The 144,179-nt window shown below is 34.9% G+C and overlaps 1 protein-coding gene and 2 long non-coding RNA genes across 4 annotated transcripts; 1 reads left to right on the top strand and 2 right to left on the bottom strand.

Annotated features, from left to right (window-relative positions):
* Positions 1 to 28,502: 28,502 nt before the first annotated feature.
* On the bottom strand, positions 28,503 to 41,954 carry LOC145667005 (uncharacterized). Its single transcript, XR_014127849.1, has 3 exons — positions 41,819 to 41,954; positions 35,740 to 35,882; positions 28,503 to 28,714 (listed from the first exon to the last, which is right to left on the bottom strand). It is a non-coding gene; the product is annotated as an uncharacterized LOC145667005 (long non-coding RNA).
* Positions 41,955 to 44,049: 2,095 nt separating this feature from the next.
* On the bottom strand, positions 44,050 to 56,831 carry LOC145693104 (uncharacterized). Its single transcript, XR_014132711.1, has 2 exons — positions 56,650 to 56,831; positions 44,050 to 45,371 (listed from the first exon to the last, which is right to left on the bottom strand). It is a non-coding gene; the product is annotated as an uncharacterized LOC145693104 (long non-coding RNA).
* Positions 54,192 to 143,294, top strand: LOC145693092 (DDB1- and CUL4-associated factor 6-like). Of its 2 annotated transcripts, XM_081768784.1 has the most exons (14): positions 54,201 to 54,656; positions 72,429 to 72,583; positions 75,224 to 75,341; positions 76,445 to 76,623; positions 85,790 to 85,925; positions 87,396 to 87,556; positions 98,519 to 98,690; positions 104,453 to 105,245; positions 106,964 to 107,403; positions 120,415 to 120,511; positions 124,636 to 124,767; positions 125,059 to 125,311; positions 136,439 to 136,544; positions 137,670 to 143,294. In XM_081768784.1, the coding sequence occupies exons 1-14, from the start codon at positions 54,569 to 54,571 to the stop codon at positions 137,726 to 137,728; spliced, it is 2,889 nt and encodes a 962-aa protein (XP_081624910.1). In that variant the 5' UTR covers positions 54,201 to 54,568; the 3' UTR covers positions 137,729 to 143,294. The 2 variants fall into 2 exon arrangements, with proteins under 2 accessions (XP_081624919.1, XP_081624910.1); XM_081768793.1 differs by lacking the exons at positions 136,439 to 136,544; positions 137,670 to 143,294 and having other exon boundaries at positions 54,192 to 54,656; positions 125,037 to 125,174.
* The last annotated feature ends 885 nt before the right edge of the window (positions 143,295 to 144,179 follow it).

The raw sequence follows: 144,179 nt of genomic DNA, 5'->3' as shown, positions 1-144,179 counted from the left end.
AAATTATATTGTATTATATTTTATATATATGTTTGTGGTAATAAAGCAAAACGTTTTACCTCAACTTAAGAGATCTGAAAGCATTACTATAAGGTGCAATAAACAGTACACACAGTATACATACAAACATATTTATTTCTCTAGAAAGAATAAAGCGATTATTACGAAACTTGGAGGGTTTGTTAAATATGAATCAAAGTATACTTAGGTATAATTTCTATGTTAGTATATGCAAGGGGACAAGATCTTGGGGTTTAAAATAAACGAAAAAGGAAAATTTTGAGTGATTTTCCCGAAAATCCCTCTGTTACGGGAAAATCGTACGTGATGGAGAAAAACCGAGTGCATATTCGAATTCAGCGCAAAAAGTTCCTTTAAGAAAAGGTATTTCCTTTTATGTAACAAAACCTTTGTTAACTAGTGTTATTAGAAAACTTTAGTACGCAACACAAAGCGCATATAATCTTTCACTTGTCCAATGATGGAAACCAATCTACCAAAGACAGACCAAATTTTTGCTTTGCTGGTGTAGAACACAAGAGTGAGAATTAGACTGCTGTTTCAGGAGTCATATGCGAACAGTGCAGCGTAAAACAAAAAATCGTTCCGTTTTTGAGTGCGAAAATCATTTCAATACTGTTAAGGTACTTGAGTTCAAGACTAGGTAACGCTACGATATATTATATTTTAAAGATAATTCGACTTAATTTTATTTACATTATCTCTTGTATTTGTTAAATTTTGTTATCTTACGAAAGGTTTAAAAAAGAAGTTGTCATGAAGTTTATTAACATTATTTAAGAATCTTGGTTTTTATTATGAAATAAAATACTGCAAGCTAGTATATTACATCAAGAGAACTTACATAACGAGACTGTTAAATAACTGTTACTAAATCAGCATTTTAACTTCATAATTGTATCAGTGAATGATTGTAATGTTGTAAAATGTTTGTATTTATCTTTTCAGTAATTTCTTAGTTTGGCAGAATTAAAAATATTCAGAATTTTGTGTCTGAAATTTTAAAGATTTTTGGTCAGTAGAATGTTCTTTCTCAACTGAGTTTCCACGTGCCAGCTGAAACCGTTGCCGTCTAGAAATTTCTTTCGAAATCTGCAATTTGAAGTTTTCGGTTATATAAAATGTCTCCTTTAAAATTAGGGAGTTAGTATAGAAGAGACCGCAGAGAGGAAAGAGAAACGCGATCAAAGACGTTGACTGAAGCACTGAAGCGCGCTAACAGAAACGTTAAGTTGTTAAGCGAGTCACACTTCTGAAGTATCACGCATCTCGTAGTATGCGACTTACAAATTATCATTACGATATTATCCGAGTTTGAATAGTGTTCAAAGGATTCAAGATAGACTTTATGGTTATGTGTTCTGATCATCAAATTTGATACTTTGAAGGACATTTTATATCAGCAGAAACAGAACTGCGGAGAAGGATCCTTTGACGGCAGGGGACCAGCAGTGCAACTGGTATGACATTCTTATTTTGGCCAAATTCCTTTATTATTATACTTCACGAATTCCAGATAGTTAAAGAAGACCAATCTAAATTTCTCAAACTTAATTTTATACAAACTTGTTCTCAATAAATCGAATTACCATGAACGCAAAGCACTGGCGTCTCTCTCATGTAAAATTTGGGGGGGACATCGATCTGTGCTTTAAAATATTGGGGGGCGCGACCCCCTCGTTCCCCCCCGCCAGTGACGCCTATGACGCAAAGTCTTTACTATTTCTCGAAACAGCTTCTATAATTCTCACTATAATTAAGTAAGCTTTGCAATTCGTAAGATTTCTGCTTAGGTTTTAGGAGCATATTTGACAGAGAAATTTTCGGACATTTCTCTACTTTGGTCTGGTTTTTACTTAGATGCTACAATCCCATATACAAATAGAAATAGAGTAAGCCAGGCTAACATGGTGGAGATATGCGGTGAGGCTTACGCCTTTCTATCTATGCCCAAATCATTTAATAGTACACTTGTGATAGACTGCATATTTCCTTTAATGAGCATAAATATAAATTAGATAACATAGAACTTCATTCGCGTTTCAATGTTAAACTTAATAGTGTGTATTGAAATTTATACTGGAATAATGTGATGGCATATTATTTTAAGGTGGTGTTTGTACATTATGGTATTGATTTCTTTCCATTGGTAATGACTGAAGGTATTTTAACTAGAAGCAGAAAGACATTAAAAGATATCTACATTGGAATAGGCAACATTAGTAAATTATTAACTGCGCCGCGACAAAGTAGAAATATGAGAATTCTAAAATTTCCAAGTGAAGAATTCGTGGTAGAAAGTAATAGGAATCAGTTTGGAAGTACATAGCAAGAGCAGAAAATAGCTGTTACAGTGTTTTCTGATTATGGTAGACTACCTAGGTTCGATTTGAAAAAATGATAAGAACAGTGTGATTTTTAAAGAATTTGACGATGCATGCGATATTGCGGGTTACGATGACAGCAAAAGGAAAGCATTAATACCATCTGTTTTAAAGGCATTGGTCGCCAATGGATTAAACTATTTTAGAAAAGTAAGACATTGATACTACACCATATGCAACTTTGAGAAAGGAATTGATTGAGGAATTCACAGGATCAGGTTTTAATGTAGACATAGAAGATAGGATAAGAGATAGGCTTCAAAAAGAAGACGAACCAGTCATAAATTTTGCCTATGATATCTTAACGTTAGCCAACAGACTCGATGAGAATATGACTGACAAAAAGAAAATCAGTCTCATAGCATTTGGTTCGTTAACTTATTACATTGATAAGATTGGAACTAAATCGTATGCCAATTTAGATGAATTTTTGAGTAACTTACAGAAATTTGAGAAAAATAAGGTAAAGATAGTTCGAAGGCATAATCGTTCAGATAGTGAACCGAAAGATACAGTTAGAGAAATGTTAAGTAAATTAAGAAAAAAAAGAAAGTGACAAAGACTCAGATTTAGGAGAATTAGTTGCGAGGATTTCGAAGAAGAAGGAATAAAAGCAGATTGAGCAGGAACCAGTTAGCTTAACCCAAATAACCAACTTAGAAAAGAAATTAGAAGGACTACAGGTAGCGTTAACTAGCTCAAAAAACGATAATAGCCAAGGGCAAAAGCACAAATCGGGTAGGAATCAGAATCAATTTAATAACAATAGAGGGAATGGTAACAATAACAATAGACGACAATTTAGAGGCAGACAATTTAGAAACCAAAGAAACAGAAATTACAATCCAAATAATACTGTAAATAGTTTTCGAAATAGGAATTTTAGACAAAGAGGAAACAATAAAGGATTCCAAAGGGGAAGATATTTTAGAGGAAATAGGTCAGGATACAATAATTATCAATTTCAGCCATGTAACCGTCAGAATATTTATATATCATGTAATCATCAACAATTTAGTTCATGTCATGGAAATTCAAATGGTCAGTCGTGCGTAAATAATCAATTAAACTTGAATGCCAAGCAGTTTGTTCCAAACAACACGTATCAAATGAATCACTGTTCATGTAATGGTCCTTTAAACTAAATTCTACAGTAAATGGCAGAGACACATTTACTGAGGAAAATCGTAAAAGATGCAGAGAAATTCTAGCCTCTATCTTTTGTGAAAATAACATGGTCCTCCTACCTATTAATGTAAATGGCATGGTAGTGAAAACTGCTATAGACTCTTGATCACAGATCTCAATTATCTTTAGTGAACTTGTACCACCATCCGCTAGAATAATAAACAGGGAGACCAGTATAAAAGGAATATCTCAGAATTTACTTACAATAGACAAAATAGAGATTTAAAAAATTATTATTGCTGGAAAGAACTGTCATCACACATTTCGTATAATAAAACATTTTCCAAACAAGTTATTAATGGGAAACGATTTTCTTAATAAACAAAGAGCGCGAATCAATTATGGAAGAAAAATAATTAGCATACAGAGGTTTGGTCAACCGCCATTAGAACTGCTCAAGTCGAGAGGGTCAGTAAAGAATTTGAAGCAAGGTGAAAGTCCCGATGAACCCACTAGTGTTTCAAGTGAGACCGCAAATATTTTAAAAACCTGTTTAGTTCCTGTTTTTGTTACATCTCGAAAGTGTTTTATTTGGCCTAAATCATCTTTAACTATTCCAGTAAGGCTTTAAAACGCTTCGTCCGGGGACGAAATTATGTTAGAACCCGATTTAGCAGTTAAAAAAGAATGGAATTATTTTTCCTTGTACTTTATTTGGGAAACAGGTGTCGTCATTCAGGTAACGAACTTTACGTGTGAGATGTTGTTTTAAAGCAAAATACTGTTTTAGGAAAAGCGGAAACTTGTATTTCAAGAAAAAAATTACAGGATCAGGGTCTCACGGATGAAGAAATCGACGAAATAATTAATGCAGGAAATGAGTTTGATAAATCTAGGTTAGTAATTGGACACAGATCAGGAAAGAATTAGAGGATATTTGTTTTGAGTTTGCGAATGTTTTTGCGTGGAACAAGAAAACAATAGAAAAAGTCAAAAATTATGAACATCATATAGAGTTAAAAGCAACAGTACCTTTTCACAGACCGCAATACCACGTTCCAGCCGCCCTTCGACCTCTAGTGCGCGAGAAAATGAATATTTTATTAGACAAACATATCATTGACAGAGAGAGAGATGCTGCCTGGATTCGAGAACGTTGAACAAACTTGCAGAGTTTAATTCAATATCTTTACCGGCTATACACCAGATATTAATTACAATGAGCGGGCATAAATGGTTTTCAGTGTTGGATGTCAAATCCGCCTATTTTACAATACCATTATATCCTGAATCTAGATCATGTACTGTCTTTAACATTCCAAACTTAGGCACTCTTCAGTTCCAGAGGCTACCACAGTGTTTCGTATCCGCCGGAGCAATATATTCCAGAATCATGGCTATGACATTAAAGAATGTTCACACAGAAAATGTTAATTTTTATATGGACGACTCCCAGGAGCACATGGTCAATATACTGAACTGAATTTTCGCTCGACTACGTTCTTGTGGACTCAAACTATCAGTAGAAAAGTGTACATGTATCCAACAAAAAGTTTAGCACTTGGCCATGTTCTTTCAAACAATGGATATCGAATAAGTGGGAAAATAATTAAAGCCGTAAGATCTTTTCAGCCACGAAAATCTCAGAAAGATCTCCGGTGTTTCTTCGGTCTTACGAATTACGTTCGTAGATTTTTAAAGACTACGCGGAACTAGTGGCGCAATTACGGCAAATGACAAGGAAACGGTCTGTTTATTTGGGATGAAGAAAGACAAAAGGCTTATGAGAAATTAAAGCAAATACTTTTGGATGACCCGTTTTCAGTGCCCTATATTCCTGGAAAACCTCTGCGCTTGTGCACAGATGCATGTACAAAATCTATTGGAGCAGTCCTTCTACAACAGCAAACAGATGGTTCCTGGTCACGTTTAGGTTATTATAGCAAATTACTAAAACCAGAAAGGCGCGACGCCATATTGTGGAAATTGAACTTTTAGCAATTTTGTCAGCTTGTAGAGCATTTAACTTTTTCCTGGCATGCAATGAATTTGAACTTTTGACAGACTGTAAGAATTTAACATACTTGAAATCGTCTCAAAAATTGACCAAAATTATTGCGCTGGACGCTCGAATTAGAGAACTATTGTTATATTCCTGTACACATTGCTGGAAAAAACAACGCGGCTGATATATTTAGTAGGAACACTAACACTGAAAAAACGAAAGAAAATTTTGACCCCGAACAATTGGATGCGTTATTATCATTTGAGTAAGGCTTAGACGTTTCCCAATTACAAAAAGAAGATTGATTTCTTTGGACAAATTTGAGGCAATTGAAAACCCGGGAAAATGTTCTCCATCACTAGAAAGATCGAGGAAAGTATATAAGATTAGAGGCGATCGATTATACAGAATTCATCGGTTTGCGAATGGAAAAAACATCTCTTATGCAAACCATTTAGCATGAGAGATGGAGTTTTTAACCAAGCTGATACTGACTCCATGGGCGCAGGACACTTTGGCTACAGTAAAATGTACAGCGCTTTACACAAAAAGATTTACATGCCGAATTTAAAAGGGTTTCTACATGAAAAATGTAAGACATGCATAACGTGACAAATAAACAAGAGAAAACCAGGCAAAATAGCACTGAAAACTCAAAGATATCCTCAGTAAGCCCCAATGGAATCGATCGTTCTTGACGAGGTTGGCCCCCCTTTATCTGGAACTCAGACAAATACATAATAGTAATGACAGACATGGCTAATCGATACATCATCGCTAAGTCAATTTCCAACCTTTGTGCTGAAGAAATCTCACAAGCCATATATGAAGAATTAATTTTAAAATTTGGAATTCCCAAACAAATTTTACTTGACAGCTTATCAGCACATAGAAGTAAATTAATGGAAGAAATATCAGAAAGATTTGGTATAACTCCGTACTTGGCTGATAGTGCTGCCCATTCTTCTATTGGCCTAATGGAAAAAACAAATGCAATATTACAAGATACAATCAAACATTATGTCGATAAGAATGTAAATTCATGGGATATTGTTCTTCCAAGTGTGGTATTTACGTTAAACACTCATTTTCACGAAGGAACTAAATATTCTCCATTTTTCTTCTCACAGATATGAAGCTCGGATGAAGATTTATCATCTGCTAGATCTAATATGCAATCATCACGAAAATGAAGAAAGATTCATGGCATTAAAAGACGCCCGGGACATCGCCTACAAGAATCTACAAAAACAATACAAACACCAAAGACGTTATATTGAAAATAATCAAGAAAATTTTGTCCCAGGTCAGAAAGTATTAATCAAAGGAATAGGAAAAAAACCTGGAACGCTAGCATGTTTTTCAAATAAGCATAAACTAACTGGTGAAATTTTGGAAAAAGTAAATTATAACTAGTACAAAATAAAATACTTGAATTAGAAAAACAGACTAAAATTGATACTTTTGACATTAGAAGATTAAAGTTATATAACGAATCATTAGAATATTAAGTTAATAGAAATATTAATTACCGCATGGTATTATTAATACAAATAGTTGCAAGATACCGAATTTTGTAGTAAAGGCGGATTTTATTTACAACAACAGTTTGGAGAAAGTTCTTATTTGATCAGATAGAAAGAAAACTATCAACAAAACAGGTATGTGAAATGAACTTATTTTTTCCTTATATCTTAGACCATGAAATATTGTATGGGAAAAGATTCTTTAGTATGCAAGCAAAGTACAATTATGTTGATAGACGTTCATATGTTTCGTGATCCTCCAGCATCCAAACACGTTGTGCATTCGTCTCAGAAAAAAAGTTGTGCAGACAACAATAAACAAAATTTTAAGTCCACAGTTTCAGACTCAACGTTTATGAGTGTGAAAAAACCCTGATAGTAGAGCATATAATGCGAAATAGACTCTCAAAAACTCTCCTTGGTTGACTAAGTTGGTAATTCAATTTTCTTTTTGGCACATCTTCTAATTTTTGTTGTTTGTAATATGGTTTCATAATATGTTCATATGATCTGAAGGCTTCATCACATACAATAACATGGACGAACAAAATACTGCGGTTGTGGAAATATTGATCTGTTGTGTACCAGGTGACACAGTCTGATTTTCTGAAGATAACACCCTCGACCTCTTTAGTGTAAGAACCTATATCAACTAATAGAAGTCTATAGATAGCGTCAACCAGAGCAAGGAGGATAATATAAAACTATCCTTTGTAGTCAGCGTATGATGAGATGCAATTGCACATGTTTACCTCCATATATGTAATCGTATTGGAAAAATCCCAGAATTCTTCGGCCTTCTTTGCCAGTTAATTTGACCACCAGGTGGGGGTATCTGGGTTGAAGAGTTTCCTACAGTGCTTTTAGAATGTCTGATAAAAGCATGGGCATGTGAGGAGTGAAGATGCTATAAGAAAATATCAGTGAGTATTCCCCAGTTGCAAGGAACCTTCAAAATATGAAACATATTGATATTCTGTAAGTTTCTGTGCCAGTGCTACAAACTGAACATTAAAAGTGAAGTACCCGATATCATGTGAAATTTGGAGAATTTGCGTAAGTTTGTGTCTCATAAGTGCAAGCAGATAAGGAAATGTAAGGTACCGGGACCATAACCATTTGTTATCCGTCAAAAAAGAAGGAATGACAAGAATTTCTCTGCTATCGTCTGTAGAAACTGTAGTTTTGCTAAAATGATATTAACAAAATACCTAGATGAAGGTAGCGACTACATGAAAAGATACACCGGGAGTTACACGTATCTTAGTATCTAGTTGGCATGTGGTTTTTCATGCTCTCTAGCATTCTCTAACTCTGAAGAAATCAATCACAAATCATTCATAATATAGATAGGTTGTAGTTAACCAGGACGGCCACTTTTAAGAATCTCGTTACGTTATATATATATATATATATATATATATATATATATATATATATGCCCATATCCACGGGGGATCTAGCGAAGGCCGGGCCCTCCTAAATTTTTGTTGGACCCCTAAACTTTTCACGGTAGGTTTGCATATGAACTATAATATGGTGATGAATTATAATATCGTTGGATCGGGCCCCACTACATTTTTGGGCTGGCTACCGGCCTGTATATATATATATATATATATATATATATATATATATATATATATATATATATATATGTGTGTGTGTGTGTGTGTCAATGTTAGATATAAACCTTATAGTTATATGTGATCTCTGGGTTGCAACGGAATTTTGATCATGTTTCAGGTTGATCTGAGAATTTTTTAAATTTTCTACATAATGAGGAGATAGATATAAGTAGTTTCTTCCAAAATTAGCTATAAAAATATTTCAGTTCCCGACATCACAATTACTTTATGTCTTACTAGGAGCAAATGTTTTTCTTGCTTGTTACAACACATGAAGTTTGAATGAAGTACCTGGTAATGGAATAATATTTCTAGTTCATGCCCAGTAGAGATAAGGACACAAGAGAAAGTGATAAGAAACGCCCATGCTATAAAATTACATACGAAACTCTGGTAAATTTTACAAACAGTTCATTCTGAAGGTACAAACTTGTGCAGAAATGAAAGAGCGCACATTTTTTGTTCTAGAAACCCAGCGAAAAGTAGGATGCAAAAGCCTCCATGATCACATGTGCAGACAGATGAAGTATAAAAAGAGTGCAAGTCTGTAGCCTTTAAGAAAAGGAGTGCTACTGAGATAGGTTTGATTTTCTTCAGAGAGTGCACGATGAATGGAAAACGTTTTCCAATTAAATAACACACACCAGAAGTTTAGCCGCCACCTCTTAAGAGTTCCATACAGTCAAGAAATTGAAAAATGACAACACTGTTAAAGAGGCGATACGAGAAGAAGATTTACTACTCCAAATAGTTGTAGAAACTTGAAGAACCCAACCCGACCATGAGACTGATCTATTTTTCGAGAAACTGCAATTGTCAAGAAATTCAAGTAGATATTGTCAGTGATACTAATCGGCGGGTGTTCAATATAGTAATAAACTTGGTGACTATTGTAACATTCCACTTTTTTTAAGAATTTAAGAAGGAAAAAATTGAATTGTCACAAAAACAGAAAAAATTAAAAATTTGTAGAAGTAAAGTTGGTAACCATGTAGATGTCTTGATGAAATATTAATTTGTAATATATTTTATATTGGTAAACGTATAGCTAATGCATAATTGATAGATGGAACTATTTCCTGTAAATAGGTTTAAATTCACAGCTGGAAACTTGTACTATACTTTCGTGACTTGTTAGGAGGCGTTCGTGTTGTTTCTCGAAGAGATCGTGATCGCTGGTCGCTTTCGGGCTAGCGAACTCACTCTCTAGTCGTCGTGGTGTGTAGATCTTGTCAGTGTGACGTGGTAATTTTCGTAGATATCATGTCGGCTTTCGGAGTATGGCTCATTTTTGGTTTAATTTTTGTGTGGGTTTTATTTGGAAGAAAGAAATTAACTTCAGTCGTGGTTTGATTTGCCTTCTCTAGAGCGAAATTGATTTCGTTTTGAGTGTATTGTTTTTTCACGAAATCTTCTGTTGAGAGACTAACGTGACGAAATATACGTACTGTGATTATAAGTGAATGGGAAAAGTTGTGCAAATTCGCTGTATTTAGTGCCAGTTTCAATACTAGTGTTCAATAGTGAATTAATTCAGTGCTGTGAATCTGTGATAAGTTTTACATTGATATTTAATTATTATCTCTCTTCTAAATTGTGAAAATTTCTAGTTTAAATAGAATCCAGTTGGCCCTTCTGGGGAGGTTATGTAAACGTCCCCATTGGAAAGTGTCTTTTGAACCTTTGTCTGGATGAATTGTCAGTTTATTGATATATATTAGTTAACAAATTATTGAATAGATTTGGATTCTATTGTGAATTTAAGATTAAGATGATTTTTTTTGTGAAGTCGAAGTGTACTTGTGAAAGTAAGCAAGTTGATTCTAAAATCTTCCCTTTCTGCCATTCAGTAGTATTGATTTAGTGTGGTATCCATAAAAGAGATGCGACAGTTGATAAGAGATAGTTTATCGCTTGTTTAATTAAGGATAAGGGGGACTATCGAAGGAGGTGATGAAATAGGGTCAGTTTTTTTTTTCCTGGAGATAGATGACGAAAGGAAAGGTTGAATGACCACTACGAAGGTCACATTGGATGGTCCCTGTACAGGACCACAATGGATGACCCTGGAAATGGCCCCCAGGACCCATAGCCCCTATGCAGGACCCATAGCCCCTATGCAGGACCCATGGCCCCTACGCTTCATTAGAAGCTACCTGTTAAAAAGCAAATAAAAGGAAATGGTTTCCTTCCCTGCTTGCAGCTTATGTAATGGTTCGTAATATGTAAAATATTACTCATTGGTAAAAATATGGCCCCTGGAAATGACCCCAACCCATAGTCCCTATGCAGCACCCATACGAACAGTATGTGAGAACATTACAAGCTACATGCTAAAAATGTGGGAACAGATAAAAAGAAATGGTTCCCTTCCCTGCTTGCAGCTTATGTAATGGCAAGCCATACTCCTTGTTAAAAAGCTCGTTGGTAAAAATATGACCGCAGAACCCATGGCCCCTATGCAGGAACCACATTATGTATTCCTACGCTTCATTAGAAGCTACCTATTAAAAAGATGTGAGCATATATAATTGATTAGAAGCTACCTATTAAAAAGATGTGAGAATGTTTCGTATGGCAAGCCATACTCCATGTTAAAAAGGTGGGAGCAGATAAAAGGAAATGGTTCCCTTCCCTGCCTTGCAGGCCCCCTGGAAATGACTCCCAGGACCCATTGCCCCTATGCAGGAACCACATTATGTATTCCTACGCTTCATTAGAAGCTACCTATTAAAAAGATGTGAGCATATATAATTGATTAGAAGCTACCTGTTAAAAAGATGTGAGCATCCCTCGACTTGATCAAAGTGAAAAGTTAAAAATAAGCCCCTCCCCCCCTCCTACCCCCTCCTACAAGTATACTATGAAAAGGGTAATATTTATTAAAAATTATTTTTTTCTTACTTATGAGCTGAAGACTGAGTGGTACAGACGTCCTTCCTTGAGAGCCGTTGAAATTGAAATGAAGGAGCGAGAAGGCGTTTGGCGTGGCTTTAGTGACGTCAAGATTAACTTTGTACCGTATCAGAATGATAAAAGTGATTATAGACTTTACTTATTTACACGAATCACAGATTACTGGCAATCATCTACAAACATTTGTATGATTTGAACTTAATGAGAACTCTGAATAACAATCACGTGTAAGGTTAAAAACCTTTATTATTGACAACCATGAGTGATATCTAACAGAGTTAATCACAGATGGATCACGAGTTTATGTGTACGAGTTTAATTGATACTGATGATAGAGAAACCGATAATGACGAGAACTGATGGGTTATTGAACGCTTGCTTGCAATCATCTACAAACATTTGTATGATTTGAACTTAATCAGAACTCTGAATAACAATCACGTGCAAGGTTAAAAACCTTTATTATCGACAAGCATGAGTGATATCTAACAGAGTTAATCACAGATGGATCACGAGTTTATGTGTCTAAGTTTAATTGATATTGACGATAGAAAAAAATAAACCGATAATCACGAGAACTGATGGGTTATTGAACGCTTGCCCTATTACAACTGACGTATATAGTTTGAATCATGAGAAACTCATTTGATTATATGTAATTTAATTGGAAATTGAGGAAAGAAAAAAAAAAGCCAGTATTTAGCTGAAATATACATGTACTTTTCCTCCATTTTTACCCTAAGGTTAACGAAATTTTGTATTTTATATGTGGATTAATTGCTTGATTGTACCGTTAGCAGCAAAGCTATTTGAAATGAAATGAAATCTTTGAGTCCCACGGTTATGCCGGTTAGGCTAAAGGATATGGTGATTATTTTATTCGATCGTTTGTTTTTACAAACTCTGAACAATCTAAGATGTTTGAACTAAATATGGGAGCTCTTAAAAGTATATAGAAAGTGGGAGAAAACCCACGCACACTGTGCTTGTTCACCACAATTTATAAAAAAATAAATCCAAAGTGAGTGTTTGTCATGAAAATGTTAAAATAATTGGTGCGAACCAAGGACTCCATGCACCAGAGGTGAACACTGTATTATAATGGGATTGAACCCGGGACCCTTAACACAATAGGTGAACACTGTATTATATTGAGAATGAGCCTGGGATTCCCAAGCACCAAAGGTGAACGCTCTACCACTGAACCACCGCGCCCCCACCCCAAAGCTATTTGAAACGTGGACCTTTTATGCCAAAAGGTGTGTGCGCTATTCACTTAAGCACAGAGGAGCTCTTATATGTAAAACTATGAGAAATTATGCGCTTAACAAAATATATCCTAAGCACTTTAACTGTAATAAACTAGTTAAAAAATTTGGATTATTTTATACATATCTACATATTTTACTGTATAATAAACGTTTTATTATTTTTAGTACCATTATACTGTTTTGCAAGACTTGCAACTTGAAAAAAAAACGATAGTTATCGAACTAAATGCATGACATATTCACTAATTTTTAAATTGGACTGTTTTTTATTGTATATGATTTTAATACATTAGTCGGAGCAAGTTATTTTACGGATTGATTGCTAAGGAAGCTCAGAACACTAACTGTGTTAACCTACAAATATTTAAAAAAAAAATTCCATAGACTTGTTGCAGAATTGTAATGATAAAAGAGGAACCTCCTGTGGTATAGTTTCTATGCAAGATCCGAATATTTCCTATAGTAAAGCCCGTTTGCATGACCCATACGCTTCATTAGAAGCTACCTGTTAAAAAGATGTGATGATATATAATTGATTACAAGCTAACTGTTAAAAAGATGTGACCATATATATATATATATATATATATAATTCAATAGAAGCTGCCTGTTAAAAAGATGTGAGCATATATTTATTGTTTCGTATGGTAAGCCATACTCCTTGCTAAAAGGGTGAGAGCGAATAAAAGGAAATGGCCCATGGGTCCTAGGACCACAGCGAATGACCCCTACCCCTTCCCTGCTTTGCAGGGACAGCGAATGACCCCTACCCCCACTTCATTGCTTTGCAGGGACACAACGAATGACCCCAACCCCCTTCCCTGCTTTGCATGGACAGTGGATGACCCCAGGACCCTATACAGGATCCATACGAACAGTATGTGAGAACATTACAAGCTACATGCTAAAAATGTGGGAACAGATAAAAAGAAATGGTTCCCTTCCCTGCTTGCAGCTTATGTAATGGCAAGCCATACTCCTTGTTAAAAAGCTCGTTGGTAAAAATATGACCGCAGAACCCATGGCCCCTATGCAGGAACCACATTATGTATTCCTACGCTTCATTAGAAGCTACCTATTAAAAAGATGTGAGCATATATAATTGATTAGAAGCTAGCTATTAAAAAGATGTGAGCATATTTTAATACCTCAACTCGAACAAGGTGTGAGAAGTTAAAAAGCTTTTTTTTTGTTAAAATATAACCCTTATGCAGAACCCCTAGCCTTACGAATAAAATATTTATGATTATATTAAAATTTTGCTTGAATAAAATTATATCTATATGAAGCCTTTAATAGGAAACAACTTTATTTTAAAGCTGGAACGTTGTTTGGAGCACTGGCTGTAGTGATCTTTTCTTGACATGCTTTGAAACGAGACTGACTTTTGCGATAGAGATGCTGACTGGCGATATTATGACGTCATATGAACATTGTTTTAACCGATTGCCATGACAGAGTTAATCATAGAATGATCACGAGGTGTACGTACATGAACCAAAGTTGAAATTAAGTTTAGAGATTATTTAGACAGATAAGCTAATGTTTTATAGTGAACGAACTTATGTGTTGTTACCCGCCTACCCTGTGATATTAGCTTAACTTATGATGACCTTGTTTAGCAACAAGAATTTTAATTGCCGTATATAGCTTGACTTATGAGAAACTCATCTGATTCAATGCAACTTAACTGGGAAATGAAGAAAGAAAAAATTCAATATTTACCCGCAATATACATGGACTTTTTCGGCTTCCCCCCCCCCATGTTTGAGAAAATATGTGCTTAATGACTTTATTTGTAATAAACTATTGTACAAACTAGCCAAAGTTAAAATTTGAACAGACTATCTGTATTTAAATGCTCCCCATACGTCATTGATTTAATGTGATATTTTCTAACCAATTGAAGCTCAATAAACTTTTAAACTTAACCCAAAGTTATAATTGTCCTATAATGTATGTATAAAGTAACTCCACCCCCTTCATTAATCAAATGCTTATATATATATATATAATTCTTTGTACAACAATTGCTCTATTATTTTTACTTTTAGTTGTATTATATTGATTTGTGTGCTACATCCATTGATTGCTGATTGACCTGGTTCTTGGAAAAAAAACGTAAGTTTTACAACTAATTGCATAGTTAACTTAACGGGTTTTACACATTAAAAATGTATAATAATATATTTACTGTGTTTTGAACAGTAAGGCTATGTGAACCTACAGCTGAATCTAAATTTTACACCACTGCACAAGAAAGATTTGTATAATAATACCATATTTACAGCGTCTTTTAACAGTAAGGCTATGTGAAACGTAAACTTATAGTTGGTGGTTGGGATTTAATTCACACGAGTTTATTAGGGGAACGGGAACTATAATAAAATTTATGAGGAACGTTAACATAGGTTGAACATTTTATACTTTTATAATAAATTAGACGGAACAACTTACGCGGAAATAATTTTTTGTTTTGTTTTGCAAAAGACCCATGTACCCTTAGTTACTGACGCGCCCAGTTAACATAGGTTTGTTTACGGTTGAACATTTTATACCCTTATAATAAATTATTCGGAGCAACTTACGCGGAAATATTTTTTGTTTTGTTTTGCAAAAGACCGGTGTACCCTTAGTTACTGACGCGCCCAGTTAACATAGGTTGTTTATAATTAAACATTTTATACTTTTTAATAAATTAGTGGGAGCAACTTATTTTACGGTTTGATTGTTAAGCAAGCACAAAACACATACAGTGTGAACCTACATGAGTTTTACGCTTAGAATTGAGCCCTAACGTTAAAGCTGTGTACGTTATTTGCTTAGCCATAAATGAGCTGTAGTTATTTTTTGATTAACATGGATTTACATTGATTTTTTAGTATTATGAGTGTTATATCTTTGAAAAGGTTTTTTTTTGTAATATAGAAATGGATATTCCAATTATATGAATTGTCGTTAAAAGAAAGAAACATGTTAGTTACCCCTAGATTTGCATTAGTCCCTAGTTAATTTACGCAAAGCGAACGGTTTCACTAACATAGGAAATTATTATTATTATTATTATTAGTATTCTTAGGTAGTACACGTATACTTTTTCCATTAATGAAGATTATTTTAATTCAAAGCAGTTATTTAACCCAATACTTGTTTTACTTAGAACATACGACCCTATTAAAATGTTTTAATATTATAGGAACAACAGAGAAAATTTGACATGTGTACCCCTTTAATTATTAACTAATGGTTAAGAAAGGAAATATAACATTTATTGAAATAAATAATAGTATACATTACCTTAAAATTAAAGAGAGATTGCTTATTATTATTGTAAAACAGTTTGTTGTGTACTAAATCCTATTTCAGAATTTTTACCTAAAGGTTTCACGACTAGCACCAATTTATTATAGTAATACTATTAAAATAATAAGTATTTCTTGAAAGAAATAGATGTATGTATTATTGCATTTAATATATATATTGTGTTTGTTCAGTTGAGGGTGGAATTAAAATTGAAGTATAGAGCGTAAACATATGAAGCGAATGCGTTTTTTTAATAATTGATTTTGTGTAAATAGTGTTAGGAAAATAATTTGAGTTGTTTGACTTTTGGAATAGTATTGAAAATTGTTTAACGGATTATTTTTGAGGGGTGAGAAGGAAGCGGTTGTATCCTATAGTATTTTATAAGAAAAAACAATTATACTGTGAATTTTAGTTTATTTACACGGACGTTAGATAGTAAAACACGTAATGTGACATTATAGTCTTACCCGGAGTGTTTATTTATGCTAAGCTTTAGCTATTATTAAAAGCGATGTGAGCGCTAGTTTATGTATTGCAAATTGAATTTGCACGTGCTTGCACAGGCTTTAATGAATACGTTATGTGTAAGCAATTGGGAATTATAGTATAATACCGTTTTACAGCAAATGAAAAAAAAAAAACATGACATACGAGTTGTGGGCAATAAATAATTGTTGTTGTATTACACTATAAACTACCATTGGATGAAAAATAAAATAATGTTTTACTTATTAGGAATTAAATTAATACTTTTAATGTACTTTTTTGATCGTAAATGCAAGCGTTACGAATTAGACTCGCGTTTGCTGCTACCGCGCACGGCTGCGCTGGGAATTAAACCCGCGGCCGTTAGGAATTAGATTTGCGTTTGCTGCTACCGCGCACGGCTGCGCTGGGAATTAAACCCGCGGACGATAGGAATTAGATTTGCGTTTGCTGCTATCGCGCACGGCTGCGCTGGGAATTAAACCCGCGGGCGTTTGATTGTATTAGTTTGCGTTTGGAAATTAAAAGCGTGAATTAACATACCATTTATTAGCGTGGTTATTATTTTAAAATAGATAATGATGCATAATTGATATAAATAAATAAATACAGTGTGTTCAAAAGAATTTGAGATAAAAGAAAGAAAGAAAAAAACTAATAAAAAATTTAGAATTTTCCGCTAAATAGGAACGTTTGGAGGTTATTTTATCCTACTTTTTTTTTGGAGGTAGTAAAGTTTAACATAGTTCTTATACTGATTTTACTAGTTATAATCCATTTTTATTGACCATAAGAAGATATATGCCTATATAGATTTTTTCTGGTTAAGGATTTCCAAAGACGGATTTACTTTTGAGGTTTAGAAGTGTTTTAAAATCTTGAAAATGAGGTTAAGCAAGTTTTTTTAGTGTTAATTATTCGTATTTCCTTAAGTTTGTTTTGTTGGAGTTTGTTTATTAAAATATTTCTAAAATCAACTTGGAACCCTTGCACTAAAGGCGTGTATGTTAGGTAAAAGCATTAGAAATTGAGCCCAAAAGGCGGGACTTACCACAATTTAATTTTGGATAATTTTGGAAAAAAAAGAGGGTACGTTAGGAGAATTTTCTAGGAATATAACAATAGTTGAGAGCCTTAATGACTATTTTAGGGGAACAAATTCACTAGAGGGTTTGCTTGCATTAATTATGGAAATATGATTGATTGACTTTTATACGTGAGAATAAATATTACAGATTTTTTTATTTAAAAGCATGGAGGCTTAATTTAAGCATGCGTTTAGAATATTTATTTATTTTTGTGAGAAATTACATGTATGCTTATCGGCAAGTAATTTCCGAAGTGTTTCACGAAAAAAAAAATTTTTGTACAATGTTAGCTTCGTTCAGCACCGTGGGTATACGTAACTATTAGTTTACCATAACCGAAACTTGAACATTGGGGAATGCTAGCACCGAACATTAAAATATTAGCGCCTGAATCTTTTTACGTGGTAGATGATATTTACAAACATATTACTGACAGCTTAATTTTAGTTAACCAACCGTTTAGTAGCAATCCTATATGAGACATGAACCAGCACAAAGTTTAACTTTATGAGAGTTTAGATAGACATATGAAAAATTTTAGGTACAATAAATTAACTTAGATTCGATAGTACAAGCTAGAAATATATACATATTTTGTATATTAAGAAAAAAAAGAATTATAATTGATACTAATTACAGTTTTTATTTTTTATTTTAGAAAAATGGAAGCACAACCGTCCACATTATCAACCCCCACTACATCATTGTTGAACCAGCTTGAATGGTTCAATAAGATGGATAGTTTATTGGCAACGGTGGAAGGAAAAAGAGGGAGAAAAGAGGAAAAGGAGGTAAAAAATAAGCGAAAACGTTATTTACCGGTTGTAAAAATAATAAAATCGGTAGCACCAACAACAGCAGTACCAACGTTAGAAGAGGAAAAAACAGAAAGAGTGAAACCGGCAGTACTAAAATCACCAATGGAACCGGCAGTACTAAAACCACCAATGGCACCTGCAGTAGCAGAACCACCAATGGCACCTGCAGTAGCAGAACCACCGATGGAACCCGTAGTAAAAGAGCCACCAATGGACCCAAAAACACCAGTAGCAATGGGGGTTGAGGGAAATGAAGATTTACGCTTTTTAAATGACGGGTTCCATCGGTGGTTCTGCTACTGCAGGTGCCATTGGTGGTTCTGCTACTGCAGGTGCCATTGGTGGTTTTAGTACTGCCGGTTCCATTGGTGATTTTAGTACTGCCGGTTTCACTCTTTCTGTTTTTTCCTCTTCTAACGTTGGTACTGCTGTTGTTGGTGCTACCGATTTTATTATTTTTACAACCGGTAAATAACGTTTTCGCTTATTTTTTACCTCCTTTTCCTCTTTTCTCCCTCTTTTTCCTTCCACCGTTGCCAATAAACTATCCATCTTATTGAACCATTCAAGCTGGTTCAACAATGATGTAGTGGGGGTTGATAATGTGGACGGTTGTGCTTCCATTTTTCTAAAATAAAAAATAAAAACTGTAATTAGTATCAATTATAATTCTTTTTTTTCTTAATATACAAAATATGTATATATTTCTAGCTTGTACTATCGAATCTAAGTTAATTTATTGTACCTAAAATTTTTCATATGTCTATCTAAACTCTCATAAAGTTAAACTTTGTGCTGGTTCATGTCTCATATAGGATTGCTACTAAACGGTTGGTTAACTAAAATTAAGCTGTCAGTAATATGTTTGTAAATATCATCTACCACGTAAAAAGATTCAGGCGCTAATATTTTAATGTTCGGTGCTAGCATTCCCCAATGTTCAAGTTTCGGTTATGGTAAACTAATAGTTACGTATACCCACGGTGCTGAACGAAGCTAACATTGTACAAAATTTTTTTTTTCGTGAAACACTTCGGAAATTACTTGCCGATAAGCATACATGTAATTTCTCACAAAAATAAATAAATATTCTAAACGCATGCTTAAATTAAGCCTCCATGCTTTTAAATAAAAAAATCTGTAATATTTATTCTCACGTATAAAAGTCAATCAATCATATTTCCATAATTAATGCAAGCAAACCCTCTAGTGAATTTGTTCCCCTAAAATAGTCATTAAGGCTCTCAACTATTGTTATATTCCTAGAAAATTCTCCTAACGTACCCTCTTTTTTTTCCAAAATTATCCAAAATTAAATTGTGGTAAGTCCCGCCTTTTGGGCTCAATTTCTAATGCTTTTACCTAACATACACGCCTTTAGTGCAAGGGTTCCAAGTTGATTTTAGAAATATTTTAATAAACAAACTCCAACAAAACAAACTTAAGGAAATACGAATAATTAACACTAAAAAAACTTGCTTAACCTCATTTTCAAGATTTTAAAACACTTCTAAACCTCAAAAGTAAATCCGTCTTTGGAAATCCTTAACCAGAAAAAATCTATATAGGCATATATCTTCTTATGGTCAATAAAAATGGATTATAACTAGTAAAATCAGTATAAGAACTATGTTAAACTTTACTACCTCCAAAAAAAAAGTAGGATAAAATAACCTCCAAACGTTCCTATTTAGCGGAAAATTCTAAATTTTTTATTAGTTTTTTTCTTTCTTTCTTTTATCTCAAATTCTTTTGAACACACTGTATTTATTTATTTATATCAATTATGCATCATTATCTATTTTAAAATAATAACCACGCTAATAAATGGTATGTTAATTCACGCTTTTAATTTCCAAACGCAAACTAATACAATCAAACGCCCGCGGGTTTAATTCCCAGCGCAGCCGTGCGCGATAGCAGCAAACGCAAATCTAATTCCTATCGTCCGCGGGTTTAATTCCCAGCGCAGCCGTGCGCGGTAGCAGCAAACGCAAATCTAATTCCTAACGGCCGCGGGTTTAATTCCCAGCGCAGCCGTGCGCGGTAGCAGCAAACGCGAGTCTAATTCGTAACGCTTGCATTTACGATCAAAAAAGTACATTAAAAGTATTAATTTAATTCCTAATAAGTAAAACATTATTTTATTTTTCATCCAATGGTAGTTTATAGTGTAATACAACAACAATTATTTATTGCCCACAACTCGTATGTCATGTTTTTTTTTTTCATTTGCTGTAAAACGGTATTATACTATAATTCCCAATTGCTTACACATAACGTATTCATTAAAGCCTGTGCAAGCACGTGCAAATTCAATTTGCAATACATAAACTAGCGCTCACATCGCTTTTAATAATAGCTAAAGCTTAGCATAAATAAACACTCCGGGTAAGACTATAATGTCACATTACGTGTTTTACTATCTAACGTCCGTGTAAATAAACTAAAATTCACAGTATAATTGTTTTTTCTTATAAAATACTATAGGATACAACCGCTTCCTTCTCACCCCTCAAAAATAATCCGTTAAACAATTTTCAATACTATTCCAAAAGTCAAACAACTCAAATTATTTTCCTAACACTATTTACACAAAATCAATTATTAAAAAAACGCATTCGCTTCATATGTTTACGCTCTATACTTCAATTTTAATTCCACCCTCAACTGAACAAACACAATATATATATTAAATGCAATAATACATACATCTATTTCTTTCAAGAAATACTTATTATTTTAATAGTATTACTATAATAAATTGGTGCTAGTCGTGAAACCTTTAGGTAAAAATTCTGAAATAGGATTTAGTACACAACAAACTGTTTTACAATAATAATAAGCAATCTCTCTTTAATTTTAAGGTAATGTATACTATTATTTATTTCAATAAATGTTATATTTCCTTTCTTAACCATTAGTTAATAATTAAAGGGGTACACATGTCAAATTTTCTCTGTTGTTCCTATAATATTAAAACATTTTAATAGGGTCGTATGTTCTAAGTAAAACAAGTATTGGGTTAAATAACTGCTTTGAATTAAAATAATCTTCATTAATGGAAAAAGTATACGTGTACTACCTAAGAATACTAATAATAATAATAATAATAATTTCCTATGTTAGTGAAACCGTTCGCTTTGCGTAAATTAACTAGGGACTAATGCAAATCTAGGGGTAACTAACATGTTTCTTTCTTTTAACGACAATTCATATAATTGGAATATCCATTTCTATATTACAAAAAAAAACCTTTTCAAAGATATAACACTCATAATACTAAAAAATCAATGTAAATCCATGTTAATCAAAAAATAACTACAGCTCATTTATGGCTAAGCAAATAACGTACACAGCTTTAACGTTAGGGCTCAATTCTAAGCGTAAAACTCATGTAGGTTCACACTGTATGTGTTTTGTGCTTGCTTAACAATCAAACCGTAAAATAAGTTGCTCCCACTAATTTATTAAAAAGTATAAAATGTTTAATTATAAACAACCTATGTTAACTGGGCGCGTCAGTAACTAAGGGTACACCGGTCTTTTGCAAAACAAAACAAAAAATATTTCCGCGTAAGTTGCTTCGAATAATTTATTATAAGGGTATAAAATGTTCAACCGTAAACAAACCTATGTTAACTGGGCGCGTCAGTAACTAAGGGTACATGGGTCTTTTGCAAAACAAAACAAAAAATTATTTCCGCGTAAGTTGTTCCGTCTAATTTATTATAAAAGTATAAAATGTTCAACCTATGTTAACGTTCCTCATAAATTTTATTATAGTTCCCGTTCCCCTAATAAACTCGTGTGAATTAAATCCCAACCACCAACTATAAGTTTACGTTTCACATAGCCTTACTGTTAAAAGACGCTGTAAATATGGTATTATTATACAAATCTTTCTTGTGCAGTGGTGTAAAATTTAGATTCAGCTGTAGGTTCACATAGCCTTACTGTTCAAAACACAGTAAATATATTATTATACATTTTTAATGTGTAAAACCCGTTAAGTTAACTATGCAATTAGTTGTAAAACTTACGTTTTTTTTCCAAGAACCAGGTCAATCAGCAATCAATGGATGTAGCACACAAATCAATATAATACAACTAAAAGTAAAAATAATAGAGCAATTGTTGTACAAAGAATTATATATATATATAAGCATTTGATTAATGAAGGGGGTGGAGTTACTTTATACATACATTATAGGACAATTATAACTTTGGGTTAAGTTTAAAAGTTTATTGAGCTTCAATTGGTTAGAAAATATCACATTAAATCAATGACGTATGGGGAGCATTTAAATACAGATAGTCTGTTCAAATTTTAACTTTGGCTAGTTTGTACAATAGTTTATTACAAATAAAGTCATTAAGCACATATTTTCTCAAACATGGGGGGGGGGGGGAAGCCGAAAAAGTCCATGTATATTGCGGGTAAATATTGAATTTTTTCTTTCTTCATTTCCCAGTTAAGTTGCATTGAATCAGATGAGTTTCTCATAAGTCAAGCTATATACGGCAATTAAAATTCTTGTTGCTAAACAAGGTCATCATAAGTTAAGCTAATATCACAGGGTAGGCGGGTAACAACACATAAGTTCGTTCACTATAAAACATTAGCTTATCTGTCTAAATAATCTCTAAACTTAATTTCAACTTTGGTTCATGTACGTACACCTCGTGATCATTCTATGATTAACTCTGTCATGGCAATCGGTTAAAACAATGTTCATATGACGTCATAATATCGCCAGTCAGCATCTCTATCGCAAAAGTCAGTCTCGTTTCAAAGCATGTCAAGAAAAGATCACTACAGCCAGTGCTCCAAACAACGTTCCAGCTTTAAAATAAAGTTGTTTCCTATTAAAGGCTTCATATAGATATAATTTTATTCAAGCAAAATTTTAATATAATCATAAATATTTTATTCGTAAGGCTAGGGGTTCTGCATAAGGGTTATATTTTAACAAAAAAAAAGCTTTTTAACTTCTCACACCTTGTTCGAGTTGAGGTATTAAAATATGCTCACATCTTTTTAATAGCTAGCTTCTAATCAATTATATATGCTCACATCTTTTTAATAGGTAGCTTCTAATGAAGCGTAGGAATACATAATGTGGTTCCTGCATAGGGGCCATGGGTTCTGCGGTCATATTTTTACCAACGAGCTTTTTAACAAGGAGTATGGCTTGCCATTACATAAGCTGCAAGCAGGGAAGGGAACCATTTCTTTTTATCTGTTCCCACATTTTTAGCATGTAGCTTGTAATGTTCTCACATACTGTTCGTATGGATCCTGTATAGGGTCCTGGGGTCATCCACTGTCCATGCAAAGCAGGGAAGGGGGTTGGGGTCATTCGTTGTGTCCCTGCAAAGCAATGAAGTGGGGGTAGGGGTCATTCGCTGTCCCTGCAAAGCAGGGAAGGGGTAGGGGTCATTCGCTGTGGTCCTAGGACCCATGGGCCATTTCCTTTTATTCGCTCTCACCCTTTTAGCAAGGAGTATGGCTTACCATACGAAACAATAAATATATGCTCACATCTTTTTAACAGGCAGCTTCTATTGAATTATATATATATATATATATATATATGGTCACATCTTTTTAACAGTTAGCTTGTAATCAATTATATATCATCACATCTTTTTAACAGGTAGCTTCTAATGAAGCGTATGGGTCATGCAAACGGGCTTTACTATAGGAAATATTCGGATCTTGCATAGAAACTATACCACAGGAGGTTCCTCTTTTATCATTACAATTCTGCAACAAGTCTATGGAATTTTTTTTTTAAATATTTGTAGGTTAACACAGTTAGTGTTCTGAGCTTCCTTAGCAATCAATCCGTAAAATAACTTGCTCCGACTAATGTATTAAAATCATATACAATAAAAAACAGTCCAATTTAAAAATTAGTGAATATGTCATGCATTTAGTTCGATAACTATCGTTTTTTTTTCAAGTTGCAAGTCTTGCAAAACAGTATAATGGTACTAAAAATAATAAAACGTTTATTATACAGTAAAATATGTAGATATGTATAAAATAATCCAAATTTTTTAACTAGTTTATTACAGTTAAAGTGCTTAGGATATATTTTGTTAAGCGCATAATTTCTCATAGTTTTACATATAAGAGCTCCTCTGTGCTTAAGTGAATAGCGCACACACCTTTTGGCATAAAAGGTCCACGTTTCAAATAGCTTTGGGGTGGGGGCGCGGTGGTTCAGTGGTAGAGCGTTCACCTTTGGTGCTTGGGAATCCCAGGCTCATTCTCAATATAATACAGTGTTCACCTATTGTGTTAAGGGTCCCGGGTTCAATCCCATTATAATACAGTGTTCACCTCTGGTGCATGGAGTCCTTGGTTCGCACCAATTATTTTAACATTTTCATGACAAACACTCACTTTGGATTTATTTTTTTATAAATTGTGGTGAACAAGCACAGTGTGCGTGGGTTTTCTCCCACTTTCTATATACTTTTAAGAGCTCCCATATTTAGTTCAAACATCTTAGATTGTTCAGAGTTTGTAAAAACAAACGATCGAATAAAATAATCACCATATCCTTTAGCCTAACCGGCATAACCGTGGGACTCAAAGATTTCATTTCATTTCAAATAGCTTTGCTGCTAACGGTACAATCAAGCAATTAATCCACATATAAAATACAAAATTTCGTTAACCTTAGGGTAAAAATGGAGGAAAAGTACATGTATATTTCAGCTAAATACTGGCTTTTTTTTTCTTTCCTCAATTTCCAATTAAATTACATATAATCAAATGAGTTTCTCATGATTCAAACTATATACGTCAGTTGTAATAGGGCAAGCGTTCAATAACCCATCAGTTCTCGTGATTATCGGTTTATTTTTTTCTATCGTCAATATCAATTAAACTTAGACACATAAACTCGTGATCCATCTGTGATTAACTCTGTTAGATATCACTCATGCTTGTCGATAATAAAGGTTTTTAACCTTGCACGTGATTGTTATTCAGAGTTCTGATTAAGTTCAAATCATACAAATGTTTGTAGATGATTGCAAGCAAGCGTTCAATAACCCATCAGTTCTCGTCATTATCGGTTTCTCTATCATCAGTATCAATTAAACTCGTACACATAAACTCGTGATCCATCTGTGATTAACTCTGTTAGATATCACTCATGGTTGTCAATAATAAAGGTTTTTAACCTTACACGTGATTGTTATTCAGAGTTCTCATTAAGTTCAAATCATACAAATGTTTGTAGATGATTGCCAGTAATCTGTGATTCGTGTAAATAAGTAAAGTCTATAATCACTTTTATCATTCTGATACGGTACAAAGTTAATCTTGACGTCACTAAAGCCACGCCAAACGCCTTCTCGCTCCTTCATTTCAATTTCAACGGCTCTCAAGGAAGGACGTCTGTACCACTCAGTCTTCAGCTCATAAGTAAGAAAAAAATAATTTTTAATAAATATTACCCTTTTCATAGTATACTTGTAGGAGGGGGTAGGAGGGGGGGAGGGGCTTATTTTTAACTTTTCACTTTGATCAAGTCGAGGGATGCTCACATCTTTTTAACAGGTAGCTTCTAATCAATTATATATGCTCACATCTTTTTAATAGGTAGCTTCTAATGAAGCGTAGGAATACATAATGTGGTTCCTGCATAGGGGCAATGGGTCCTGGGAGTCATTTCCAGGGGGCCTGCAAGGCAGGGAAGGGAACCATTTCCTTTTATCTGCTCCCACCTTTTTAACATGGAGTATGGCTTGCCATACGAAACATTCTCACATCTTTTTAATAGGTAGCTTCTAATCAATTATATATGCTCACATCTTTTTAATAGGTAGCTTCTAATGAAGCGTAGGAATACATAATGTGGTTCCTGCATAGGGGCCATGGGTTCTGCGGTCATATTTTTACCAACGAGCTTTTTAACAAGGAGTATGGCTTGCCATTACATAAGCTGCAAGCAGGGAAGGGAACCATTTCTTTTTATCTGTTCCCACATTTTTAGCATGTAGCTTGTAATGTTCTCACATACTGTTCGTATGGGTGCTGCATAGGGACTATGGGTTGGGGTCATTTCCAGGGGCCATATTTTTACCAATGAGTAATATTTTACATATTACGAACCATTACATAAGCTGCAAGCAGGGAAGGAAACCATTTCCTTTTATTTGCTTTTTAACAGGTAGCTTCTAATGAAGCGTAGGGGCCATGGGTCCTGCATAGGGGCTATGGGTCCTGCATAGGGGCTATGGGTCCTGGGGGCCATTTCCAGGGTCATCCATTGTGGTCCTGTACAGGGACCATCCAATGTGACCTTCGTAGTGGTCATTCAACCTTTCCTTTCGTCATCTATCTCCAGGAAAAAAAAAAACTGACCCTATTTCATCACCTCCTTCGATAGTCCCCCTTATCCTTAATTAAACAAGCGATAAACTATCTCTTATCAACTGTCGCATCTCTTTTATGGATACCACACTAAATCAATACTACTCCATTCGATTAATAAGAGTGTTTGCTTTAGTGATAGTTATTCAACATTTGGCCTCTAGATAATTTACGCAATTATTTTTTGGAATATCAAGTGAAATACTGGCACTAAATTAACGAAATTTGCAATTTGAACGTATGAGGTTATATTTAAACGACTCACAGACTGATGACCTATTGGATTTCTTCAGGAAAGGTAACACAATGATTTACTTCAAAAAAAGGTGAGTTTTGACATTTATGTTAATCTCAGTAGGTTAGTCGGGTAAAACTGAATTCTTTGGTCGAGGCTTCTGATTGGTCGTTTGGAGTATATATTAGTAATTCTTCGACTTTGGTTTCATACTTTTTTTTTGCTATTTGATGGCTTGAACTCGTTTTTATTATCACAGGGTCGTTCTCGAAAATTTTGCGCGTCCTAAAATATCGCGAATCTAAAATTATAAATTTTACATAGAATCTGATCCAATATTTCAGAAATTAATTTGTATATTTGTTACAGCTGATAGAAAGGTTTCGTTTATTTTTATTTCGTTTATTTTATTAAAAAAGGAAAGTATACGTTAATTCGAAACTTAATAAGAGTCATATGTTCAGCAGTGGAATTTAATAGAATTTAATTTAGAATGATATTTAGAAGTTCCTTGAACGATTATTACTAAATTTACGTAATTTAATTGCAAATGAGTTGATATTATTTTAAGAAAGTAAATTAAATTGAATTTGAATAAATCGATTTGATGGAATTTTGTAATGGATGGAATATTTTATTCTCCAGTATAGATTCAAGGATTTTTGATATTAAATGAAAAGAATTGAATTAGTAACTGAAATTTGTTTGGATAAGAGAGGGATTTCATTAGTAACTAACTTGTATTGAAAGAATAAAAACTTTTAAATTCTTCAATTGGAATTCCGCGAATTTGGACTCAAACAACTCGAGATTTTGAATTAAGAATATTTTAACTAAATTATTGAGTTTGAAAGAAAATTAAATTTGAAGATTCCAAAAGTTCTAACTATTAATGATTATTTGGATTGCTTTTTAATAATTTATTTGTTGTCCGTATTGTGTAATTGCAACAACCTAACATGTTGTTGGGAAATACACATCCATCATATTGTTATAATAAAGTTGTTATTGAAAGAGGAGTTGATGTTTTTGATTTATTTATTATGTTTAATATGTTTGATTTACCCTAATTTTGATTGATATGATATATTGGATCAGGAATTTTGGTTCATTTTGTGTGATTTCTTTTGACGTGACGCGTTTGTTTTGTTGTGTTGCTCGGATGTGGTCTGCGCACCCAAGTCCTCTCTTTCGGGTCTGAATGATTACAAATCAAAGCTGACAGTTGGCTTAATATAATAATAATTTATTTTTATTTTTATATTTTTACAAATTTTTAAGTTTAACTCTCGGTTTGGATTTCTTGATCCGTGATTAGACGGAAGGGGACGTTACACAATCCACAAAAGGTCCATGTAGTGCATTGCAGGTAGACATCGACGATTGACGATGATGGCAACATTTGCCGCTATACCTCATCATCACGTTCCTCATGTTCCGTGCCAGTGACTGAACGAATTCCACAATCTTCAACTCCGGCGAGTGGCATATTCGCCTAGACCCCCTATAATGAAAGTAATGTTTCAACATAACTCCTTAAAATGTATATTTATTCTTTTTCATGTAAAATGTTGTTTCCCTTCACGTACTTCAATTTATCATTATACACTGTACGTTTCAAATTATTCTTCATAAAAGTGTGTTGAAAGAAGATTTAATGAGAAAAAAGAGGAACCATTAATATGTTTTGGGTTATAACAACTTGTTCTAATTGACAATGGATATAGACGGTAATGAGCCTTTTTAATTGCAAAAAAATCATCAAGTCTTTAATGTGAAGTTAAAAAACTAATAAAATTGGACAATATAATGGAATTCAGGCTCACAGTGAGGGAAAAAATACGGACGCAGCAGAGAGACCAAAAGAGATTTTAAGTTAGCCATGTAAAAAAGAAAAAAACACAAACTTTTGGTGAGATGTATCCACATTTACCTGTAAGTTCAACTGCCTCCTCTAATAAAGAACTCAACTAAAATAATCAATCTGAGCCATCGTATTTGGCTTCCTAGCAACAATCATATTAATAACTTGTAAATTAAATATTGTGCAAATAATCACATTATGTACATGGTGTAAATAAAATTATAACTGAGTATATTCAAGTAAATTAAATCTCTTTTACTTCTATGATAAAATTAAAACCTGCCTCTCATGCTCTAATACAATAGCGTTTCTAAAATCATCTAACAAACCTAACTCTAAATTACTAATTAACCATTTTTATTAATCTAAAGCCAGTAGTTAACACGCAGCCAGTAAAGCAGTTCGTAAAATGCTTAAATGTTTGATTAAATAGATATATGCCTCCGAGTAAGAGCAAGTTCTTCTGCAGATGTTGTTGGAAATTGAATTGTATTTGATGCATTGCAGCAATATTGTCTTCAAGCAGGTTCAACAGGAAGTTAAAATGTTCCTTTGTGAACCTGAAATATGCTTTAAAATTCGTTTCATTGAAGAGAATATGTTTTTGTATCAAATTTTTCAACGCGCATTCCTCTCCCGGATATTGACACATAGTGGTTGTTGGTTTTCCGGTTGCGAGTTTTTGCAGGACGTGTTACTTCTCTTATTTTACCTATTTGAGGCAGGTAAGTTTCACATTCACCTAAGACAAGAATTCATATGCTTAAGTGATATACAGACATTGGCGGATTAAACCAAACGTCTTGGGAGGAGCTCTTTGTTGTGGAGTGGAATATGTTCCCCGAACCCCCCCCCCAAAAAAAGAAAAGTAAAACGGATTCAGGAAAAGAGGGTAAAATATATAATTGCTAAGGAATTTTCACCACAATGCCTCCTCCCCCAAAAAGATATTCTGTCTACAGGCCTGGTTGTGGCTATGCTTTACTAAATATTTCGCTAGAAAAAATATCAGGTTAAACATTTTTTAGAACGCTCATGTTTCTCTATTTTAGTAAAATGAATTAAACAAAAGGACAAAAGAACTTAGAAGTTACATCCAAAACACGCTTTTCGGCGAATACTACTCAAACCGTATCTGTCGATATAATATTGTCGCGATCTACGACAATGTCCCTATGACATTTAAAAGTGCCAGTCACTTCAGCCGCTTTTCGCCAGAACGAGATAGCAACCACGTTTTCAGTCGGTGCAATGTGGATTAAGATCGTTCTGCACTGACCACGCTCGAATGCAGAGTTACAAGTTGAGTTGATGTTGAGTTAAACGTCCCTTTCAGCAGCGAGGCTATATAAGACCTACTGATTAACGTGGAATCCGTACCACAGGGTTACAAGTATTCGCAAAAGTTTTCGAATAGTCACGTGAAGATCTTCGTCGCTGGTGGGCAAGACCTCCAACGCAGTCTGTGATAGAATTCCACCTTCTTCTTTAATTCTCTTCCATTTAGAAGTGCAGATTGCAAATTCAGAACTAAAGACGGAAAACAGCATTTTTTCTTCAGTTCCGATAGTTTTGTAAAATCTTTCTGCTAGAATACGGAAGTTGCTGCTCAGAGTTTAGTCAGTTGCGTGTGTTGGCAATAAAATGTTGAGTCTGTATACACTGAAAACTTCCTGCGCAAGACGAGTTTTGAGGTCCTTTACAACCGACTGTATAAACGGAATGTAGACAGTTCTTCAGTAGTAAAATGTCATATCATCTGCCCTGATGTTCGTACGATGTGTTTGTCTTTGAAAAAATGAAATGAAATCTTTGAGTTTTACGTCCCACGGATATGCCGGTTAGGCTAAAGGAGACGGTGATGATGAGTAATGAATGAAAGGTGGAATGAAGAAAGTGGGGGAAACGGGAGACGCCGAGAAAACCCACGCACATGGTGTTTGTCCACCACAAAGTCCACTTGGCGGGGGTTGGGATCGAACCAGGGACCCCAAGCACCAGAGGTGAACGCTCTACCACTGAGCCACCGTGGCCCTTATGTTTGTCTTTGTGTGAGATGAGGATTTTGAATCTGCACGTCGACACTAGCAGCATTCTGGATATTGCTTCGAAAGTTGCCTTGAATTCTTTGCTGTTTGAACGCTTCTTGTTTAATGCTGCGATAGTGTCCTGAATGACATCTGACGTTGCTTTCATGTCTAAAGTCTTCTGCAAAAGTCGATTGAGGGGATGGTTATCGTGAGAACACCCTGAAGACACGTAATAGTTACGATAAACTCGCTGTCGTGCATGGCAGAAGAGAGTGCCCATACTTTGGCTACTTATCTAACTCGGACCACTTGGAACACACTGTAGAGCCTCACTTATTAATTAAAATTTCACGTGAAATTGTAATACCGTGTCGTCCCGTTCAACTCATTTCGTTTCACACAATATCTCCAACTGTCCACCAAGCGTAAGCTTAAAAACAATATTACGTTTTGAGATGCAGTAAAAAAACGCAGTGATCTCTTTCGCTGTTCCCAGACAGTTCCTCACGCACTGTACTGACGACGACCTGAAGATGGACAAGTTGAGGCTGTGACTACAATATGAACAGTGCAGAGCGTTTGAAGCATCCTTCTGGATCTCCTGCACTGCCCGGCGACTTTGAGAGGTCGTGACGGCGCAACCATTACCAACCCAGTTTTTCGGGTCGAGTGAGAAATCTCGTAGCAAAGATAGAACAATTTCTCCAATTTTCCCTCCAGTCAGTGAGAGTTCGGGCGGTTCTGCGTCTTTGGATTCCGAGCTCGAACCAATGTCCTCACCTTTCAGCTCTGCTGGTGGAGGATTAATGAAACCGAAGCAGTCTTCTCTTATTTCACCCATGTGTTCGTACCTTAGATTCAAAGACAGCTGAAATGTGTGCGAAACGACCGTAGTCTCATCAAACATAAAAGAATAAAACTGATCCTCTCGCACTCGATTGACAATTTTACAGACGTGATTTCTCATCCACAACCCTCAATGAGGGCATTTTGTATGGTTTTATTGATAAAAATGGTCCTTTTCGATGCTTTCTTCCAGTGATTCTTTAAGAGATCGTCACTACAAGCCATTCTAAATTCGAGCAATTCTCGAAAATTGCCCTCGTTGAACTTAGTTTCTGCACCGTCACCATCTGAGGTCCAATTATCCGCACAAGCATCGTCCGTGTGGCCTTGAAAAGCAATGTCTTGCCTTCCAAGGAAGATCACATTCCGCAACATTAATTTCAGTTTTTCGCGATTTTGGATGACTTGTCTTCTTGACGAGTTGATTTGATTCTCGACTGGTTTCACAGGTTCCCAGTAGTTTTTCAGAAACGCTTTTCGGACCTCAAGAGCGTTAATGTGATATTGTGTCTTCTTGTGAGTTTCTAAAATACCGTAGAAAGTAGCGAATTTCTTCAAAGGTTTAGTCCCAAGAGTTTGGAGGGGCATGTTTCTTCGATAGCCCCCTAAAAAAAACCCGTTGCAAAAAGTGAGCAATATTTACAAAAAAAGATCCCTCTCCTTATGGGAAAGAACCAGCCATGGATAGTTTTCCAGATGTTCTAGCCTCAAGTAACACCGTCTTTCTTCCTGAGATTTGTCTGATATTATGACTCGAGTTATCGTTAGCGTAAACGCGTCATGCCGGAGAGAGACTATTTTTAAATAGAATTTAAAGAATTAACCTTCTTTTGAAATAACGCAAGAACGATCCCAAACTTTCGTTCTTGTGGCGATAAGCTACAAGCGGCAGTGTCTGTAATTTTAATATTTTAGAGGTCTCTTGGGGGGGCGATCGCCCCCCTCGCCCCCTCCTTTAATCCGCCCCTGTATACAGATGTATTGTTATGGATTTTGCACTATGTCAAAACTCGCCTTATGTTTCGTAATTTTCTTAGGACATTGATCATTTTCATTTGTCAAGAAAATGCAGGTTCTTTACAAAATTCTCGTAGATGGGAATCGAACTCATGATAAAAAAGGAACTTGTGCTTGTAAGTCTGATTCTCTTCCTACTACACCAATTAGCTAGGACGACAAAGCTGCTCTTGCTTTTTGTCTTAATGGCAATACAGTCTCTAAATACTTGGACTATCTGAACACAATACTTTTACCTTCTTTTTTGCCATTCTTTATGTCTGTCCTTTACATGTCAATTATATATTTGATAAGTATAATATACGTATTGTTGTCGTTCATAACAAGGAGCGATAATACATTTACCTGTAGACAGATATGAGGAAGTTTAGAAATACATAAGCCCATTTCTGAGACCGATGTTAGTCTCTGTAATCGTTATCACTTAAGATATCAAGAAATGAATGTTTCAAATGAATATGAGGAACACACACAAAGGATTAGATTAGACCAGATGTAACAAAACCAAGAATAAATTGTCCAGGCATGCCGACCTTTGGTAATTAACGAAATGCGAACCAATATTTAGTCTATTATATTTCGTATGAACGCGAATGTTTCTGTCTAGTAACATCACGCAATAACTACTGAAACAATTAAAATGATACTTGGTATAGTTATCAATCTTAAGCAACTCGAGGATTATATGACGTTCCAGGTAGTAAGAAAATCGGCTGATAAGAACTCACTCTCAAGAGTAAACTATCTCTTGTGGATATTTTATAAATGTCTTATCCCTCATTGAATTGTTAATAATGAATAATCTATTTCTAAAATACAAACAAAATAGCCTAATTCAGTTGGATAAAATTAACGGTAAAGAACAAACCTCCAGAGCAAACTACCTTTTCTAAGTGTTAAAAAGACAAATGAATTATACTACATTGTCAGATTATTAATGAAATAAATATTTATGAAGCGTGAACAAAATTGTCTCAGACATGTGTTGCAAAAGATCCAAAAGAACACACCTCGAAAAGTAAATTACTCTGAAGAGTGACTTCCAGAGAAATGTTTTTTTTTATGACAATATAAGATTGTTATTGAAATATTGATGTATAGAATACAAACAAAATAATTATAGCCGTAAATAGCAATTTTTATTTTCACGTTTGAGTATAGTACCCTTATTTTAACGGTAGGAAAAAATCGAAAACTCGCCATTGAGAATCAAATAAAAGCCTTAACCTTCTCAGCCCCGAGCTGGTGTTTAAACTAAACTAAAATAGCTGTATTGAGTCAATCACCTATAGTCTTTCTAAACAAAAATGCTTCAGTTTTCAGACCTCAGGTCCCTAGAGAGCTGTGAGATCATGTTCAGTCTGCTGACCATTTGGACATAGTATACACACGTATGTCATAAAGGATATCACACTCTTATGATCTGATATCGTGTAGAGAAATGTAATTTTTCTTTTCCCTCAGCATTTTTATTTGAGTAGTATTTTATGAATGTACAAGTATTGTAATCAGTATAAAGGATTCTCATATGCATAAATCACAATATATATATACAAGTTCAAATTAAAATTTATTTTCAAGTACATATAGTTACAAAAATATTTATTTTGTTACTTTACAGATTTTTGTTATTTGAGTAAAATTCTGGAAGTGTACATTTTCTTGTAAATATAGTGAGTAGTATAATGCGTTCCTCATTTACATTACTTCTGTATTTTCGTGTATAATTTTCTTTTATCTATTACATATATTAACCAATAATAATGTAACACATTACACATTTCCTAGTATTTATTTTTCGTGAAATTCAAAAATCAATTACGTTGTTCTTGCACACAGAGGAACACATCACATTTTCTGCACTTAACTCTCTTTGATTTGGAAGAACCCGATTTCCTGTTACGCTGAAACGTTTCTCGTCCTTCAGCAACAACAGAAAGATGTTCGGCACCACTAATCCTAACATTAAAGGCAAGTAATGAAGTTGAGTGCTGTCTCTTTTGTGCTAGTTGTTCTAGTTGTGCTGTGTTATCGGGTCCAATTTTGTTACACTTTTTCCTTTGCTAAACACTAAACACTCTGCTACATAAAATTGAATTCCAAAAAGTTGTAACCTACCGTATTTGGTACCGATACATTTTTTTGTTGCACAGGGTTTGAATTTTGGTTTTAGGTTGTGTTAGGTTTCACTTTGTTCTTATACGTGCGAAGTCGTGTTTAATCTTTTATTACAAGTGTTACGCCAAAGCCTTGGTATACGTACTCTCTGCACCATAGGAATGATAATCCTTTTTATTAAATGTTCATTATAGTTACGATTTCATATTTATGGTGTACGTAATCTGTATCTGTGCCATAGCTTCGGTATACTTACTCTCTATCTGCGCCATAGGAACGATAGTTAGACCTCGGCTTAAATTAATTCAGTAATGATATGTAATGAATATTTTATGTAGGCGAGTATTATTGACAGGCGTATTGTATATCTGCAAACCTTATTACTGGAGAGAAAACCTATTAACTAATTACTACGTATCGGTAATTGTATAATTAAACCCAACAGACTATAATTTAACATAAATATTCATTTCATTATTAAGTTAGAAGTGTGCGTGACCTTCTAACTTTATAATATGACATGATACAACAAATGTATATTAACGTAAATTGCCCTGTTATGTGAAATATGTACTTACATACAGATTTTAGGTTTTACGCAACTAAATTCGTGCATTTCATTATTATTATCATTGGCATAAGGAAATTACTTACTTTTACCAGTAAGTGGGATGAGATGACAGCTTGTCTTGTCTTGTCTTCTACACCCTTATTGGTGTTTTCTAAACGATCACTTTGCACCCACCAAGTTTTGTGCAACAAATGTATGATAAGGCATGATGTTTAGTTGATTACACCTGTGAAAATAAGGGGGAAAAATTATTAAATTAACATGCAATTATGTTGATTTTTTTATATGTTAATGCCAGATTTTATTAAGTATTGAACCATTGCTTTTATTGCTTTCCAGTTGTTAGTACCAAGAATAAATTTATAGGAAAATGGGGAATGTCCCAAAGTCGAAATCAGTTGATGAAGTAATGTTGATCTGATGTCACTATATAGATCACACTCAAATAATATATGATTCAATGTTCCAATGCCCTTGTCACACCAACAATGGTATGTGTTCTTTTTCTTGATTTGGTATAATTTTGTTGGTATTAAGGCTGTGTTGAACAATAAGCGATAGTATATTATGACTTCACGTCTCGACCATGTGGATAATTGCTGTATTCGACTTGAGTTGTTATGATCCTTGATTTCCCAATATAATTTACCAGGAAGATCATTATTATTAATTCTCCATTGTGTGAAATCGGAATTTATGAAGTGGTTAATTACATTTTTAAAGTTGCGTGGTGCCAATTTAATATAAGAAGCAAGACCTTCCTTACATGCCTGTTTAGCAGCTAAGTCAATAATGGTCATATTCGGATCCAGGTCAACATGAGCTTTTCCAAATATTAAAGTTATATTAAAATTATCGTTCTTCATTTTTGTATATAAATATTTAATATTTAGTATGGTCCAAGAGGTATTTTTCGTCCAATGAGTTGAGCTCAATGCTAATAGTACACTTAATGAATCCGTACATATTGCTGTTTTAGGTAGATTATGTCTTTGAATATAGAGAAAAGCTTGACGAATTGCAAATGCTTCTCCTTCATAAATTGAGGTAAATTTCGGCAATTTATATTTTATGATTTTTGATTTGTCAGGTATGTATATTGCGGCTCCAACATGAGAATTTGGGAATTTCGAAGCATCCGTATAGACTAAAGTTGTGCCTTCTTCCAAAGTCTGAAGTGTCGTTTGCCAAATGTTTTTATAGATTCCTTTTCTTAGTTCTGGGTGATATATCTTCAAGAAATTTGGAAGGATGGGCGTAATCTGTGTTAAATTGACTTGATAGTCCCAGACAAAACAGTTGATGGACGGAACCTTTTGTATGTGAGCGTTGATGAGTCTCAACCTCTTGAAAGCCTGAAAGAACCAGGGTTGTTTCTTTTTCTATGGAGTTTTTCTTTTTCCCAATATGTCATTGATATAATCTAGATTTTTAATTACTTGAGAAGAAGATTTTCCCATTATATTTAAGATGAAACTGTAGGCTTGCTTCATGATGATGACGTGGATTGGGTTACATCCAAGTTCTGTTAGTAAGGCTTTTTTGGGACAAAAGGAAGGCTGTGAGAAAATTAGTTTCGCCAGCGAGTAAATAATTTGTTCCAATTTGTTGAGTTGTGTTTGATTATGTGACATAAAGATGCTACCGTAAGAGATTTTTGCTATATATCCTTGTTTTAAAATAGTATTTAAGGAGATAGGATTGATACCCCATTTTTTTGATGATAAGCATCTTAGTAATTTTTGGTATTTCACTGCTTCGGCCAGTAAGTATTGTACATGGTGGTCCCAGGTTAATTTCTTGTCTAAAATTATTCCAAGATATTTAAGTGAGTTTTCCGAAGTAATTGTTACATTATCTATGTTTAAATTAAAATAGTTTGAAGACTTCTTCCTTGTAAAAATTACGAACTTTGTTTTATTCCAGTTAAGATCCAAACCGTTATGATACATCCAAGAATTAATTTGTTTTAGATTTTGTTCTAACTTTGGGATACTTGCTTTGATGTTAATAGATGGTAACGTTACTAGTATATCATCCGCAAAGCTTATTAATTTACATGGAGACCAATTTTTTCCCATTAAGTCCAAAATGTAAATATTAAATAAAATTGGACTGAGTTTGCTTCCTTGAAGGAGCCCAAGAGAAGTTTGCCTTGGCGATGAGTAAGAATTATTCAGCTTGATATAAACTTTTCTGTTAATTAATGAATTGTGAATTATTCGGATCATCTTCCCAGGAATTTGTATTTGATGTAACTTTTGCAGTAGTAAGTCTAAGTTCACATTATCGTAAGCTCCTTGAATATTCAGTGATACAACTAAAATATTTTGTCTTAAGTAGAAGGATTTGTAAATGTCTGCCGTAAGGAGAGATAAGGCATCATATGTTGAGAAGTTTTTTCTGAATCCAGTAATATTTGATGGAAAAATTTGATTGTGTTCTAGGAACCAAATTAGCCGATTCAATAATAAATTTTCGAAGATTTTTAATGAGCATGTCAGTAGTGCTATTGGCCGAAAATTATTGGTGTTTTGAGATGCTTTTACTATCGGGATAGGAATTATTAAAATTTTTTTCCACTGTGCTGGTATCTTGCCTGAATTCCATATAATGTTAAAGTAGTTGAGCAATATAGTGAGTCCGGAGGGAGGTAAGTTTTTATAATGATTAAAACAAATCCCATCAATCCCAGGTGTTGTATTTTTCCTTAGGTTATTAATTACTATTTCTAATTCAGTCAGAGTGAAATTTTTGTCCAGTAAAGTATTTGTGTTACCAAATAAGTATTTTGTTAATAATAATCTATCATTGTTTACTGTATATGGAGTTAATTTATTATGAAACTGGTCATACCATGATGTATCAAACATTGATATATTATTTGTATCATTGGATTGATTATTTTTAAATTTCTTCCAAAAATTCCATATTTTAAACGATGATGTTCTTTCAGACAATGAGTTGCAGAAATTCTGCCAATGTTGACGTTTCACATTTTTAATTACACGTTTTGAGATAGCTTTCTGTTCCTGAAATAGTCTGAAGTTGTTTGGAGATTTTGTAGTAATAAAATTTTTGAAGAGTAAAATACATTTATTGATGTTTCGCTGGCATTCTGTATTCCACCATATAGGTTTAGGAGAGAATTGCTGTATATTGGTGTTCTTACTTGACGTAGATCTTCTGCGAAGGTAATTTTTTGGTGTTGACTGAGATGCCGAGTGTTTGATGATTGTAAAGATGTCCGAATCATTCCTGAGATTATGAAGGTTGTCTTGAATTATTTTTTGATATTCAGACCAATTAATATTTTGTGAAACATGCTGTATTTTAGATCGGAAGGTTAGATTGTTACTTTGGTTCGTACTAGGCGTTAGTTGTGACGTATGAGTTCTGAAGATTATGGGAAAATGATCACTATGACACGTGTGAAAGTATGTAGACCATTCAGTTTCTATATAGTGGGCGTGATAGGCAAGGGTTAAGTCTGGAGCACTGAGAGAATCTTTCTGAGCTCTAGTAGGAGCACCATTGTTTAAAAAAAGAAAAGGAGAGTCATTGAGGATGTTGAGAAATTTCCGACCAGCAGTGTCCGTTCTATTCGCTCCCCAGATCTTATGAGAGACATTGAAGTCACCACATATATAATCAATTTTTAAATTATTGATTAGCAAAGCTTTCCAAAAGTCGATATCAACCTTAATTTTGGGTGGAATATATAAATTTACTATACGTATATCTTGAATTTGAATACCCATATATTGAATAGAGTTATGATGATGTGGCAATTGTAGATTAAAAGTTTGAAATTTTATATTATTTTTTATGCAAATAGCGATTCCTCCGTGTGAATCATGTCTAATTTGGTTTAAACAATTGTAGCCTTTGAGTTTTAGAGGTATTTTTGGTGTACACCACGTTTCTTGAAGAAGTAACAGATCTGGAGAAAATATATTTATTAAAAGTTTTAAATAATAGATTTTCCCATAAATGCTCTGAGCATTCCATTGCAATATGGTTAACTTCCTATTTATAATATGTTCCATCAGATTGATTTGAAAAATAACACAGAAACAGAAGAAAATTGGAATTTTATTATTAATAATTTTTTTTGGAAAAATCGTGACTTAAAAGTAGATATACCAAATTTTTTTTTTATGGATTGATGATTGATTGCATATCATGTAATAAAGATAGTAGCGTTTCTTTCTCTGTCTTTTGGCCAGTATTGGTTTGAACTAACAACGTGCATCGTTGTATTAGTTGATTTAGTTTGTCAGAATTATAGCTATTTAATTTCTGAAGATTACTTCCATGCTCTGAATCTGGAGTAAGTCTTTTTAAGTCTATGAGTTTAGGCTTAAGAGGTAAATTTTGGTTTTCCATTGACGACTGAGTTAGAACTTTATAGTCTTGAGTTTTGTTAATTGTTTCCCTCTGTTGTTGTTTGAATCTCTGAGAGGATCTTCGTGGTATTGTGTAGGCTTCCTCCTTATGGAGAAATGGGATTGAACTATCATTAAATATAGGGAGAGTTTTTTTCATCCAATTTGTGGATGATGACGCTTGATCTAATTGGATGCTAGGGTCCGTTCTGAATTGCAAATTAAAGTCCGAGGGCTTCTTAAACAGTGATGAGTTAATTTTATTTGTAGTTCGATTTTCGTTAATATTTTTCCTTTTTTTCACAGGTGGACTTCGTAGGAGATCTTCACGCGGATTTGCAAAATGGTCTGCTGGTTTATTGGAAATGATACCAGAGTACGTATATATTTTGCCTCCAGAATTTGGAGATGTGGAAGGTTTGGCTGATGGATGATCAGTGGGAATCTGAAACGTTCCAGTACTGATTTTGATTTGTTCCAAAGTTGGCGGCCTTTTAATTATTGAATTGGCTTCATTGAATGAAATTCTTTCTTTGGCCATAAGAATCATGATTTGATCTTGTCTTATACGTTCTGGGCATTTTTTGAAGTCCGCCCTGTGATCTCCTCCGCAGTTGAGGCATTTGGTTGGGTTATTGCAAGAGTCAACTGCATGGAACTGACCACAATTAACACAAGCTGACTTTTTCGAATTACAGTTATTTTTCCTGTGTCCGTATTTATAACAACCCATAATGCACTGCTTTGTTGTTGGTATGTACAGATGAACATCCCGTTTCATGTAATATAACTTTACATCAGTTGGTAAGTACTGGGAATCAAAGGTAAGGATAATTGTGGAAGTTGGTTGGAGAACATTATTATTGTCTCTTCTATAAATTCTACGAGCTGAAGTTATTTGTATGTCACTTTGGATATCTGACAATAGGTCATTCATTGGAATGTCTGTGTCCACTCCATATATCACTCCCGTTGAATATAGTAAATGGTTGGGAACGAAAGCTTCCCATTTATTTTCTGCCAAAATGGGATGATTCAAAAAACTATTAGCTTCGGTTCCTGAGCGAAATTTTACTTTGACAAGATTACGCCCTATCTTATCTATGAGTTCCACACCAGGAATATCCGCATAAAAAATTTTCCTGCTAATCGCCATGATGTGTTTTTTCCCCAAATCTTCTGAATCGGAACGTAAAAATACAAAATATGGTGCAAGGTGGTGAGATTGGTATTTATTTTTCCCCAAATGAGTGGCATGCGTTTGCGGATTATGAACAGTATTATCAACTTTGACATGTGATTGATTGTCATTCTTAGTACTCATCTTTTTGTTAAGGTTTGCAGTAATAGTAGTAGGGGTTGTACTTGTATTTAGTGTTTCAATGTCCATATCTGAATTTTCAGTAGAATTATCAACTCCTAATGAATTGTTGGCTGAGGTATCCATTTTATCCCTTGTGAACATGGTATACCATAACGAATATGTAGTTAGGCTTAATTTCACACAAGAACGAGTATAACACTTAGAGAAATAAAGAAATATTTACAAGAAGAATTATATACAAATAACAGTAATAGAGTTGACTTAGTTTGATAGACAAAGCAAATAATTAAAGTTGATCTCACCTAGAATACTGTGAGTCCCTATAAAGATGAATTACGAATGTTCCAGAAGCACAAAGATCACGAGACACCACACACTGTGGCGTATCAGTTTGTGATCAATTGTTCTAAATTTTCATTTTTTTTAAAAAAAACTTTACACCACACTTACGTTTATTTGTTGAACTCCGCTTCTCTCTTCCATGCTTATAAAACGTCCCAAAAACACAATCTTAACCGATGTGATAATTCAACGAGTCGCCATCTTCCACTCATCACCCGATGACAGCTTGGTTTGCGTTGTGGTGAATTTTTCTCCTTTTCGTTTTTCATTTGTTTGTATTACTACAAGTATTACGCTACTCTTTTGTTTAAGAAGAGTATCGACACATGGCAAGATTAAGTGAGAATAATAAATAAATTTGTTATACACGTTAAAAATTTTAGTTTAGGATTTATATATAGCTATAGATAATAAGAGTAATACAAATCTTTAAATCTGAGCGGGGAATGATGTTTACATTTATTATTATTCGTGATGTGATCTATCATGCATAATGTGCGCGGAAGCATGTCGAGTGCATACAAAGAAGAGGAGAAAATCACCATGTTAAATTAAAAACCCAGAGTGACGACGCGGAATTCTTAATTTTTGAAATTAGTTGCGAAATTGCATATTTTCGGAAAACCTATATAAGTTTTAGCTCTTGGATCAACCTTTGTTACATTTAGCAATATAAAGAGAGCTCCGATAAAATTTTGCTGAACCTAACTTGGAATCTTGTCGTGACTATTGAGAGTTCGCTTCGTCCATCATGGAATTGGCGTTGTGGACCAAGATTAATCGTGAGCAGCATCAGGACCCGACTAAGAATCACCTCTAAAGAGGAGTGGAGTTTGGTGGTGTCGAGAGGTTGCTACCGATGGTTAAGATTCTGAAACTTAGGTAACCCAAATCTTTAAATTTTTATACAGTCACGAACTCGAAATTTTTAAAACCAAGATGGCGAATTCCACGCTACCATCATAATATATTTTTTTATTGAAATAACTTGAGTGACTGTGTTATTATTTTATTTATGTGTTGAAGGCGATGGATACAGAAATGTTAGATTAAACTGTGTACGTCGTCACACATCTTAAACAATCTCTAATTGTTTCTCCACTAATGTAGTCTGTTAGAGTTTTCTAGAATAATGATTAGCTGTAATGGATAACTTCCGTTGCTATGACAACTGTGCATAACTTCCAATTCCATGTTTCCTTCTTCTGAAATAATTTAAATTTTATGTATAAGCATGAGAAGTCCAGAAATAAATTAAAGTCTGGAACTTAAGCATATTTTATAAGTATTTTGCTTATAACATCAAATAATAGAATAGTTACCTAATCTGTAGATGCACTTAGGGCATCAGCTTGTTGCACTTATTTATGAGGGACTGATCTGTTATATTAAATAGATAGGATTTTTCTTCTTTCTTTGGCACTTCATCTGTGTTGAAATTTTGTTTCTGCAATTCCCCTCGCAACAATTGATATGTATTGTGAATTAACATTAATATACTGTCTGGTTGGATTTTTTCCCATGCATTTCAATTTGTACATATTTCATATTTCATATTTCATTACTTCATTATGCTTGGTCTTGTGGCTAAATTGAGGAATTCAATGTTTTGGCCATATGGAGTGATGCCTCATATGTGCCACTAGTTCCTTCTCATACTGAAATTGAGAAGGCGTGTGATTGTGGAATGTAGAAAAGGGGATATTATCGCTCATTTGAACCAATACATTTACCGAGACCGCTTAAATGTTAGTTGGAATCATGAGGAGTCACGATATGCAATGTTATTAAAAGAGGAGGATTGTAATGTGCTATTTTTTTGTTTATGGTTAGATTCTAGATAAACCTTAGATCAGTCTGGAATATAGTAGAGCTGTTACATATGTTACTGCTACACATGTTACTGCAATGAGGTACTTTAAACAAAGAAGTAAGATTTCTTTTCACTTTCATTTATTCTTTTCAATGGAAACAACAATGTAAAAATGTTCAATTTTTATTTCACTTTGAAAATACATTTCAACACTCTTGTTCTGAAAATTTGACACATAAGGAATAGAGATCACATAAAAATATCATATCAAAAATATTGTTAAGTATCATATAAAGATTTATTTTTTTCTTCAATCATGTGATATTTACTGTTATCCATATTATTCATAATGTTAAATCTTCTTTTGTACGCGGTTACCTGAAAACAATAAATAAGATCAACAATATAAAAATGAAGCAGTCTAATTCAGTCTTATGAATCAATTAAAATTAAGTTACAATATTATGAAAGTTTAGTAGGGATAACGGAATAGTGGCTTATAAATTCTTCACAAGCGGTTACTATTTTAGTAAGAATGCTGGGAAAAGAGTTAGAATGCGTTGAATACAAACTTGAAAATAAAATTGGGAAAATGAGAACAAATATTGAATTCTGGAATAATTGGCTGGGCAAGAGAAACTATATTTTGTTGACATTAAGATGTTAATTATTCCGATACTATTTTAAGTAAGTTGTGAAAATCTAGCCTTTTATCACAGTGGCGTCTCCAAACATGATGAGATTATTTAATTTTATTTAACAGTTGAAAATTAGTAAAGTGGTCAAAGTGGCTACACCAGCTAGAATTTGTTCATTCTGATATTTTGTCAATTTTAAATAAATAAACTGTGCTACGAGGGTCACTACGAAAGTTTTGAGATGTGAAATAACTTACATACTTAAAATCAATTTAACATTTTCTTACTTACATTTTCTCAAAGAATTCACCATTACCCTGTACTCACTTTAAAGTGGCGATCCCATTCACTACTTTCAAAGTGGTAATCCAATCCAGGATCTGCCTGGTATGTTTTCTTTTTCTTTTATGGTGTAAAAAGAGAAGTTTTGAAAGTGGCGACTACATCCAAAACATTTAAAAAAAAAAAAAAAACAAATGTCTTCAAAGTCGAATTGCTTTCTTCGAAATAACAAAATTCATCTTCTTTTCCACGTATGACAGTCAAGCGTTTGTTAACGCTAAATCTATGAAGTGAAAGAAAATCTTTACTGGCCATTTCTTTCTTCTGCTATTTATTCTGTACAAAGCAACAAGTCTATTGTTTAGGTCCACTCTAACCATATTGATATTGTATTTGTTCACAACATATGGACGTTGTACTCGAATGTACTCCTTCTTTTTCTTGCAATTGCGATGGGTATACGCAAGTGTTTCGGACTCATAGCATGTTGAAGCCAATTTAACGGATCCGTTATGCATCAATTTTAAAACTGCAATAACTTAACCTTCCCTCACTAGTTCATCGAAGGAATCTCGCCCTGTTTTTTCATATTTCCATCAGTTTGCAGCTGTGAAAGAATAGACAGATTTGAACTCATGCATGTTACAGTATCTAATATACCGTTGTCACACAAGTAAAACGTAAGATTATTCCTCATGAAATATCTATCAAAACATATTTTAGTAACTTTGCTAAGCGATTTAGCAAGTTCTTTTACAACAGTTCCTCATATGCCCAAACCTTTGTCAATAGTTCCATTTGGCCATGTAGTTGCTCCTTGGTATGTCTCGACTCTTATCAATCGGGATATATTTTTCATCGCTGTTTCCACCTTCAATATCGCTCTAATCAAGAAACTGGAATATCTGCTGAGGATCTCGCACCACATCTAGAAAAATATGGAAAATAAATTTAGTATTCTACTCTGACTAGAAGGAAAACCAGGAAGAGAAAGTTCAAGGATAGAATATCTAGATGCAGTTACGAAAAATAGACCTTATCAAATTATAAAACAGCTCTTCCAAGGGAGAGAAAAGTTGTAAAATTTCCATGTTGCTCACCAACCTATGGGACTAGAACATGAAGAAAACTCTGAGTGAAGCATAAAACGGCATTGCAATTAGCATTTATGAGGGTAGACCTAAAAATGGTTAGAAATCTGACTTCAGGTACCTAGAATCTATTAAAAATGGAGATATGTAGAAAAAATATTTCTCTAAATATATTTTTAAAAACCCACCCATTTTGTGCAAATGTTCAGCAGGCTTTACACGTTTTTTGTAGCCACATAGCTATGCCTCATTCTTTCGTCACCTCACTAAATATTATTAATTTGAAAGTCTAGACAAACAACGAAAAGTACGCTACAAAACGTTTTGAGACGAAAAAAGAATAAAAACCGAAACCTATCTCTTCTAGAAGTTGCGGGAATCGCTGTGTTTTCAATTGAAGCCACCTTCCTTTGCCACGTGAAAACATGCAAACAAAACAAGATCGCTTCTCGTTTACGTATATTGAAGACTGATGTTCAACCTGCCAAACTCCACGCGGTAGAGGGTGAAATTCTGATTTGAAGCTTAATATCTCGCATAGAAAAATATCCAGCATGCTCGACAAAAGGAGCGACGAGGTTAAGTTCAAAATCTCATATCCTATCCTCACTCAAAAGTGAGGAATAATGACACCATATTGAGTTCGCCCTTACTACCCCAATAGCACCATACATAAAATGCTTGTAATAAGGAGGAGCGGGGATCATAATTTATGAGAGACATGATTATCAATCTTAGGCTTCCCAAATATTTTATGGTATTAAATTGAATTGAATAAATATCCAAAGGAAGAGTGGGGTACCATAATTTATCCAATAAAATGAGTGGTGACACGTATAAATAATCGAAAACGACCGACCGATTTTATTGTCCAATCCATAGCTTTCGAAGTTGCTAAGATGAATAGTAACCCTCTCTATGGTGTTTAAGTCCAGTTTCAACTCCTATCGCAGGGGATAGGTTGCGAATTTTTACGGGCATTATGGACTTCTATTTTTATATTTCCATTGTAATACATATCCTAAGAATTAAAAGGATTTAATTTCCATAAAGCTATCCTTTTCGTTCCAAATAGGGGTCTTTCAGCTAGTTAGGTATATTTAAATAAAACCCACACACTATTCAGAAAAATAAATAGTAAGAAACAAAACGAACGGAAAAACACTGACACGCGATTAGTGCCATAGGCTACTAAGGCCAGGCCTCCCTTGCTCCTGAATGCGAATACGAATGCGAATTTCCCAGCACGTGTCAATAAATTGGAGTGCCTCGACTTGTTCCGACCTGCAAATTGCGAAAACTGGGATTGTCCGTCCGAATTCGTACGAATGGACAGTCGTCTGTAGAGAAATTGAGCGCTACGTGAGAGAAGAAAGTTTATTTTGGTGGAAGCCTACGACGTTGCGAGGTGTGCAGAAAAACAGGGGCGTCATTTAGGGGGGAAATTGTCCCCCAAGTGTTTGAGGTACACATATACTTTAATCGATTGTGTGCTAATATACTAGTACAAAACGTAAATGTCTTATGTCGGTGGTGCTCTTGCCCCCCTCAAGCGAAGGCTGAAATAACGCCCCTGAGATAAAATAAATAAATAAATAAAAATAAAGATGGAAATAGATATTAATGCGGTAATATACAATATATACATTGTGGAACCAAGATCATCCAGATTACCACAAACGACACGTCATGAACAAATTATGAATAATTAATTAATACATGAACCGCAACATTTTATTCATTTCTTCCTCAAATAATAATTTTACGAATACATGTAATTATTGACAAATATGTTTGAAATAGCTAAAGCGGTTTGTTTTTTTACTCATGGGGAAAATTTTCTTAGAAAGTAGGTTAATTCTGTAATCTCTATAATATTTTCCATAAGTAGAAGCTTTGCTTTGTATATACTGAAACACAAACAAACTATTTGCTGAGCAAAACAATATATTCACATAAAAAACTACATGCGTGTTACAGTTTCGCCAACTAACATTTTGGCTTCATTAGACACTATGAGATACATGAGACACGTGCAGTCTTATATACACACAAGAGCTGAGACATCTTGCTTCTGATTGGCTCCTGGCAGCAGCCAATCCCCTTCAAGTATTCTAATTTGTATTGCCCTATACGGAGGCTTCCTATCTTTTGTAAATTACACATACATAGAAAGGACGATCTTAGCACAAATAATCTAAACTAACAATTACTTGACATAAATAACTAAATAATTATATAAAAAATATAAATAAACAAAATAAAAAATATACACATAAATAAATAAATATATAAATAAACAGATAAACATACAATACGCTTAAAAAGACAACACACACATACAGTATATACACATACACTATACAACCAACTATATATCTATATATAAATATACCATTACATATATACATATACACACACACGTATATAGAGATAACTAATATGGACTAATAAATACATAAACACTTGTGAGACAATCAATATATATACAACAACCGTAATAGATATGTGTATTCAGAATCTTATACTTTAAGCTTTTTTAACAACTTATTCCACTGTTGGTCGATGATCAGTCCTGAGTTCCAGTTCATAGCTTTATTACCCTCCATTTCTATAAACCGTGCCTCCTTCCATTTCCTAACTATGCTTCTTTCTTCCTCGCTTAGAATTTTTACTTCATCCCAATTAACTGAATGTCCCGTGTCCCTTACGTGTTTGTAGACCGCATTTTTGTTCCTTTCTAGCCTAACGTCATCCTTATGTTGTCTTATACGCTCTCTTAGTCTCTTTCCAGTTTCCCCAATATAACACACATCACACTCGCCGCACTGAATTTTATAAATAACTCCTTTTTTCTCCATCATTACCCCTTGTTCTTCTTCTGTCTTCTTCCTTCTTTTTTCCCTTATTACATCCAGAAGCCTCTTGCTGCCTTTTCTGTAAGTTGAGATGCCCCCCATCTTCTTAAGCATTCTTTTAATGATTTCTGTTTCTTCTCCCAAACTTTCTATCCCCCACCACATTTTTCTTCTTCTATTCCTTCTTCACTTTGCTCTCCTTCTCGGCTTCTTTCTTCTTTCTCTTCGTTTTTCTTCTCCCACCTCCTTCTGTATTTTAGCCTCTTTCTATCGTATCCATTATTCTCCAGCTGCTTATGGAATGACTGTATAGTCTGTTCCGCCTTGTCTCTTTCACTGGTTATTTGCTTAATTCTATTCTCCATGTTAAGGATAAAATTCCTCTTGGTCGAGTAATCTACATCACTTCTGGCGTGGCAATATTTTCCCGACGCGCAACTTTTTTGATACCATTCTGTGTATATCACTCCTTGTTTCCTCCTTATTCTCATATCCAGGAAAACTATAGCCTCTTCCTTTTCTACCTCTAGCTCCAGTTGTATGTCTTTCTCTAGATCCTCAATTTCTTTTACAAACTTATCCAATTGCCTTACAGTTCCTTTCCAAATCCCCAAGCAATCGTCCACATATCTAGCAAAAAACACTAATCTGTCACTTCCCTTCATCCTTACTTTCTTCTCCCAGTCGTTCATAGTAATTTCTGCTAGCACTGGACTCAACCTGGAACCTATGCTTAGTCCTTCCTTGATTTTCACTAACTTATCTCCTATAATACAATAACTGTTATTCCATATAGTTTTCAGGGCCTCCTTCAGTCGTTCTCCACTCCAACCATTGATCTTCCTGTCCTTCATCAATTCAGTGATGACTTTAACAATGCTGTTTCTTCTTAGACTTGGAAACATAGCCTTCACATCAACACTGAACATGATTGTTTTAGCTTTGCTCTGTCCTACTTTCTCCAACCTTCTTCTTAACTCAACCGAGTTTTTCACACTGCTACTTTCTTGTTGCCTCCTTAACATTTCCACAACCTTCTTTAACTCCTCCTCCAATGGTTCAAATATATTTCCTCGGCAATCTAATACTGGTCTCAGCTTTACCTCCTCCTTATGAACTTTTGGAAAACCTTTCATTACCGGTATCCTACCTTCTTTATTAAGACCTATTTCAAAACCTGCTTTTGTTAGTGATACTAAAACTTTTTCTTTAATTTCTTCACACACAGATCTTTCACCTATCACCTCGTAAGTATCATCACAGATCTCATTCAATTTTTCTTTGTACCATTGTTTTTCCATCACCACAATGGCACCACCTTTGTCCGCTTGTTGCACACATATGTCTTTTCGCTTCTTTATATCGTTCAACACATTGTACTCGTGTTTTGAAAGGTTCCCCTTTGGCTTCTTTATGCTCCTTTCCACAATCACCTTAGCCTTTCTCCTTATCTTGTCCCTTATCTCCTTGTCCTGAACTTGAACTATGGCTTGCTTTACCGAGTATATAACCTCTTCTGCGTCCATTCTTTGTTCTTTCACTTTAAACTTATAGCCTAAACTTAGCACTTTCTTCTCATCATCCGACAACGTCACATCACCTATTACTACCACCTTTTTGTCAATGTCCGCTTCCTGGTCTGACTTCCACCCTAACCGCCTTCCCTTTTCCATTAATCTCTGCTTCACTTTCATATTAAATTCCTCTTCCCACACTTCCAGTCTCTTCATAACTATATCCCTAGTAAATATCAACAAACTATCACTAATGTCACTTTTCAACTTCACTGTCTTTTCTTCATTCAAAGCTAAAAAACGTTCTCTAATCCTAATCTCATTCCAAATCAGTTCTTTTTCTATCTTCTTAATGAGTCTTTTGTACCTGCTTGATTCACACCTCACTCCCTTTTTGTCAATCCTTAAGCCTTTCGGTGTAACCTATTCCACTAAACACTGCCTCAGGAACCACACCTGCTGCCTCTTCGATATCTCAGCTCTCCTCTTGTCCTTCCATTTGTCTATTCTCCTTTTCAGCATCGGAGTCACACCAACTGTAATATTTTCCATAAGTAGAAGCTTTGCTTTGTATATACTGAAACAGAAACAAACTATTTGCTGAGCAAAACAATATATTCACATAAAAAACTACATGCGTGTTACAGTTTCGCCAACTAACATTTTGGCTTCATCAGACACTATGAGATATATGAGACACGTGCAGTCTTATATACACACAAGAGCTGAGACATCTTGCTTCTGATTGGCTCCTGGCAGCAGCCAATCCCCTTCAAGTATTCTAATTTGTATTGCCCTATACGGAGGCTTCCTATCTTTTGTAAATTACACATACATAGAAAGGACGATCTTAGCACAAATAATCTAAACTAACAATTACTTGACATAAATAACTAAATAATTATATAAAAAATATAAATAAATAAATAAAAAATATACACATAAATAAATAAATATATAAATAAACAGATAAACATACAATACGCTTAAAAAGACAACACACACATACAGTATATACACATACACTATACAACCAACTATATATCTATATATAAATATACCATTACATATATACATATACACACACACGTATATAGAGATAACTAATATGGACTAATAAATACATAAACACGTGTGAGACAATCAATATATATACTACAACCGTAATAGATATGTGTATTCAGAATCTTATACTTTATGCGTATTGTATTACAGGTTTTGAAAGAGGTCTTAATAAAGAAGGTAGGATACCGGTAATGAAAGGTTTTCCAAAAGTTCATAAGGAGGAGGTAAAGCTGAGACCAGTATTAGATTGCCGAGGAAATATATTTGAACCATTGGAGGAGGAGTTAAAGAAGGTTGTGGAAATGTTAAGGAGGCAACAAGAAAGTAGCAGTGTGAAAAACTCGGTTGAGTTAAGAAGAAGGTTGGAGAAAGTAGGACAGAGCAAAGCTAAAACAATCATGTTCAGTGTTGATGTGAAGGCTATGTTTCCAAGTCTAAGAAGAAACAGCATTGTTAAAGTCATCACTGAATTGATGAAGGACAGGAAGATCAATGGTTGGAGTGGAGAACGACTGAAGGAGGCCCTGAAAACTATATGGAATAACAGTTATTGTATTATAGGAGATAAGTTAGTGAAAATCAAGGAAGGACTAAGCATAGGTTCCAGGTTGAGTCCAGTGCTAGCAGAAATTACTATGAACGACTGGGAGAAGAAAGTAAGGATGAAGGGAAGTGACAGATTAGTGTTTTTTGCTAGATATGTGGACGATTGCTTGGGGATTTGGAAAGGAACTGTAAGGCAATTGGATAAGTTTGTAAAAGAAATTGAGGATCTAGAGAAAGGCATACAACTGGAGCTAGAGGTAGAAAAGGAAGAGGCTATAGTTTTCCTGGATATGAGAATAAGGAGGAAACAAGGAGTGATATACACAGAATGGTATCAAAAAAGTTGCGCGTCGGGAAAATATTGCCACGCCAGAAGTGATGTAGATTACTCGACCAAGAGGAATTTCATCCTTAACATGGAGAATAGAATTAAGCAAATAACCAGTGAAAGAGACAAGGCGGAACAGACTATACAGTCATTCCATAAGCAGCTGGAGAATAATGGATACGATAGAAAGAGGCTAAAATACAGAAGGAGGTGGGAGAAGAAAAACGAAGAGAAAGAAGAAAGAAGCCGAGAAGGAGAGCAAAGTGAAGAAGGAATAGAAGAAGAAAAATGTGGTGGGGGATAGAAAGTTTGGGAGAAGAAACAGAAATCATTAAAAGAATGCTTAAGAAGATGGGGGGCATCTCAACTTACAGAAAAGGCAGCAAGAGGCTTCTGGATGTAATAAGGGAAAAAAGAAGGAAGAAGACAGAAGAAGAACAAGGGGTAATGATGGAGAAAAAAGGAGTTATTTATAAAATTCAGTGCGGCGAGTGTGATGTGTGTTATATTGGGGAAACTGGAAAGAGACTAAGAGAGCGTATAAGACAACATAAGGATGACGTTAGGCTAGAAAGAAACAAAAATGCGGTCTACAAACACGTAAGGGACACGGGACATTCAGTTAATTGGGATGAAGTAAAAATTCTAAGCGAGGAAGAAAGAAGCATAGTTAGGAAATGGAAGGAGGCACGGTTTATAGAAATGGAGGGTAATAAAGCTATGAACTGGAACTCAGGACTGATCATCGACCAACAGTGGAATAAGTTGTTAAAAAAGCTTAAAGTATAAGATTCTGAATACACATATCTATTACGGTTGTTGTATATATATTGATTGTCTCACACGTGTTTATGTATTTATTAGTCCATATTAGTTATCTCTATATACGTGTGTGTGTATATGTATATATGTAATGGTATATTTATATATAGATATATAGTTGGTTGTATAGTGTATGTGTATATACTGTATGTGTGTGTTGTCTTTTTAAGCGTATTGTATGTTTATCTGTTTATTTATATATTTATTTATTTATGTGTATATTTTTTTATTTATTTATTTATATTTTTTATATAATTATTTAGTTATTTATGTCAAGTAATTGTTAGTTTAGATTATTTGTGCTAAGATCGTCCTTTCTATGTATGTGTAATTTACAAAAGATAGGAAGCCTCCGTATAGGGCAATACAAATTAGAATACTTGAAGGGGATTGGCTGCTGCCAGGAGCCAATCAGAAGCAAGATGTCTCAGCTCTTGTGTGTATATAAGACTGCACGTGTCTCATGTATCTCATAGTGTCTGATGAAGCCAAAATGTTAGTTGGCGAAACTGTAACACGCATGTAGTTTTTTTTATGTGAATATATTGTTTTGCTCAGCAAATAGTTTGTTTGTGTTTCTGTAATCTCTAATTTTATTTAGTTAATTTATTTTAAAGCGAAAATAGTAACAGTTAACAAGGAAAAAGAATAATAACGGAAGCGACATTCACTTTATTTTGCACACAAAAGAAATTAATAGATATTATTGTTATTTAGGCTCTCAAGACTTTAAAGTACGAATTTTCAAGCAAAAATATTTCACATTGAAGCTTTGAAAGAGACATTCCAACTTGATACGCATTCGCAAAACTTCGGATGTAGTAGTGGCACATGAATTCGCAGTTCGCATTCGCAATCCCATTCGGAAAGAATGGAGCCGCGCCCTAAGGAGATCGACTAACATAATGCTTCCTGCAGTAGTAAGGCATTTAGTATGACGCTAATCATTCTTCAAAACGTTTCTGCATAAGGCCCATTATATTTGTTACCATGTTTGCAAGCAATGAGTAGAACACAAAAATAAAATTAGGTTTTCTACAGGAACCTGAAGTGTTATTACTATAGAGAGAAACAGGGGCGGATCCAGGGGGACGAACGGCCCCCCAGAAGAGGAAACTTTCTCGTCCATCACATATAAATAAAACCCATCGCAAAGTTTGGAGCCCTAAAAGTAGCATTATGACAACTCATCGTTCCCCCCCAGAATTCGGTCCTGAATCCGCCCCTGGAGAGAATATATATATATATATATATATATATATATATATATATATATATATATATATATATATATATATATATATAAAAGTCAAGTTCATTGATTTATTTGTATCATGTCTGGAATCCCTGGAAACTATATTACACTATTAGCGGTGTATCAGAAGTGACAAATTCTGGAAATACTCCACTCCCGGAAACTGCATTATTTCCTTAGTTCCCGTATTTTAAAAAAGCTTCTCCGGAAGGAAAGGTGTGAATTGAAAATGTTTAGGAGGGAAAAGGAAATTTGGCACGATTTTTTTTATTATTGAAATATAAGTGAAAAAAGTGTACTGAATTTTGTTCGTTACAGGTTGATATGCCGTCGTAAATAAATTTAGTTGCGAAGGACGGTGTATAGAACAGAGTTACATAAAGATTGAAGTGTGCCCTGCCAAGACCAACCAAAACAAGGATATTACTTGTAGTTTGGGATGTGTAAAAGTGCGATGTTTTGTGACAAAAATAGCAATTTGGATTGGTATATGTTCTCTTTGTGATATTTGGACGAATGATTTGCTATTTCTATTATGGATAAAGTGATGTGATCGTGAAATGATCAGTATTCTAATGAAAATGTATGATGCAGCAGAAACTATACACATCCCTGTAGTATTTTGATAGTATGAATCATTGACACGATGAAACGAAAGTACAGCTTGTTTAGGGATATTTATCATCAACCCTATAGCGGTACAACGCGTGTGAAGTTATACAACAGGAGTAAAAGTACGTAATATTATGAAATTAAGTATTTATATTTGTGCTGTATTGTCGGTAGGTTTTATTTTGAAAACTCGATTTGTTTGACTCGTCATGGTATAGTTTGGTGTGTGGATGTTCATTCTCGGTAAGCTGTAATTCAAAAATTTCCCCCTGTTTTTTTTTTTTTTTTTTTCATTTTCGTTCGTGCCTTGATTTGTTAAACAAAAATACCATTGAAGCAAAAATACTGTATACATATTCAATAATGTACGGTCTAAGTTTTAAAGACTGAGAGAGTAAGCTCCAAAATTACAAAACTCACGGGGAAATTTGCAGAATTAAACGAAATTCAAGTATCAGACAAACGAGAGTACGGTCTAAGTTTTAAAGACTGAGAGAGTAAGCTCCAAAATTACAAAACTCACGGGGAAATTTGCAGAATTAAACGAAATTCAAGTATCAGACAAACGAGAAAAGGTACAAAAGTAATGGCAGGGTTCTAGAACACTGGCCCGGATCCCCATTAAATCTTAAAGCAAGTAGCTTAATCAACCTGGCTACTGACCGGCCTTCACTCGCTATCACTCTCCCTATTCGAATTTAGGGCAATTGTTAAGAGGAGCTACTTCTCATCTCCCGTACACGAGGATACTTCTCACTGTTGCACTACCTAGAGAAATAATCTATATCATGTACAAGTGGTAATAGAACGCACAACAAACCCAGATCATGTTGTATTCACACTCCAATATGGAGTGAGAATACAGCGTTATGTGCGTTTGTTATGTGTTCTCTTACCCCTTCTGAGAAGGTTCTAGAATACAGGTTCCCCTCATATAGGTTATTAGTTAGGTTGATTGCTTTCTGCACCAAAGTTTAATATTTAATTCACATAGTATTGCCGAGCGACTGAAGGCGGGTTAGAGCCCCGCAGGGCACGTTGTTTTCTGCCTTTATTACAGCTAAATTGAAAGGGGACCTGTGTTCTAGAACCTTGCCACCACTTGTACATCAAATAAAATCAATTTTGTAGGTAGTGGGACAGTAAGAAGTATCCACGTGCACGGAACATGCGATATGCTTTCAATAGCTCCCTTACCCCACATACTCATACATTAAGTACAAGGGCAAATTTCAGAAATGCAACGAAAAAAAAAAGTGCGAGGAAGCATTCATTTTCACATACCCCAAATGGTTGGAGGATACAATCGAGCGACTTCCAACAGGAAGATGTGAAACCGTGTTTTGAGGGGATACCTTTTCTTGAAAAGAAAGGAGGCCAGATGTCCGATAAAATGGTGTCTTTTGTTCCCATATCTCGAAATGTTGTCTTTTGCGTCTCGCCATAACCGCTCGATATTTTGTGTATGAGCGCCAGTAACAGGATCTACGAAATTCAGCCTATGATTCACACTGAAGTGCTGAAATCCCAACTCAGTCAACGTATATGACTTCCAGCAGTCGCTATGAATGCTTGTACCAGGTTTCACCCATTGTTGAAGAACGCCCAACAGCTCTTCAGCACTTCTGTTCTTCACGACACACATGAATACCTTGTCAGAACCAAGCTCGTAACTTCCAAAAACCCATGTGCCATCGATCACACTACCGCAGTGATTTTTGCGTTTCCCGAACTTCAACTATCTGAACCGGATTCATCTATCTGAACTATTATCCCTGGACCCCCAAGTTTAGTAGAGGAATCCGTAGCAAAGCAGACGCAAACCTCACGACAAAAGCTAAACCAATGGACATTTGTTGGTGTGGAAATATTCAGATTCATAGTAGCATTACTGATGTTTGGACGACTATCCGAACACCAGTAACTCATAAGGCGCATCACCGTTAAAAAATCGAGTTTAGCCCTAGAGAAAAACGTCCCCTTGAAAAGCGAGGAGGAAAACGAGCACTGCATTTTCCTCCTCGAATTTCCAACGAAACGTGTTTTTTGACAGCGAAACACATTCGTTTCCCTACAAAAAAACCGCTTCCGTACAACATTTGAAACACAACTTACCCAACGGAAGCACGCCATGTTCCTGTAAGAACCTTTTACTATCCTCTTTCCTTGATTTCATTCTCAACTCAACAATTCCATTCTCGGAAAGGCTGCACTATGTGCACGTGGGCATATTCATAACAACGGCACCCACCATATTCGTTTATCTATCTTCTTCTTTTCGTTCTTTCCCGACTACCCACTCGCCACCTACATCAATCTGCGCAGATGCAGTTGCATTCACTCACTGACGTGGCATGAAACATTTGAAAAGCGCTACTCGTCAAAGTAAAGAAACAAACTTCAAAACACAACGAGAGCGGAATACACGCACGTCTTCTTTTATTTCGAATCACCCATTAACTAATTAGAGCTCAGTCTATTACCTACTTTTGAACATGCTAGATAGCAGGGTTGGCAAAAACCATGGCTTTTATTGAAAAAAAGTTTTTTTTTTTTTTGGTTTAAATAATTTACTGTGTGTATTTATATTAGATATGGACAGAAATTAGTTTGTTTCGCCTTTGTGTTATTATGCAACAACAAGGTTATGCTGGAAGGGGTGACATAAGCTTAAAGCGGAATCCAAACCGCTTCTCGGCTTCATCCAAGAAAAATTGTCAATTTCGACACGAAACCGGGACTAATTGGTCACAAAAGCGATTGCCGACTCACTCACGAAGGACTCCTGATACAAATACATTGTACTGATCTTTACATAGGCCTATTTGTTAATATAATTGTCAAGAGTCATTTCAGAAGGACAAAAAGATAAACAGTTACACAAGTAAAAGCATTATACAATTATATATAAATCGGGAAACTCCCACCCTAGCCACTGTGAAAATCCTGTTATTAGTTTAAATTTATATATAAAATTTTAAGGTGAACGTATCATAATCACTACGCTAAAACTGAGGTATTAAATTACAAATTTGGTATGTAGATATCATTCAATACAATTAAAACAAAGTCGAATCCAAGCTGATGTTGGAAGCTACGTAGGCAGTTGATACATTTTACCAATTTCTATCAATATATTTAAGCAACCTTGGCTTCTTTATAAAACAACAGGCATTCAGGCAAGTAGAAATATATAATTTGGTTTCTTTTCGTATGTTTAGGCTTAACATCCTTATGAAATGCCAAGATTATCACGGAAAAGACTTTCGCTTAAAGGGACACCTCGAATCGCTACTTGGTTTACACTTGAAAGATGGGTTGTGGTTCGACCGAGAATTGAACACGGGACCCCTTGATTAAAAGGTGAAAAGTACATAAACGTAATGCAGATGGTTTCATATGTGGAGACGTCACCATGAAGTTCACACGATTTAAAGCATTTTTCGTTCTTTTTTTGTTTGGTTTAAACCAGTTGGTTTTTTTGAAAAAAAACAGCTGGTTTAAACCAGCCAACCCTGCTAGATAGTCAATGAATAATTCCTAAAAGTATGGGGTTTCTTATCCTTCCGTAAACGGAAAGTCCGGCTGCTTAAGTATTGCCGAATTGGTTTAGTATTGAGCTTTGATAAGGAAATATACTAACCTGCCTACTAATCCCCCTTCACCAATATGTACGGCCCACTATTCTACAACCTTTCCAAAAGTCATCACTGTATTGTGACTAGTTACAGAGAAAAATGAACTTTAATCTTGGATTATATGGAGACATGTGGAGCGGACATGTGAGGCAAACTGACAATAGAGTATAGTGTATCAGTGTTTACCCCACTGTCGTAGTGTCAAACCTACAAAGTGTAGGCATTACTCAAGCAGGCGGTTCTTGCAAATTTTGACATATTTCGTGTATTTTCAGATAAGGTTAGAGCTTTTAACAGAGAGCATGCACTGAAGAGGAGTTCCATTACTACTTACAGATTGATTTCAGGAGGGCTCAGTATAAATAGTGTGGACGTAATGGCATAAAAACTACAGTGTATAAAACACGAACCAACTTGTGCTAGGTGCCACTAAAAAGTATGAATGCTGTCTGAGTCAGAGCGTAGCGAGGGGGCCCGAGCGTCAGCAAAGTTGTGCGTCCGTAGGGAGCAGTCGCGTTAGCGACGAGGGTATAGGCGTAAACGAGGATATTGGAGGAGCACACATATACAATACTTTCATTATCACTCAGAATTTGAAAATATGCTGCGCTCTGACAGTGATTACGTATATTCACACGGCTATAGTGCACTTTATGCCGAACAAGTGATTTTGTCACAGGTTGTGGCATTGCAGGAATGGAATCACTGTTGTTTGTAACAGGTACGGTATCGGTGTTTTTGTTCCTCCTGTTGAGAATGTTGTTTTGGAGTTTTAGCGGTTGATGGTACTGATGTCACCTGTGCTGTGGTTGGTTGGTTGTGTTGAAGTCGCTGATTGGTTATGTATTCTTGACTGATAATGCTCTATTTTCGAATCTTGTATGTTGAACATGTGTCGTTTCGTTGTTCTGATATTGTGAAGTGAGTTTCGGTGTTCGGATATTTATTATCATCATTATTATTATTATTATTCAAATATGTTTGTGATACTGAAGTGAATTCTTATCGTTTCGCGATATTATGTGGATTGATTAATATTAAGAATTGTAGTAACAGTTGAGGTGGACGAGAATTTGTTCGGCAGACACAAATTTAAATTTGTTCGGCAGACAAAAATTTAATGTCGGTCGAATGCCCCGTATTCAGAAGTAGATAGTCGGTGGTATTTGCCATGAATCTAATGAAATAATTTTGAGTGAGTGTAGCGAGAACTTTCGCAATGCTGATTTTCTTTTAGAAATTATTTCTAAGCATCTACATCCTGACTCCGTTATTATCACTGTTTGTTGGAAGGGGTACGTGGGTTTGGATAAGGAACACTGGACTCATATGAGTATTGGTGAAGTATATTTTATTTTTCTTCCTCATGCTGAATTGATTTATAATTAGTGGTGAATGTTGGTTTATTGTTTTGCAGTGATTTTTACGTTATTATGTTAGGTTTATAGCATGGTTTGTAAAAACCCGGGTATTTTTGAAAAAGCTCAACCCACCCGGGCCCACATTCTTTTTTTTCGGGTATTTTCGGGTTGGATTTTTTTTTTCAAAATATTTCGATGTATTTGGGGTAAAAGCGTTCAAATTTGATTTATATTTCAAGATTGTCATTGTCGCAACTTACAACAATATTATGTTCACTACTGTTTTGAAAAATGGCCGCCATTTTGAAATTTTACATTGAATCGCCGAGAAAATCTACACGGCAAATTTAGAACGTCTCGCTACTATCCTCAAAATTTAAACTTAAAAGTCCGTAAATTGCACCCTGTGGCGTGGATAACTTCTAGTTGAAAAATGGCCGGTATTTTGAAATTTTACGTTGGATGGCCGCCAATATATATATATATATATATATATATATATATAGCTAATTTAATGTGTCTCGTGTTTCTACTCTGAAAATTTCTATTCAAAAGACCCAAAATTGTCGTCATTTTGAAATTTTACGTTGGTACGCTGCCAAAATCTATACAGGAAATTTAGTGTGTCCCGTACTTGTACCCTGAAAATTTAAGAACGAAAGTTGTACCCTGTAGTGTGTGTGCGGTATAGGCAGACAAACGAACAAGTGTAGATCAGTTCATCCTAGGAGCCTTAGTAACGTTCGCCAAATATGAATACCAAATATATTAATTTAAACAAAGATATCATTCATGACAAATATTTTACAGCATAAAATAAATGGTTTTGTTTTTGAAGTTCACTTCCGATACTTTGGATTACGGGAATTTCCCTAGCATTAGCAAGACAGTTCTTTCTTGAAAATGAATTTAAAACAATGAACAAAGAGATAATTCACATTTCTCTTAATTCACAATTCACATAAGTAAGTGTTTCAAACTGCCTTAAATGAAAATAAACATCTTTCAGCTTAAAATAAATAGTTTTATTGTTGAAGTATTCACTTCCGATGTTGTGTGCATTCAATTGCGGGAATTTCCCGAGCACTTCTTTCACGACGTGTTTTCCCCGAAAATGTAGCTTTCTTTACTGTACATCGACACTTCCACTAGTACGGAAGTTTGAATTTAGCACTTGAAATAGTAGAGTTACATAGTCTTCGAGCATTAAGCTTCTTAAATCTGACAAGAATTTTTACGCTATTGCTGGTGTTGATTCTACAGAATGCTTATTTGAAGAGTAGCAACTAATGACGGAACTACACTGCTGTTCTTGGAAAACAAAATTTTACGTAAGAATACTTGTATTACCATCATATGTATGAAATAATACAAATTTATTTACATGTTTACTGCTGGTACAGGCACCTATGGCCTTAAACTCGTCAAATGTATGGGGGATAACGTCCCCCGGCGTCACCGAGCACACTATTCACAGAAAGTATCTTCTAAAATATAAAATTGCATATTTTACTTCAAGTAGGCTATAAACACAATCCATACATTAATTTGTTCTATAATTATCTCAAGCTAAAGTAAGCTTTTTTATCCGTTCAGTGCATTCAGAACTTTATATAGGTTTAACGTTGAATGTTGTATACTTTAACATAAAAGCATCTAATTCGCCCAAGGATAGTCCAAGATCTGATAAAAATCACTTTCAATGTGATCACCGTAGTTGTACCAGTAATATACTAACAAAAAGGTCAAAAACCCAGGTGGTTTTTAAAGTGGGTTTTTTCAGGTGGGTCCAGTCCGAAAAAACCCGTCGGGTTTTTTCGGGCTGAGCCCACTTGGGCAAACCCTGGTTTATAGTAGTGGTTATTATTTATTGTTGTTTTGGATGTTTTCTTTCGGTTCTCGAGTGGGAGTTTTGGGGGCGGCAGCTCCCCATTTAGATCTTAAAATTGACTGTTACTGTTCCACCTGAATGGATTTCTGGGAATAGTTTAGGGTCAGTTCTCAATGATATTTCCATTATCCGTAGCAGTTGAAGAGTAAAGGTTTGGTGAGTGTGGTAGATCATTTGGTTAGTAATCGTAATCTATTGTCGCTCTTGTGATATACCTTAGTTTGCTGGTGCAAAGTAAGATTACGATTGTTTATTAGGTGGTCTGCGGAACTTGTCCAGAATTTACTTTTCGATTGCTTCGATTCATGGGATTATTTTTGGGAACTGTTCCGAGGAATCGGTTCCAATGAATGTTCGGCATAAAGTGCACTCTTATCATCTACACTTCATTCCTTTCCAAAAAAATGTTTCAGATCGTATTTTACCGAGCTATAAATTTTCTGTTTGGTAGAATCGTCTGCTCAGTGAACACAAATGTATAACACAGCAAGGGAGAGAAAAGTGTCGATTGATCTTAAGGATGGTATTTAGAATCTCCGCCAACTCTTTTCATGGCTTCAAAACCTAGTACCTTGTTTTGGTCCAAATTGTGATAAAAGTAGAAAACAACGAGCACTGTGGGGCTTCTAACCCCCTTCGCTCGATCAGCTTTATTTTGTGAAGTAAGTAACACTGGGGATTTTATATGTGCAAGATGGGGTAAAAACTAAAAAATACCCGATTTTGCCAAACCTGCCCGTGAGGTAATGTTATACTTTAGTGTCGTGAATTAAAATATAGTGACTTCAGTATGGGAATGTGCTACTAATGAAAGTCGCGAATCCAGGAACAAAATAATGTTGCCAGTTTTCAACTATAAATATTCAGTTTGTGGTTATCGGGTTCGAATAGGTGGCTACACTTTCAGTAGGTCACCTATGATTGATCTCGAACGTCACGAGCCACGACTTTTGCGAAGGTGTTCTTTTATTTATGTAGCTAAGAACATTGTGTTCTTAAACGGGAATTAATTTAAAACCACAATAAAGTGAAACCATTGATTATAATAGCTTGCATCTGTACATTTAGGATTACCTTAAATTCAAACATCAGTTTGCATGACATTATTAGCTGTGTCACTGAACTATGCGCGCCTTGGCTCAAATCCTTAGCTAATACAGAGGTTGTTCAGTCTACATTTGGCCAATTTCGACTTACCTAAAAATTTTAGAAGAATGCATTCGTCACCTCGTGAATTTTGAGGTATGTCCCGAGGTATCAGCCACGAAGAATTTTCCACTCGTTCTCCTTGAAACAGATTCCAAATTTTGACCTGTTATTGGACCGCCTTTGGCGTAGTTTGGCAGGATATCATTTGAGATCATTATATTTATATCAGATGAGTGAACAAAATTGCGAGTTATAATTTTATAGAATTTAGAAGGACGTAAGAATGTCCCTAGATATAAATCACGAAAAAAAAATGAGTTTTTTCTATTTCAATCACGTTTCAAACTTGGACTGTGATTGCCTACCGTTATATTCCAAACTGCAGAACATATTAATTAAAATCATGTTATACCTGCAGGGTGAGTGAAGTAAGTTGAGAGAGATTAATTTCTGGCAGCTGGGCGTCAATTAGGGAAGGTAAGGAGCTCATTTTACCCCTCTGAGTTTGAGAAGCGTATGGTTTTCAGTAAATTATATACTAATAAAATTTGAAAGACTTTGTTGAAGGAAATTCTTCCCTGTTCCTCCTGCCAAAACCTAAGATGACACTGTTGTTTTCTGGAATCTAGAAGAATGTAGGTATAAGCTACGAAAAAATTTCCATTCTGTTTTATATTACCAATTTTGACTACTATTGCAGTGAATATGTTTCGAAATTAAATTTGTTGTTGGCGCTACTCGGTCATCAAGCGGCAGTAGATATAATTTGTAAACGAAAAATTTATAGACAATAGTTTTTTGAATTCTTGAAGGGTGTACGATTACCAATGCATATTTTTCAACAACTTCAAACAATTTGTCCAAAAATTATTCCGAAAATGAATCATTTTTATTACATTTCTTTAGTTAAAATGATATTATTAATAGTATTTCATTATTTACTGTATATTAGAGATGCAAGGGCTCGGTTTTTTTGTTTCGCTTTTTTGCGCGGGAATTTTGGGCTTTTTTGAAAAGTTCTGCTTTAAATTGATAAAGCAGGCTTCGTTTCGCTTCTCTATAACACAAAAACTCATTTAATTAGTGGTTGAGCAGATAACAATATAAAACCTGAAAATAAACCTGCTTTAAAAGGATGAATATTGCTTGAAGACTTTCCCAGGAGTTTCAAGTTGCATCTTATTGCTACTAGTTTCTCCACTTTTTTGGTGCGGAGACGATTTTGCGCCTTAGTTAGATGTTCCCAAAGGTTGACCGAACACGTACCAAATTTTCTTTTCATGGATCTTATGCGTAATAAACTGTTTCCATGAACGTGTGGTTTCCAAGACTCTAGAATATAAAACCACCACCACGGTTTACCCAGTCCTGAAGGTTTCTGGATTTTTAACAAGGCAAATCCAACATTTCATTATGGAACTCTCCCTTTAAAAGAAAAAAATACGGAATACATTTAAGTCAAGTCAAGCACAACAAACATGAGTGAGTAGTTAGCATTTGCGCTTCTATCGAGAAATCCAGGATTCAGTCCCGCATTCGGTCATTCTGGCAAAAGTTTTTCTTAATTCCATCTGTAAATGTAGAGATAGTGCGTGTACTGTGAGTTCTGACCGACTTCCTTTCTCGTTTTTAAATCGTTATTACTAATTATCAGCAGTGACGGATTTGCGAAGAGGTTTAGGGTGGAGGTCTTTTGGACTGAAGCCTGTTCCCCGAAATTACGGAATTTCTGAAACAAACGAACTATTAGTTATGCCTTTACTCATAAGCTTCAAGCTTCCCTCAAGTAAAAATAAGGAATTTTTGGAAAAACTAAACATTAACAATAATAATAATAATAATAATAATAATAATAATAATAATAATAATAATAATAAACTCCCAAAATACTTTTCCAAATCTTCCACTGATTATCAGTATAAAGTGGTCTTCAAGGTTGTTACGGAATATATAAGCGAAACGAAATATTAGTTACCTGTACTCACGAACTTCAAGCTCCTCCCAAATAAAAATTAGAGATTTTGAGAAAAAACAAACATTAATCAGAGAAACCCCTCACAAGATATATTTCTATATCTGCTACTGATTATTTATATAAAATGGTATTCAAGGTTGTATCCGGAAGATTATTACTAAATCATTGCACAGCTACAGTATAACAGAAAAGTCAGGCTTTCCAATGCTCCTATATTTTCTATTTTTCCTATATATTTGGGTCTCTTCCTATAAACTCCCATATTTCCTATATTTTAACGAAACCTCCTGTATTTTTGTAGCATTGCTACTTCCACTTGTGATAGTAAGGATTTTCAGCTTCATAGAACTAAGTTGTATTCAATATCGCATGGACTTGGCCCCTATTTACGTGAAAATTGTTGTACCATGTTAAAACTTCTGGTAACTTTTTTTAGTCTTGCTGTAGTTCAAACAACAAACGCAGCAACTGATAAAACAATTTGATATTCACATTCGATATTTTTCTTCGACCAAATATGTTGTTACTCATTACCTGAACATTTTTGGGACACGCTACATCTTCAGATCTTTTTCAAGCTATTGCGAAAACTATTAACACACCTAAACTGCCTTATGACAAGTTTCTTGTACTGGAAAATGATGGACCTCATGTGAACGTGTCTCTTCGGCGAATGTTAAATGATTGGTGCCAAGATCAAGGGTTACCAAAGCTTCTGGACATTGGTTCTTGTACTTTGCGCACATTTTCTAGTGCGTTTCATGATGGAGTAAAATCATTGTCGGAGGATATTGAGAACTTTTGTGTGGATGTATTTCAGTGGTTCAGAATGTCTGCGGCTCGACAAGAGGACTGTGCTCTTGTCCAGTCAGTATTAGATTTAGAAAGCCTTTTCTTTGTGCGTCATGTTCCGAGCCGATGGTTAACTTTGTCTCCTGTGTGCAAACGCATCGCAGAACAACTTCCAGGGCTACGTAAGTACTTTCTGGAGAATCTGCCAGCACAAGATAAAGCATGTCATGAAGATAATCGTTACAGAAGGATTAAACAATTTCTGAGAGACGTATACGTAGCAACACTGATTTTCTGATGCAAATCCTTTTTACACTCCTTGTAGTTGTTGCTTCGTACTGGTGAGCTACGTACAAAAACACTAAGAAACTCGTATAAAATTTTGCAATGAGATAATTGCCCATTTAGTTATGTTTAGAATAGAATGTATGTTCATATAGCAATTGGTGTAATTTCCATGTGATATTTTTTATTTCTACCTATTGGATGATTGAAATGTTCCTTTTTCACAGTTTCACGAAACCTCCTATATTTCTTCGTTGTGATTTCCTATATACAGGGTGAGTCAAAATAAGTGTTACAAGCCAATATCTCGCGAACTATACATCATATAAGAAAAATATTAAGAGACAGTGTACAATAAAGAGGGGCCTCAGAAATAAGTCAAACATTAGGTTTCCCCCTCCCCCCATTTTGGGGGGAGGGGGTGAACGTGAAATTTTCAAATGGGAACATAGGTCGAGTGATACCTCGTTCGAAAGAGCTTGAAAAATTGAACAATTTTTGTAGGAAACAATTTTTGATATGGGGCACCGTTTTCAAGATGGACCCCAAAAATGCTCCTGTATCCGATAAAATTTTCAGTACTTATAAATAAGTGTTACAAGCCAATATATCGCGAACTATACATCATATAAGAAAAATATTAAGAGACAATGTACAATAAAGAGGGGCCTCAGAAATAAGTCAAACATTAGGTTTCCCCAGCACCCCATTTTGGGGGGAGGGGGGTGAACGTGAAATTTTCAAATGGGAACATAGGTCGAGTGATACCTTGTTCCAAAGAGCTTGAAAAATTGAACAATTTTTGTAGGAAACAATTTTTGATATGGGGCACCGTTTTCAAGATGGGCCCCAAAAATGGTCCTGTATCCGATAAAATTTTCAGTACTTATAAATAAGTGTTACAAGCCAATATATCGCGAACTATACATCATATAAGAAAAATATTAAGAGACAATGTACAATACAGAGGGGCCTCAGAAATGAGTCAAACATTAGGTTCCCCCACCCCCCATGTTGGGGGATGGGGGGTGAACGTGAAATTTTCAAATAGGATCATAGGTCAAATGATACCTCGTTCGAAAGAGCTTGAAAAATTGAACAATTTTTGTAGGAAACAATTTTTGATATGGGGCACCGTTTTCAAGATAGACCCCAAAATTGGTCCTGTATCAGATAAAATTTCCAGTACTTATAAACCGGAAACGTATGAGTAGTAAACGATTAAACAAAAAATGAAAAACGAAAACATCATAGGCAAAGTGGAATGATGTTGTTGTGGTGTTCCCAGGGCCCTAATCATGGGGCCCCGGGACCAATTTTAAAATTTCAAATGGGAATATGCCTGTAGGTTGAGTGATACCTTGTTTGATAGATCGTGGAAAGCCAAACAGCTTCGTACAAAATTTGTTTTCATTTTGGGCAAGCGTGTTTCAAAATGGCCGCCAAAAATGGTTCCACATTCAGATAGAAAGTGCAGTGTTCAAATTGAGTATTACACGCAATATCAAACGAACTACGCATCAAATAAGAAAAGTGTTAAGAGTCAATGTACAATACAGAAAGCCTGAAATTTGTGAAAGTTCCCTCGCCCCGCTTTTGTATGGAGGGGTGTACATGGAATTTTCAAATCGCAACATACGGCGAGTGATACCTCTTTGATAGATCGTGAAATACCAAACAGCTTACTACAAAAGTTATTTTGATTTCAGGCAAGCCTGTCACAACAGCATTACCACAACCTAATATCCTGTAAAGTAGTAGAATAACGTTTAGTAATTCTACGGGTATGTGCGATGTTAAAAATTCTAATTTCAATCACTGTAAATCAAATAATTTCAACACTTACCATGTTACAAATGATGCTCGATATGTCCTCCATCCTGCTCCACACACTTCCGTAAGCGGCGGCATAGGGATGTTCGTACATCATGTAGCATCTCTGGAGTGATAGATGCACACACGCCTTGGATACGCGCCTTCATATCATCAGTAGTTGTTGGTACGTTGGACATTACCCGGTCCTTAACATAACCCCAGAGGAAAAATCAAGTGGGGTTAGGCCAGGAGATCGTGGAGGCCAGTGAATAGGACCTCGGCGCCCAATCCATTTATTCGCCATACGGTGGTCCAATAAGGCTCTGACCTGGCGTGCGTTGTGTGCTGGAGCACCATCATGTTGATACCACATTATTATACGTTCAGCGAAAGGAATATTCTCTAACAACTCCGGGTATAGTACATCACTGATAAATGCGGCATAGGTATCACCAGTAAGACGTCCATCAAAAAAATATGGTCCAATGATATGGTTACCAAGGATGCCACACCATACATTAAGAGACCACCGATGCTGATGAGCAACTTGTCTCTGCCATAGTGGATTTTCCCTAGCCCAATAATGCATATTATGTCGGTTTACGTGTCCTGTGTTTGTAAATGTAGCTTCATCGCTAAACAAGATGGTGGATATGAAGTTGCGCTGTCTGTTTTCCATACCTTCCAACCATAGACAAAATTGCAATCTGGCATGAAAATCATTGCCAGATAGTTCCTGATGTAAGATGATATGATACGGATTAAACATGAACAAAATACGCACTACAGATCTTTGGCTAACTCCACTGGCCTGAGCGAGGTGTCTCGTGGTAACATGTGGATCTACATGCACTGCTGCCAATATTCCTGTTGCACGTTCTTCATTGGTTGCAGAGCTGTGACGACCCCTACCTCGTCCCCGGACAAGACTACCATGTTGCCGCAAACGTTTCTCCAATCGCAGAAATGCCGTGAGATGTTTGTTGGCGTTGGGGATAGCGCATTGCATACATTAGTGCCGCGTTACGATAGTTTCTTCTACATTCGCCCAACACCAGCAGCATATCTACACAATGATCAAACACCGCCATTGCTCTATTCAAACGTTACCCAAACTAATAATATTAATGCGAGAGTGTTCGTTTCCTTGTACGGAAAACTTATCACCAAAGTTGATATCCCGTTCTTTCTACACTTTTGAACCGTTCAACACACAACTACAGCCCCTACCTACAATATCCACTGCCACTTAAGTCACTAACACTCTCACTAACAGCTAGGCAATGTAACATCAATGATGATTTTACGTTGAACACTACTACTCAACAAGAAAAAAATAATACCATACTATTCACACTGCATGAACAAACAACACACATGTACAGTCAAATGTTCTCAGTAGAACAATGAAAATCACATTCCCGTCCCCTGTGTGATCGGCTCTATTGACACTTGTGTATACCAGCCATTATTAAGGAGGTAGAGTACTAACTATTGCTACGTTTCTAATGTCTATTTTCGGGTTTCCGGCACCAATTTATAATAAGTTAAAATGTCTATTTTCTGGAGTTGAGACACCACTAATTTTACTACATTTATTTCTACGTAGTATCTAGATTGTATCCCGGTTCTTAAACTACGTGACAAACACAATTTACAATTTTCTTAAATTGGTTTTAATACTTAATCTTGAGAAGCGTTTATATTCCACATTGACATATTTAACAAGATGTCTGCACACTTACACTTACATTTATTATGTTTCCATAGCGATTACATTAATAGTTGACGATAAAAAATAATCTAAAGATATTTCTTTGCAACTTTCTTTTCTTTGTATAAAACGGCTCAAATAATTCGCCTTTGATCCTTTTTTTCATAAGATGGTACAGATTGTTAATGCAATATACAACGTTATCGTTGTACTATGATCCGAAGGCCATCGGTTCCATTCCCCAGGCAATGACGTTGACGGGCTTTCCTTACTCCAACTGGGCACATGCTGAGATGTTGCCTACAAGTAGGGCCTAATAGGTACCTTCCTATCCCTTTCACATAGGATTGTAGTGATTGAGAAACGACGTCTCTTTACGCATACGTATTAGTATTATTCATTGTTTTATTATTTTCATTCATATTATTATTATTATTACTAGTTTTATTATTATTTTTCGTAATAGTATCCTCCTCCTCCTTCTTCTTCTTCTTCTTCTTCTTATTTTTATTATTATTATTATTATTATTATTATTATTATTATTATTATTATTATTATTATTATTATTATTATTATTATTATTATTATTATTATTATTACGTTAACCCTTATAGGTCGATTTTGCCCCCGAACATTTTACTTGTTATTCACTTACTGTATGATGATGGAACCTCGTGTTCGACATTTTTTTAGGCCTGTTTTTATTGTACATTGACTCTTAACACTTTTTATTTGATGCAATAATTAGCGGGATATTGGCTTGTAACACTCAGTTTGAACACTGCACTTTCTATCTGAATGTGGAACCATTTCCAGCGGCCATTTTGAAACAGGCCTGCCCGAAATCAAAATATTTTTTTTAATAAGCTGTTTGGTTTTCCATAATCTATCAAACAAGGTATCACTCGACCTATATTCAGATTTAAAATTTTAAAATTGGTCCCGGGGCCCCATGATGGGGCCCTGGGGCACCACGACAACACCATTCCACGTTGCCTATGGCGTTTACCTTTCTCATTTTTTGTTTCATGTTTTCCTACTTAGCCGTTTCCGATTTATAAGTACTGGAAATTTTATCGGATACAGGACCATTTTGGGGGCCCATCTTGAAAACGGTGTCCCATATCAAAAATTGTTTCCTACAAAAATTGTTCAATTTTTCAAGCTCTTTCGAACGAGGTATCACTCGACCTATGTTGCCATTTGAAAATTTCACGTTCACCCCCCTCCCCCCAAAATGGGGGGCGGGGGAAACCTAATGTTTGACTTATTTCTGAGGCCCCTCTTTATTGTACATTGTCTCTTAATATTTTTCTTATATGATGTATAGTTCGCGATATATTGGCTTGTAACACTTATTTATAAGTACTGGAAATTTTATCGGATACAGGACCATTTTTGGGGCCCATCTTGAAAACGGTGCCCCATATCAAAAATTGTTTCCTACAAAAATTGTTCAATTTTTCAAGCTCTTTCGAACGAGGTATCACTCGACTTATGTTCCCATTTGAAAATTTCACGTTCACCCCCCTCCCCCCAAAATGGGGGGCGGGGGAAAACTAATGTTTAACGCATTTCTTAGGTCCCTCTGTGTTGTACATTGTCTCTTAATATTTTTCTTATATGATGTATAGTTAGCGATATATTGGCTTGTAACACTTATTTATAAGTACTGGAAATTTTATCGGATACAGGACCATTTTTGGGGCCCATCTTGAAAACGGTGCCCCATATCAAAAATTGTTTCCTACAAAAATTGTTCAATTTTTCAAGCTCTTTCGAACGAGGTATCACTCGACCTATGTTCCCATTTGAAAATTTCACGTTCAACCCCCTCCCCCCAAAATGGGGGGCGGGGGAAACCTAATATTTGACTCATTTCTGAGGCCCCTCTGTATTGTACATTGTCTCTTAATATTTTTCATATATGATGTATAGTTCGCGAGATATTGGCTTGTAACACTTATTTTGACTCACCCTGTATATCTGGAAAGTCTGAAATGTGGAAGTACGCTCTGACGAATATATTGAAAAACTAAGTTGAACTTAATGCTGGAAGCTAGAGTACTAAGCTCTAAGAAATGAAACACGGATGAGTAAAAATTAAATGATGCAGAGGAAAACAAAAATGTCGATAACTCAGAAGTTAAAATAAAGTTAAATAGCCTCTAAAATTGCCCTCAAATATTACGTATTTTTGTTTACTTTAATTCATAAAGCGTACTCCATCATGGTGGTAAATTCCAGAGCGAAATATGACATGTAGGTCATGAAATCTTATTTAACTATAGAGTATACTATGAGAAAATTATTTAGGTAGAAGAATCATGAAAATGAAAAAATGCCAAAATTTCAGTTTTTCCCCAGTATATATACTGTTTTTATTACTTCCCAACGTTGTTTGGTTTTTTATTTCCCTTTATTGAAATTGTGTGTTACAGTGTTATTTTTGTTGAAAAAAATCTCACTAACCTAGTGTTCTACTAACATGTTTCGTTTACACCCGTGCCCAAAAGTCGCGGCTAGCCACGTTCGTGATTAATCGTGGTTAACTTCATCAGCGTGTAGCCATCTACTCGAACACGATCATCTCAGATTGAATATTTAGTTTTGAGCTCTAGCAACATTGTTTTTTAGTATGTTCATTATTAGTATGTTGCAACATCGAAATCACTAGCTTTTAATTCATGACGCTAATATGCAAAATTATCACCCTATGAACAGTATTACAATACTACAATTATTACAATACAATATATTACAGATTTTACAATATTTCAGTTAAGATTTCAATATTTTAAATAATATAACAATTTTTCAATATAGAAATCTTCCGTAAAAGTAAAGGCTAATAAACCAGTTCAGTTTTTACGCCAGTCATTGTGTTTCTCTCACAAGATTTGTACAGCACAGTTGTTTGTAACAGTAAATGGCATATGCGTCATTTTGTATTACTTCCTCATTGAGTGTTTGTTAAAAAATATATGATAAATGATATATGAAGATCTTCAGAAGTCAGCGTAATTAATTGCGATTTCAGTGAAATCAGGTTCTTAATTTTGTGGTTAACAAAATTAAAATTAAAATATTTGAATCGATTTTCTGTTGAATGTGTTTGAGTTTAGGTTTACTGACACTGAAAATTCCGAGTGTTTTGACGTCCTCCTAATGTTTATATTCATATTTTTAAAAAGGTAGATAATGCACTTATGAAGATTTGATATATCATTTTGAGTTGTGTTGATTAATTTCAGCTTGAATTATTAATTTCAGGAAGTTTAGACCTTATACAGCGATTGCGTCTTATGCAAAGACTTCCAGTGCATAATGGTTGTGTTAACACGATATGTTGGAATACAACAGGAGAATATATTTTATCAGGCTCAGATGACCAGCACCTTGTGGTTACCAATGGGTATACTTACAAAGTAAGTTTAATTATTTGAATTAAATATTGAAATTACGTTTCAGTAATGTAGAAACAGCTCACTTTTCTTGAAAAGATGCTGAAAAGATTGAAACCGTGTGCTTACTATTACTAAATAGTAGCTTAGTGACATTATTCACGTTTATATTCTTGAGATTGGAGTGGTTAACATGTCGTGAGGTCTTTCTTCGCAGACTTTTCTTGTTATGTATTACTATTATTACTATTTTTTGAGTTATTTTCTTATTATATATTTTGTTTTTTCGTACACTTAAACTACGCTTTTTTTTTTTAATTTAGAAATTTTGTTTTGAGGGGACAAATAGTCTCACTGTTGACATCTCCATTAAAGTGTAGTCAATCAACCAATGAATAAATGCATCATTATCATTTCACTGTAAAAGTAAATATGTGTTTTCTTTTAAAGCATTTGCTTTTCAATAATTCTTATAAAATATTCCTAAATATCTTTGATTTTGCAGTTATACCGAAGCATTTAACTATGAACATCAATTTTCGTATTCTGTTCTTATAAGCAGTGCAACGTAAACATGTCACATTGGACAAACGTGTGATGCTTAACCTTGTCGGTAGTAATGCTAGCTGTTCTCCCATCCATCTACCCCCTTTTCCACCAGTAATAATTATCATGTAGACCCAAGGTCATTAGTAGTGCTAGCCATTCTCCCAGGCACCTACCCAACCTTTTTGTCAGGTGTAATCATCATGTAGGCGCAGGAGGTACACAGTAGTATTGCGCATCGAATTATTAACAAATTTTGACAATGAAAGAATGATATCACAGATTTGTGCGAGACTTAGAAAACAGTTTTGAGAATCAGTGTCTCTCGTAGTCTAGAACAGTGGTTCCCAACCTGGTGGGCGCCCGAACCCCCAGGGAACAGAAGTGGAAGCTACTGACAGAGATGAACTACATTCCGTAATTACAAACACTACGAATGATATAACAGACATTATGTAAATAGCGTACGAACACAAAATAAGCATTGGGTAAGAACTATGGATCCATTAAGAACAAAGTTGGTAAAACAGCAACATGTAACACTGCACTACAATGTTATGCAGAAATTTTGCTGGGAATAAATATAAATTGATGATATTATTATTATTATTATTATTATTATTTGAAAATTAAATGCTGAATTTGAAATCACAAAAGCAGTGGCGGGTAGGCCGAGCCTACCCAAAAATTTTGAAAAATATATAAACGCTAAGAGATACAACAAAGAGTAAATATATTTTCCATTATTTACATTAATGGTAGATAATTATTTAACAAATAGCTTCAACCGCTACTGTAAAAATAATTTCCTACTGTCAGTAATCAATGAAAAGTGTATATGTATCCATAAGCGAGGGAGCGGACCTACCCAAATTAAAATTCTAAAGCCACCCCTGCACAAAAGGGGTCAGACAAATGAGCGACAAAAAAAGAGGGTGTGAAGTATACAGAGTTCGAGATTGGGAGTGCCAGTTAAACAAGGTTGGAAACCACTGGTCTAGAGTATGTGATTGGTGAAATAATTCAGGAAAGGTGGCAAATAATAAGTAACTTCAACTAAGAAAGGCAAGCAGTGTTGAGAGTGTAAACATTGTAAAGCAAGGTGGGTGTAAAGTGTTTCTAAGCCTGCACAGAGAAAGAAGATTAGTAACAGCCACATAACTTTTGGGAGTAAAGTGAGAGTGTATAAGAATGTGTTAACATACAGCGAAAAACCTTTCCTCTTCTGCGATTAAGAAGCTTCCTCAGCATTTATGCAGTACAGAAGACTACATAGAAAATAGTGTTTAAATCATTTCATTGCGATCAACAAATAATGTGTAGCACAAATATTCCTATTCATATTTGACGCCTCCTGTATATAGAAATTAAATTCACATTTTGTATTGATTTGATACCATATTCACTCAGATTCGATATATACTGTATGTAAAATTAATTGAAACAAAAACTGCAAACGTATTCACTAAGAACAACGATAATAATTTTCCGTAAGGTAAAGCTTAAAAGTGATTAGTGATTTTTAAATGCAGTGTGTCACATAAATAAATAATAAATATAATAATAATTAGTTTTAACGTCCCACTGTTATACCCTGTAGGGTTAAGGAGACAGATTGTTAATGAAAGTGAATTATTATGAAATTAAATTTTTGTGCTTTCCACCGTAATCCAACACGGGACCATATGTACCAAAGGCATACATGCTAACACTACATCAGCAAAGAGGGCCATATCACAAAAACAGAAGTAACTACACGTTGTACATTTTTGTAGCATAATGTGGTTTTATTTAGGTACATTTTGCTGTAAGCTACAATTTTCAATAGTAGAAATCTATTTTCCATTGACATATTAAAATTTTCCGTAAAGCATGTAGTTTTACGACATCATTTTCTGGTGAAGTCTTAAACTGTTCTTTATGGCTATAAGATTTATATAGTTAAATTTTGCACTGATTATTGATAATCTTACTTTGTTGGTTTCTGTGCATGTGTAAAAAAGTTCCAGATTGTGATCACTAGGTTTTCTTTCAGCACTAAATACTATGAAATAGAAACTTACTTCTGTGATATGTGTAAATAGAAGAGTATCAATACAATTTGGTTATTTCTTGTAGGTTTTGACCGACCACAAAACAAGTCACCGTGCAAATATATTCAGTGCTAAATTTTTACCTCACAGTGGAGATTATAGGATAATATCTTGCTCGGGAGATGGCATAATATTATATACAGGTATGTTCAATATTCTCTTTTAACTCTCGGAACGCCAAGATCGGGTCTTTTTGATACATTTGTATTTCTTGTAAAATGGATTTTTTCCAGAATATACGCCACTTATCACCCAAAAGACTTATATTTTAAGTAAGACACCGGTGGTGATCGAAAGAGAGTCGCACCATAGACTTCATGAAACTGAAAACAATTTGAAGTATCGTCACTAACACACTCAGAGACGAAGATTCCAACCTATGTGCCATCACGTTATCTTCAGACATTTCTCACCAGCAAGAGATTATTCAATTCTGTACCTTTGTGATTTTATATGTAAGTATATTGAAAATTTCCTTGAGTGTCGGGTGGTAAAAGTGTGTTTCTTTACATCCAAAATTTACAACTTCACAGATTACAAAAGATAAATAAATTAAATAAATAATAAAAATTAAAAATATCGCAACACTGTAAACTGATAATTTCTCTATTTAAGCTCTAACCGTTCAAATCTTCCAGCATAAAATTCTGTTAAATCATGAAAATACAACGTAGATAATTTAACACTATTTCCCTCATTTTTCGTGTAACTGTCTAGACTAGTGGTTATCCTGTCACTTACCATGTAAAATAGTAGATAAAGATTGCCGCTTTTTGAAATTAACACTTGTGCATTTTTGGTCATTTTTAAGCATCCTGTACCTATTAATTTTACTTTTAATATTAAGACCTCGTTTATCTTATTTCTGTCAGTAAAGACTTAGATGGTGGGTTTTCAATGCTGTCTTCTTCCCAATCAAACAATGAAGACAGAGAGTCAGATTTGATTGGGAGGTGCATCGGGTTTTCACTTGCTTGCATTGAATGACTTTAGTCTATGTAAACTACTGTGCTGTGTAAAATGATGAGAGTTGTTGTGGTGTTGTGACTATTCCGGAAAACAGCCTTGTTCGTTACGAGAAATGTACATGGGTCAAAAATGACCTGATCCTCGCGTTCTGAGTTTTAGTATAGTACTTTCATTAGCTGTATGTATTTGTATTGAAGTAGTTATTCTATTTTTTAAAAAAATGGAAAATGTATAATCATTACTTATTTACTGTATTTTTTTAATTGTCTTGTTGCAGATTTAGCTAGAAAAGAAGAAACGTTTTACAACCAGTTCAATTGTCATTCAGGAACTACATATGAAGTGATGACTGTTCCTGACGATCCAAATACTTTTCTTAGTTGTGGTGAAGATGGTACTGTGCGATGGTTCGATTTACGGATTAAAAATAAATGCAACAAACAAGATTGCAAAGAGGTAATACATTCTGACGGCTAATATAATTATAATTATTTAAGCTGTCATTTGAGATATAGTTGTTGGAAAGGAGTACGTATTGGCCACCATAAATAATTCATTGGATTTCCAAACTGTTTTTTTCCAAAGTATAACAGACTCAATGATGTTTCAACGTTTCCTACAGACCTTGAAAATCAGGGATATTATTGGAAAGTTCTTTAATAATAGGAAATTATTGAAAAATCCTTTAATGTCAGTGAAACAAAGTAGTGGTTCTCGACAATGAAGGGAACTTTGAAATAATAAGGTTATTTGGAATTTAGAGATCATGCAACACAACAATGTAGAATAAAGAATTACAGATGCATTAAGTTATATCACAGTATGTTGTGCCATGATTTGTGCTTAAGTTCTTAACTCTGAGGTCAGGTGAGCTACAGCATCTTTAGACCCTTAATATAGACAGTGTCCCAGGCCTTCTGACATGAAATACATGCTTTTTTTCTTCTCAATTCGATCCGTTTATATATATATATAAAATACGTTGTGCGTATATTCAAGCGTAACCCTTCGAGTTGGTGCACGATTTTAATGGTTGTATTTTATCTAAAAGAATATTCTTTCCCTTTGGTGCCACTTAAATTTCATGAAGATCTAATAATATCTTTGGAAATAGACCATAATACTTCTTAATAGTTGAAATGTTCATACCATAATTGTGTGTATGATTTCACATAATTTCGACATAAGTGCTCCAATCTCGTTGATTTATTTTTTTGTTTTAAAAGATATGTTTGTTCTCGTGGAGGTTTTATATAAATTTCATTAGAATCTGATGATAGTCATTGAAGCTAGACCATGAAATCCCTCAATGGCTGATAGTGTTAGTATCATAATTAACCGATTTCAGTGTGTGTATGATCACGCATAACTTCAATACAGATGCACCAATTTTTTCTTTTTAGTTTCAAGGAGTATGCTTTATATATGCAGAGAGTAAGGAGTATATATCGCGTGTTCTAAAATGGTGCCCACGGACCATAGAGCACTTTTCTACAGGCCAAAATAAAGCGAAAATGTTATATAATGGTATGCCCTCCGGGGCCTCCTTCAGCCGCTTTGGGGAATCAAACTTTCACAATGTGGCAACCTCACAGATTAACTTGGAGTCATTAGCATTATTCTACGAGTACAACAAGCAGTTGAATCGAATGCTACAGTAATAATTGATGCTAGTGTCAATCAATATCGACTTTAGCTGCCATCTAGAAAGAATCGATTCAACTATTTGATAGATTGGTAGATCTAATCTGTGGTTCTTTAGTTGTGACGTTGCCACATTGTCCAATTTTTGTGTCCAGACGAGGACTTAAAAGATATACAAATATATATATATATATATATATATATATATATATATATATATATAGCTTTATTTTGACTTGTAGCATAGGTTGTGTGGTCCATGGACGCCATTTTTAGAACACCCGATTATGTATATTTGGTCATGCATGTTTCCTAAGTCGACCCATTTTATAGGAAGTTAGTGTCCTACCTGTAGTTTAAGTATCTAATTAAGCTAATGGGATTAAGAAAAAAAGAAAAGTAAAGAGACCTTTGTCCTAGAAAATCACAAAAACAGTTTACAAAAATGGAAGGGAACCACGTTGAAGTTTTTTTCTAATAACACACCATAATTACTCACATTGTTCGTTCAAGCGACAGTCGAGTTTGGGCCATACGCTTTATAACATTCTCAGAGCAGTAGTGATCGTTCTGACCTCTACAAATTTCTCTGAGTATTAATTTAATATTTAAAAAGTACTTTTTAACTAAATAGTTTGTGTTGTCAATATATTCCGCAACCCCACTATTATCTACTACAGCGTTATTGACAGTGAAGGTCTCTAAACATGGTCTTGAACGTACTCCTAAAAGGAGAGGTCACACAATGTTAAAAGTCCTGGATGGCCATGCATATTCTTTTCCAGTGCTCAACCGAACGATGGTGGAATTTATTGTTTAGTGACGAACATACATGTTTTTGGAAACGAAATTTCTATAGTCAGCATTCAATTGTGGAGACAACCACAATATTTCGAGGCAGCAGCTACCCGTCACATCCTTCTTAATGAATCGCTTTGTCTGTGAAATTCCACAGAAGGGATTTAAGTTCCAGCGAATTTCGTTCAAGCTGTACATTTCCATGATGAGGTACTGTGCGTTGCACCCTCTCAATGTGACGGATAACTCTTCCAGATGGATGGAACATTGCTTCATAATGAATATCACATTAGTAATAAAATATCTTCGTCCTGCAGTTCTTCATCGGATGCAAAATTCCTTCCCTAATGTTCTGGCTGTAATTGATGCGGAAGCTGCAAACGGTAACATTTGAAATTACCTCGTAAAATCTTGAATGTTTCCATTCGTATTCTAAGTTCACGTCTTGCGTAACTGTTGATTTTTATGGACTGCTCATGAAACTTCCTCTCTTTTTTACACTGTTTCATCTCTAGACTTTTAACCATCTTTCTTCGTTTACATAGTTAACCAGTTCCCTTAAACTGCCGATACCACCATAGAATACTCTTCTGACTTTGCTGTTTTGTTTAGTATTGTTCTTATTTTTGTAACTGCACTCTACTTGTGCTGGAAGCTGATGTGTTATCGGTCTTCTCGCTGTTCTACTGACTAGTGCGTTTGCCTTTGGCACACAGGGTTCCGGGGGTCGATTTCCGGTGGAAGAGCATCAAACACATTACAATAGTTCAGATCCCACTTTAAACAGTAAGTCTGATTCTGTATATCTTCGCCCGTGACACAAATCAATTAATTAAGCGGTTGCTCAGTGGTAGGGCGCTCACCGTTGATTCGTGGCGTCCTGGTTCGATCCCAGCTCCCGCCATGTGAGCTTTGTGGTAGACAGACTTCGATTCGTAGGTTTTTTCGGAGTTCTCCCCTTTTGTTTCACTTTCTTGACTACACCGTTTCATCTATTATCATCATCATCCCCCCCGTCTTCTTTACCTTTGGAGCGTAACCGTGATATGTTAAAAAAAAAAAAAATCAAGTAAGCAGCGTGGTGTTACGACGAAAAGGTAGAGATTTTCCGCTTCCTTTCATGTGCCGAACATTGTTGTGTGTGTGTGATACTTTGGAAAATACTGAGTTTTGAAATCCGATGTATTATTTATAGTAGCCCTGTATGGAGATGATCAATTATCATTTCTCATTATGTTCACTTAACTATTTCCGTTCCGATAACAGGCCAGTAATTTTCCATGTAATTACTTTTTAATGAAATTAGAAGTGAGGCAGTTGTTTCTAAATCCTACCTAACATTCATTGTAATGTGAGTACGCAACTAGACTGAATTGATTATGATTAACGTAGATTGAATTGATTATGACTGTGAGTTAGTGTAAGTATTCTTTATGATAAAGTTTATTTATTTAGCTTTGTGTTACAGTCAATGTAAAACTACTGTTAAGTGGTGTAAGTTATTACTTCTTACCTGCCAGTAAACAGAATAGTTAGAATTTTATCTGCTTTTAGTGTACTTTACGTTATTTAACTGAGGGTAAAGTAGCCTTACTGATAACATAGCCAATCAACGAGCTTGAGTCTTGACGTAGTTTTGAACCATCGTTCAAATGAAGCTTTAGATATTGTAGCTGCTATTTAGATTTGTTGTAAGTCGATATTGTAATACGATATTAATTCAGAGGACCTAGGTTAGTGTTGTATTGTGTTCATAGAGTTAAGTCCATATCCACAAATACATGACTGTGCGTTTCATCAAGTGTACTAAATAATTATGTATACATTATAGGACTATGTATACATTATAAAACACGAAAAATGTTCTTGTCAAATGTTTGTACTTATTTTGTTGTCTTATATATATATTTCATTGTTTACTAAGGTCAATATTAATAACTTAAGTTGTGTCTTTGCATCACAAAAATAATAGTGAATATACGGTCATGGCTGGGTTGCCTGCTCCCTGCCTCTGCTCACAGCGTCCTTTTATTGTCTTGTCTTATGTTGAAATTAAAAAATACAAAAGGAAACTTCCTTTAGCTTTTCTCCTGCTCCCTGTCCACTTGACCGTGTATTTTCAAAGAGAAATTCGTTGGAAGGTGAAAGTCATCTTAGGTGTTCGCAGAAGGTCATTAGGGAAAACGAATATATTGAAGATCCTTAGTTATACGTATATATATAAACAGATACATTTCGGTTAACACCCCGATATATTGTATTGCTAGCATTGAGACATTTATTAAAATAATGAAAGACGTAAAATGCAAAAAAACATATGTGGTAGTGATTGCATATTTTATTGACTACTTTTACATTACGCAAGAACCACAAATCAAGGAATTATATCAATACCTCATTTTAAAATTTAAGGATCAGCCTTCACAATGCTACAACTGCTGTTAATAAAACCAACAAAGAAACCGAAAAATATCTAAAGGGCGTAAGTAATGCAAAACATATATGTAAGGAAGTGCGTATATAAACTTAAAAAAAGTTGCAAATATTTCTAGAATTTCCAGTTAAATTACTCCCATCAGAAGCATTAATGATTTCTGTTATTTCAGGTCACTTGAGATTTAGGTTTTGTGTGTATCTATTATTTATGGATTACCAAGAATCCACGAAGTTGAAGATTATCGCACCAGGACAATGCCATCCCATTTACAACCTAGCTAAGTACTATAATAGCAAACTCTTTCGATCTTACACATGTGTTGCAAACCCCTGTCATCGCGTATCGTTCGTAGTATAGGGCAGTGGATTAAAGCGTCAACAACACCAGTTTGTAGTTAAGTGAACATGGCGCAATTTGTGCCTGATAAAGTGTTTTTGCGGGGTTTCCTGCTGCATTACTTTAACATGCAGAAAAGTGCGACTGAAAGTCATCGTATTTTGGTGGAAGTGTATGGTGACCATGCTCTAGCTGAGCGAACGTGTCAGAAGTGGTTTGCACGGTTTAGAAGTGGTGATTTCGGCTTGGCAGACCAAGAGCGAGCTGGACAGCCAAAAAAAATTCAAGACGAAGAATTGACAGCATTGCTCGAGCAGGATTCGTGTCAAACGCAGGAACAACTTGCAGCAGCATTAGGCGTTGATCAAACAACAGTCTCCAAACGCTTGAAAGCCATGGGAATGATTCAAAAGATGTCACATTGGGTTCCACATGAATTGAAAGACAGAGACGTTGAAAGACGAAAAACCATTTGCGAATTGCTGCTTCAACGACAGAGCAGAAAGGGGTTTCTGCATCGAATTATTACGGATGATGAGAAGTGGATCCATTACGAGAACCCTAAACGAAGAAAGGCCTGGGTGAAACCAGGTGAACCAGGTCCATCACAACCAAAACGAGATATTCACTGTGCAAAGGTTATGCTGTGCATATGGTGGGATATGAAAGGTGTGGTGTACTATGAGCTGCTGCAACCGGGTGAAACTATGAATGGAGAACGTTATCGACGACAATTAATGCGTTTGAAGCAAGTTCTGGCCAGACCACGACCAGAATTGGTGAACAGACATGATAAACTTATTGTTCAACATGATAACGCTCGCCCACATGTCGCAAAACCGGTCAAAACCTATTTAGAAAATGTCGGATGGGAAGTTTTACCCCACCCGCCGTATTCACCAGACGTTGCTCCTTCGGACTACTATTTGTTCGATTGCATGAACAACGATTTGATTGGACAGCGGTTTACTTCTTCAGAAGATATCGAAACATGGGTCTCTGACTGGATCGCTTCCAAGGATGAGGACTTCTTTCGCCACGGAATCCGTACATTGCCTGACAGATGGGCGAAAGTGGTGGCTAGCGATGGACAATATTTTTCTTAAGGTATTTATGTATTTTGTGTTTGTACTACAGCTTCAATGTGTGCATACCAACCGCACGAATTAATTCCTAGACCAAATATATCAGAAATAGTTCTGAAATAAAATATTCCGAGTCAAACTATCTTTGAGAGCGTCGCATCTATTCGTTACAAGTTTAAACGTCACTAGAACAATGACATGTTAGACTATTGAGTAACACTTTTTTTTTCTCGAGATTTGTTCATCGAAGAAGATACTATCTATATGAAATCCATTTTCCTTTTTTCTAGTTAATCTCGTTCAAAATCCATTCTACATCGATTAACCGAGCTGGCATGGACATGTGGTTAGAATCCGTTGGCTGTCAATCCTAAATGAAGCTTTTCCATGGATTTTTCTTACTTCACCAGGTTCTTGCCTGAATTGTATCTTTAGTTACAACCCTAGACCGACTTCGTTTCACTTTCTTTCCCATTGTTGTTGTTGTTCACCGTTATTCTAATGTAAATTGCGCTCGTAGACTGTATCTGGAAATTTGATAAGTAAATATATAAAATATGCGTAAAATCATAGGCATGGTTTTCTGGTTGACGGATTGTTCTTAGATAAGATGATTTTAAACTAAAGCTATTGGTTGAAAAACTGAACGTGACCCATCTGATTGTGAAATTCACAGTTAAGCATGAAAAACAAGAAAACTAATGTCAGACAAAATGAAAATTTACCACTAGAGTTTTATCATAATCCCACAGTTGGTATACAGTATATTCACTATAGGTTTAGCACATTCATTACTTATTAAATCGAACACGAGATGTGTCTGGAAAATAATGTTAAACAACTAGTATTCATTTAAAAAATGTGTATCTGACAAAATAACTGCTACAACTTCTTCAGTGATGCAGGAGCTATTTTTTGACGCAATTGCCGCCATTGCTGAAACATTTGGTAAGTCGAGGTACAAGCGTTTATATAATACCACTATCATAGAATTCTAGCGCCAGCTCCTGGAACCACTTTTCAAATTCATTCGTGATCTCTTCATCGTCATTCTTACCATTTCGTTACATGTTGTCAATTTATAATGTTTCCATGAATGGGAATAAGTGCTGTGCGAATACTTCTGAGCACTTAATTGGAAAAAACGTATAACGGGGTCGGGGTGCACTTCACTTTGGTGGGATTCAGAATTTGCTTAGTCATTATAAACATATCTTACTCACACTAGACTCCACGTAGCAATGAGTAACAGCCGCTCGAGACGGAAGCTGAGGGCTGACAGTAAAAGCCACTATAGGCAACTTACGCATGAAAAATATTGCTTGTCTCCCTACAGGGTTGTAGCCTTATTTTACGGCACTTGTAGCCTTATTCTACTAAAGTTTTGTACAACTTCCAAGACTTGGGAAGAGAATTGTAAAACGGAGATAGAGTATTATTGAAGATCGACAACTTAAACGGATTCCCCGTTTTATCCGGTTAAAAGGAATTTGGGGACCGACAGATCTGAAACAGAGATAAATGAAAATAAATGGGTAGGATTATTTGCATTCTCCAGGTTGATGTAAATCAGCCAATAACATCCATTTTAAGAGGTATTAAAACATAAACAAATGTTAAATGAAGTGTCTACGAGACAGTTGTTGTCGTAAAGGCTATATAAGCATGATCAAAACAAATTATCATAAAGACTATAGGCATGATCAAAACAAATTTAAATTTATTCAAGAACATCTTAGAGATGCTAAAACAAAACATCTGGTTTCAGATCTATTGAAACATTTTAATAGAAATACAACATAATTTCCCAGACCAAGGAGTTTAATTTGGATTCAAAAATGAAACTCGGAGACTAACTTTGAAATCTTTGTAATTTGAGCACAGGAAATTTAGCTATTACAGACGAGAAAATAAGATTATTCTTCTGATCTTTTCTAATCGGATGCAATGTGCTTTCAGTTTATATACGCTGCATATACTCTGCATTTGTCATCAAGACTAAGCAAAAGAGTTTAATGACAAAACTGGAAAAACTGTAAATCTTCATCTCTTAATAATGAATGCGTTAATCAGAAGGGTTCCTTAATAATTTAACCTTTGTGATATTTAAACAACTTTTCTTGTTCTGATGAGTAGGTGTATATTCGAAATATATAGACTGAAAGTTCATTGTGTGTAATGTGGAACTTATCAGAGGTGAGAGCAATCTTATTTTCTTTTTGTTAATTATAGTTTCTGAAAATATCTTTGTTCCCTTTAGAAAACTATATTTAAACATAGACAGAGTTTAATTATAATCAAAGGGAAAACAGTGATTAAAAGATAACATTTTGTATTAGTCACGATTAAAAATACTAACCCTAAAATTAACAGCACATATCGTCTACGCCTAGAAGCAAAGAGGATCAGATTTGCCAGCGATTTTTGTTTTTTAATGATTGTTACGCTATATCTATTGAATTTAAGTTAACATTTTAAACTAAATTAATAACAGAAACCTTTGAAGTAATTCTACACTACATGTATCGTAAATGGTTTCATATGTGATATTGTTTACATTAATAAAACAGGCATGTATTGTGTTGCAATCTGAACTTCGCTTTTTCCTTGGATGTGTATGTATTACGTCCTCATTTAGAATAAAATTTATCACGCTCTTCTGTAAGCTTCAGTGTTTAGGTAAGAGACAGCAGTAACATGTTTTTAAAAAGACAATGTAGATTTTAGAATAAAAAGAAATTTTGACGAAAACAGAGATTAGTACACCTAGTAGAAACGGATAATCAAATCTGCTCACAGTAAATAAATTATATTTTATAAAAATAAATCAGATGATATGTTATAAAACTTAACAAAAATGAACATTATATTCAAACAAATCAAGAGCTTTTAGCAAGCCCTTAATTCTGCAAAAAATTGAAAACTTCACCGCCCGGGCAAAACTGCTAACCCCGCCCTTAATGGCATTTCTAGGGCTAACTGACAAAAGAAATACCGCCTTGACCATTCTGTTTCAGCATAGCCATTCCGTCGTTTGAACGGCACATCTATAACCATACAGGAGGAGATACTGTTGCACTGCTCTGTCCTGATGAGTTGGTTGCTTTTATTTTTTTGATATTTTTATTACTACTTTTTCTCCTATTTTTATCCACTATAAGCATAGTTCCGAACTCCAGGGAAGAGGTCAAATCTAGAAGCTAGGTAGCACAAGGATTCTACAGGAACCAAAAGTAAGAGAGAGATGGTTAGATAAATCACGTGAACGTATATCTATACCAATAGAAATATAAATTAAAACTTATATTTCTAATTATTTCAGGATATAATGATATCGTGTCAAAGAGCTGTAACAGCTTTATCAGTAAATCCAGCAGTTCCGTATCATTTGGCTATTGGATGTTCAGATAGTACAGTACGAATGTTTGATAGGAGGATGTTAGGAACAAAAGCGTCAGGTGGGTACTTAACATACTTGTTTTTGTAGAAATCCCTTGACATAAAGAAATTCCATACATAGATATTTCAGATTTATTTCTTGCTGTGGATGTCTTAAAATTATTCTCTCAGTTAGTATGTTTCCCTTTTTACATAGCGATAAAGCTCTGTTACACCTTCTCATCAAATTGATGGGTCAGCACTAATACAAGTCAGTTAACAGTATGCAAGGAGAGAGAGAATGACAGTTTGTTGAACTGACGTCAATATCTCTATATATGTTTAAGAGTATTTCAATATGTAACAATCTTGCAAAATATAGTTTTCTTTAGTTTATAGGTAAAATAAGACGATTTAAATATTTATAGTAGTGTTTCCACAGAGACAAAAGATGTTACCCCACTGAGTTACGTAATTTTACGCGAGTCTCTAGATTGCGTTCTTACGATAAGTAGAAACTGCAATATTTGTAAATGTGACTATGGTTAGTGTTGCATATGTTTACGTACAACCTGTAAAAGACACACCGTGTATTTACTAGAGCTTCTCATATATACAGAAACTTGAAAACGTTAATTCGTATAAAGGGTAATTTATTTATTTTGCTTCGAATGTAAAATTATTTTTGTATAATTATTAACTATACAGATAGTTCTCAGCATAATGGAATCGATTTTCGATACGCTTTCGTTACGCTCTGACAACCTCTGTAATGTCACCAACTGCGCTGCTAGATAGTTAAATTTAAATGTGCTTCTTCCTTTCCTTGAAGTCTCTTTTCTTAAGAGAGATACATAAATTTAATCCTTACTTCAAAAATTACTTAAACGTGACCTCTTGAAAAAAATACGTTAAAACATGGAGAGAAATTTTACTTTCTTGAAAGCTGAGTAATGTATTTCACGTATTCGTAAAATATTCGGTGCACTTGACAGTGCAGATCGCTTTGAGTTGTTCGGAATTTTAGAATTGGATTAGTGTCAGTATCGAGTGTTTCTGTTTATTTTATCTTACATTACAACACACATTTATGGCTTAACAACAAGTGCACCAACTATATTACGAATACCTGAAAAATACAACTCAGCCTCCAAAAAATGAAACACCTCTCCATCTCATAATGTATGTTTTACAGGCGGCCACGTGTACACAGTTTTTGAAGTGAAGATTAAATATATCTATTCCTTTGAAGGAAAGGGACTCGACGCAAAGGAAGGAATTCATCTCCATATTATCAGTTTAGCTGTGCAGTTGATGACATGGAAAATGTTGCTAGAGAATAACGAAAACGAAAGGAAAAGTTTTTTCCTTCCTGATGCAAGGTAAAGTCTTTTTACCTCTTTGTTGTTTAATCTGATTGAATATCTGCTGCAATTATAACATCTAAATAAATTCTAATAGTTTTGTAAGTAACAGTTTAGTAGGAATAATAAAGTTAACTTAAACCGTAGCTACATATGCTATTAATTATTATTATTGTTTTATTAAAGGTGGAATACCCCATACTGGTGCTCTTAAGCCTCTGTGTTCATTCACTGTTCCCGATTTTGAGGGTCGGTCTTACAGAATAACGTCACTAAGCTTTAGCCCTGAAGGAGAAGAGCTTCTTGTGAGCTACTCCTCGGATTACCTTTATTTGTTCAGTGTCAAAGTAAGTAAAGCATGTTATGTGTATGCAGGTACAAAGCCTTTTAAAAAGAAACTGAACATCGCATACTACATCAATCATTACGCAGTAGAATCACTTGAATACTTTAACGACAGTGAAGTTGGAAGAAAAACAAATGACACATTTTGTCGGTTTTTAAACCTTTGAAATCGTAACCCTGAACTTCCTTAACAGAATAAGAATTGAGAATTATGAATGAATGGGTACAATATGAAAACAGGTAAATCATAAGTTAAAAATTCATGGTCACAGCACACGCGTATGAGATTTGTTTTGCGTTCATTCTCGTGCATTCAATGGGATTTCTAGTTGTATCCTATGATGTATTTAGGAGAGAAAGTTTGCTGAAGTCTGGAAGGATGGAAAAGTAAAGTTTGGATATGTGTCATGATAACGCACATAGCTACGTGTCGCTGCTTTCTGTAAATTTCTGGCGAAACACTAGGTGACTAGTTACGTTAAACCTCTGCCTACTCAACTCTTTCTTATCAAATTAGGCCTCTGCTGATTCCTTCTTGTTTACTTATCCCTTAAAGCTTGCCAAATTTTTAAGCGATACTGAAAATCCAAGTAAATAACACTAAAAAATCTCTCCAGAAATTGAACTTGAAATAGTCTTCTAGAAGGATATGGAACTGAGAGAAGTTCAGATCCTCATCAATTTAATGCAAAGACCTGGAGTTCGAAACACTTCAGATGTCTGGATTAGCAACGAGCAGATGGTGACTGCTGCGCCGGACTGATGGTGTGTTAGGGCAAACTCTGTGCTACATGAGGAGCGGTAGAACGGCAGTGCGCAGTGAACTGAGCAGACAGTGGTAGTGTAAAATTGGCAACCTCTCTGACTTCCAAAGATGGCGAATTGTTGGAGCTCGCCTATTTGGTTCGAGCGTGACGAAAGTGACTAGTATGTTGGATGTGTCGCGAAGATGTAATCCAAGGTGGTGACGGACTACAAAACTACATCGAGGAAGAGGAAAGTTGTTGAAGAAGACCCTGAGTAACAAGTCCCATCGACTCGAGCCATTGTTCATCTTATTTGAAATCATGGATCGTGTTTATATGTGATGGGACACCCAAAAAAGTGCATGATCCGCAGTATATCCGCCTAACTATGAGACCTGCGGATCGCAATAGCCTGGTGTTTCGGTGGGTCTACGTTGACACTTACCGGTCGCGTCAGTGATTATGTCGCCACTTTAGGAGTCCATTTACATCCTACGATCCAAATGTTGTTTCCGAACAATAAGGTCATATTTCATGATGAGAGCAGGGGGGCGCGGTGGCTCAGTGGTAGAGCGTTTACCTCCGGTGCTTGGGGTCCCTGGTTCGATCCCAGCTCGCGCCGTGTGGACTTTGTAGTGGACAAACACCGTGCTCGTGGGTTTTCTCGGGGTTCTCCCGTTTCCTCCCACTTTCTTCATTCCACCATTTCACTCATCTCTCATCATCACCGTCTCCTTTAGCCTAACCGGCATAGCCGTGGGACGTAAAACTTCATTTCATTTCATGATGAGAGCATCGGATTGAAGTGAACACCTCCCCTGACCCACCCATTCTCTAGAGCTGAACACAATTGAACGTTTGTGTTCCGTTTTAAAGACATAAATCCGGCACAGTTTTCCGCCTTCATCGTCTCTTACGCAATTGAGTGATATACTGCACGCGAAATGATGTAATATACCACTTGCTATGATTCACAACTTTCATATCACGTCACAATAGAGCTGTTAGGTGAAAGGCGATCTAATGGGGCATTAATGTGATAAGCCGCACTTTTTTCAATTAAATTATAAATATTTGATGTACAGCAGTTCAAAAGTAGGCATAATTGATGCAAAATAAAAGTTCAAGTTTCTTTTTTGACAGGTCTTGTATTTGCTATTTTTGCCATATAATATGCAACACAAATGCCATCCATAAGTAGTTCAGTCGGTCGCTCAGTATTGTTATTGTCTGTTGTATAAGTCTTTTTCTGTGATATTTTGTGCATTACGTAGTAATAGTTAGTTTCTAAAAGATAGTTAATCCAGTCACTATTTTTGCATGGTATTATAAGAGATTGACGAAAACTTTAATTAATATAGTTAAGTTCGAATTCAGTTTTTCTTTCTTTAATCACATTTAAAGCCATTTTGTTGCAGTAACACCATGAAGCGTCTTGCACCGTTCCTTAATCATAATTTTCTTTTGTCCTGACTTGTACTATATTCGACGTATTTCTGCAAGAAATGTGTTTTCGAAGATTTTCATCGATGAACGTTCGACATAATAGATTAGTTTAAAATTTCAACGACAGCTATTAGTACAGTGTGAATTTTATAAATTCACTTTAATTCACTTTTAAAAACCTTTTTCACATATAAATAGTAATTTATATCGTGAGAGTTTGAGTAAGGTATTTCATATTGATTTGTGAATAATTTAACTATTTTTCATTCATTGTTAAACTAACATAATGAAAGAAATGAAATGAAATTAAATCGTTCAAAGTTTTATGTTCCATGGTTATGCCGACTAGGTTAAAGGAGACGGTGATGATGAGAAATGAATGAAATGGTGGAATGAAGAAAGTGGGAGAAAACGGGAGAACCCCGAGAACACCCATGCACACGGCGTTTGCTCACTACAAAGTTCACTTGGCGCGAGCTGGGATCGAACCAAGGACCCCATGCACCAGAAGTTAACGCTCTACTACTGAGCCACGCAGTAACATAATGAAAGACAGGAGACGCGGTAGCTCAGTAGTAGGGTTCTCATTTTGGCGCTTGAAATCCCTGGTTTGATCCCAGCTCCCGCCAATGGGGCTTTGTGATGGACAAATACCGTGTGCATGGGTATGTCTTGAAGTTCTTCCGTTTCTTCCCACTTCCATCATTCCACCTTTATCATCCATTTCATCATCACCATCTCTCTTAGCCTCGCTGCATAATCCTGGGGCGTTAAAAAGGAGGAGGGTGGGAACTCCTTTGCATTTTGAAACTGTACTGTCTGGTACTAATTAGGTATATTCTGTAATACTCCGCAAAGGACGCACGTTTGAAACCACTTGAATTATTTCAACTGTTTGGTTCCAGGTTTGATTACATCTTGTTGCATTCTTTTCTTTATATAATTTTCAGTGTTCGGAATTGCCATTTCATCGGTGCTAAATAAACACCTGGATTTAAGTTTTAAAAACTCAATGTAGCTTGGGCTTTTTAAAACTTCATACTTGCATTTTTTTCATTTCTCCAATTGTGTACTCTTAAAAAGTTTTGGTGTCGTGACTTAATAATTACCAGCTTTAAAAGTCAATACGCTCTCCGCATTAGTCTAGTGGCTACCGCGTTCGCCTTTGGTGCATGTGATCTCGACTTTGATTCCCAATGTGAGAGCATAAAAAAATGAACGCACGTCTCACATAGCCTTGATGCTGAGACGGGACACTAAAATTCAACAAACAAAGCACAAAAGTGATATTCGAGATGTCAAAAAAAGACCGATAATTTTTACGCAGAGTTGTCATCACTGATGAAGGTAAGCATGCGCAGGAACATGGCCTAGTATTCTGTGTTTGTGACAGAAATAGAATCATCTGAATGGAGTTGCGTATGTGTGAGTAGCAGTAAAGTGAAATGGCTGCTGTAATACAAAACCCCGCCAAGTGTTATCTGAGATCTGTCATTCTGAACGTCAAAGGACAGAATGTAGCTGACATCCAGCGGGAATTGTGTGCCATTTACGGACCGACAGTAATGAGTGAAGAGAAAGTCAGGCAATGGTTCAGAAAATTTCGGAAAGGGCGTTCAAACGTTCATGACGATTAGCGTACCGAAAGACTTAGTGTTCAGACGGACGATTTGGTGGAACGCGTTAAAGAGAAAGTGCGATCCAGTCGTTGGTTCACAATAATTGAACTCGTCAAAGAGTTTCCACAAGTGTCTGCGTAAACAGTGCATCGAATTGTGACTGACAAGTTGTATCACAGGTTGTGTGCGAAATGGGTGCCAAAAAAGCGGATAAATGCTCACAAAGAACAAAGAACGACAGCTGCACGTAATTGATTGGTCTGCTGAGGGTAGGATGAGGACGACCTCTTTTCTATGTAGTGACGGAAGATGAAACCTAGATACCGTATTCGTGGGGAACGGAAGCAGCAGTCAATGCAATGGTGGAACTCTGGTTCTCCTAAAGCGAAGGAATTTGAATAGACATTATCAGTTCATGGCATCAGTTCATCACAGAATCATGGCCTCCGTGTTTTGGGACCAAAAGAGTGTGATTCTTGTGGATTCCAAACACTGAATAATCTGCGACGTGCCATCCAAAATCGGAGGAGAAGCATGCTACACTCGTCTTATGCTGTTTAGATAATTCAGAGATTTCGATGGGAACTATTTAATTACCCCCTTACAGTCCACACTTTGCCCCCAGCAGTTACTTTCTTTTTCTTACCTGAGAAAGTGGCTTGCATCCAAGTATTTCAACGACAATGAAGTGCTCAAAATATCAGTTCTGCACTGGCTGCATTCTCAGACGGCAGATATCTACAGACGAATTTACTAAAGCTTGTACAGTTCGCAGCAAAAAACCTGCAACATGAGCATGTAAGTTTATTGTGAAACCACGCCTAACAGCGCAGGGAATCAAGATAACGTCTAAGTGGCACGAATCACGCCAGGAGAAACCTTAGCATCCTCCCGTGCACACTTATTTTGAAGCAAAAGACTTCGTCGTTTCACAATAAACTTACATGCTTATGTTGCAGGTCTTTTGCTGCGGACTGTACCGGCTACCAGAGAAGTCTGGAGGTTCATAGTGACTACGTCGAAAAATAGCTATGGTATGTACTTGTATATCAATCACAATAAATTCCTTTTTTCTGTCATTTTCTTATTTATTTATTTATTTATTTATTTATTTATTTATTTATTTATTTATTTAGTGGACATGCGCCCTGTACTTTTGTGTCCAGTACGTGCAACGTAACCACCCATCGTACAAAATGGTAAAGTGGTTGTCTACTACAATATACACAGTGTGAAATACATAGTTAAAAGTAATCTTTAAATCCGTAATGTATATAATTCTTTGAGTTTTCTAATAAACTGAAACGACTTTATAAACATTATAGATAGTAGATACATTAGTTGAAATACTTCTAGAAGTAGAAACTACTTGTACTAATACAATGTTGGACCATCCTTAGTATGCAGTACTGCTTGACTTCTGTTAGAAAGAAATCTATACAAGCATTGTCGGACTGGACAGGGTGGTGAGGCGAAGATCTCCGCCTGCGCCCACCCTCTTATGGCGCCCCTTTGTCGCAATAAAATAGGCTTAGTTGTATTGAACTCAAGACAATTTTAGTTAAAATTTCCATTATTGTCTTTATAGTAAATATCATAACAGAGCTATTGCCGGTTTGTGTAGATTATTTAAAGGCTATAAGCTGTCAAGTTACCGTGCCCTCCTCGTTGCGAGAGCCAGCACTGCCATATATCCTAGGTGATATGTAACAACTCGTTCTGATCTAATATTACCACAAATAGCCTTGTGGCTGCTGTATGGCTCATTCTCTCGTTGCGTTATTTGACTTTGTAATGTTATAGCCAGTGGCGAAGCGTAATCCCACAAGTAAGGTAGGTCCGATAAACTAATAACACAAATAACTTTTAATGTATCATAAAATGTTTACGATTATAGTCAAAATTCTAAGAAATTTCATTTGAATCAACTCAAGATATTTAATATTGTATTCTATGCAGTGGTATATTTAAGGAATGACTTTCGGGCTTAAGCACTCACCGAAATTGTTTTCTGTATATTGCAGAATTTTCACATTTCCAGAAATAAAGTCAGCCAAGCCCCCAGAAACAAAATCGTAAATACGCCACTGATTCTATGAAGTGGAAAACAATTAAAATTACACATAAATATCATTATTTTATAATGTATGGTAGCGTTTGGTATGTTTAATATATCAGACTTATATTCTATAGACCAGTACCCATGTAGTAAAAAAAAAACAGCTACTCTGAATAACTCCTGAGATTGCATACCTACCTTAAACAAGTTATCACTAATAGAAACAAAATACACAGAAACTTCTTACTCTGTGTTAAGGTAATCATTTTATAACATATTAGCATTGAAAGATGCCTTCAACGTTAAAACTAAACTCACAGAGGCGAGCCTTTGCACCTTCCCAAGAATGCGTGCAATCCGCAGCAATAATAGCTTCGCTCCTTGAGCAGCATAACCCGTAAACCTGTTTAGCGGGCTGGTGAGGCTCAGAGGAAAGGGTCTGCAAGTGTTCCCAATCTACAATTTTGCTACCGAAAAAAACAAAATGTTGAAGTCTCGATTTTATTTATAAGAAAGAAATTATAAAGAAAATATACGGTAGAAAACAGGGTAGGCCCGGCCTCAGCCTCATAGTACGCTTCGTCACTGGTATTAGTGTCGAGACTCAACGTAAGCTGCGTCAGCGTGTTCTCAGGCAGAAAAGTAGATGCTAATTAAGGCAAGAATATTGTGTGCTATTGTTTATAGTGTTATTTATTAATGTAATTTGACTTTAGTAGTCATAGATAGATGTTTAGGTAAAAATGGAAATACTTTTTTGATAAAATTTACTTCAATTTTAATATCCAAATTATGCGTAAATTACGTTTAACATATCTAAAAGGCATCTTCACATTCCATCTGGCTGAATTTTCAATAGTTATGAAATTATAAGTTTATTTTGGTTAAAAGTTAACAATCGCTCTTTTGATTAGATCAGTGTATCGTCTGAATTGTAAGAACGAAAACGTTATGTACGTTCATTTAACGTTTAAAGTTTTCCTAGAGCGACAGGATATTTGGATTTTATATTGAAGGCTCAATAACCCAATATTTATTTATATTCTAATTTAAAATATTATATGCAGTGCACATGTGGTGCAAACAGCAAAGCAGGCAGAACTAGAAGTTTACGAGACAAATGGTTAATTTTCGAAACACTAACGACAGAAGCACTTTACACAGAGCTATGTAGGGCTTAAAACACTAACTTCGTATTATCCACTGTCCCCAAAGATGGATTACTTAACGTCGTGGGAAATGGTCCAAACACTAGCAACAAGTTTGAAGTTACTCAGAGAGAAATTTTCTCACCTGTATGGAAACGTTAAAATATTTTCGGAAAATCGTAATAGAGGATGGGATAAAAATGAACTTCATCTCAGGTTGGATGCTGATTTTGCAACGAAAAGGATTAGACGTAAAAAGCGCTTTTTGTTGAAAACTGCTCTGATGAGGACTCGTCTCTGCAAGAAGGCCAGTGGAAGAAGTTCCAAGTAGAAACCTACAGAATTTGTGATACCGCTCTTACAAGTGTCGAGAAGAGGTTTATTCCAAGTGAACATTCTGCCTGTTCGGACCCAAAGAGATTTGAAAAAATAAAAAACAATGGATTAACAGATGGAGTCCTGAAAACATTAGCAGAAAATACACGCCTTGCTACGCCCTACTCGCCATACGCCGTAAAGAAACCCTGTCATGCGAACTCAAACAATTTGCAAAGATTAGAAAGATTACTTGAAGAATCTGAAGGATACTTTTGCAAGTGACTTCGATGTGGTTCAGTGCCCAGCTGATTCTGGAAATGAAGACGAATGGTGTGAAAACAAAACCAGGTTGTATACACTGTGTTAACATTCTTGTATGAGCTATGTATGAAAGCAGTTATAGCAATTTATATTGTGTGTACAAATATGATGTGGCTCTTCCAACTAACCCGGTAACTTGGGAATGTTTATTTTCTAAGTTGAAGATCATTAAATCAAAACTGATAACTTTTAGGGCAAAGTCGACTGGAAAATTTAATGCTCCTTAATACTGAATACATCCAGAATTTTCCTGTAGATTACGATGTTATTGAAAGCGAAATAGCAGAAAGCTCAAGAGGTCTTAAACGATTACTCATGCTGTGAAATTTAATATAGTCATACAATTGTACTTAATGATATTTTTTCCTTCTGTTTGTATTGGAATAGGTAGACTACTGCTAATTTGTCCATCCTACATTTACATTTTTGTTAACTGTAATTATAATATTAATCTGTGCTATGCAATATTTGCGGTATTTCGTCCTAGTCGTTTTGTGTATAACTGTGTATGCTTAATGCTGTGAACAAATTAAAAAGTCATTTTAAAAGTCAAAATGTTTACATAAATTTGTGCATGAGGCTCCCCTCTAAGTTACCATCTCCGCCTAGCTCTTGACAGCTCCAGTCCGACACTATATACAAGTCTTGAATTTTAGGTAATGGAACCTGAACCTATTTCAAATGTTGAACCTCGTCAACATGTTCTGCAAACCACTTTTGAACAGTGCCATGCGTGATACGCTTCTGCTATGACTCGGACGGGCAATGTAGCATAAAGGACTGCCAAATACCATAATATGGCGCCCCAGACCATAATATAGCCGCCATTATACTTGGCAGTTACGTGAAGATAGTCCACATCATTCGCGTCCAGTGGTGGGAAAGAGGGTAAAGGTTGACTCATCCGACTAAATGACGCATTTCCTTTCCTGGAGATACAGGTTTTGTAGCTGATGCATCATGCACATTACCTTTGAACATTGTATTCTGCCACTAGTGGCTTGGCAATGGCAATGTTCCCTGCATACCCATTTTATGAAGTTCCATCTCACTGTTTTGGTTGACATTTGAGTATTTTGGTGTCCGTTCACTTCTGCTGTTACTTGTAATGTTTTCTTGTATGACGTCACTATTCGCTATAATGCTGTTGATCCCCATTTGGCAGCTTATTTCTTCTGCCACTATTGTGTGTACAATACCCTGTCTTATGTGCATTGTTTATGCTGTCAACATATATGATACTATGCCTCGTGTTATATGGAATAAATTTGCTGTTTTCGTCGTCCACTCACAATATCAGCACAACGTTCACAACCGCAGTACTTCTTACCACTAGTTCACAGACTCTGCTGTCTGAAAAAAAAAAGAAAAAAGAAAAAGAAAGAAAGAAAGAAAAGCAATGTTTGTGTGTGGCCAAGCGTAATGAAAATCTGACTTTATTTTACGAGATGTTTACACTATTTTTTCCCCTGTTTGTAGTTAACATAGGTTCAACTCCAGTTCTGGTGACTGAATTTGCACACAGATCGAGTCAAGTGTCGAATCATACATGCCTGTATGTACTGTACAAACTTCACGTAAGTACACGCTGACCACGCGTGGGTCTAATGTTACTGTTTACCCACCAATCACTATAATTTCCGCTAACTTGACTGCTAGAAAAATTGTTCCCTTCTTCCAGGACACTCTTCGTCTTTCTATCCATTGAGACCAATTCGACAGGGGTGGCTCTTCTGGTAGCGAACTGCCTCCTACATACATGTAGCTCTAAATTTCATAGTGGCACGCAATTCTCCTCACGCACACATTAGTGTCTTTGTAAAGATAGCCTTTCTAAACACAGAGGTAAAAATCGATATACAGTTACAGATGTAGAAATTTGCCGGAAGTTGAAGTGTTAAATGCAGAGAGATTTATGAATCATATGATATACTGTGCGTTCACTGGATCTTTCTTTGAACACTGATACTGCTCTTCTTAACAGAAGAAGGAATGACACTATGATCACATAAATAAAACTAAGAAGAATGTAGTCTTTTATATCGGTATATAACAAATATGGATGGGTAAAGAGCCAAGTTAAAACAGAAAAAAAAAGTACGAACTAAACCACTTTTCATCAACGGAAAGTTATACACATGTTTCTTCTTGCTCATTTTTAAATTTTCTTTTTCGAACTGCTAAGATAAGGATAGAAATAATAATTTCCGAAAGTAGTACTTAGACGAACATTTGGTATGCGGTGAATACCAAGATTTTTACTTATACTTGTTTCTAATGTAGTACTTTGTTCAGATGGTATTTATCTGAATAAGAAGCTATACAAAGCTAAAACGTGAGTTATAGAAAGGTATAAACATAAATTTTAACAAAACAACTGACAAATTTTGATTAACAGTTTAGTATCAAAAATTACGAAGATATTTATATTCACAAATTTTTTAATCTATACGTTTAGTAAATTTTTAAATTAAAATTTAGTAACTTTAGAACGGCGACAGTACATTTAGAACCCATAATCAGAAAGCTGTAAGAATGAACGACTGTCAGTTGTAGGGATATTGAGCTTTTAATTGAGATATTTATTCAATGTAAACAAAGACGACATTTTTAACCTAAAGCGATCCAAAATAACTTTCCTCACTTGTGGCTTTTAGCTCCGATGAAAATGGCAGTTCCGACCCATCGAAATTAAAACATCGAAAGCAAATAGGAACCTAGGAACATGTCCTGGAAATGAAGTAATTTTGGTTCTGAAGCTACAGTTTGAGGACACAGCTTCGTATGTCACATAATAACCTCCATCTTTGAATTTAGTGTGTATAGAGCATTGGCCTCTAACTATGCTGTTGCCATTGAGTTCGTTATTAACTAGTTATTACCATTGACGATGTTATTTAAATCTGCAAATTTAATTTGTAGAGGCACTTCAATGAATGGAGTGCACTAAAGTGCCTTACATTACAAAACAGTAAAGTGAATGTTTTCAAACAGTGTTTAACTCGTCTTCTAAAATCGACTCCATGTGTATTGTAAAACAAAATTGTTTGAAAGGTATTCTTAAGCAGATGTAAAAATTACGTGAGCTTTTAATTTTTTGTTCAGTTTAAAATCTCCGTTTTCCAATGCACTATTAAAAGTTTACAAGTACAAAATGATGTTATTTAATTTAATTCTAGGTGTACTCGAAAGTATCTATTCTGTTTACTTTCAAGCTTTAATTTTCCACCGTGATTTCATTACTATGTTAAGGGAATTCGAAAGTAACACAAATCGAATTAACTCACCGTACTAAGTTCTATTGTAGGAACAAGAGAAAACAGAATTAAAACCGCTTGGTACAGGATCACCGTCAGAGAACAAAGCAAAGAAGCTATCTTCGAAATCACCTCCACCAGTGAAAAGACTTCGTTTGCGAGGGGACTGGTCAGACACTGGTCCTGATGCTAGACCTGAACGAGAAGGCGGCAGATCAGGTGGTAAGTGTTTCGAAGTAAATTATTATCACTTTAAGTAAGTAGTATCACTTTAAGTTATACATTTGTTGTTTAAAAACCTTTGATTATCGAAGATTTTAGATGCTGCGTAATGGATGAGTCGAGCATGACGTACTTCCCGATGTCATTTGTTTCGGTAGGTTCCAAAGAAGTGTACTACATATATATGGAAACAATGGGTGTGTTTTGTGTTGAGCCGTAAACATAATAATAAAGAGAGAATTGTAATTTTTGTCTAAACTTCAGAAACAGAAAGCTTTTTAAAAGATAAATAAATCAGAGCTAAGGAAGATAAAAAACTTTTTTTTAACATTCAAATAAAGCATGAATCCTCTACCGACCTATATTTTATTTACATAGTAACCATGTTGTTTGGAACCGACGATGCTACTTTTGGAGCCTTGCAGTTTCGTTGTCACCGGCAATGAGGAAATTACTTGATTCATCCATTACGTTCACAGGAAGTTCAGAAAGCTCGCATGTGGCTAAATAATTATCGTTCGTGCCTTTGGCAGAGGAGACCAGAATTCGATTCCCATTGGGATTTCAATCATGTGGTTCTGTTCTCAGGTTAACCTGTAAGTCTACTACGTCTCTTATAGCATTGATGCTAAAAAGGGACGCTACCCAAACCAAACCAAAAGGAAGTTTTAAGATTGGAAAGCTCGGGATGTTTTAAGAACAATATCCCTTGTTGGGAAAAGTGAGTACAGACCAAGTTTAGCAGATTATATTTAAATGAAATATGTCGAGAAAAAGTTTCAAATGGCTAAATTTACATTTAAGTGATGTTACACATATATTTATGTTATTTCAGTTCTCTCTTCAATTTTTCAAAATACTGTACGGCTAAGAAATAATTTCTTATCTTAAAAGTCTCTCGGTTTTATCCTCTAAATTAAAAAAAGAAAAAAAAATAGACATTGACTAGGTTTGATAAGCGTAGATGAAATCATGACAGATACCCATGACTTAGGATATGGACTAGCGATTCTGAGACATGTTTACTCTTCAGTCTGGCGTTTCAGATCCCTCGACTGTACCAATTGTTTAGTTATTCTTGAGCCAGAACATCCTACAGCATTTTCTATTCAATTGTAGATAAAATTTTAAATATTTCATTTTCATTTTAGATAAAATTAGATTTCCATTTTATTAGTTGAAAAAAAATATATATATAGGATTTTCGCCTCTTTCTTGCCTTTATTACCAGTTTAGGATTATTAATTAACAAAAACTTCTTTAAAAGCAAGATGGCTAGTCAGACATTTTTCAGTACAATTATACGCAGTAAACAAGATGAATGCGTAATAATAAAAATGACTACTATCAATCAGTAGAAATTAGCTTGTATATGGCCAAGTTTAATGTGATAAATCACGTACAATCGTAAATGCGATGCTGGAGATGGGAAAACTAGTTTCCGAATTGTAAGAGCTTCACGAAACGATATGAAAAATACGTAGAAAACCGCAACAGTAGTGAAATAGATGGAACAGTAAACCTATGTAGGGTGTTCAAAAAGTTTTGCACAGTGGTCTCTAATTTTTTTATTTGTTGCAGGAGGAGAATGAAATTTTTTGTGAACATATTTGGAACATTTAGCTATACACAGCCTACTCAATGTAGCGTCCATCAGCTGTGACGCATCTGGTCCAACGTTCTTTCCATGATGTAAATGCACTTTGGTAAAATTCTGAGTATTGACTTTTACACCATCGCTTGACACAGGAAATGAGGTCTTTCTCACTATCAAATGTTTTACCGTGCAGGTGGGCCTTCAGACGTGTTTTGCTCTCAGGTTCGGACAAAAACAAACATGTTTCATCCTGGGTAATGACGTCGTCAAAACACTGTTTCCACTCTTCAGTAAAGGTCGTCATGAGGCCCTCGCACACATCCTTCCTCATCTTTTTCATTTCTCTTGTCAATAATCTAGGCACCCAACGTGCACAGATTTTTCTGTACCCTAGTAACTGTACCACTGATACCACACTATCCAATGACAAACTAGTCATTTCAGCAAACTATCGTGTCGTCACACATCTGTCATTTTGGATAATTTGATTAATGGTCTCCTTATTCACATCACTCACTACCGTCGATGGTCTACCGCATCGTGGATTGTCCAGTAGAGAGAAATCACCTTTAAACCTCTGCAACCTCCGCTGGATACTGCTGCGATCCAATGTATCCTCCCCATTAACAGGGAGCAACTTTCTGTGAATCGATGTGGCAGAGTCATCGCCGGTCTTGAAGAGGAACTCCATCACCGACCGTTGTCGCAACCTGACGTCTACTTCACGGTCCATTATGGCTCACCTGTAAATAAAAGAAAATACTTTCATATACCAACTTATTGCTAAATGTTCCAAGTATGTTCACAAAAAGTTTCATTCTCCTCCTACAACAAATAAAAAAAAATTAGAGACCATTGTGCAAAAGTTTTTGAACACCCTTTGTACTTTGTATTTTGTAAAGAAAATTCAGTGTGTACAGTCGCCATCAAAACTACGTACCTACTACCAGCAGCGTAACAGCGAAAATGTCGACCCCCTTCCTCTCCTGTGTTCATGAAGGCACGTGAAATTTCTACAGCAATAGAATTTTTTTTTTTTATTTCGAATGTTTCATCTAGTCATTCATTACTTCCTCATCATATTATACAAAAATTGGTTATTATATTATTATTATTATTATTATTATTATTATTATTATTAAACAGTTAAATGGAACTAAAAAAGATTCATAACAAATAATTTCTTTGTAAATAAATGAACACACAAAATGTTCACAGTTAATATATTAAAATTTCACCCAAACTTCACACAACTGCTCAACTTTTCAAATGGGCGATCCTTTTGGAAGAAGAATTATTGAATTATTGTCTTCGGAAACAAAGGTTGCTGTCGCACAGTAGGTGATAAATCTTTCTACTACACTTCATCCAATCTATTAGTTCGTTCCATAATTTCTTTTTCATCAAATGTACAAAGTACTCTTGGCTACAGCAGTGAGAATTTATCTGTTACGTCATTCATGCTTTCATTGCGTGGTTAATTAATTTTTTATCATTTATGTAATAATTGTCGTATATTATGAACAAAGATAAATAAAAGAAGAAGATCGATTCGGCCCATTGAGAAATTAGGGTGAAAGACCCATTGGAAAGAACCCCTTTCCCCACTTCGCGAAGCTTTGTGCCATCTGCTGCCATTATCTTCTGATTGAAATGATCAATTAGCATATAGTCTTCGCCACCATACTTACTTCAAAAACCCAATTTAAATTGACCAGTTACTTCCAAAGCTATTGGCAATAGAATATATAAGGAAAGAGTGTTCACACTTTTACTACCTGTAGTTATTCAAACTAGTAACTTACTTTATTTCGAAACTCATATGGTACTCACAGCAATAGGTAATATTTATCAAACAGAGGCATAACTTATATTAAGGAACTTTTACCCATCACAGCGCCCGAACGATAAAATAATAATCTTCAACATATACGACTTATTAACGACTTATCGTCTTCATCTGCACGAGTCCTTTAAGAAATTTTACATTGCTTGTAGAATTACATTATCAGTAACATTCCTGCACTGTAGAATAATAATAATAATAATAATAATAATAATAATAATAATAATAATAATAATAATAATAATAATAATAATAATAATAATAATAATAATTAGGGCTCGGAAGTTGCCTAAAAAATGCCTAAAAAGGACCTATAAAAAGACTTAAAAATATCGAAAAAAAGGACCTAATAACTGGATAAAAGGACGTAAAAATAAGACCCAATTTAATTAGAATTACGTATTTAATAAATATAATGCTCAAGAAATACAAGTTTCTGGTAGGTTAACGGTCTGTCCTTCTTCCACAAACTGAAGTACAAACTAAAAGAAGAAAACTTCCTCACCCTCAACCGCCCTTGCTGAAGGACATTGTTACACCTCCTTATCTGACTTGTAATTGCTGCAGATCTGGTCTTATCAGTCCAGTCGTTGCAGAATGTCTTATCATTGGAATTTTCTTTACTAAAGAAAAGATGTTTAAGAGATGGTGGTGATTCGAGTTAATCGCCAGTAAATTTATTGTCGAAAGAGGAAAAAAAAAGGATTTTAAGACCTATGAAAAGCTTTAAAAAAGACCAATAAACAAAAAAAAAAAAAAAAAAAAACCGAAAAAGGAAAAAAAAGACAAATAAAATCCACCATTTTCTGGCCTACAATGACCCAAAGTGAACGTATATTATGTTAAGCCTCATCTTTGGGCACTCGTAAAAAAAGAGGATTTTACCTCAATTTCCGGGTTATCTTCATATTAACTATCTCGGTTTATATATATATATATATATATATATATATATATATATATATATATATATATATATATATATATATATATACTGTGATTGTGCAAGCAACATAAAATTCCTAAAATTATCGTATTGATGGAGGCGACAGGTCGTTGTTGAAATGTACATCGTCAAGATCACCATTTTTACCGTTCGGATACTTCACTGAGTACAAATTTTATTAATATTTCATTTGCATCCTATTCGTTCATTAAGTAGAGAGATAACTTCTCTGAAGTCATCATTTACAAATTTGTGTATCGAAACATCCTCAAATTTAAATGAAAAAATGATTTTTTTTTTTTTTTTTTGAAAAAGAAAGTAATTGAAAAGAAATTTTTTAATTCCATATCTAAATTGTACATATAACCACTAGAAGCGATCGAGATCATTACATTTCGACGAATACAGATATGATTAATAATAGTATGAGGTGCACACCAAAAGTATGTGCCGTTTCGTTCCAATTTCCAAGAATAAGGAAATACAAGGAACTAACCTATGTCTATTTCTCAACAAGCTCTCCCTCTTTATCGATACACAGTTGCATCGCTCCGTCCATTTTGTACAGCATGTGGGGGTATGTTTCAGATACTGGAGAATATCACTTCCCAGGGATGATCTATTGGCAGGCTGGTGTCCACGAAGAGAATCCTTGAGGTTCGGGAATAACCAGAAGTTACTCGGGGCTTAATCTGGTGAGTATAGTGGGTGTGGCGGAAGTACCATAATCAGCCAAGAATGAGATCACAACACTAGCACGGTGTGGTGTGCCCCTCTCTCCTGAAGCGTGTCAAATTTGCAACACTTGATCGAATCCTTGCCTCTCTTTGAACGTCATTGCATTCGTGGAACCCACTGCAGGAGCACTATCACCACACACTTCCTTCGATTGTCGACGAATATCGGCTTTACAACGTCCAGCTGCGATGAGGATTTTCATAATTACCAGTTGCTCTTCAACCGAAAATTCCATGTCCCCGGGCAGTATCAGAAACACATTTTATTCGTGACACAACTGCTGCCACCTGGGAAACAAAACCTTCACTGCTTAGAGACGAAGGGTGGAGATCACCGACGCCACAGCTGCTTTCTTGAAACGGCAAAAAATGTGGACTTGAGAACAAAACGACACTGTGCGCCTCTTATTCTTTGATGGGAACCAACTGATTGTGCAATTTTACGTGATTGTTGTTTATTCAGAGTAATATATAATCGATAAATATAAAATAAGTTAATAGTAAAATACAGAGAATTTAAATTATTATGAAAAATTAGGTTTTATAATAACGATTTATTTCTTTTTGACATATTTTTTCAGCTTTGTAAATTAGCATTGTTCGTATATTAATAATGGCAATTTTATTTTTATGTAGAAGTCGCACAAGCGAGACCCACATTACATGCTACACTAATGCAGCGGATGACCGATGTGCTTTCCCGGATGCTGAATGATCCTGCCACGCGTGCAGCTTTGAGTGGCGGGGGTGAAGATTCATTGGAGGGCAATGAGAGGAGTGAAAGTGTTCCTAGTAGTGCATCTGACACTGTTGCTTCGCTGAATCTCGACTCCCGGCAGCCGCTGCATCACAATGTTACCTCTGAACTCGACGTGGCTGAAGGCAGTACTCTGCGGTCACAGTCGATGGAATCCGTACCCCAGCTCTCTAGTTTAACATTGAATTCTCCAAGTCTAGAAGAAAATCCTTCTCTTTGTAACCTGGATGATGAACTACCAGATACATCTGCTCAAGGACTTCCGTCACTTAACAGTAGTACTAATAATGAAAGTGCTTATAGTGTCCTCGATCTTTCTACGATAACCAATTCGTCGCAGTGTAGTGATAACTTAAATATAAGCAATAATCCTAGTGAGTCTGCGACTGATCAGACATTAGCCGATGTGGTTGCTTCGTCGGTGTGTGAAGGAAGTGAAGACTCCACACGAACTGTTGGGGAACAGAGCGAAGTTTCGCCTCCAGAAGATAGTGTTGCTGCTTTAAATGAAGCGCAGAATAGTGCCTCTTGTCTAAGCGAAGATTCCAACCAGAAAAGTGTAGATGATACTGCTTTAACAAGTGATTCAACATCCGAATCAGAAATCATGCATCGAGATATTAGCAGCCTTCAGACACAGCTATCATCGATGAGGGAAGGTTTTATTGAAAGGTAAGCTTTAAATGTAAGCAGTGTTCGACTTGAACGTTTGAGACTAACATAAATGGCATTAGTCTTGTCGTAACTGTATCTTTAAATTCTCTCCTTGTAACGCAACATCTGTATTGTGAATAATTGTTACGTATATAAAATAATTTAAAAATCGTTCTACGCTCGTTTTGACATTAGAAATGAACCAGGCATAAGCTGTTAGTTAACATTCTTGCTCCGCAGTCGAGAGAGAGTACGATCTCAATCAACATGGCGCCCATCTGAATAGTTCACTGCTATTTCTCTGTTCTTTAAATAATTGTTCCTTCTTTTCTTCCTTCTTGCTTTCTCTTTCTCTTTCTCTCTCTCTCTCTCTCTCTCTCTCGCTCTCGCTCACTCGCTCGCCCTAGCTAATAAAGCATTTAGCGACAGTGCTTATAATATACATTTCATCATGTGGCCATTTTTAACATAAGACGCGTTCTGAGAATTGTTTTTAATATTTAATAACATTTATATAAGACGCGTCCTAAGTTTCAAAGCAGAAGTGTTTTTATATGAAATGATCTTATCTAGTGATCACTAATACAGTAGTATTGTAATAAAACTATGGAATGTTTTTAATCATAGGCTTGAAAGAAAAAGGAATTGAGAGAGTAAAGAATATTCTTTTTATTTTGTTGTTGTTATTGTTGTAACCGGCGACGTAGGGCTTCTGAAAAGTGTTAAGGTATTTAGTGCTCAGTGGTAAAAGCGCTTATGTGTTGTACGAGGAATCCCAGTTCGATTCTATGTCATGTGAAGTTGTGATGAATAGATCATGTCCGTCCATTTCTTCGAGGATCTCATGTTTCCCTTCACTGTCATTTCTGTTAGAAGATAGACAATTAAGAGTTACTGTACAAGAGCTTTTCGTTACCGCAGTTTCAGTTGACCCCAGTGGATCTTTAATGTCACATTCGACCTGTACTTTTGCTCTACTGTAGTTCAAAACTTATGGCAGTACAATATGTACTAATTCTGGAAAGACATAAGAGATTAAAATTGAAACTTCTAATCCTAGCATATTTTATAGATTCTATTTTTTTATTTATTTATTTTTTTAAGGCAATCATTGTGATAGTTTTATGGTAGGAAGAAAAATAGTAATAAGATTGAAATTTACACAAACATTTGTGTAATACAGCCCACGAAGGATGTGCAAACTTCCAAATGACAATAAAATAAATAATGTCTTTAAATAATGTCAACAGGAAATAATGTCTTTATTATTATTATTATTATTAATTATTAACTATTATGCAGAATTAAACAACTCTCAGCAGTTTCGTGAATTTTGGTGTTGTTATTTCTGATGGTGGAATAAATAAAAAAAATAAGATTTACATTATAAGTATTTAAGTATTCCTTTATGGTAAAGTAGAAACTTCTTTGTTCATTGCATCATATTAATGTCCATCAAGATAGGAGCTATGCTAAAGGGAAAATTACAAAATATATATTGTTATATACAGTTATATACACCGATTACTTACATATTATTATTTCTTATTACAAATATTGAAAACCTTGGAAGCGGGAAGTACGTACGTTAGGACAGTCAAGAACTAGAGTTGACAGGAGAGCTAAATCAGAATAATTGATCCTTTTATTGGTCCTTGGCATCAATATTTTAAGTGAATATTGTTCATTGTGGACGCTAAATAGCACCTAGTGATCTTTATTTCATTTTGTTACAGACATAATACCGAACCAGCGGTTAGCTTAATGTATTCAGAGAAGAGTTCAACAAGTGGGACAATCTCTCTAGGAGTAGGAGACGAAGTAAGTCGCGATCTTAGTACTTCTGTTTATGATGATATGCCAGAAGCAAGAAGGAACGATGAGACTGCCATGATCGAAAATGAAACTACACAGTCTGAAGTTTCTTCGCATGAATGTGCATGTGCAATTTCCAATAACACAAAATCTTTGCCTGAAGACTTAGATATCTGTGATAATCCAGATGCTACCAAACTGAAGAGTGCTGAACAGTCGAGTTCGTGTCAAGAATCCGTGACTTCTTCAGGTGTCTCCGAGGATGATCTTCCTGGTCCAAGTGGACTTTTGAAACAGCAAGAAAGTGTCAAGAGAGAAGGAAGAGAAACGCTTGGTTGGGGAAGCTCACAAGGCAGCGATAGTAAGTAATACAAATAATATAGGAAGGAAATTCACGTAACACGTAACAAATTCAGTTGTCTAAGCGTATCATAGAGCATACAAATCAGTAATTCAGTAGTGCTACTACCTTCAGACTTAAAATCGTTTAAAGGATTGTTTTTGAACCAGTGTATCATAAAGTAACCAAAGTTGTGAAAAATTAGTTATCATATGAGTTGACTTACTATCATCAGTTATTTTTTAAATTTAATAGTATAATAATTTCGTCATATTGTAAGTACAAGGTATTCGTAAAATCGCACATCCCGAATTTTGGAGCGTCAAAACTTTTAAACCATAAGTGTGAATGAAATTAAACTTCCACCTGTTCTTCTAGATATTTTTGAGATACTGTATAAGCTATCGGGTGGGGGTTCGACGTTCGTCCTCACAAATGTCAGAAACAGACGAAAGTGAAGAAATATTTTTGCACAAAACGTGAAAAATCGGGAATCAAAGTTTTTATTATTATTATTATTATTATTATTATTATTATTATTATTATTATTATTATTATTATTATTATTATTATTATTATTATTATTATTATTAAACAGATAGCAGTATTAATGGGCAGACTGGGTAGGAATGTATCGTTCTGAACAAGAACGACACATTGACACCAAATGTAGACATCTCACGGCCGTGGTAATGGCGTATCGTTAAAAAAAATGTTATTATGCAGGGTGTCTACCAGTCAGGGAATTTCATTGTGTGTCAGGGAAAAATCTTTCCCAGGACCTCTATAATGGAAACTAGCCTAAGGCTAGCTGGGGCTCCGCCCCAAGACCCTCGCGTTAGCTCGGGCTACGGTCTCGCACCTTATAAACCTACAAGCATGCCAAATTTCGTCATTATGGCCCTACCGGAAGTACAACATGTTTTGGAAATCTGTGTATATTTGTCCTATATTTTAATCTTGTTCTTTATTTCCTGTATTTTTCAGTCATTGAATTATTAAAAATACAAGCCAAGGGCAGTTCCAGTGATGATTTGAATTGCTACATATTAGCAATATGCTAAATGTGTCCTAGCATTTTTTTTTCTGAGGACTAGTCACTAATTCTCACGATTATATTTTTAATTTGCTTTTTCCTATCATCCAATGTCCACTCTTTTTTCTTTGTTTGCTATGTGCTTGTTCTTTTCCAGCGAAGCTTAACCGAGGAACCTTACCATGCTCCAGTTTTTTGTAACGCAAGCTGTATCAACGTTTTCTTTCATCAGTAGTGGCTGGCCATTGAGGGGTGTTGGTATTCACCAACTTTCCCAGCGCCTTCCAATATTGCTGTACATAATATGCAGGGTTCCCACGCGTCCTGGAAATAACAATGTGTTGTGAAAACGCCCGTGAAAAGTCATAGAAAGCAGAAAAAGGGTAAATATCGTGAAAATTATTTATGAACTGGAAAAGGTCTGAAATTTATATTGTTTGACCTCAATTTTTTTCAATAATTGCGTTCTGCTGGGAGGTCTGGAAACCTACTGTACATGCATACCGAATTTCAAGTTTTTAAAATTCCAATTCCAATTACTTAAAACATGAGATTGTATGTCAAAAGCAAAATTAAATAGCATGAAGAATTTTTTCATTGTCTCTTTTCACAAGTTTCTCTCCGAAAGCATTCCAAATTCAACTCTTCACGTCAACCGGAAATTTCCATTGTGTCAGTCAGTTCGTTCAGTGATAGGCGCAAGTCTCTTTTATAGCTTTTAGTCTTTTTTTTTTTTTCCTTTAGCTTGCCTCTAAAAGTCTCATTTTTGAGGATTTATCTCTCTCTCTCTCTCCTTTTTTTTAAAAGAAAAGTCAGTATCTGCTGTTTTTTCTTTCCTTTTCTTTTTTTCTTTTTTATACATTCACTTTTTTTTTATGTCCAGTGATAAAAGCAATAAGTTTCAGGATGTAATTATTTCATTTTTTGGCATCATTTCTTGTGTCTTGTGTCATTTCTCTCCCTAGAGATTTTCACTGTTTCACTTTTCCACTGTTCTCATGCATGTTTCTTTACCTTCAGTTTGAGTATTTGATCGTACCGAAGATGTCGAATAAGTGTCATTTCAATGAGTTGTGGTTGGAAGACCTTCTCTTAAAACCTTGGCTTGCTAAAGTAGATGTAGATCAGTGTAAGGCCAAATGTGTTTATTGTAATAAAACATTTGATTTGAGCAACATGAGTCGTCGTGGAATACGATTAGTCACTCTGCAAGTAAAGGACGCCAGAAGATTTTTGCCACAGTACGTACTAAGTCACAACCAAAAATATTCGAGGCTTTTCGTGGACAAACAGTCATTTTCAGCAAACCGCGACTCTCCTCAAAGTATAGAAATCATCCATCCTGAACAAGTGAAGTTGCCAGCAAGTAGTTCTATCCAGGTGGCCAATAAGTCATCAGAAGCATCAACATCACAGAATCCATCTTTGAAGGTCAAATCCCCGTATTTTGTTTCTACAGAAAGCACAAAAGCAGAGATCCTGTGGGCGCTAAAAGTTGTTGAGTGACTTTTCATTGCGATCGGTGGACAATTGTTCTGAGTTATTTAAAAAAATGTTCTCTGACAGCCAAATAGCTAGCAAATTCGAAATGATGAAAGACAAATGTTCTTATACTATTGTGTATGGTCTTGCACCGTTCTTCAAGGATCAGTTAACAGAATCTTTGAGGCGTGTTAATGAATATATTGTGTGTTTCGATGAGTCTTTGAACAAAGTAGTTGAACGTGGTCAAATGGATGTGCATCTCCGTTTCTGGAATGATAAAACAGACACAGTTGAGACAGGATACTTGAATTAAGTTTTTCTTAATCATGCGAGTGCTGAACACTTGCCGAATGGTTTCAAGAAGTCAATTTGTAAGTTAGATATGCATCAGGTGCTCCAAATTTCTGTGGTTGGTCCTAATGTTAACTTCAAGTTCCTGGAACTACTGCAGGAAGACATGAAGGATGATGAAAGTCGTCGTGCTATTGTACTAATTGGAAGCTGTGGTCTGCATGTTATACATGGAGCATTTCCTTTTGCGTTCAAGAAAGTGAAATGGGAAATAGAAGAGTTCTTATTTGCACTGTACAACCTCTTCAAGGATTCACCTGCAAGAAGAAGAGACTATGTTGATTGTTCTGGTTCAATATTTTTCCTAAAAAGTTTTGCAGAACATGCTGGCTGGAAAGTGTATCTGCAGCCAGTACAAGCCAACATGTAACAGCTACAAAATTGCAACACTTACCTTGGAATCACAATTTCTTGAAGCAAGGTTGGGCTTCTTTATTGCTGTGGCTGCACATTTGGAACCTTTGTTGGTTGCTCTTCAGACAGACAAACTAGTAGGACCTTTTTTATATACAGATCTGACGTGTGTGATGAAGAATTGAATGATGAGGTTCTTGAAGTCATTTGTTATCAGTGAACCAGTGGTATAAATAGATGTGTTGAAAAAAGAAAACCAACTTCTTTACCATGAGTGTGATATTGTATTTTCTGCAAAAGCTGCCCTGAAGAAAGCGTAAGTAAATGAACGGGAACATTTAGAATTCCGTAAGGAATGCGGCACCATTTTGGCAGCTCTGGTTGGCAAGATTAAGGATCGTAGTCCCCTAAAATATCCGTTAGCCAAAGGACTCACTGCTTTGAATCCTGAAATTATCGTTACCCAACCAACATTGTCAGTACAAAGATTGTCTGTTGCTCTTGAAGTTTTCGTTTCAAAAAAGCAAATTACAGCAATTACAGTAGATGAAATAAGGAAGCAATATCTTTTGTAAAGTCCCCTACCTTGAAAGTTAATTTGGAGCCTTTTTCAAAAAAAGCAATGTTAGATCAGTTATACTTACAACTACTCAAAGGCAAAGAGAAATATAAACAACTGTATCATTTTGTGAAGGAATGCCTTATTATATCTCATGAAAACGCCTCTGTTGAGTCTGGCTTCTCAGTAAACAAAGATACATTATTAGCTAATCTTCAAGAAGTGTCACTTATTGCACAACGTCTAGTGTATGATAGTGTTCTTAAATTGGGAGTCATTCTGAACATAGAAATTACGAAGCCCATGATACATTATGTGCGAAATGCATCACAAAAAAGAAAGGAAGCATTAGCAGAAAGTCATCTTCAGAAGCAACAACTGAAGTACGAACAATCAGAGCAAAAACGAACGGCTCAAAAAAATCAAAGAACTTGAAGCTAAGAAAGCCAAACTTCAAGAAAAAACTGACCAGGAGGTTGCTAAATTTGAGAACCAGATAGAAGTGTTGCAGAAGCTGTAAAGAATCTGACTAATGTTGTGAAGTGCATGTAAATACAGTTTTAAGGTTGTATGTTTGTTCGTGAACATTTAATACTACTCAGTGGAGTTATGTATGTATGTGGAAAATTGTATAACGTCTGTGATAATGGTCTCAATTGGTCCTCTGTGTAAGGAAGAAAGTCATTGTATAGTAAAAACCATTTCCAAAAGTTTGTACATGTATGTAATGTTTGTTGAAATGTATGTAAATACAGTTTTAAGGTTGTATATTTGTTCCTGAACATTTAATACTACTCAGTGTAAGTTATGTATGTATGTAGAAAATTGTATAATGTCTGTGGTCTAAGTTAACCATCTGTGTAAACAAGAAAGTTATTGTGTAGGAAAACCATTTCCAAAAGTTTCTGCGTTTATATTCTATTATGGTGTGAAGACTAAATAATAAAAATAAATAGGAGTGGAAAGGGTGGCTATGAGGGGGTGAAGGGAGGCCACTAAAATAGTCGTAAATTACAGATAAATGAATTGGTTCGTTTGTACGTTTGTAGAATATTGTATAACCATATAAAGAATGATGAAAACTTACAGTTCACTTAAATATAAGTTATTTTTCATGAGTTATACTAAGAAAAAGGATAGCGACAGAGTCAGGGAAATTATAATTTTGTCAGGGAATTTGATTATTTATTTATTTCAGAAAACAACAGGCGGATGCCTAATTACAGTTTTCCATCATGATAATATAATTTAAAATACACATATGATAACAAAATAATATTATAGCAAAATACTTTAAAATACATATAACATGATCTACACCTTATTTATTTAGAGTAAAATTCTGTCTATAGCTAAAAATGTCTATCTCTGGGTGCTTTTCTGACATCTTATTATACAATAAACACATTTTTCTGACAGGCGATACATCCAATGCATTAGTCCTTTGTGCTGAGAGATGGAATACGCTATTATGGGGTCTGGTTGCTCTATGTGGGACGTGAAGTTTGATTTCTGATAGTAAATATTCTGAATCTACGGTACTATGAATTATTTTATGTAAGAAAGATAAAATGAAGTGAGTCCTCCTGCTTTCAAGTGATTGTAATGAATATTTGCTTCGAAGATCTTCATATTTCTCAAATTTCGGATATATCCCTGTTTCTTTATATGTTAAAAAGCGCACAAATTTATTTTGAATGTTTTCGATTTTACTTGTATATTTCTTATCAGAACCCCATATTATCGCTGCATATTCCACCTTAGACCTTACATAGGCAATGTATAATGTTTTGAGGACATCGGTGTTAGAAAAATCACTTCCTAATCTCATCACAAAGCCAAGGTTCCTAAAGGCCTCACTAACTACTCTGTTGACATGAATATCAAATGATAGGTTTGACTGCAGAGTGACTCCAAGATCAGTTATATAATCCACTCTTTCAATTGGTGTTTGATTAATAGTATACACATTGCGGACATAGTTCATTTTCCTGGTGTATGATACTACTTTACATTTTTTAATATTTAACAGCAATTTGTTTGATTCACACCATTGGAAAATAGAATTTATGTCGCTTTGCAAAGAAATAGCGTCTAACTCCGTGGAGATACTACGATAGATTTTTAAATCGTCAGCAAACAATAGTTTGTGGGAGGATGTTATTACAGGTGGTAAATCATTAACAAATAATATAAATAATAGAGGTCCTAAGTTCGATCCCTGAGGCACACCAGAGCCTACGACATATTCCTCAGAATATTTTTGTATCGAACGCGATGTTTGCGTTGGCAAAGATAGGACGCTATAAATTGTTGAAGGTTTCGTGAAAAATTGAATGTCACAAGTTTGCTTAGAAGTATATCGTGATTAATTACGTCGAACGCCTTGGAGAAATCTGTATAAATTACATCTACTTGTTCCTTTTTATTAGCATTATGCTTGCTAGATAGACACCCTGTTATGGCGTAACATCGCAACACTGACGGTACCAGATGGTGTGAACAGATCTAGACAAACTATCCTACAGAGAGATTGCTGCAACCAAATAAGAAACTTGCAAATCATTGAGGAAAAGTAATAACTTATCTACGCCTGATAATGACTTCCTAAATGATTTTGAATTTCGTGTTTATTTGTAACTGTCTATCTGTAAGATAATTAGTGGTCAAACAGATGGGTTTATATCCTCTGATACCATCAGTATTTCCATATTGCGCCATAACCTGGAAAACAGGTATTTTTTACAACATGCTATTATTACGGTGGTGGGATCTCAACATTTGGTGTCACTGTGTCATTCTTGTTTCAGAAGATACATTCCTACCCAGCTTACTTTTTATTTTTTTATATTTTTTTTAAAGCCATAACTGCCTTTAATCCCTGATTTTTCACGTCTTGTCCAAAAATGTTTCTTCACCTTCGTTTTGTGATGTTTACTCCATAGGATGGTAAACCAAGTCATTAATCGAATAGATAGTCATTAATCGAATTTTTCACCCGAGCGTTAACGACGAAACAAGTTATCACAAAAGCAATAGCTTCCTTCACCGCTATAGACGAAAATTCAAATAACAACCTTAAACTTACAAATAGTACAAAACTTCAGCATCGTTTCACTGAAAAACAACTTACAACAATAATTTGCTAGCATTAATATATATTCTGCACCAGTGGCGGATCCAGGATTTTTTTTTTTAAGGGGGGTGCTTGGATAAGCATATTTCAACATGAGTTAGTTCGATTGAAGAAAGTGTCAATTTGATGTGATAAGCATTGCAGTGGCACTTTTGTGATAAGCATTGCCTGCATGTTCCCGAAACACTTCCAGCGCATGCTTATATTTTTTCAACGGCGTTTTCACTAAATTCCCGAGAGGAGTTTTTCGTTTTTCTCCTGCTTCGTCCGGTCCAAACAATATACACATCTTACAGTATGCACCTTCATTCTTTCTACTATATGACAACCAAGGAAAATCGGTTAATCACTTTATATTGAATTTACGATTCTGACCTGATTCAAGGACAAGTGGAAATTGATAGTTTGAATTTGGTGTCCATTTTTTTGTAAAAATGTGGTATTTTTCTTCATTTACAAAACTCCCAATGTCGTCCAGTGCAGAACAGTGTGTTAAGTCAGAGCTGCTTATCTTACCTTGCACTGCAGCTGTGGGTCTAGTTGAAATAGTTTCACAAGAAGCACTGAAAGAATCATTACCTAAACGTTCTTCACCACTTGCTTTTTTTCTTTTTTTTTCAGTCTTGATTATAAATGATTTTAAGTCAATTTGTTTACGCTTCGACATTTCAAAAAACACAAAGCTCAAACAAAAACATATAATTCTTTCGAGTGACGGGAATGTAACTCTGCGTGCTACGGACGTAAGCGTAATTGTTTTCCACCTTCTTTACGGAGGCTGGCTGTACTCAGTTACACAGCAAGTAGACACCGCAGGAACTTATGCAGAATCGTTTTAACGTATGATTAGAGTGATACTTAAGGTCTGACTACTGCAGGAAACGTTAATCGAACTCTTTAGTATGGCACTAATTATGCGTCAGAATAACTCTGCATAGAACCCCGTATCCTTGTCTAAAGTAGCCCTTGAAAATATAGTGGATCTTGCTGTATGTTAAAATAATGATATATATTTGGAAAAATAATTATTATTGAATGGAATATATATACATAAGCTTACATTGTCACTAGTTTATACTTTCATTGTTTATCTTGAATTTTTGTAACATGATTTTGGGGGGAGGCTTCAGCCCGTTAGCTTCCCCCCCCCCCTAAATCTGCTACTGTTCTGCACCATGCACAACAAAGCGAACAAACATGAGGCGGCAATGTTCGGGTCAGAATAACGCCAAAAATATATGCATAAATAAAGCTTATATTTGATACAGATTACAATACTTACATATCTTTATAAATGATAGGTAATATTCTAACAACAAATAATGTAGATGTATTCAGCTTTCTACATTTTAAACGGATATGTTAAATTTTACATTTCAATATCGCAGCGATTGCAAGATGCGTCCTATCGTATAAAGTGTCTCGGCGCCCAATGCCAGCTACATCACGCAGTTTCCGTTTTGTTCCCGCTGCTCACGTGAGTCCCACCTACCAAAGTGACGTAAGCGCAGGTAGGGCTGTGATTGGCTATTGTTGATTGCCAAGGCCGTCGGCTGCTTCGCTTGCCTCATTGCTGATATACATCCGTTGCGAGAACGTATAACGATTAGGTACACTATTTGTTTAAAGGTAGCAGCCTTTTAAAATAAAAAGGATTAAATTGTCTGAGCTGGACACACCAAAAAATAATACACAAATAAGTTTATTACAGTTTGTTTCTATCATTCGTGAGGACAAACACCAAATCCTCACCCCCATGGTTTATATCTGAAAAATATCTATAAAGACCTTCCCTAAGTGGGTGTTTCATTTCATTCGCACGTGTAGTTCAAAAATTCGTTGCGCCAAAGTTCGGGTTGCGTGACTTTACGGACACCCTGTAGTTCTTCAAATAATGTAATTTGATAACTATGATCTTCCTTTTATATATATATATATATATATATATATATATATATGCTTGGCATATTGTGATCGAGTCATTATAGTTGGCTTTTCAACTACTTTCCATAATTTATTATTATAATGCATTGACATGAAAACAATCCTGTAAAATTGGCGTACCTTCTATTCTCCTTCTTGTCCCCTTTTTGAGTCTGAAGGTACTAGCAAGGAACTATCGACTGCATTCTCTGTTACGAGCATAGAGAATGGAAGTAGTAAATAGTGGGAATAGTAGTTAGGTTTTCTATAATCAATTCCTTGTAATATAAGATGATCAACATGTAAAAATGTTTTATCGTGTAATTCCTTTTCTTCATTATTTCGATATATTCCAGAAATCGGTGTAATCATACGAAATTAAAAGTACGTGCTTGCTTTATCCGTTTTGATTTATCTGAAATTTCTTGCTGTCTGAAATCTCGTGAGACATGCCATTTAGTACTTATATATTTTATATAATTTTCACGGAAATATTAACATTTAAATAAATTAAGCTTTAGATGTTCTATCCATGTTGTATTTATTGAAACTAACGTTTCAAAGGCGACTTACTGCTTTTACCGTCAAGGCTACAGGTATTTGTTGCCAGTCTGTCTATATGTCATTTTTCTCCCCAATGTGTGACAATTAGAACATTTTTATAACGTTGAAGAACTATCGTGCCACTAGTAAAAAGTGCCCTACTTGGGTAAATTTCTAATTGCGCTTTTTATACTAGTTTGGGATTCTCAGTCTAATGAAACTATTTTTAAACATACCCGCCCATGGAGCACGAAAAAAATTATTCCAAAATTGAGATACTTATATCCCACATTTAAGATCATTTATCTAGGTACCTCATAGACACACGTTTAAAAATAGTTTCATTGGAGGCTTTGCCCTCAAATTAGTATAAAAAGTACAGTTAGAAATGTATCTAAGTGTAGACACTTTTACTATTGGCATGATCGTTAGTTCTTTAATTTAAATGTAGAATATTAACTGTATTTTAATTAAACGCTCCAAATTTCAGTCATGGAGGATGAAGCGTCAAGGGTGCAATTCATATTATAGATTTTTAAAGTAAAATAGAATAAGAAATGAAACTTTCAATAACACGTAATGTCTTCGCAACTTTTTTGAGCTATTCCAATAACGGTGAAAGTGTCTTAGTTGCTGTTTATGTAACTGTTTGAAGTCCTTGCCCTTTTTGAGATGTTTTATAATCTGCTTCTTGTGACCATTAAGTACGTTGGAATATGAAAAATGCAATCTCGTATATAATTCTACGGTTTCCACATAATAAGTGTGGAATATTGTTATATTTATTTTACGCCCACATGAAATCGTTGTCAGTATGAAAAATTAGCTTTTTATTTGCTTCTGTCAATTCTGAAATATTTCAGGTTTTTCGAGAGTACCAGAACCAGACTTAAACACATCCACAGGAAGTCCCATTCTACTATTAAAGATACCTTGGATTAGCTTCTTTCCAACATTTCACGAATTCCATCTCTGTCACTCGATTTCCAGATTTTTAAAGGTCCAGTCAGTAAAATACATGCAGGATATAATCAAAACATCGAAACTAAAATGGAAGATGTCCTCTGGTATTTGTATATTTTTTCCAAATTATTTATTTCCGAAATATAGAAAATTCGACAGTGGTATTGCAGATCTCTACTTGAACCACTGACAATATCAGCAATATGTAATGTCACTTTTTTTCTTTTCTTTTTTTAATTTCGTAGCGGCTGTAATTGTTCTGTCGTTTTCCATGCATTATTTTTCTTGAACAACTTCACTTGTTTCATAAAACTATTAAAAATAGTTATCCCAGAAACATTTTGATGATGGCCATTCATTCTTCCATACATGATCTCCATTTAACCAATAATAATGTTATAAATAAACTTTCTTCACTAGTATCACTTTGCGCCAATATCTGTTTATATTTTGAATTACCAGAGCCGCCGTTAAAACCACATTTGCAATTTGGTTGCTAGTTGGTCGTGCGTTGTCTAATAGAAGTTACAAATTCTGGTTGAGTACATCTTGCATTTTCTTTTGACATTCGCTGTAATGCGCAGGAACTTGGATAGAGGTCATGATTGTTTCACTGAAATTTTTCTAATCGTCATGTACTGATGATTCGTTAAATTTGCAGTTACTGTCATCGATAAACTTTCACCTCTAATAGTTTTGTTACGTGCTGTCTTTTCTGTAACTTCATAATCGCAAATTTTTTCTCTCATATAGGTGATGTTATTTCGTTCAGTAATTTTACTACATCTTCGTCACCTTTAGCTCTCAAATTAAACATCGTATTGTAAGCAAGTTAAACGGAACTGATATCCTTTCTCAGGGATTTTAAAATTTTCTGTTCTTACTTCCATCACTTAATTCGTTAAGTTCTTTTGACGGACTTCCGTGTGTTCACCTCCCTCCCCAAAAAATTGATGGATGGAATATTTGTAAGTGGTGAAGTCTGTTTCTTCGTGTGACCAGTCTCCATATTTACGAACAAACATATTTTATATCCTGTGACACTTGCTCTAGCGCGAATAGTGCATAAAACAAACGCTTCTGTATGGCGCTTGTGAGCCTAGATTTCATTGATGTTAATCCTATCTGATGTCCCTCTTTTCCGTAGTTTGGGTCTTAGTAATATTCAAAGGCGTAACAATATTTATTCTGTGTAGTCTCAAGTATAGTTCCTTTATAATATTTGAAGTATCGTGTGAATATTTTAAATTCTACATAAATATTTCTAGGGCGGCTGTGGCTCAGTGGTAGAGCGTTCACCTCTGGTGTATGGGGGTGGACAAACACTTTGTGCGTGGGTTTTCCCGGGGTTCTCCCGTTTTCTCCCACTTTCTTAATTCCACCATTTCATTCATTTGTCATTATCATCATCTCGTTTAGCCTACACGGCATAACCGTAGGACGTAAATCTGAAAGATTTCATTTTATTACATAAATATTTCTGATGTTGGATTAATAATTGTAGGTTGTTTGTGAGTTTTGCAAGAATAAGTAGGCCTATAGCTGTCCAGCAAAGTTTAAAAAATCAGTATTCAGAGTACTGTTAGAAAAGGGCAGATATGAATGTAAAAATGTGACTATATTAGCACAGGCTTTCATTTTTTCAGTGTGACTGATGAAAAGAGTAGAACAAGCTCTGAAAATTCCTAAAGTAAAGTCATATCAGGGGAAGCATTTTGTCCTATTTAGCATGCATTGTAAAACGTGGCCATTAAAATGTCTTTTTATTTAACATTTTTTAACGCAAGCGTACCGGCGTTTTTAGTTCTATGAAAAAATAGTGATATATATGCATAATAAGGTAAATATCGAAATGTCAACGTAATATCATAATGGGCTGTTTTAAGTCTTAACATCATCCGGTAATGGCAATTCGATGCTGCCATCTTAACATGCGATGATGGGCTAAAACTTGTAAGTAGCAGTGAAATTATTAAAAATGGTTGAATATTTTGGAAGTAAACTGGTCCAAATAGAGAGTATGCCGCTGATTCAAACGATATTGTTTTAATTGAACATGATGCATATCAAAACGAAAATTAAAAGCAACGTGAATTCTAAGCTAATATTTTAAGTCATACTATTGATTATAATTATTGTGATATTCAAAATTCCATGCAGTCTGGAAACAAGTTAAGCACAGCATTCGATTCATAGTCAATCATTAGTGTACAATGAATACGCTTCTTTCTTGTTTAAAGTTCAAAAAATAAGTACATATTGATTTCGTGTACTTAATATAGAAGCAATAGAATGTGCAGGCTTAAAAATTTAATTTATTCTGTGATTAAGTTTTCTCGTGAATCATGTATGCTCTCAAGACAATTTACTCGTAGTGTACAAGAACAATAGAAGTGCTGTAATGTATGCAGTCAGGCACAAAACACGTATATATTCTTTAATCAGTTGCATTATATTTCAGAATGCTTTTCGACGAAAATAATGTTTGCTCAGCTGACACATTAAGATAATTGACATATGTTCTCAACGTAGTTGACTGACCAGTGAATGTTGACAGCGTAGTCATTGCAACGCCATCTGAAACGGTGTGACGTATAACTTAAACAGTCCATAATTTAAAAAAAAAAAAAAAAAAGTTTTTTTTTTTTCACACTGATGAATATATCCTCGTGTGTTTTTAAGTTTCAGATCCGGTATACGAAATGGAAGAAGATGATCATGAAAGTGAGGAGGAAGAAGAATCTAGTCAAGATATCCTTGGACTTGGTGCAAGTAGGAGGTAAATTACACAAGATAAATAATTTTGAAATATCTTAATACTGTGTTGTTCACTTCTTGTCTAAAATGTGAAATAGCTATTTCATAAACTTTGTGTGAAGTTAGCGTAGCATGTATTTGTAACCGCTTTCTGGATCTGTCCCTTGCTGTCCCGCCAACGATTACTTTCAGCAGATCTGAACTTACCTGGTTAAAACATTAAAGAACATTTCCAAAAAGGGATCACAGAACATTTCCCGGATCGCCCTCAGGTCTCAACAATGAGATGAGCATCAAGCACTGAGAGGTTCGGATGTCTCGTCTCGAAATCCTCACGGACATTCAGATGATCATTCAGACCACGACGCAGAAACATATCATTGACACATGCAACAAAAACACATTAAATAAAATAATACTATGTTTATTTATTAAATGCACTGTGTAAAAAAAATATAGGAGAAAAACAATCACAACACTACACACTGATATGGATGTAGACACTTAACTATTTCCGCAGACATAAAACTACACTTCACATTTTACGACGTTATAGCCCTTTAGATTTGTATCACACACACACATACATATATATATATATATGAAATATTCTAGTTGGGGGTTCACAACAAACACTTTCCTCACACCACTCACTAATGCACGTGGGGGTTAACACTAAAGTAATCGCTCGACATAAGTTCCTGGCTGCTGCGAGAGGAATCCGTAAAAAGTTGATAGTAGTATCCAGCAGAATGAACGCAGATAGTCGCACTACATAATTAGAACATTGGTAGGCCCGTTTACTACTTATACGCACTGGGTCTGCGGAGCAGGGACTTCACTAAAGGGGGGCTAGCCGCGATACCAGTCCTTGAGGGGTCACTAGACTATATCCCTTTACTTAATTCTATGGCAAATTCCGCGAACGTATTGGCTAACTCGACGCGTGGAGAAAAACTCCTAGACTTGAGATGTTCTGTGTGTGAACTGGGTTGACCGACTGGTCAATGTTGGCAGTTCATTTTAAAATGTAATCAGGTTAAGCCACCTATATGGATATGCAAATTAAATATTAGAAGAATTTGCGTTAATTCACAGTTCACTGCCCACAATGCAGAAAAACACGATAACTTGGTCGGGAGAACGTGGAGATAAAAACGGACAGCGATATGGATGGCACCGGTGAGACGTTCTAACACCTGATCTGCTCTGGCCTGCCGCCAGTATTTCCATAAATAATTGAGGAAAACACTGAATTCAGTTCCAAATAACTATAGAACGTAGTCTTTGCATATTAATGAGTAAGGAAGAAACACTGAGGATCCAAGTATTAGAAATATGATTTTCATATATTCAGATAATGAATGTGGTCTTTGTTACTCACTAAAATCTTCTCACAGTGAAAAAAGTTCCACATATATGTATCAGTGAACGATGAAAGACTCCTTTGTTTTAATTCGTGGGTAAGAAATCAGTTACTAGCAGCTCCCACCAAAGAAAAGAAATTATTTGCGTCGCAGAAATAAAAAATCGAATAATGATTTCTGTCTTCCCAAAATGTACAGAGCGTCCACAAAAATTACTTATATAACCTGGTGACGGTTATATATTTTTCTCTACATAATATTTAACAATATTTAATATATTTATACAGTTATTCCTAATTAGGTTTTCGTCATCGACTCCCCTCCGGATCTCACCGACTCCATTGGACTTTATAATGTTACGGCAGTCAGTTTCGAATTATTCAAGTATCTACTTTCCATTAACATGACACAAGTCATATACTGAATGCATGAGGAGAGGGCCGCGGTGCTTCAGTGGTAGAGCGCTCACCTCTTGCGTGTGGGGTACCTGGTTCAATCCCAGCTCCCACCAGTGGGCTTTGTGATGGACAAACACTACGCGCTTGGGTTTATTCGGGATTCCTCCGTTTCCTCTCACTTCCTCAATTTCTTCCCACTTCTGCTTCTTTCATCATCAGCATCTATCTTATCATCACCGTCTATCTTAGCCTCGGTACATAATCATAAGGACATTAAACTAAATGAATAAATAAAAATAATCCATGAAGACTACAACGCACATCCCGAATTTCGAAAGTGATATCATTTCTAATTTGGATATTCCAGTTGAGTCTTAACAATCTTAAACTAAAGAATTGACCAATGCCATCGAAACCATTCTTGTAGATGTGATTCATAGATAGTATAGTTCTAATCTGTAGTCGCGGAAACCAATACGGAGAGAGTATCTAAAGTTTTCAAACAGTAAACCTGTCAGATCCAACTAATCGATCAACAATCAGCCCTGTGCTGTATCTCGGCGGTAGAGCGATTACTTGTATTAACTGTCGCTCATAATTCAAACTCAGAAAATCGGATTTGTTATGAACATAGTCATTTAGTGAGATTTCTTATAGTTCCCCCGTTCCTTTGGTATTTTCATTTTCACGAGGGATTTTTAAAATCACAAATTATATGATTTTATCGTTAGTTTTCATTTAATGTTCGAGGCCTGTGAATCCATGGAAATACAGAATAGGCAATGAAACGAAAACATTTTAAATTCCTAAAATAATTGACTCATTACTAGTTATTGAGAAGAATGAAAACTTCATTAACAGCCATTATTATTATTATTATTATTATTATTATTATTATTATTATTATTATTATTATTATTATTATTATTATTATTTAACATCTTTGAGACGGCCTTCATGAGCGCAGACATTCTTCAAGTCGGAACATGAAACTGTTCTGTACATCTTGAAGCATGTGCAAGGAAATTGCAGCAGCTTCATCTTGAAATCGTTGTTTTAGTGCTGGGCTTGATGTTGGATTAATCTCAAACATTTTTATCGTCAGGTATCCACAAAGGAGAGAATGGCAGTTTTTTAAGTTAGGAAAATATTTGATAACCCTATTCTTGGAAATAAAGCATTCACAATGTTTAAGAATGAGGCTCGTAGCATCATCCTGTTGAATAATGCGATTTCAAGATCAGGATGATGGGCGTGCTGTACCGGGAAAACATTTTGTAACATTTGGACCTAATACATAATATTAACAGATACCTGCATTACCAATCTAATTTTGAAAGAAGTAGAATCCTATTTTCCCTGATCAGGACGTTGCGTACAATAAGTCACTTTTTCAGAATATAGAGGCTTTTCGTGAAGTGTTCTGAGCTTTACATCATACATAACGAAAATGCTGTCTGTTTGCATACCCGCTTAGATGGAAGTAAATTTCATTACTTATCCACAGGTTATTCAGTAGAACTTCGTCGTCATTTATCCGGTTCAGCATTACCTGACAAAAGCATCTGCGAGCCTCATAATCCCGTTTGTTTAGAGAAAAGTAACTTCCGTTACAATTTGTTTAGTGCCTGAACGATCACAATGTTGTAAGGGTGATAGTGAAGATCGTGGTTAGTTACCGTTCGGAGAGACCTGGAACTTATTCCAATAAAGATACCGCGTCCCGGACCAATCGACCAGGACTTCTCGCAAATTCCTGTCTAAATGTTTTCTTTTCTAGAGATGGCGCTGTTTTGCAATCTCGCTTTTATGTTTAACTGTTGACCCATTCTCCTCGAAGTTGATTATCCGTGTTTTTATCATATGATTAGGTATCAGAGGCCGGTTACGTGAAACGTTGAAATGACTTCGGAAAGTGCTCTGGGCCCGCACTAAATGTTCACCATTTTGATAATACGCTTTAAGAATTAAGACCCTCATTCTCCTCTTCTCTTAGTTCTCACTTCTTGTCCCCCTCTCCCCGTTTCATTATCCCACCCTGTGTATAGAGCAAGTTTGTGTGTAGTTTCGTGATTAGCGTTTTCTAAATTCCATAATTTTAATCAATGTTTTTTTTAGAAAAACACTGAAGTGGCATATTTCTGAATCCATGTTGATTAATAAGAACTTAAGTGAGCTCTTTTTCAGAACACTGTATTTTCTTACTACGTATTCGAAGTCAGTCTTTCACTTTTTTAAACCTTCAATCAAAGGAATTATTTTAACTTACCTTTGAATATGTGTACAGGTTCAATAAATTTTCTAAGTCTCGAAATGTAGCATTGCAGTGTATTAGATAATTCTTTTTCTAAGTAAGTTCTACTTTTTTTTTCCAAACACAGGTTTGTTCACCCGATTGAAGAACATATGAATGAAGCTATTGCTGCGTCAAGACAAGATAGAGAGATATTCGATGAACAGCATATTCTTCATGCATCAATTAAGCAGAAGTATATGGGGCACAGAAATGCGAGGTAAGCTTATAATACGATCATGGTAAGAATACTTAACAAATTTATGGAAATCTTTAGAACCTGAAATTTTACTTGTAGCTGGAATATTTATAGAAGACAATTGTTTGTACTGATAACGACAGTGTAAATACAGTATAAATATCAGATAATACTAAATTATAAACACTACAAACACCGTAAAAATATGAGATAAATTTTATGTGCATATTAAGTTATGTCCATAAAGTAATGTTTGGTAACTAAAATTTCTTTCACATGTTATCTTACAGAACATTCCTGTCTTTCTTATAGAACTATGATCAAAGAGGCAACGTTTTGGGGTGATGGATACGTGCTTTCTGGCTCAGATTGTGGACATGTGTTTTTGTGGGATCGTTATACTGCAGAATTAGTAATGCTATTAGAGGCGGATCATCATGTGGTTAACTGCTTGCAGCCTCATCCCATATTGCCTATTTTGGCCACGTCTGGTATTGATTATGATGTGAAGCTTTGGGCCCCACTTAACGAGGAACCAAGTTTTGACAGGAATATGGCAGAAGTTGTGAGTAAAGTTTATTTGGAATATACATACCTAACATCGTTCAATTTTAGAGCAAATATATGTTCTTTGTATACATAAATGAAAGTTTATGCTTTTTAATGAAAGATTTTAATTTTGAGAAAACAGTAGATTTCCGACTACCCGGCCTAATATAGCGCAACGACAGGCCTGATAGCTGAAAAGCCAAATGGCCAAAGTTCTATAATTACTCACTTATTGCTTCACACCAAAACCGAGTTTTATTCATATTTTCTGACCTCTTAGTACTGACCAGTACTTCATAAATATTCGTTATGTATTCTACTATTCGTTGTAAGCATTTATGACAGAAAAAAAAGTTAAAACGTAAAAATATTTTACGTGTGTTAAGATGATGTCTAACTTAATTACAGGAAACTTAAAATAATGTGCTCTGTACAGTGTAAATACACACAATTTTAAAATATATGAGACAGCGCAAAATATAAACTTGATTCTAAACCAAATAAGTTAATAAACTTATTTTTATTCTTCATTGGTAAATGATTATATAAATGTGAAAAGGAAATAGTAAGATAAAAATTACAACTTACAGTTATTAGTTTTTGAAAATGTTCTTAATAGACGACTGCTTTTCCCTTTTAACCCTCTTCCGCGACGTAATGTCCCTCCATTTACTCAAGCAGAAGATATAAGCTGCTGTCGCTTCCTCCTACTGAATAATGCACTGCTGGCGCGTCCTCGATCGTTTCGAACCCTTCCGAAGGCGGGATGAGGTTTATCCTGTCCAGTTTTTGCTTGCAGTACCTTGGTGAAGTCGAATTTTTATGAAGTTAAAAGGCGAGTAGACCGTTAAAATAAAATAGTGTTCCTCATTTTATTATTATTATTTTTTTTTTTCGAACTAGGCCAGATAGTTGAGCATCTGCTGTACCACCTACAACTTATTGTTAATGAAGGCGTTAGAATAATAAAGAAAAATGTAATAGCTAGACCGGCAAGTGCTCGAATCTTGGTTTTCTGTTTGCATATCAGATCAGGGTGTCTGCTGACCTATAAAATCTTGAAACTCTGAAACATGTAGATCTGGGAAACGTAGAAAATTCTGGGTAATTGATAATGCCTGCAATTTTATAACTAAATCATTTTGACTTCGTAAATTCCACTTGCGGAACTTCATGTACTGTAATTTCCCATTTCAAGCTTTGTTCATACATACATGGGTAAATCAAAAGTGTTGCAGTGTTTCGGTCCCTTATTTGTTTTCTCCGTCAAATAAATAATAATAATAATAATAATAATAATAATAATAATAATAATAATAATAATAATAATAATAATAATAATAATAATAATAACAATAATATTTTGTGAAAAAAAAAAAAAAAAGCTTAGCACTCAAAATAAAGATCATCGTATCGCACCGTCTGAAACTACCTTTCGACCTCACTCCCATACCAGTTCTTGTTCTTCGAGGTGAAAAACTCCTACACTGCAGTACCCACTTTCTCTTAGTGGTTGAAGCATCGTGATTGCAGGAGCTGAGAAATAGGTCGGAACAAATGTTAATCCAAGGGTTCGAGGACCGGATATTATGCTAGATGTGTCGTAAGTTAAAAATTTCCCTCAAATTCCTTAGATTTATTCCTGGTCATTTCAGATATATTAGGGTTTTTTTTTTCTTTCTTTTCTTTTCCTGCAGAAAGGTTCACTTTCTGTTCACCAATAGTGTATTTTTGGCACACAATGGCATATACCCATTCGAACTACATCGGAGTACAGGTTACCATTGTCTGGAATAAACTAATAATGAATTAGCCTCATAATTCCACTAAATGCAGAGCATCACACTGTGTTCGAAATTTTTGTGTATGTGATGTAATTCGATTTCCTTAGGCAAAAAGGCATAATATAGCTGCAATTAATCGTTGAATGTAAAAATCACGGCAGGAATTTCACAGATGATGGTTGTGTGCATTAAAAAAGGACTTACTGATGTACACGACAGGCAGCCAAGGGTGCAAATTTTAGGCGGCAGACAACTTTGCTGAACATGTGTATCTTGTAGTTCGTGAAGGATGTGGATTACAATTACTGAACTGTCTGCTGAGTTTCCTGAAGTTTGCCTTTAAAATAATAATAATAATAATAATAAACTAATTACATCACATAGTTTATGTTTTAATTCCGCTACATATGTTTTTAAGCTCGCTGTTCCACAACGATTGAACGACAGAGCTTGTCTAACGGGCGAGTTCAATAAACAGCTTTGTCTGATTCCTGTTTCATCTTCACACGCTGTACTTTTCTGGTGACTTAGCGAAGGTTAAAAAAAATGTAATTAATAATGTGTGCAGCGTTAGAACAATTTGTGAATTTTAAAAATAAGAATATTTGGAACCTAATTTGCATTTTTTTTAAATTTAATACAATTGCTACTTTGAAAAAAAATGTAACTTACGTAGGCAACTTGGATTGATGTCAGTGCCCTTATAGTTAACATCTTTTAGATAGACTAAAATAAATGAAGTAGCATGCATTTTGTTAAATCAAACTAATACAATAAATATAAATACGAGATTAAATAAAGGGAAGAAAATATATCAAAAGATGTTTTTTAGAAAGAATGAATTAAAATGTTTCATTAATCTTAATACTATATCGGTACAAATTGAAAATAAGAAAACTTGGAAATTATGAGCTGTTTGTTACCTCGTTTTTAAATAAGACTTGTGGAGTTTAATTTGTTTACAAAATACCTTATGGGAGTCACAGATTTCTTTCATATCAGTTTTTTTAAATATATCAATATATTCTAAGTAGTTATTTTTGTGACGCATGCGCAGATAATTGCATACAGATTGATAATATGCCTGCAACCGATATGCTATTGAAAACACTATTATTCATGCTAAGAACACGCATGATCGTGTGATAGGTGGTCACTATAAACAAGAATAGTGTCTATCCCGTTTGAGGGCAAATGAAAGATAGTGGGTACCGCGAGCGTGACCCGTAAGGAGCAAGTGTGTTAGCGACGGTAGATATACGCGTAAATTCAAGTTTTCTTACGAACTACAGTCATTCCTGATATTTGAACTTACCTGTGTTTATTCTTCGTTTCTTGTATTCGTTTTGCGCAATACCAGACAAATTCATAACTTCAATACTTCAGGTCATCCATAACCTCACTACTAGAAAGTGATTAAAGTCTTTTCACATTTATTACCCTAACACGGCATTTAAATAGACTAGATTCAAAACATACTTTGGAAGTACAGTCTCTATCAAAAGTAATGTTCCATCCCATATGTAGTAACTGCAATTTACACTAAAGCTACTGTGGTAACTTATTAATCACTATGTTAATACTTATTGTTTCAGTGAAAATTCATTAAAACACTACAAATTTTATAAAACATACTGTACAGTTTCTTAGAGATTAGAGACTTACTCTTATAGTTTAGGGTTGAAATTAGTGAGCGGGAAGATCGCTTGCTTCAACAACACAGCATCACTGGTTTACTTGTATTTCTGAATTGGTACTGCTCACCACATCGTTAACTTTTGATGATAAAGAGCGAAAAGAATGGGTATTATTATTAAAGTACTAACTTTCACAGGGTCAAGCTTAAAAGTGTTAGTTTTAAGGAGATGAACATGTTAGTCCCGATGGATGCTGAATATTTTGGTGACCGGTATGAATATCCGGTTACATATAATAATGTGGCTCTCAGGGCATGTGAAGGTAAGGCTTCACACTTCCAAAACTTCGCCACGTAAAGCATCATACTCCGGGGATCATTACTTCCAAAATTGCTCCAAATACCTGTTGGACAGAGAATGAATGGACCCCTAGCCAAACTAGTACAGTAGCAGAACCCTTCATTTAGGTGAAACCCGGAAAATATTGGTACAGGAATGATTTATGGCTTGTTTGAAAGGTTTATGTTTGTACTTCAACATAACCAAAATCCCTCTCGGGAATATTAAGATATGACGTCATCAATATAGCCGCCAGTGAATTTCGCTTCAGTACGTTGAAAAGTGTATAAAACCTGTACCGTTTATTAAAAAAGTTAAGTTTTCGGTTCATTTCATAGAGAATACATCAGAAAAGAATTTATGTTAAAATTAGCATGCATATATTGCCGCCATTTTTAAACATGGCGTCTAACAATAAAAGAAATCGACTTTCATAGTATGCATTACAGTTTAATGGTAAATAACTTTAAAACTCTTATATATATGCGCAAATATATTTATATCAGGATTTGAGTATATCATGAACATTCAAACGAGCCCAATACTAGTACTGTATACGTTAAGATGGCAGAGATGTAACATTTTTTATAGTGCAAGGTGCACTTTCTCGTTTAAAGCATTAAGCCAATATGACTTTAGTAAAGTACTTGTAGTGGAATAGCATCTCCAGAAGTACAAAGAATATCTTGCAGGAAATTCCCAGACATCACGATTGTTGTTGCATTATTTCGACTATGTGGAAACCGTGAAATTATTTGTGTATGCTGAGCGTATTGGTGATTGACACTTGTCCTTTGCTGTCAGTCGTATGCTCAATATCTTTGCAGCAACTGGACACATACAATACACAAAATATGCTCCCCTGTACTTGCAATTCATGTACAAACTTCCAGCATCTCACCCCTTGTTATATGAACAGTTCATATCAAATGCCTGTACAATTCGTCGATCGAGTTGCGAATGGCTTGTTTATAGCCAGACCTTATAATTGAACAAACGCTAGTTAAGAGGCGGTCTGACTCAAGGAAGGGAATTCTCTCACAAGGTAAGATTGCTTTGGGTCCACCGTATGTATATTTGCTCCGCTGTCCACGAAGCTATGACTTCACTAACTGTAAATCGTCACATTTGCGGAGAACAACACATTGAAACGAGGACGACTAGATGGAACCGTGATGCAGCTATCTAAATCAGGCATCTGAGTAGTTTAAAGTTCACAATCCATTTGACATCAGTGACGAGTCTCTTCGAAATTTGTCATCAACTACTGTTGCTGTTTTGGAAGATGGGATTAATTGCGATGACACTGAAGATGTTGGCATAAGAATACAGAAGACGTTGGACAACAAGAAAGTGTGCAAAGCATCCATTCGAAAAGCAGACCAAATTCAAACGCTAATAACTTCACAGAAAGGAATCAATGTTGGCCACACATCTTATATTAAGTTATCATAGTTTTTCTTTTTGTTAATCGATATTTTCTTCTTCAGCATTCATAGATAAATACATTTTAAAGAAAAAGAAGAAAGAAAAGAACATGAACAATGAGTGTGAACGATTGAACAATGTACATTTGTTGTACAACAGCGCTTATTGTGAGGAAATTGTCAGTGACGATTAACATACAAATGTAATTACTGATTTGCAAATAAAAAGTTTAATGCAATGTGTTTCTTAAATGAAAATAAATTTATAAGCAGCGAAAGTGCCATTACCCTTGATGGATTTTGGCGAATTTTGGATATTTTGTTATTGATAGTAAGTACTTTGATTATAGCTGTTAAGAGAGCTGTACCATTTTGTTGTGTAGGGATGAAGAACTTCTGTAGAATTTTCCTAAACCTTTTGATACAAAGCCACAAGAAATTAAAAGGTATATTTCTTTAAAACAGCTGCTATATTGAAAGATTTTGCAGAGGCAAGTTGATTTTAACGCACAACTGAGACATTGTATATATGTCCATCTTTATGCTAACTTTGGTTTGGTTAATAATTGCGGAATAGGTTAAGAATTGCGAAAATTACGAACATATGAAAAGTTCCAACTTACGTCATTTTGAAATTTATCATGCAATTATGCTGGTTAAATAACATGTGTGCTAGGGAGTGACGAACAAAAAAATTACATAGAATTTTTCACCAAATTTCTGATATAAGGGTTTGTGCAGTAAGTAGCGTTGTAAAGAAATGTTCCTTACATAAAGCGCACTTAGAAAAGTCGATTTATTTTCTTGTGAGACGCCATATTTAAAAATGGCGGCAATATATGCATGCTATTTTTCACATAAAGTCTTTTCTGATGTTTTCTCTAAGAAATGGACCGAAAATTTAACTTTTCTAATGAACGGTAGAGATTTTATGCACTTTTCAATGTACTCAGGCGAAATTCACTGACGGCCATATTGATGACGTCATGTCCCTAGAGGGATTTTTGTGGATTTTGGTTATGTTCAAGTACAAACATAAACCTTTCAAACAAGCCATAAATCGTTTCTGTACTTTTTTTCGGGTTCACCCTTTTTTGTACTGTACTAAATTTGAAGAGGGTAGAATGTGAGAATAAATCCCGCCGATAGTAGTGGTTCCTAACTCGCTTTCAACACATGCCCCAGTTTCATATAGCTGAGTACTGAAAAGGAGTTAATTCTCAAATCTAAACTGCTGAAGTATATTGCATTAAGTGCATCTACTGTAAGTGTCGCCTCCAACACAGTATGCTTAATTAGTAATTATCAACCAAGTTATATAAGTGAAACAAAATAAAACCTAATCATTTCGTATGATCACACTAATTAATTTATATCGTCCAATAGACACACCAAGATCAATATATAAGTTAAAGCGCATTCAGAAATTAAAATAATAATAATAATAAATAAATAAAATAAAAATAAAAACTCTTACAGGGTATTTAGAAGATTTCTGTTCACTCATCATTTTCTAAGTATTTTGTATAAAAGATGTTAAGAACGTACTCCTTTAGACATACAAACGTGTTTGCATACAGTTGTGCACGTTAGTGTAGCGAAGTTCTTTCTTAGAATGTATGTAGATGCAATTTGCTTTGCCGATCGTACATGCATTACTTATATAGAAGCATGCATTCATAGTATAGAGTAACTTTACGGATACCCTGTACAATCAGAAACAATATTAAGTATAGGTTGGAGGTATGAGAAATGTTTCTGACTGTACATATGAGAAATAGGGGAAACAACCGGTCCTTTGTTGTGTACATTCACTGAAATTACAAGTGTTCTTTGGTCAGAGATAAAACTCGAACCTTCAACTTACCGTATCACTGCGCTAGCAATCCAGTCTCTCTCCAGATTGGTTACAGGTATTAAGTATTGTACATGATTTTCCCTACTAATCAATGGGAGATATGGCTAAATGGTGAGAAGACGAGACCTACTGCTTTAAATGGTTTCTGTGCGATAAGGCCAGATGAGTCATCGTTTACCTTATTTCAAACCGTGGGTTATGTATGTGTGTGATAAACGCCCAAATAAGCGTATAATGCGCAATATCTTCACCCAAACGTACAACATGGCGGCGGCTCTATGATAGTTTTCAGTGGGTGCTGTGCTGAAGCTTACCAGTCACTGCCCAATATCATGTCACCTTTTAGAGCATCATGTGCATCCTGTGGCTGAAATGTTTTCGAAGAGTGAAGTCATATTCCAGGATAATAGTGCATCGATTCACACAGCTGGAGCTGTTGCGACGTGGTTTGAGGAATATCAGGATGAATTTGATCACATCCCCAGAATACAATGAGCATCTGTGGTTTGTTTTAGAGACACGGATCCGACGCAGATTTCTGTCTCTATCCTCTCGTACAGAACTGACAAGGAAACCTTCCGAAAATGATAGTTGCAGTGAAAGGTATGGCCTATGGCAATTGAAAGAGCTGTAACAGAGATGAGCATTCCCAAAAAATTAGCTGCCCATAGCAATAGGTTCAAGAAATATAAGGGGTGGAAGTTCGGGAAACAGCAAAGTTGGACAAGGGGAAAAAGTGCAAATTCCGCAACAAAGGGAGGCACGGCAAAATACAATGCTGACAAGTGATGTATAGAAAGAGACTTGCCACAATAGGGAACAAATGAAGGCCACCAGTAGGTTTAACAGTGTTGCAACTGCAATAAAAATACATGCTTTGCAGAGAGCACTATATGAAGTGAGTGCAATATTCAGTGTCATGTAGAACATAAGATATGGCGTGTATAATCAGTGGTACAATCTTACAAAAGAAAATAGGAAAAAAAACAGAAGTACGAAAAATACGGAAAAGGTGGAGTTGACCATAATGCGCCACATTTGATCACGAGCTATGTATATTAGAATGAACAAAACAAGAAAGCACCGAAACCTATGCAGGAAACCAACGTACCTAGAGTCGAAAAGAAAAACGAATTCCAAAGTTGGCAGCACTGGCCATGAAAATCCAGACAAGTCTAATATAGTTAGGCCACTCGCTTCACAAAAAGAAAATTCCGGCAACAGGCATAACTCGGAATGCATCAATGCTAGAGTGATTGAGTCAATGCCAAGTTGGGGAACATGAAATGGTTCGGTTGAGCCAACAACCTATAATAGAAGTAAAATTATGTCATGGTTGGGTCGCATGTGGGAATATACACGGTGTCCCACCAAAGTTTCTGACCTGAAAGATTTGAGAAACGAACAAAAAAGTGACGGATCCAGTTGTGCAGGAATGTACCAATGTCAGGGGGTGATAAAAGTCTGTGAGAAGCAAGTGCCCCCAGAATCCCCATCATAGGGCCCCAGGAGCATGGCATCGAACAGTGTGATCTCAAATTGAAGCGAAGCGAAAAGAGATGTTGCAAATCCAATTGAACAGGAATGTACTCATGTCGAGGGCCAAGAAAACTTTGTAAGAAGCAAGTCCCCAGGGTCCCCATCATAAGGCTCGAGGAGTCAACCGCAACATTTCAAATGGGAACAGGGGACGGATGATATTTCTCTGGATAGATACAACACCGCCTATAAAAAACATTTGCCATATGAAGCACGGGTTTCAAAATGCCCGCCAAAAATGCACGTTGTTCTTGTCACCAAGCAGATATTTTTGGCGGCCATTTTGAAATCCCATATAGTAAATATTTCTGATATGCGTTGTTGCATATTCCATGATTTATCGAAAGAAATATAACTCGACCGATGGTGCTATTTGAAATTTTGAAGGGACCCTATGATGGGGGACTTGGGGGCACTTGCGTCTCACAGAAGTTTGTCGCCCGCTGACATAGGTACATTCCTGCACAACTGGATGTGTCACATTTTTTTTCGCTTTGAAACTATTTCAGTCGCAGAGTTAGGTGGGACACTTTGGATATATCATATAGGCGGTGATAGTACTGCAGACAGCAACACACAGCAGATCAAGCCTTTGATTATGTTTGCTTTCTACAGGTGTGGATATGCGATACAAAGACCACCAAAGGTTCCTACACCTCTAGAGTACTGTTTCGAGACATTCACAGGCGATCATTGTGCCATGTGTGACGGATTGGCAGTATTCCGCTGTGCTCCTGCAAATGCATCTTCTGTTTGGACCATTGTCTCATCGAACAATTGTACGTACAATGTGGACGAGCATGTACAAATGATGCGAAGGCTAATGCCTCCGGCCGGAATTTTCTTTTTGTGAAGCGAGTGGCCTAACTATATTAGAATTGTCTTGATTTTCATGGCCAGTGCTGCCAACTTTGGAATTCGTTTTTCTTTTTGACTCTAGGTACGCGGGTTTCCTGCATAGTTGGCGCTTTCTTGTTTTGTTCATTCTAATATGCACAGCTCGTGATCAAATGTGGCGCATTATGGCCAACGTCGTCTTTTCCGTATTTTTCGTACTTCTTTTTTTCCTATTTTCTTTTGTTAGATTGTACCACTGATTATACACGCCATATCTTATGTTCTACATGACACTGAATATTGCACTCACTTCATATAGTGCTCTTTGCAAAACATGTACTTTTCATTGCAGTTGGCAACACTGTTAACCCCACTGGTGGCCTTCATTTGTTCCCTATTGTGGCAAGTCTATTTCTATACATCACTTGTCAGCATTATATTTTGCCGTGCCTCCCTTTGTTGCGCAATTTGCACTTTTTTCCCTTGTCCAACCTTGCTGTTTCCCGAACTTCCAACACTTATATTTCTTGAACCTATTGCTATGGGCAGCTAATTTTTTGGGAATGCTCATCTCTGTTACAGCTCTTTCAATTGGCATAGGTCACATTTTTCACTGCAACTATCATTTTCGGAAGGTTCCCTTGTGAGTGATGTACTGCACGCGAAATGCTGTAATATTCCACTTGCTACCATTCCGACCTCCATTCCATGTTGCATCAGAGCTGTTCTGTGGGCGAAAGGAGATGCAACACTATATTAATCTAGTAAATTGCACTTTTTTAAGTGTTTCTATTAACTTGATAAGTATCTGTATATAAAGATAGTATTCCATTTGGCACACATGTTACAATAGAAAGAAGACCAAAACTTTATTGTGTTGAAAAATATAAAAATTGTTCTCAAATATAGTTAACTCATAAATTTCAGAGTTTCCAAATCAGAATGATTACAGCGTGGTGGTTTAGCCTTCGATGGGCTACAGGGTAGGATAACTATGTAGATTAAATCAAACTATACAAATTTTTCCTCTGAGTGAGTATTACATATAAATCCACAATTATCGCACTTATTCCATCTATGGGCGTGTGCACCAACAACGTTCAACGTTAAGTCTCGGTTAAGTAGTGGATAAACTTGGTTTTAGCTTGAACGGCCGAATTTGGGGGTTTAAACTTCGTTGATCCAAGTCAGTCTGTTTACATTCAATAATGTCTTTGTATTTTTCCACTAATGAAATTACAATACATTTCTCGTGTTCGGAATTTTTTTTCACTTGTGGAATTATTTTTTCCATCACAATTACAATCACCGAAATTAGACTACTCATAACTCTATGTACACAATCTCGAAAGTCGAAAGGACCTGCACGCGGTATGCTTTCTTCATTTATTACTTTGTTAAACGAAGATTAGAGACAAAAGACGACAACCAATCAGAGTCGATTTTACAAATTGACCTAAGTTTACTTAAACGAGATGTACTGAACTTCGGCTTTCAATGGTGCAATAAAACTCCTGGAACCACGTTTAAACTTGAAAGGTTAATGTTGAACGCGTTTGAGTGAACGCTCGTTTAAACTTCGTTGATGCACACGGTTGCTACCAGATGGAAGCCTATAGTTGCTAACTTCCAGTGCATCCTTCAAAATATAAAACTATATAACAATTATTTTTAGTGTCTGATTTAAGGGCTCTTTCTTTAATTAATGTTATTAATTTTCAGCTTACCAAACGGAATGAAGTTATGCTTGAAGAAACAAGGGATACCATTACCGTTCCAGCATCTTTCATGATTCGGATGCTGGCGTGCTTGAACCAAATACGAAGAGGTACATTTGATAGTATTTTGAATATTGTGTAAAAAGTTAATCTTTGTTTAAAATAATGTAGAGAGTTTTAAAGACACAAAGTCTTAGTTTCCCGATTCTGACATGCGTTTTTTATGTATGCGTGTATGTTTGAAGCTATGAGTTTTGTGTGATTGTTGTGAGGTACTGTTAATTCACTAATTTTTAAAAGCTTTTTTTTTTTTTTTTTCTGTTGCATGTTATGTATCTTGTCAATGCGCGTTTCGATAGTTCAAGAATTATAATACTTCGTTATTTTCTTCCAAAGTGTTTAGGCTTACTATAAGAACTAAATATTTTGTGATTTGTATGCTTAAAAGCGTGCATGATTGAAGAAATACAGAATAACATCTACAACATAGCATATTTGTGTTAACTCCTTTCAGTTGTGTTTGCTCCATAAAGAATTGTTCGTTACAAGTAGTAGATAATTCGTATAGAGGCTATACGAATATATTCAAATATATTTGATATTTGAGTATCTATTGGTAATATGGAAGTATTTGGTATAAATATAAGAAAATTTACAATATTCTGTTAATACATAGAACTTTGAAATCAACTGCGTCAAGCATACTGCGTCCTAAAACAGTACATTAAGTATAATTTTCCCAATAATTAAAGTGCAATAAAGAAATTTATAATCTACAGATGTTCTAAACGAAGAAATTCAGTCTCACAACGTTACCTTAAAGTAAAAGAAAGAAAGAAAGAAAGAAAGAAAAATGATCTATTAACAATGATATATCTTTTCAGTTTTGAGTGGCTTACATGTTAGTCAAATAAATTGTAAAACAGATACTGAAGGCAATGGATATATTAAGAGGCAAAATAAAACGGCGTGCCTTATCCAAGTGGGTATTGAATGAATTGTTTCAGTAATTGAACTTGTGTGTTACCTAGAAATCGATGTTTAAAATTGATCACTTGGCGAAAGTTAATTTAACTACCAGCCGCAAATTTTCCCCCTAGGCATCAGAAAAATCTTAATTACTTTTTTGTTATTCATATTAACAAGAGATGAACGTAGTGAGTGTGTGAAATATTTTTGTTAATATGACGTACCTAATTTTTTTATAGAGTACATAATTTCTTTTTTCAATGTAGGTGGACTCAGCCGAGCTAGAAGTGCAAGAAGACAGAACAGGGGACAAGATCAGAATTAAGGCTACCGTATCTTGTATTAAATTGGCAATTGTACTTTTACTTTTGGTTTTGTGCTATCATTGATTCATTTGTAGGATTGTATCATTATTAATGGGTGACACACATTTAATTTGTGTACGAAGTAAAATTCTCATGAAGCGAAGCGAAAATTCAGATTAGGACTGTTAATTCTTCGTGCATAATTTTGAATTGATTACAGTTTATGTAATTGTGCCGGAAAGTTAGAAATATTATCATGTATAATACTCGTAATAATAAAATAAATATAACCAGAAAACCGTGAGTAATTTTTTTCCCGTTTAAGAAAGAAAGTAACTACTACAAGTATTTAATTTGATTTTAATGTATTTTCGTATTATAATTTAATTGTTTAAAATCAATTTTATATTTATCAAACTTAATTTCTTCTGTTTTTTTTCTAAGAATGTTAATTTTATTTGTAGTATTATTGTAGTAGCTTGTGATAGTAAGCATAATGATATTTTGCATGTTTCAGACAGAAAGAATGTAGAAAAATGTCAGTTTTAAGTCTGTTGTTATGTATTATGGAAATTTATTTTGTTTTCTGAAATAGAACAAGGATTGTTTGTTTCAAGTTAATTGTTAAGCATCTGCTGATAATACATGTATATTTCTTTTTATCTAACCGTGTTATTCCTTAGTGATGAGAAGGTTATTTGGAACAATTGAGTCAGTAACGAAATAAACAGTTTATACAAATATTAATAAGCACTGTACGATATACAAGTATACACACATATATGGCACGCAAGAAAACTACATAAATTTAGTATTACATATGAGTGGATGCCTAGTACTCAAATGTTGAATTCTCCTTCTTTTACTATTCGTATATCATCGTAGCATCATCTCGATCCTACAGCCTAAAGAAAAAAAAAAAAAATAAAATTGAAAGAAAATCTGCATGCATCCGTTCTACGTGACGGTAATTTTACTAAATTATGTACGCATGGAACGGATCAATGCAGGTTTTCTTTTTAAATTTTGATTGTAATTTCAACGTAAAAACGGTCCCTATGTAGTTCCGAAACTTCAGTTTTGTTTACAGAAATATAGTATAATATAAGTTAGGAGAATTCTATGTTTGATTACATAAATGTAATTTTAAATCTTCAATAAATTCGTGTTTGATTACATAAATGTAATTTTAAATCTTCAATAAATTCGTCTTAGTTTGAAATATTTATAAATTATATATAAGCTGGTTAATTTGTTGATTTATGTATTTTCATTACATCTTGGGATTTCACAATCTGTGTGAAAAATAATTTGCAGAAACTTTTTATGATTAAACTACTCGGCATGAGTAGGTGATCAGTAAATAGCTTTTTTTTTTTTACTTTTAATTTTTAAGTAATAATGGATAGGATTTCGAAACTACAGGTGCTTTTCTCACTTCCATTGTGTTTTGAAAGTGAGTAGTGATTCAAATGTAACCTAATACCTTAAGCATAAATATTCTGTAACGGTCAATTCTTTCAATTTTTGCAGCATATTTTAATATAGTTTTTTTTCACATGCGTTAATTGTCTGTAATTTAGTCTAACAGCTGAAAACATTTAATAATTTTACAATTTCTTTTAGTAGTATGTTGAAAATCAAATTGTCCACTCTAATTTATCTTTTATTTCAACATTATGTGAATTAGTCTGTTTATTCCTTAAAATCTGTATCTTGCAATACAAAACTTTCATTTGTCAGCTTTCTTATCCATTGGCTTAACCTTGATAATAATGTTTTGAAGGCGATTTAATATTTCGTATTGTTTTTAGGTACTTAAAATATTTTGTTGTTGCTGCTTGTGATTAATTTATCTAAATTTGCCTCTGTTGAAATTCATGAACACTGCAATATTGTAATTAAAGAAATGAATGTAAAGTTCATTGCACTAATACGTAGGTTTCTTGCCTTGTTTCTTTCTACACATATGTATTTATATATAATAAAAAGTTGAAATCATGATGATATTAACATGTACAGACTTTGTTTTAATCTATTACTTTTCTTCTAAAAGTATTCTGTCCATAAGTAGAATGTTTTTACGCCAAGACCTGCAAGTGAAGAAACTCTGCCTTTGTTTGATACAGTCCGCACGTAGAAGAGAGTTTTTGTAACGGGAGGTTTAAGTTTTTCCTCACATTAAAAATGAGTAGAAACTAAAACCTATGTGCATATTTTCACAGAAGTTTTACGAAATTTAAACACATTATTAATTCCATGATTTCTATTACCACTTTTATTTACATTCGCAAACGCGATTTTTTTTTTTTTTTTTTTTTTTTTTTTTTTTTTTTTTATGTTGTGAATATTATATGTTGTATTGGAAACTGGTAACTAACAGTGTCTTTCAATCAGTCCAAATTGTTACAAGTGATTCCATAATGTATTGAAGCAATCATTAAAAGATTAAAAAGAAAATAACAATATGAACCGTACTTGTCAGATACAGATAGAGCTTGTTGGTATCGTCAATGCTTGAAGAAAAAATAATCCACCTCGAAATTGATGTATGAAAAAAGTAGAAGTTTATATATAACAATCAAACACACGTATGCGCATGCTTTTAGTTTTGTGTGTAGTTCTTTTTAATAGCCATGGTAAGTTGTATAAAATATGTGTTAAGGACAAGCACATATACCTTGATATGCATAAAGAAATATGAGTATGCCCTTAATGAAACAACTTAACATTTTAAACTGATGTCAAATTAACCGCTTTAGTCTGTTAAGTCTTCAAGGGAAAATATAATTCCGTGAAGCAATTAAAAAGGAGACATAACATGTTAGTATATTACTGGTAATGAGAAAACTGCAAAAGAAAAAGAGATGTTAGTGTTTCATATGAATGCGAAAATAATGATGTAAACTTTTCCCCCCTTTCTTTCTTTTTTTCCTCAATGTTTTTTCGTAGTCGGCAGTATCAAACAGTTATATTATAAAATACATTTTTCTAAACAAAAATAAGCCGAACCAGCACATATGACATGATCATTAATCCTTCTCTAATCCACATGAGTAAATCACTTACAGCGAAGTATAATACTAATAGTACATAGTGAAATTCACTAAGAAATACATATATATAAATATATTAGCATTTCATTATAACTTACTAGTAGAAATGTCATGGAAGTAGTTTGCAGTTGACATGACATTTTATTGAACGTAATCTCGTGATGTATACCTTGATTATTCAATCTTCTTTCTTCTCCATGAAAAACGACACATACCCGATTCATTATTTACGCTATGACACAAAAAAGGATATTTTTTGCTATATATATATATAATATATAAATTTTTTTCTGTGACAATGGAAAAGGGAATTGTGCAATGAAACCTTGAGTAGTAGTTATGCCTTAAAGCTGAATATATGAATATATGATTAAATATTTATAAATGCATTATTTTATTGTATAAAAACAGTGCGAATGAAAGTACGATAGGTGGTGTAAAAATACAGAATATTATAAATGATATTCATGTATCATTGTCACGTTGAAAGAAAGATAGTAAATACTCCATGAAAAATACCTAACATATTTGTTGCAAAAACTGTCTCACTGAATAAATTCACCAATAACAGAAGCATAATAATTGCATATTATTTGACATAGTATCTGCAATTAACATTATATATATATATATATATATATATATATATATATATATATATATATATATATAATGAAAAGGGTAATATCCAATAGATGCTTTGATTCACCTCAACCAATGCATTATAGTTCATTGGTGTAATATATCATGATTTTTAAAAATTAAATCTGCTGCTTTCTAGTTGTAATACTTAGGATTAGTAGTGAAATAGGTGGCATCAGTTTCATACAGCTGTATTTTTTTTATACAGAAATATTGGCTGAACTTTGAACATAAAATAATACAAATATAAATAATTAGATAGTACTTATAGTAAATACTCTGCGTCGTACTTCAATCGTTAGAGATATATTAATAGGAAGTGCCAAGCACGCTAAATATTCTGAAGTTCAAATGAAAATATAGCTACATTCTTGTTAAGGAATCCATATGTACGCGAGATTATACTACTGTACTTAGAATGTATTTTTTAATAAAAATGGTATTAATTCTTGTATATTTTGGTGTAATGAATGTTATTTATATATTAGAACTTCCATGTTCGTAAGAATAAATAGGTCGTTCCGTCGATTTTTTAAGAAGGACCGGGTGGTGAAACAACTCCCTCTCTAAACCTGTAGAAAGAATAATTCCTTAGGAAAGAATGTCTTATTAATTATTTGAATATTCATCTTCGACAAATGGCTGTGAATGCCACAGATGTGCAAACTTTATTATAGATAATGCATGAAAAATATAATTAATCTAATCTTTTCCTCCAAAGTAACTTGATAAGAAGACCCCATGTATTAATGATATAATAGATGCTACATAACTATAAGCAGAAAGAATATTATTGCAATAAAAGTGACTGAGAACATGGGCACCAATCTTTAAAAATCTAGAGGGAGAACGGCTGGGCAAATCAGAGTATGCTTTCAAAAAAAAAACTGGATTGGTCTAGAATTTAATAGGACGATCGGTGTGTGCAATAGGCAGTTACTATAAGAAAGAAGGAACGAGATTTATCCTAGCCCTTCATAGGTACCTATGACAGAGAATATTCTATTTTAAATGCAACTGTCCTGTTTTCAGCCATCACTTTCAGTTTTATATAAAAAAAAGCTATAGATATAATTTTATTGCTTTTTTAAAAAAAGGAAAATTGAGTTACTTCAAGCTTAATAAGAGGTTAGCATTTTTTCTGCCATCCGGTACCTGTGTGTATATACTTTAATAAATGGCTTCATTACATGTAGTATTTCCATACAAATTATTTATTGATGTAAGAGTATATTTTTTTGTCGATTATCGGATTTTGTTTTTGTTTACCAGTGTCCTATTTTTTCCTACAAAATGTTTTTATTTATTTACGTATTTATTTAGAAAATAAGTAATAATTTAATTTATGTAGTCTCGTTCAAAAAGAGTCCATCCTTTTATTATTATATTCTATATTAGTTAAAATCTGTAAGCTGAAGTAATCGGGAGATTGGTATATTTTGAACAAGGCTATATGTACCTTTATGTAGATATTGCAGGGATAGGGAAAAGTTTTGTATTTGAAAAGCATTGTCTTGGGTTAGAGACTTGATTTTTTGTAAAGCCTGTGTGTAAATACTCAACTCAGAATTCATTGTATATAAGTTACCGATATTTTAATAACTTTGTTTGCCTTTAGAAAACAAGCGGTTATTGTATTAGTATATTATGGAATGTAATTATTAAAAACGAAGTTACTCATGCGTATGTTTATTATATATGTATATGGATGTGTGAAAGAAATCGTATATAGCCTTTTTTGTTTTATCTTTAACTAATTAATACTTCAGAAAAGTTATTAAACCTATGTAGTTAGTTTAATTTACAGTGTGTTTTCTGTCAATGTTTGAATTAATTTCGTTAACTTGATATTTTTTTTTTCGTGAATAAAAGTAAACATATAAATGTTCTGCTTTCCTTTTCTAAGTACCTTTGCCCACATGATTTAGACTGAATTAAGTTGCAGAATGGTTCATTAATATGCACAGCTTGCTATTTCGAACATAATGTTTTCCTTCTTGCTGAGAACCTGAAAATGGAATTGTAGAATATCATAGAATTATTGAATATATATTTAAAATCGTTACCTGTATTGTGGTCGTATATTTAATTTGGCCCTTCATTCCAATTGAACAAGACCATATTTTCCATCATGAAGGCACAGTGGCTCATTGGTAGAGCGCTAATCTATGGTGCGTGAGGTCCCTGGTTCGATCCCAGCTCGCGTCAAGTGGGGGTTTTGTTGTAGGCAAACACCGTATGCCTAAATTTTCTCGGTGTTTTCCCGTTTTCTTCCACTTCCTTGATTCCATCAATACATTCATAACAATCATCATCGTCTCCCTTGCCTTTGGAGGATAATCTTGAGACGTTAAAATAAACTTTATTCATCATACGTTGTATATAATTTTCATGTACAATGTATTTTAGTTTGAATTAACAGTACAATACACAATGAATGAAAGTTCCACACGTCTCACATATTATGAAATATTAAAAATAATATTCGTTACTCATTTATTAATTTTTCTTCGTTCAACTGTTTGTTCTAATCGATAATTCTATGGTCTCTCTTTGTTTCTCTCTGAAATCAACGGCGCCGACTTTCCAAAATTTATCTGGGTGCCTATCAATAGCGGGACGCATTACATGTTTTCAGGGGATACTCAATATTTTTTGATTGAATTTGTTTTAGTTAAGGTCTTTTATAAACACTGTCATAAAGGGCTGTGCTATGATCAAGTAATATATACCGGTACTATAAGGATAAGTTGGGGCTGCCCTAGCTCAGTCG

This window comes from Thermobia domestica, chromosome 1 (genome assembly GCF_964235325.1).
Source record: "Thermobia domestica chromosome 1, izTheDome1.hap1.1, whole genome shotgun sequence".
Classification (NCBI taxonomy): Eukaryota; Metazoa; Arthropoda; class Insecta; order Zygentoma; family Lepismatidae; genus Thermobia; species Thermobia domestica.
Note: the sequence above shows the minus strand (reverse complement) of the source record. Positions and strands in the feature narration are given on the sequence as shown.

Excerpts from the sequence above, each read along its gene's own strand:
- LOC145693092 (XM_081768784.1), top strand. The coding sequence starts at position 54,569 with ATGAAACGAAAGTACAGCTTGTTTAGGGATATTTATCATCAACCCTAT. Across the intron at positions 85,926-87,395 it reads GTTAGGAACAAAAGCGTCAG|GTGGAATACCCCATACTGGT; the intron begins GTGGGTACTTAA and ends GTTTTATTAAAG. Across the intron at positions 120,512-124,635 it reads GGACTTGGTGCAAGTAGGAG|GTTTGTTCACCCGATTGAAG; the intron begins GTAAATTACACA and ends TTCCAAACACAG.